The sequence below is a fragment of the Clarias gariepinus genome, chromosome 21 (genome assembly GCF_024256425.1).
Source record: "Clarias gariepinus isolate MV-2021 ecotype Netherlands chromosome 21, CGAR_prim_01v2, whole genome shotgun sequence".
NCBI lineage: Eukaryota > Metazoa > Chordata > Actinopteri > Siluriformes > Clariidae > Clarias > Clarias gariepinus.
In genome coordinates, this window is record NC_071120.1 from 25937787 (window position 1) to 26081965 (window position 144179).

General features: G+C 38.2%; 3 protein-coding genes across 6 annotated transcripts; all 3 read left to right on the forward strand.

Annotated features, from left to right (window-relative positions):
* Positions 1-1011: 1011 nt before the first annotated feature.
* On the forward strand, positions 1012-32806 carry piwil2 (piwi-like RNA-mediated gene silencing 2). The gene is made up of 23 exons (XM_053481013.1): positions 1012-1068; positions 3614-4230; positions 4429-4525; positions 5365-5461; positions 6651-6806; positions 7867-7977; positions 11137-11254; positions 11536-11660; positions 13781-13861; positions 15277-15390; positions 15544-15732; positions 16557-16641; positions 22886-22975; positions 23184-23324; positions 23896-24009; positions 24937-25125; positions 26611-26712; positions 26888-27004; positions 27868-27956; positions 29294-29399; positions 30173-30426; positions 31528-31635; positions 32467-32806. The coding sequence occupies exons 2-23, from the start codon at positions 3631-3633 to the stop codon at positions 32621-32623; spliced, it is 3240 nt and encodes a 1079-aa protein (XP_053336988.1). The 5' UTR covers positions 1012-1068; positions 3614-3630; the 3' UTR covers positions 32624-32806.
* A 10069-nt stretch (positions 32807-42875) lies between these two features.
* slc39a14 (solute carrier family 39 member 14) lies at positions 42876-72445 on the forward strand. 4 transcript variants are annotated; one of them, XM_053480877.1, is made up of 9 exons: positions 42876-43007; positions 54163-54466; positions 56297-56468; positions 61498-61667; positions 66167-66289; positions 68927-69091; positions 69538-69736; positions 70130-70314; positions 70835-72445. In XM_053480877.1, the coding sequence occupies exons 2-9, from the start codon at positions 54167-54169 to the stop codon at positions 70985-70987; spliced, it is 1467 nt and encodes a 488-aa protein (XP_053336852.1). In that variant the 5' UTR covers positions 42876-43007; positions 54163-54166; the 3' UTR covers positions 70988-72445. The 4 variants fall into 4 exon arrangements, with proteins under 4 accessions (XP_053336852.1, XP_053336853.1, XP_053336851.1 ...); XM_053480878.1 differs by having other exon boundaries at positions 42904-43003; XM_053480876.1 differs by lacking the exons at positions 42876-43007; positions 61498-61667 and adding exons at positions 47745-47808; positions 59098-59267.
* Positions 72446-79347: 6902 nt separating this feature from the next.
* susd2 (sushi domain containing 2) lies at positions 79348-116805 on the forward strand. The gene is made up of 15 exons (XM_053480432.1): positions 79348-79518; positions 80569-80767; positions 87192-87340; positions 87438-87605; positions 87874-88048; positions 88188-88389; positions 89292-89377; positions 89485-89753; positions 89957-90100; positions 90200-90358; positions 91975-92223; positions 94419-94697; positions 97660-97836; positions 106393-106489; positions 116181-116805. The coding sequence occupies exons 1-15, from the start codon at positions 79446-79448 to the stop codon at positions 116239-116241; spliced, it is 2487 nt and encodes an 828-aa protein (XP_053336407.1). The 5' UTR covers positions 79348-79445; the 3' UTR covers positions 116242-116805.
* Positions 116806-144179: the final 27374 nt, after the last annotated feature.

The window sequence follows — 144179 nt, forward strand, 5'->3', positions numbered from 1 at the left end:
TGATCCTACAGGTGATGCACTATTTACACATTTCCATTCTGTGTGGTAGAAGTAAATTATTTCCCAAGTTAGAAATAATAATTATTTCAGATTACACAGATACACCCTACTCAGTTAAACAGTAAACTCTTGTATCTGAACTTAGTTTGTATTGTTTAAATGCTGTGAAAAAAAGTAAGAAAACTAATGGTATATTAAAAAAACGGCTGTGTTCACTTAATCATTAAACTTTTTTTTTATGGGTAAAGACATGACCGTGTATAATCCACAGGCCTTCTGTCGTGTCTGCTGGTCTGATGTGGATGATGCCAGTGTGAACGCTAAGCGAACCAGAACCAGATGTACAGTATCGCGTACTGTATGTGTCAACACACTCTAAACGTCTTCATAGCGTGATGGTATTTAAATAAGAAATTAATTCAGTGAATTAATAACGTCATGGGAAGACTCAGTGACATTTACAGCATGCGTTACCTTAGATAGTTTTCCCAGAAAAATTGTTGGAAAAACTGTAAAAAGATAAAAGCAAGCGACTTGTGAAGCAACGTTGTTACATCATTATGCTAATGTTAGCAGGGTCAATAAAACTAGCATATACTGTAGCTTAACCTCATCAAATATGGGCATTTGTGGACTTATATACAATACAATACGCATAATAAACCACATTTGTTAAACCATTTTAGCTAAAGTTAGCTAAAGTTAGCTAAAATATCACTGCAGCTAATGTGTTGATGATTAGCAAGATTAGTCGTGTTAGCAAAAACATGTTTTATATTTAAAAAGCTGTATTGGGTAAAAATACCATTTTTACATTCGTGAATTGTATTTATTTATTTTATGTGCTTTATGCTTGACGTGTTTTTTTTTTATTATTATTTTAAATTAGCCGTTAGAGTCGATCAAGCGTTATTTTTGGGGTGCGTTCAAAATCGCGTCATCGAGTCCCAATCCAGGGCGCGAGAGCAGTATTTGACCCGTATCAGCGCACTATTCCGACGCGGATTGCGACGCACCCTAACCGGCGTTCAACCGTCTGTTTCTCTAAGACAGTTTGAATCTGCTAAGGTAAGAGCACCACGTGTGTTTGTCCTTAAGTGTTAAGTAGTTTATTATTTCTTGCTAATTTATTAATTTGGCATTTTAAAAGCACATAGTGTTTCGTCGATAATGATAAAGATTAATTTGCAAAATAAAAATAAAAACCTTCAAAAAATGGTGGTAAAATCAAACGTTATTCGTGTAAACTCATGTTAATTTGAAAATAATCTTTTGAAAATGCAATTAAAACATGATTAGGGTGTAGGTTGAAGTTGGATAATGCTAAAACAACAACAACAAAAAAAAAACTATTGTGCTTGTAATTTATTATAATACATTCATAATGTCAAATAATTCAGTATAACTTTACCAAACCTTGACCAGCAGTATTTTTCATTTAATTGTTTGTTTGTTTATTTATTCATTTGCTTTTTTGTTTAAAATGTCTGCTCAATTTAAAAGTTACTGGAGCTCCAGTGGAAATATGAAGAATCATCATTACTGTTGGAGTGTTCTTGGGTTTGGATGAAGGTAGTGCTGTAGAAAGTAATATAGATACTGTAGATGGAGGCCTAAAGTATTAAGACACCATGTGTAATGTGATCTAGTCCCCTCTGTGCACAGAACAGGTGATGTCACTGATTTAGTTCTTGCCTTTCTTTACTGATTAGAGTTTTAAATTCATTGCTTAATAATTTTTTTTATTTTATTTTATTAGATTGAGATCATGTACCATAATAACATTTCATCGTCTCTGTCATGTAATGATGTGATGATGTCATTTAGATTCTTCAGTAACAGCATCCTATTTCTGAAGATGTCTTTAGAGCTGCAAACCAATAAGGCAGCGTGTCTCACGCGTGATCTGTCCACGACGGTGTAGATACAGTCTTGCAATAGACGCTAATTTGGAGAAATGTCTTAATTTATGCAGTTATTTCTTTTCGTATGAGACACTGATTAGCTTTTTCAGCTTGGTGTTGCACAGCATTGCGTAGTGCGTACTATACAACTTTATTCTACATAAACTTCATACTTTCTCTGCAGTCTGTTTTTTATATATTTCATATTGTATCCTTTTTTATGTACATTCTGTTTCATGTTCTTTTCTCGTCCATGATGTACAGCATGCATCCTGTCTCAATTAAAGTTTAATTAAATTAACGTTATTTATATTTAGAGACTTAAGAACGTCATTGTCTCAAAGCAGCTTTACAGGATAATTAAGGGGGAAAAATTCTAGATTATTAGAAATTAGGGACGCACTGATTGTAAAATTATTTACCAAAAATTATGTTTAAATTAATAATTAGTTTGATAAACAATGCCAAAACCAATATTTGTTTGTTTGTTTGTTTGTTTGTTTGTTTTGCTTCTCATTGCCCCTTTTATGTCAGGAAAAATAAGATCTTTTCGTTATTAAAGTGAACTTTATCATGCTAACCTGAAATTCAATCTTATAAATTTGTTTCAAAAGCCCTTTTAGCTTCTTATACAGCTTCCTACTCAATAAAAAATATTCAGTTCTTACATACATTGGCCCGACAAAAAACTTTTTTGTAGAACATAAATTACATAACTGTAAAAATTATTAGAAGAACTATATACAGAGACGGACAAAAAAAAATTTAAACACACTTGTATAAATATTTTAATACTAAATTTGTTGCTAAACGCTATATTTTAACATGTATGATTAATATTATTATAATATTGTTAATATTATGTTAATATAATGTACATTATACTATTTCTCTATGGAATTCTTGCTTATTTTAAAATGGTTTTCGTTGTTACAGTAAATTTATATATATATATACTGTGTATATATATAAAACAATAATGTTGCAATATTAAGATAACAGTGCAGAAAATTGCCTTTCTGGTCTCTTGTTTAAAAAAAATAGAAAGGGTGATGTGATTAAATTAAATTTTTTTTGGGTGATGCGTGTAAACTTTTTAGATATAGTTTAAATATAAAAAAAATTATAAAATTAAATAGAAAAGTGATTGTTGTGTGAATTTTCAAATGTGAGTATTTTCGAATACACACACACACACACACACACACACACACACACACACACACACAGAGTCAGCCAAAACAAATGTATACATACTTCAGGATAAGAAAAATAGTATGATGTATATTAACATAATATTAAAAGTATTAACTTTTAGCACTAAATTTAGAATAAACTCAGTATTAAAATATTTATACTTGTAGTTTTTACTTTTCCTGAAGTGTGTACACATTTTTTTGGCTTTATAGTATTTATTTAGTGTAACTCTGAGTTGGATTAGCTGCGTGTTATTACTTTAAGGGGAAATTAAAATTCACAGGAAAAAATCGGTAACCAATTTGCTGGACTTAAAGGATGCAGCCTGCACACTTGGGTATAAAGTAGGAAAAACTTTTAATAAGACTTTCATTCATTTAAAAAAATTGGTTCAATTAGAGGATAAGTAAAGTCATTAGACTGATGAATAATGCATGTAAATGGATCATTAGGAACACGCATTTCATTGAGATTGCTTTCTTTTTTTTCTCTATCTTTTCTTCTTTTTTCAGTGAAAAGAAAGCAAAAAATGGATCCGAACAAGCAACGCTTCCCGTCAGGACTCCCTGGTTCTCCATATGCTCCAGTGACGCGGGGTCGAGGCTTCCTCAGAGAGGAGCGCACATTAGGGCGTGCCAGAGGTTTGGGCATAACCCCAGACGAGCCGCCTGTTGGTCAAGCTCGGGGTTTGGCTGTAGCTTCAGAAGAACCCCCGGTAGGGCGAGCTCGAGGTCTGGCTCTAATCGCAGACGAGCCCTCGATAAGTCGAGCCCGGGGTCAGTCTGTCACGGCGGAGCAGCCTTCGGTGGGTCGTGCTCGAGGTCTTCCTGTAGCTCCTCCTGAACCGATTGCTGGCAGAGGTAGAGGTCTGGCTTTAGACACCCCACTGTTTCCTTATGCCAGGGGTAGCCCTGGGTTGGGCTTGGACACGCCTGTTGGCATCGGCCGGGGAACGCAGCAGGAGGAGGACGCTGGTGTCGGGTTCGGCAGAGCGCGAGGGATTCTTCACTCTCCTGTCGAACCTGCGGTGGGAAAAGGAAGGAGCGTAGCGCTGTTCATGAAAGAGCCGGAGTCTCCCGGGAAAAGTGAACGTGTGGAGACGCCCGAACAGGAACCACCCAAAGTTCAGGCAAGTATAAAAGTAAAGGTGGGGTGTTTTCACTAGTGTAAATAGCCCTCGGTTTTGGTGTAATTAATTTACATTTTATTTATGTAGAGCTCATAGCAATAATCGTTGACGCAGGCAGCTTTACAGAATCTAAAAGAAATTAATTTCATTGATTGTTTACCTGTAAGAGTGTGTTTTTCTTTGTGTGTGTGTGTTTAGGTTGATGTTCCAGGACCAGGGTTATCCCTGCTGTCTATGTTTCGAGGTATAGGCATTGAACCAGCCAAAACATGGGGCAGAGGAGCCACACCTTTGGGTAAGCAACAGACAGAACTTGAAAACGTGTCCTGAATGTGATGTTCACAGATTATCAGCACGAAATGCGTCAAGGAACAACACTACAGCCACATCCAGATGGTTTGAGAATGACACATTGATCCATAAAGCATCCTGAGAACATTGATGTGTGGGGTTAGAAGGGAATGGGCTCACTCACAATTTTGGCTAAGAACAAAGCCATAAGTAAAGAATGGCTTTACAAAAACCTCCCCCGAGAGCAGGTTCTCCCAACCATCCAGGAACAGTTCGGTGAAGAACAGTGACTTTTCCTGCATGATGGAGCTCCTTGAGTTAAGGCAAAAGTCATAAATAAGTGGCTCTGGAAACAAAACATCGAGGTTTTGGGTTCATGGCCAGGAAACTCCCCAGGTCTTAATTCCAGTGAGAACCTTTGGTCAATCCTCAAAAGGCGGGTGAACAAAAAAACACCCACACAAATTCTAACAAACTCCAAGTATCGATTTTACAAGAATGGGCTGCGCCATCAGTCAGAAGTTGATTGACAGCCTGACAGGACTTATGAAATGCTTGTGATTATACTTCAGTATACCAGAGTAACATCTGCTGCTTTATTGTTTTTAGATCTTTTTTTGTCAAACTTTGTGAAAATTAATATTTGTCATTCTCAAAACCTGCGGTCATGGATATACACACACACACACACACACACACACACACTGACTGTAAAAATTTGAGCCTGATATACTGTAGGTAATGATCTCAAAGACGAAGACGTGTTGAAGAAGAAATGCTGAAGGACAGAATATTGAAGTGTTCCTTATTTCACGTGTACTTGTGTGTTTTTGTTTGTCCAAGGACGAGGTGCAGTAAGTGAGCACAAGGATGATGTTCAGTCCCTCGTGCCTCCTGTTCTGTCTGCTTTTGAAGCACGAGATTCACGCTTCAGCAGCAGGTAAAGGCAAATAAAAAACAAGGTCTTTATAGATGATATACTGAGTTTTGTGATACATTATATCAGAACGTGTTTTTCCTGTGAGACATCATGCCATTAAAAAAAATGTACTTATTTAAATCACAAATTGACAGGATCAAACTAGCGCTGTAGCGTCATTCTGAACAACCACTGGGTCAGAACCTCACTAATCACACTGCAGAGTCACTGCAAAACCGCTCATGAGCTTCTAGATAGTTTATAACATAATAATGGCATGATGTCTCACAACAAAAACACGTTCTAGTATAATTTAAACAAAACTTCCAAGCACAGTAACTAGAGATGGAAATCACCAGTCACCTCCCGATATGATATCATCATGATATTTCAGTGCCAATTCAATTAAAAATTGTTATTCTGTACGATTTTATAAATACCCTGATTAAATATTACATTTCCCCGCGATTTTGAAAAAAGTTTAATGAATACTTAAATGTAGCCAGTTCCTTATAACACAAGTTTTCTAACTTAAAAACCAAGCGCAGCATTTAAACAATACAAACTTTAACATTAGCGCAGGGTTTACCGTTAGCACAGGATTTAACATTAGCACCTGGTTTAACATTGAACTGAGCAGCGTGTATCTCTGTCATCCACCATAATTATTATTTCTAATCAAACTTAAAAATAATAATTCACTTTTACCACACAGGATAAAAACATGTAAACAGTTCAAATTAAATGCGCGGAATGAAGGCGTGAGATCGCGTTTATTAAGTAGATTTTAATTCCACACTCATAAGCGCGTATTAAAAATGTAGAGCGCCATCTGTTGAATTTTGAGAAGAACTAATTATTTTTATAAGGTCGATTTATTTATTCATCTTTTGAAACAATATACTGTAAGGGTATTTAAATTTCAAAGTAGCATATCTTATAAACTATATTATAAATATATCTTGTATGAAACATATCTTATAAACACATTTACTTCCTTGCCTTCTTTCGTGTCAATTCAAATTATTTTCTTTTTCTTTTGTGTTTGTGTATATAATTTGATTATATATAAAACTTATATATAATTATATAATATATGAAAATCAGCGCCAATGTATCATTTATTGCATAGTATGCTGTCTGGCGAATCCCTTCTCTACTGTTTATATATAAACAGTAAGGTGACGCTAAGGTGATGTGTGTTTCACAGTGTTGTAGGGAGAGGCCTGATGGGAGTCAGGAAAGATCCAGGTTTCCCAGTGTGTCGAGGTTCCGGTGCCCCGCTCGCCCCCCTGATCCCGAAAGAGATCCCCACGACCCCGGCGACCTCGCCTCCGAAAGCAGAGCTGACGATGGAAGTGGCACGGTGAGCACGGTCGCCATGGTTCCGCCAGGGGCTGCGTGGCATTGTCCACACCGGCGGAGATTTTTCTTATTTATTTATTTATTTATTTATTTTTAGGCATGTGTCATCTGAATTTCAGTCTCTTGTGATGTTAGTTGCCATGGTTTTCCTAAAGGGTATTAAAAAAAAAACGGCCACTGGATTAAAAACAAGACGTCTTATTATCAGTCAGAATTCACGAGGGGAACGTTTAGGGATAAAATACTGCACGTCTGTGGAGTTCATGTTATGTCAAACCTCACCCTGAAGTGGAAATTAAACACGCAGAGGAGAGTAGGAACAAAGATGTGTGTGACCACACACACACACACACACACACAGCAAAATTGTTAAGGAGAAACACACTCCCGTCCCTCATCCTTCATGATTGTAGTTCACTATTCATTTGCATCTTGTTCGCGTAGCTAAACTTCAAACGCTCATCGTCTTTGTGTCCGTGACATGCTCCGCCCACTTCACCACAAAACAGGCTATAAAATCTTACCCTGAGAGCAAAGCAACAGGTGAGCGTTCTGTCTGTGTTACACGTTCAGTACAGAAGGCGCAGTCATGTTGGAGCTGGTGTGGGGTTGTTTTTCAGGAGTTGGGCTCGGCCCCTTACCTCCAGTAAAAGGAACTCCTTATGTTACAGCATACCAAGACATTGTGGACAGTTTTATGCTGCCAGCTTTGTGGAAACAGTTTGGGGACGGTCCCTTCCTGTTCCAACATGACTGCGCACCAGAGCACAAAGCAACGTCCATAAAGACATGGATGAGTGAGTTTGGTCAACCTAAAAGAACACCTTTGGGACGAATTAGAGTAGAGACTGCGAGCCAGGACTTCTCGTCCAACATCAGTCTGACCTCACAAATGCACTTCTGGAAGAACGGTCAAAAATCTCCAGAAACGAAATCCCCTGCAGTCCTGACGGCTCCTGTTTCGCGCCAGGTGTAAGATTTGCTTATATGTTCTGTATACTGTATGGATGTATGTATGTTCCTTTTTTAGTGTGGTATTTATTTCTTTTTTTTCCCCGCAGGGAGCCGCTAAAGAAACTCGGGACGAAGGGGGAACCGGTCTCCATCGCGTCGAACCACGTCCCGATCCGATGCATGAACGAGGCAGTGTATCAGTATCATGTCACGTTCACGTAAGTTTGATACAAACCTGTGTGTACGTGAGAGCTGTTATGTGATTTCTCGTGCAAGACAGAAGTTCCCAAACTAGATCACGCTGTGACCCTGCAGGAGGTTTTTTTGGAGAAAAATCCCAATCTCCTCTTTTGGTTTATATAATTACAAACTAATATTAAAAATGATCTTAGATGGGTTTTGTGTGCTCGTAAGTTAAAACGTTACTGCGAGTCACTTTTAGACAAACGTCACTTAAATTAGAAGCTGTTGTAAATAATTCCTTGTTTGCTCAGTATCTTGACTTGCGCACTATAATATATGAGGGTGTCAAAACTTATCTGGTTATATTAAAACTCCCTTTTGGCCGCACTGTCTTATCAGCGCTTTATGTTCAAGGCTGCTGTCTAAACATGTTGCATCCGTGCATCAGTAACTGCTGTGCCAGCAAAAATCGACGCCTCACTCGTGATTTGCACGAAGAGTGTTAGAAGAGCAGCGTGCAGTGATTCTGTTGGTTTTTGTGGTCTGAGTGTGAACCTGGTGTGGAAACAACTCACAGAAAAGCACAAACACAAGTGTTGGACATCTGCAAACAAAATTTGCATCCCGTTGTGATATTCTACTACTAAGGAAGAGTTTCTTAAAGAGAATTATTACTGGTGACGAGATTCTCAAACCGCCTACTGAGGAAAAAGTTTAAAGATTAACAATCAGCTGGAAAATTCAATAATACTTAGAATTTTCTGGAATTCCCAAGGGCCAGAAGTATTGGAACGCTATGAGGAAAAAGGTCCGACAATCGACAAAGTTCACAGTGCAGAGCGTCGTTAAGAAAGCTTATCGAGAGATGGACAAAGTGTATTAAAAAGCATTGAGATTATGTTGAAAAAAGATGGGTTGGTCTTTTCTAATAATTAAAAATTAAAATAAGTTTTAAAGCCAGTGTGGATCATTTTTGACTTGCCTTCTTAGTCCAGGAATAAAAATGTACAAATTTAAGCTCACATCGTGTCCTTGTTTTTTGCGTGTCTTAAACTTTTGGATCGCTTTTGATAGAGACATGGGTCGTCACATCCAATCGTCACACAGACATCAACAAAAAACTTTTAAAATAATTAAAAATGTATTTTTGCATGTGAGAGGTAAAATGTTGCAGTTTTTCTATAATCCTACAGGTGGCGCACTCTCAACTGTTCTCACGTACTGGCAGGTATCGCAGAATCCTGTTTGGTGAGAAAAAAAACCAAAGTAATATCACATCAGGATATTTTTTAAATCATGATACTTACAGAATTGCGATACAAATTGAATCGCCACCTGGGTATGGTGATGATGTCGTACCAGGTGATCACTGGTGATTCCCATCTCTAATGATCAAGTATTTCTGCTTAAAGCCTTGTTTGTTTATTTCTATATATTTAATAAAAACATCACTGAGCTACATTACAGTAATGAGCTGTGAGGTGAAGTGTGAAAACAACAAGATTGATTTATGCAGTATTTCTAACCTTGTGTGTAATGAGTTATTAAAGCCCTAACAGCTGAAATCTCAACTTAAATGAATAAGCTTCAATAAATAAACTTAAGAATAAAATAAAATAAAAAGGGGTTGATAAGCCCTCTGAACAAACCCAGTCCTCTCATTAAACCAGCTGATGGCTGAGTGCCTGCTGTATGTAGTGTGTGCACTTTATAAAAGCTTGGTTCACAGAGACAAAGTATTACGGGTCTTACGGTATTCTGGGCTCTGTGGTCGTGCAGCATTCAGACCAGCCATGACGTTAAAACCACAGGGAGCTGACGTGAGCATCATATACAATGACGTGGAAAATTCTCAAAGTCGAAAGTCTCTAACCCTAAGGAAAAATGGGAAAGCGTAAGGATCTGAGCTAGGGCTGTAGCTATTGAATATTTTAGTAATCGAGTATTCCAAAAATTTAATCGAGTAATCGGATAAAATTTACTTTTCAACAGCAGTGTAAAATATATAACTTTTAATTTTTAAATGCATAAAGCATTTTATCAAAAATAAACATTGTCATTATTCACAATACAATGGGTAGATTAAGGTTGACTAAAATTAATTAAGTGCATTACAGTCCCATACATTCTTCTCTTGGCTCGCTGATATTTTTATCGTTTCTTTCCATTTTGCAGCCCGCAACAGAACACTTCATCAAATCAATACACAGCTAACTGTTTGCGTCTCAACAAATAATTGCGCAAAAATATAACGCAAGCTTTTAAAATCAATTAAAAGCAGCTTCAGGGCAGAAGATTTTGCCTTGATCATTTTTTGTAATCGAATTACTTAAATTAGTCGAGGAATCGTTTCAGCCCTGATCTGACCTGCATGGACAAGGTCCAAATTGTGACGTCTAGATGACCTAAAAGCAGCCCTACGAGGACAAAGATTCACTTCTGATGTGTGTTCGTGGCTCGCAGCTCAGTCGTAAACATTTTTGAAGGGAATATTAAAGCTTGTTGACGTAAATGGAAAAGCATTGAGATTATGTAGAAAACTTATGTATTTGTCTTTTTTACTAGTTGATTAAAATAAGTTCTATAAACAGAGCGTGATCACCTACATCGATTAGCCATAACGTTAAAACCACAGAGAGCTGCTTTCGAGTGGCGCAGTGGTAAAGTGCTCGCCCCATCATCCGGAGATCGCTGATACGATTCCCGGGTGATGCTGTAACTTCTCGCAGCCGGAGGTCTGATTGGTCGAGCTCTCTCAGAGGGGAGGGACGAGCGGTACATAGTGCTTCCACATTTATCAGGGCTCTACAGCCAATCAGTGGCGTCTGTGAGCTCACGCAAGCGAAGGGAGGGGTGTTGCTGTCCTCAGAGTGTGTTACTCCTTGGGAGTTTGTTACATTCTCAGGACTAATGGTTCTACAGTATGTTTTTACTAAATATTGTATGTTTTTACTAAAATGCAAAAAAAAATAAAAACTGACGCAAACAAGTTTTGATCGTCTCCCGGGCGTACGCGCAACTCAGCCGAGGCAAAGTTCTGCCAAAATTTCAGTTCGAAAGTATGTGGTGTTTGAGGTTCCACTGTATTTATGTCACGTGTGCTTTTATGTCTTAATGCCTGGCTTCAGGTTGATGACGCTCACTGATCGACATGCGTCACTTTGTACGAGACCGCGAGTGTTTGTGCGTTTCAGGCCAAACGTGGAGTCGACGGGGATGCGCTTCGCCATGATGAGAGAACATCGAGAGACTACCGGAGACGTCGTGGCCTTCGACGGTTTCATCCTCTATCTGCCCAAACGCCTAGAGCAGGTGTGTGTGTGTGTGTGTGTGTGTGTGTGTGTGAGAGAGCTATGATCTTAGCGTTAAGTTTATAAAGGGTTTCACTTAAAGGATAAAAAAAAAAATCTAAATCCTAATTGGGATCATCACATATAATCAGCGGCGTAGCCACGATGGTGATGGTGATTTTTGCACTAATATATGGAATTTGTCAAAAGTTTTGGCACCCCTTCGTACTCCACAGTCTTTCCTGCTTTTTATTTCTTTTTAGTTTCTTGTTCTTTCTATTGTTTTTCTCTCTCTTTAACCAGGTGGTTTATCTGAAAGCGGAGAGGAAAACCGACAACCAGGAAATCAATATTAAAATCCAGATGACCAAGATCCTGCCCCCGCACTCGGACCTCTGTATCCCCTTCTACAACATCCTCCTGCGCAAGTGTGTGTGTGTGTGTGTGTACGTCTGTGGGTAAACGCAGGACAAATAAACACTAGAGAAACAGGAGTGTGAAATTTGATCGAGGGATTTTGTGTTAAAAACAAAATCAAGTTGGAAACATCACCTTAAAACTCATAACTTATTGATTTATTTTTTTTAAATCATCTTGATTATTATTATCGCGGAAACACTTAACGAAAATTAAACAAATAAACAGAAGCAAAAAAATTAAATAAAAACAAACAAGAGTGATGGTCCGAGCCCACGCCGAAGTCTGTGTCAGCGCGAGTCTTTTATCAAAACACACCTGGTGATGAACCCACAGTTAAGTGTGTGTTTAAGCCTCGGTGGCCTTGAAGCGTCGCGGCGGCGTCTCTTTATCACACGGCCCGCGCTTCTTCACCAATAAATACATAAAGATGTTGAAGTGTTTTTTTTTTTTCTTCTTTTTTTCTTTCTCTCTCTCTCTCTCTCTCTTTCTCTCACACACACTTATTCTGAGTTCTGTGTCAACAAAATATAATAGTGCTCGCTCTGTGTTGCCGTGGTAACAGCAATAGCACATTAAATCAGCGGAGCGATGCCGCGTGATTTCAGGAGCCGTTAAAGAGTGTTCAGGCCGCTTTCACCCGCCGCTTACGGTATTCATCTCTCTCTCTCTCTCTCTCTCTCTCTCTCTTTCTTGTACATCCTCTCTGCTTCTTAAAGTTCTCCACCCTCTCTCTCCTTGTATCCTCTTTTTATATTATATATATATATAATATATATTAATTTATATTTTATATTTTCTCTCCCTATACATTCTTTTATACATTTCTTTCCTCTTCTTTTCATTTTTTTCCTTTGCTCTCTCTTCCTTTTTCTCCCTTTTTTCCCTTTCCTTCCTTCTCTCTTTCTCCTCCACACTGCTTCTTTCTCTCCACTTTCTTGATCATTTTCTCTCTCTTCATTGTATTGCTCTCTCGCTCTCTTTCTTAAAGTTCATCCCCCTCTCTCTCTCCTCGTCTCCTTTTTACATTCTTTCTCTCTTTTCCTGTCTCTCTCCCTCCCTCTTTCTTTCTTTTTCTTTTTTAAAGTCACTTCCTTTTCACTTTAGTGCTTTCTTCTCATGCTCTCTCCCTCTCTCTCTCTATTTAATTTCTTCTACACAGCTTCTCTTCCTCTCTCTTCATTCTCTTGCTCATCTTTTCCTCTCTCTCTCTCTTTTTCTTTCTCTCATTATTGTATCTTCTTTCTCTCCTTGATTCTTTCTCGTCCTGTCTCATCAGGTTATTTTTTTAATCCTTCTCTCTTTACTCTAATTTTCTCTTAGTTCTCTCCCTCTCTCTTCAGTTTATCTCTTTAGTTTTGTGCTTTCTCTCCATCCCTCTTGTTACTTTTTCACTCTCTCTCTCTCTTACACACACACACACACATTCTAACTCTTCCTTCATCTCTTTCCTCCGCTCGTCATATAATTATTTTTCAGTTGTCCTTTCCTTTTTTCTCCGTCCATCATTATTTCTCGTCTCCCCTCTCCGACCTTTTCCCTCCGTCTCTATTTTCGTCCTCTCTCTCTCTCTCTCTCTCTCTTTTTCTCTCTCCTCTGTGTCTGTACTCAGTCTATTCCGTCTCTTGCGCCTCTCCTCTCCTCTCCTCCCGTCCCTTGTTCTCCATCCTTTCTATCCTCCTTGTCTGTCTCCTTGCACTCGCTGCATTTCTTTATTTTTTTTTTCACTTTATGATGTCTCCGTCTCTTCTATTTTATTTTTTCCCCTTCATCTTCTTTCCAGTACTTTCAGTCTTGTTCTTCTGCTTCCATTTCTTTTAATAAGTTCAGCGTGTCCGATCTCCGTGCCGGGTCAGCGTGTCTCCATCATTCCTTCCTTTTGTTTGTTTAAATAAACACTCTTTTTTTTTTCCCCCATCTTGAGAAATCCTTTTAAAAATGCAATTAGTCTGCATTGAACTCCTGATCATTAGGATCACATCAGGTCCCTGTGCACTGCAGCTAAATCTGATGACTGTGATTAATAACACTGACCTTTGTTTTGTTTTTTTCCTTTAAAAAGAAAGATCCCTCTTTTCTCATCCTCTCTCTCTCTCTCTCTCTCTCTCTCTCTCTCTCTGTTTCTTTTTAGAGTGATGAAGATTTTGGGGCTAAATCTGATCGGCAGGAACCATTATGACCCCAAAAGTGCAGTTGTTCTTAGCAAACACAGGTATTAAGCACTTCCTGAGAAATTAACGAGAAAGTGCCAGAAACTCTCCAGCAGTTTCAGAGAAATATCACACAGCGCGTCGTTCCAGTGATGCATGTGTCAGAGATTAGCCGAGCCTGGAGGGATGGAGGGATGTTTGATCGGACGGATTATTAGATGGATGTTTACATGCTTAGATGAATGGATGGATGGATGAATGGAAGGGACTTTGTATGAGAGACAGAGATAAAAGGAAAGATGTTTCTGTATTTGGATGGATGGATGGATGTTTGAATGAATAGAAGAATTGAAGGCTGCAGGGATGCTGATGAATCGATGGATGTATTTGTGGTTAGATGGCTGTATAAAAAGGGGGGATGGATCCTTAGTTAGATGGATGAACGGAATTGATGTTGACGGATGATGGATGGATGGATGCATCTGTTTGGATGGACGAAAGAATGAAAGTTTGTATGCATGGAGGTACAGTAGATGGACAGACTGATCCAGCCTTGCTTAAATAAGTGGAATGATGTTAGTAAATTCGGATAGATGTGTGGACACATTTTGGTCAGATGGGTGATCAAAGGGTTGTATGGATGGATGAGTGGATGCTTCCTTAATGTGACGGCTGAAAAGAATGTTCATATGCTTGAATGGATGGATAGAAGGTTAGATGGTAAGTATTGAATAAAAAACTTTGATAAAAGAGTGCATAGATGTTTGAATTAATGGATGGATGGATGGATTGATACATCCTCGGTCGGATGGGGTTGGAAATGGTAGCTTAAAGTGATGATTTGATGGATGTTTGTGTGCTTGGATGGATGGATGGATGGATGGATGCTTCCTTGGTTAGATGATAAACTACCATACCTGACTTATGAATAGATGGATGGATGGATGGATGGATGCCTGCATGCTTGGTTGGTGTAGATGAATGAATGAAAGGATATATGCTTGGATGGACGGATGGATGCTTCCTTGGTTAGATGGTAAGGTTGTTTGTATGCCTGAATGGATGGAAGTTTTTGATAAATGGATAGGTGTTTGGATTAATGGATGGAAGGATGTTTGGATGGTATGGATGGACGCATCTATGGTTGGATGGATAAACAGATGGAAGGAAGACTGCTTATATGCTTCGAGTGATGAATGGATGTGCTTGGTTGGATGGAAGCATTAACGGATATAAGGATTTTTGCATGCTTGAATGGATGGATTTTTGCATGCTTGGATGGATGGATGAATTGGTGGATGGACATATGGATGTTTCCTAAGTTATAAGGTTTCCTTGGTAAGGTCGTTTGTAAGCCTGAATGGATGGATTGATTTTTATCAGAATCATCAGTGTAATGACTTCTGTCCAAGGTTATAACTTTTTAACAAACACCCAACACCTGTTTTTTGTTTTTTCATCTGTGTGTGTGTGTCAGGCTGCAGGTGTGGCCAGGTTACTCCACCAGTATAAAACATACAGATGGAGGTTTGTATCTGGGCGTGGACATTTCACACAAAGTGCTAAGGAACGATTCGGTCCTGGACATCATGTAAGCACATAATTGAGTTCCACTTAAGATCATTTAGCAGGAATATATATAACATAAACATTTTAATATAAGCAGTAATGTTGTGAAAGTATTTCGGTGTTGTTTATTTTGAAGCTTATATTGTGTGTGTGTGTGTGTGTGTGTGTACTGTAGGAATATGATCTACCAGGAGAGTCGAGAAAGCTTCAAGGACGAGTGCACCAAAGAGTTCATCGGCTCCATAGTCATCACTCGCTACAACAACCGGACCTACCGCATCGACGACATCGAGTGGGCCAAGTCGCCCAGAGACTCCTTCACCATGGCCGACGGCTCCGAGACCACCTTCATCGAATACTACAGGTATTCGGGGGTTTTAGATTTATTACTTGTACAACTTTTGTAAAGCGAGGCACGTTAAAACAAATATTGTATAAAGAAAGGTGGTAGGGACCTTGAAATGATTTTTTTTTTTTTACTATTTTTAATGCAAAAAAATAAAGAAAAAAGCAAATGGGAAAGTTAATAATCAGATTAGTGTTACACGTGCGTTGTTAAACAGGCATGGAGAAAATTACTGAGTTTTCCTTTCAGCTTGACCTACAATATAAAGACGTTCCGTTTGTAGCTTTCTCTTTCTGTATTTTGGTGCTAAAAGATTGATCCGGAAGTGTGTGTGTTTCGTGGTCTCCATTTTCCCCCCCTCCTATGTGTGTTTACAATCTTTTTTTGTTGTTGTTGTTGTTTTTTTGTCCCATGTCCCATTTTATAGATTTTTTTTCCCTGCAATGGTTTTTATCCCCCTCACCCATGTCCGATTACGGGCTCCGTATGGATAGGCTTTCTGTGCCGCCTATGGGGGACTTTTTTGGTGCGATCTGGCAACCCTGATACCGCACCCCCTCACAAAACAAGCGCTTCCCGGAACGGGCCCCAATATAACTCCACACAGCAGCTGTAAAATGTAATTTCACATTCTGATGGATAAAATCTTCAATTGAGGCATCGTAAGTGTGAAATCCGTACAGATCACAGATCAACTACGGGCCGTTTCACCTCATCAGAAAACAAGGGGATTTCTGTAAAGAAAAAAACGCTGAAGGAAACTTATTGGAATAGTTATTGCCTTGACTTTGTGTTGTTGTTAAAAGTGTTGTTTCTTTTCTTCTTTCCGATTTTGATCGCAGGAAAAACTACGGCATCACCGTAAAAGAACTTGATCAACCCTTGTTAATCCATCGGCCGAAGGAAAGGGCCAGACCTAGTGGAAAGGTGAGGTGCACGTCATACCTTATGGATCAAGAGGTGATTCGTGAAAAACGTGCTTATTTAGCTTTTTTTTTTTTTTTTTTTTTTTTGGTGGACGTAACTTCCAACTCAGAACCTCTGACAGAAATACAGCCATGTTTAAGAACGTGTGGTTGCATTTTTCTGCGTCATCGCATAATTGTCACATAATTGTATTTAATATGCACTTTGCAGATTATCAGACCTGTCAATCTTTACACATTTTGCATAAGAACTCACAAAAAAAGGCAGAATCAGGGCATCTTCTGCCTCCTTATAAATGAACCAACTGACAAGTGAATCCAGAATGATTGACAGTAGCGTAGGTGTTATTTGAATCCTCTGGTATACTTTATAAATGGATCCCCTGGATGCTATATTACTGTACATTTAGTCTCGTTGCCTCTCAAATCTCCTGCTCGAGTCACGGTGTCTTCGCTTTCTCAATTCAATTCATTTCAATTCAATTTTATTTATATAGTGCTTTTAACAATGGTCATTGTCCCAAATTTTTTTTGTTAAATATTAATAATAAAAAAACAGAATATAACAAAAATTCTTTATTCTACATTACCATGAAGTCCAGTTATGAGTCAGTAGGTGCAGAGGGCAGATGGGGTCTGGGTCACTGGGAGCACAGGAGCAGCATGTGTAGCTCCAACCATCATAAAGCAGAATCTAAGACTAACTGAAGCTTGTTTATTGAGGATGCAGGACAACCACTTAGTAATGCATTACAATAGTCCAAAATGTGCTTTCTCACACTGTAACCTGATCATGTTTCTTATACATTATACAATACAAACACTGTGTAACTCCAGTCATGTTTATTTAGGATGTTGAGAAAAAAAATCTTAGCCAAAAACTTTCCTATTGTACACGTGTTATAGATTCTTCTTTGTGCAAGACTCACGGAGTGAGATACGGATTCAGTAAGAGGGACTATAAAAGCAAGTCAACAAAAATGTTCAAGTATGATTTTCTTCAGAAATGATGCTGATCCCATGTGTTTTTTGTCATATATTTATTATAATATGAAATTTATATTTCAACCATGATGCAGCATCCCGGGGAGGAGACAGGGTTAAGGGCCTCGATTTAAACCCCTGACCTTCTGATCAGATTAAAAGGAGATGAAATTTCTGTTTAATGTCTGTAAAATTTTCAGTTTTTCTCAGTTCTAGGATTATTTACAGTGAAACCTCGGATTGCGAGGAACGCGGTTAGCTAGTGTTCCATAAGACGAGCAAAGATTTTTTAAAATAAATTTTGACTTGGAAAACGAGCAAGTCTTGGTTTTACGAGTACAGAGTATCGTGTATCACGCTTCTTGTTTTGGCGCCGAGCGTAACGTGATCACAACTGAGCCAAAGTTTTTTCTCCCTCTTGTGCTGCGGAATTGTGGGTAATCGTCTCCCCTGCTGGCTCTTAGTACGCGTCTCTTACTAGTATAATTAACATCTGTGCACGCGTGTACTGTTTACTGTGACTACGTGTGTGTGTAAAACATTTTACTTTGTGTCTGTATGCATGTGTGTACAGCGCGCGTGTAAAGCAAAAGCAAGTTTTATTAGAGAGGTTAAAAATCCATTTTATCTCTCTGTATCAGTCTGCTCTTTGTGTCTGTGTGTGCACGCGCGTCATTGGACATCGTGAAACACACACACATAGACCCCTCCTACTTTCGCCTTCACAGACACACACACTCTTTCTCTCTGCTCTACATGGAAACAATGCTCTGTCGTGATTCTTTTCAAAGGTAAAGTGCAGGTTAATTTTTTTATTTTCTACTTTATGAATTATTTTTATGTATTTATTTTTTGGGGGCTGTGGAACAAATAATCTGAGTTTCCATTATTTTTATGAGACAATTCGATTTGGTTTACGAGTGTTTTGAAATACACGACCCTGCTTCCGGAACGAATTCTGCTCGTAATCCAAGGTTCCACTGTAGTCTCAGCTAAATGTATGATTTATGTTTTTCCTCCACCCCCCACAAATAAAAATGGGGAGAAAAAAAATAAACAAAAAATGTGTTAATAATCAAACCTCATAAGCGATACCTAAATGTAGAAATGACACGGGTAAAATATAAAGATTAAATTTAGTACCAAATAGAAAATTTTTAAAATGTTATTTGTTGTATAACAATGGTTTAACGCTTTAAAACTCCATCACGAAATCTAAACATGACAACTAGCGCTAGGAACTAAAGGCTAATGATCATAAGAATGCTAATACGAGAACAAATGGACATGACCCCCCTAAAACCCATCAGGAGCTAATACCAGCTTCAAAAACAGGATAAGAACTGTGAAGGTCTCGGGTACAAGACACAGACATGGACCATACAGTACATGGTGTACGAAACACACGAACACCATGAGACCACGCAAATTTTTATTTGCGTTAAATCATTTAAAGTGTTGACGAGTTAACGCTTACAGCACTGATCTAAAGTTAATCTTTTATTTAGACTTTTAGACTTTAGAATTATCGACCCTCAAGGTTTCAGTTTTAGAAAAGAAGGCCTGATGGGAAAATCTAATGTGTTTAGAGATAAGCGCTGCTGCGCCCGACTGCGAGGAGATGATATCTACACTCAGAGTTGTGGAGCAGCTTAGAAAAACTTTCCCAGGTCCGTAGTGGAGAGAAAGAGAGAGAGATTTTCAAGGTATTTGCACTTAAGTGGAAAAGTGTTTCTTTATAAGATGTTATAGGGGTCACGAGGTGAAGGTGCGATTACGCCCAGAAGCCGAGCGACCGAGTTTTTAATAATCTGGTGTTTTTCGGACTGCTGATAGCAATAAAGTCGGGGATTAACTGAAATCCAGACGCCTGCGCGGAAAAGTACAAAGCAGAGATCTGAGCAGCGGAGGAAGATAAAAACATGATCTGGGTGTTTTTTTGTACATATATATATATATATATATATATATATATATATATATATATTTATGAGAGCAAGGAAAGAACAGTTTCATGATTGTGTTGGGTTTATGAAGGGCCACGTGAGAGAGTGCGATAGACACAAGGTTAAATGTGTGTGGAAAAAAAAGAGCGGTAGGTAAGATGCTTTACTGCAAAGGCACTACGTCATTTTCCTTGCAAAAAAACAGAACTATAATCTAACTATAATGTACGTATATAAGAAAGACCCTTTAACTCTAGCGCTTGTTTCTGATCCGAATATCCGAGCTGATTCTCGATCAGGAGCTCCTGTAACACTCCTCACGCCCAAGCTGTCCTTCCTGTCCGGCTCTCCATCACAAAAGATAAGCCAAATCTTTATTTCATCATAACAGCCAACAGCACCATCACCGTGTCGCAGATTTATGTGCATTTTGCAGGTCGGCGCTGGAGGGGTCGGCTCGCCCGCCAATCGTTGTTTGATGTCGCGTGTCGAAGAGTAATAACGTTTTACAGATTACATCGCTGGCTAATTAGTCTATGAGCACCGGGGGCAAAAAGATTTGGACAAGAGATGTGCTAGGTTGGCACTGTATAGATTTTGAAAGGATAATTACAGTGGATATAATAGTGGCTAAGATTTTACTCATTTGGAATTCAGGAACAAAACGTCTTATATCTTGTATTAGGATTTTAACGGGTAATTACTTAGAAATAAAATAAAAGTGAAGAATAAATCTCTATAGGAGAGGCAGTTTCTCTCAGCAGTCTGTAGTCGATTAGTGTGCTCTAATAGTATATTTAAAAAATATTTCTCTTATTCGACGGGACGTTCAAGTCAAACCTGGACTTTTCCAAATCAATTTTCCACTGATTGACGCTTACAAAAGACACAAACATTTAAACGTCAGCAAGTGGAATGTTTTTAGATTCTTGGAAATAAACTGATTAATTTATAAAGTCTGTGTGAACTGTACACACAATAATTCACCAACACCACTTGCATGTTACAGGAACTCGGCTGAAAGTTATCGCCACATCCCTCATACAGTACAGTCCTGACCTCGCTCCAAGACTTTTCCCCATGTTTGGGCTATTAAAGGAGTTCCTGAGAGACCAGGGTTTTAGACGTGAAGCAGGCAGAAAACTAAGAAATCTTTTTTGATTTGATGGTATTTTGATGGTATTCAAGCACTAGTGAAACACTGGGATAAGTGCATTAGTGTATCAGTGGATTATATAGAGAAATAAAGAGAGTTTTTACTCTTGTGACTGTGTTCTTTTATCCTGCAGAATCACAGAGTCCCGCTTTAACTCGAACGCCTGACAGCACTTTTCTTTCTGTCACATGATTGTTTTTATACCTTTAGGTTTATCCCTGCAAATTATTTGCTTCTGTAATAACAGAAATGAAAAAGTCTCAGATCGAGCGCGTTAATATAAACCTGTGATGTACAGCTGTGAGCTGCTTTATAGAAAAAAAGTAATGAACCAACACCTTCTCGACCAATCAGAATCGAGAGTCGTACACATAACGAGCTCGAGCTGCTGCTTCATCACTACATCATCCTGTTTGTTCGTCATGTTCTGGTTTAGGTGAGGAGAAAATCAGGTTGAGAGGAAATCCAGCCCAGATTTTTTTAAATCATATACCGCCCCCTATTGTGTGTTTTAGGCATTACAGTTTACTGTTAGATTTGGGGTTATAGTAACCAAAGACTGCAGTGTGAGTTTATTCACTAACAGGACTGTGTATATAAACCACAACGTCTTATAGCGTGTGAATAAAACGAAGATTCTGTTACACAATAGAAAATATTAAGTGCACATCATTTGTGGAATGATGAAGGTTACAAAACTGAATAAACTAATTTAACACAAAGTGTTAGAAATGTAAACATCTCAAAATGATAATATAATACATATTAAATTATTAAAATTAAACAAGCATCATCGATCAAGTGTTAAATAGATTTTTGAATAAAAAGAAATTATATGAATGCTATTAAAAGAACAATCATGTATAGGATTACTAATAATAAAACAATACAATGTAAAGCACTGTTCATGCTGATAAATTAATTACAGTTAAATGTTTTAAAGGGTGTGATCTGACTTCTGATTGAAACTTCTTGACGTTCTCCGGCTTTAAACACAAACGTCTAATATAAAAAACGATGGCTGTATGAGATTAAAGGTGGACACAGATCATACATTGTTCTCAAAATCTATATCACGTGTAAGAATGTGTTAAAATGAAGACGCAAAATATATAATAAAGTCGCTGTAGCAAATACAATGTGTACATTAAAATAATTAAATACAAACAAGGCTGATCCAGTGGACACGCCCACTCATTAAGTATATGCTAATGAATATCAGAGTATGTAAACGAAAGAGCCACGTGACAAAACAAACAAGATTTCGGAAACCCGAACAAGTGAATTTTTTTCTTGGCAGATTTCGTAAGAACTATTGTGAAGAAAAAAATCTTTCTTTTTTTTGTCTGCCGTGATGGTTGTTTTGAAGAAAGTTATAATGCGGTGACGTGTCAGGTCATGTGATTTCAGTGCCATCGATGGGAGGCTGGGCCTAATTAGCATACTTAAAGTACAGGCTTCACAAAACAATACAAAAATATATATTTTTTATAGATAAATTTGCAAGTTCAAGACAGTAACAGTATTACTTGTTATTTTTATGAATTTTCATAAATCTTTTTTTTTTTCATCTTTTTTCCTGTGGCAGTCATGTGTTGAATCAAATCAGGCAGCACATCCACCACGTGTGATAGGAGAGAATTATTAGTTAAGTTTGTTTAGAATTGTAAAAAAAATCGTGATATTTAAAAATCATAATTCCAATACAAAGCTTATCAGCACTCTGGTATCGTGATGATATCGTATCATATCGTATCATATCGTCGCTGGTGGTTCCCGTGCCTGGTTAATGTTTTCATGTCTCGAGGAACTTACAGTAAGTCTGCGATTCATTTATTATACCGCCATAATTATTTTTGATTTTGACTATCCAATTCCGTAGAGAGTGGGCGGGGCTAATGAGCTTCCCGCTCGCCGTTTGCGTTTTCAGTAAGTGTAAAGTGAGCACACGCGGGCTGTGATGATGAAGGCGTAAAGCGGAACCATCCTGAACCCGTTTGATCCTTTAACCCTTAAATTTGTTCTCATCTTGAAGCGAGAGCGGTCATGGGGGTTCGGAGGAAACCAGAGCACTATGAGGAATCCCATACAGAGTCACAGAGAGTCATCATGCGGGGAGAACTTTCACACGGAGATTTGTGTGCTGTGTTTCTGCGCAGGTGATGTCGGGGGAGATCCTGCTGCTGCCAGAGCTCTCCTTCATGACCGGCATCCCGGAGCAGATGAGGAAAGACTTCAAGGCTATGAAGGTAAGACGCGTGGAGGACAATAAACACCGCTATCTGCATGAAAGTGATGGAAGAGCTGTTCTTAAGAATATGCTCAGCCTCATGGTTGTCATGGTAATGACATGATGATGTCGTCCCAGTACAATACATTCCAAGCGCGCCAGGTGAAGGTTGTGCTGTAAATAAGTAGTAGTTGTTAGTGTGTGTGTGTGTGTGTGTTGTTATTTAGGAACTGATGGTGCACATTAACGTGAGTGTGGATCAGCACACACACTCTCTAAAGCAGCTTCTACACAACATCAGCACCAATCAGGAGGCAGTGAGAGAACTGAACCGCTGGGGCCTCGAGGTCAGCTCCGAAATACTGGTGGTGAGGACACACACACACACACACACACAGACACAGACACACAACATGTTTAAAGTCAGCTCCGAAATACTGGTGGTGAGGACACACACACACACACACACACACACTTTACATGTTTAAAGTCAGCTCCGAAATACTGATGGTGAGGACAAACACACATATACACACACACACATGCTTAAAGTCAGGTCCAATATACTGGTGGTGAGGACACACACACACACACACACACAGACACAGACACACACACTTTACATGTTTAAAGTCAGCTCCGATATACTGGTGGTGAGGACACACACACATACACACACACACACACTTTACATGTTTAAAGTCAGCCCCGAAATACTGATGGTGAGGACAAACACACATATACACACACACACATGCTTAAAGTCAGGTCCAATATACTGGTGGTGAGGACATACACACACACACACACACACTTAATATAGTTAAGATGCGTCTCTCTGTTTCTCTTTTTGTGTTTTCTTCACTTTCTGTCTTTTTCTTTTGTCTCTCTCTTTCTCCCTCTTTTATACATTGTCTCTCTCTCTCTCTCTCTCTATAGACTCAGGGAAGGACCCTGCCCATGGAGACCATTTGTCTGCAGTCCTCCACCTTCGTCACGTCCCCGACCGTGGATTGGTCGAGAGAGGTCGTCAGAGACGCGTCCATCAGCTGTGTGAGCGCGCCCGGATCCTCACACACACTCTCTCACTCTCTGCCTTTTCATTTCAGTGCCACGCCCGTCGATGGGAGGTGAAGTGGAAATCCTCGTGCACACACTCGCTCTAGTCGTTTTTCGTCCCCTTGTTTCAGCCCTGACTAAAAGCACTCGGTTCCAGCTCTTCACACGCCCGCTCGCTCTCTGCACCGTAGTCCCCTGAATCCGGGACTCAGAATCAGACGTAACCAGGAGAGAGTGATGATGGTGACTTTAGGTCTAATAAACTGTCTCCGCGACCTGGTTTTACAGAGCGACTGTCAGGACTTTGCACGCACGCACACACACACACACACACACACACACACACTGTGTGGTTTTTGGTCAGCCTCATACTTTCCACCAACACCACCTGCATGTAACAGGAGCGCAGATGAGAGTTATAGCCACACCCACCAAAAAGAGGCCTGACCTCCCGGCTATTCCCACATATTTGGATCATTTAAGGAGTTCCTGGGAGGCCGGCGTTTCATCAGGACGTGAAGCAGGATTATTGCGCTGGTGTACTTAGAAAACTTTTTACCTTGACGGTATCCAAGTGCATCAGTGTAGCAGGGGATTATATAGAGAAATAAAAAGAGTTTTTACTCTCAAAAATTAAAGTCCTGGTTCGACTTGAACGGCCTTTATAAATACTGTTCTCCATCGTCACATTTCTTTTTTCTTAATTTGCCCCATGTGGATAAATAAAGTTTTTTTTTATTAAATTTAATTGAATAGAATTGAATAGAATTGTTCCGTACTCCTGGGCTCTGTCTCACTCGCTCATTTAGAAAAGTTTCAGTAACCGTCCTATCTTTTTTTTTTTTTTTTTTGGTGCTTTATGTACAAACAGGATTCATATAACTTGTTTATTTTTTTGTTTGTTTTTCTTTCCCGTCTCAGATCCCTGTGCACCGCTGGACGGTTTTTTACCCCCGTAAAGCCGCCCTTCAGGAGGAGGAGCTGGAGGCGGCGTTCATGAAAACAGCCGCGCCGATGGGGATCAAGCTGGACCGTCCGACGCGCGTCGAGCTCCGTGACGATCGCACCGAGACCTACATAAAGAGCATCCACGGCGAGCTGAGCTGCAAGGTGCAGAACTTTCCCCTCTCTATACAGTGTACAGACCGGTCATGTGTTCTGATACACAGGTGCTGAGATGATCCTCAAATAGGAAGTGTGTGTTTAGGTTTTAATTCATTATTCAAGCAGAGGTGGGTGGAGTAGCCAAAAAATGTAAGAAAAAGTAAGAGTAGCTGTACTTCTATGTGTAGAATAAATGTGTAGAGAAGTACCGAGTCGAGTGTAGCAGAGTGTAGCGGAGTGAGAGCAGCGTTTTTTCTTCACAAATCTACTCAAGTAAAAGTAAAACGTTGCAGTGGTGCAGTAAAACTACTTTAAAAAAAGTTAATTTTTTTCAAAGAGTTACTCAAGTAAATGTAACTTGTTACTACCCAGCTCTGCCCGTAAGGCGTACACGTCTTTACTTTAAACGGCTCTGACCAAACGGGAAGGACGACCTGGACGGGTGCCGTTATAGAGTCACGACAAAACACAAAGACTTTTTACTCTAACCACCTCGAAATGAATGCATCTGGTCATTTTATTCCATAAGAATAAGAACTGGTGAAAAGTAAGGATCGTGGAATTCTGGGCCGATACAGATGTTTAAAATGATAATTTGGTAGATGGTCATTGGCGTACAGCGATACCTCGGCTTCTGTTCTAATCAACAGGAAACCAACACCGTATATTGTTCTCACGGCAAAAAAATTATGTGAAGGGGTTCATCCTTGTTTGCAGACAGACGTGTACACATGTGGGCTTCAAACTAAAATAATAATAGTAATAATACACAGTGATTTACTCGAAAAAGAGCCCCGAATATTCTGTAATAACTCGCTGTGATAAACCCGAAAAAGTTAACGCTACATACCGTGATGGATGTGTAATCGATCACATGCGATGCTGGACGTGATCTCTGTTTCCTGCCAGACACATTCAGACGTGGCGTCACTGTATGTCCCTCACAAACACCTGGAATCAGTGACTCATTCCTACATCATCACTTGCTTCGAGCTCCAGGGCGACATTGACCTTTTCTAAAGCTCTCTGACACGTTGATTAAGACGTGTCTTGTGACATTTTTTTCGGACGACCTCCGCCATGAGAAGGGATCAACGATTCCATGGTTTCAGTGCCGTCCAGACTCTTTTCCCCATCAACCATGTGCACTTACCCTATTTGCACGCTCCCTGGAGAATTCTATTTAAATTCTATTTTATTTCCACACTAAAGTTTTCTGCATTTTTTAAATATTTGTACAGAAATCTTTTTCTTAGATTTTTATTCAGTTTTATCCTCTATAGCTGTATTTTCCCTAATTTTATATTTTATTCCATATTTATTTCCTATTAATAATCTTTATTAAGGTCACGTATAAGCATTTCACTTCATATTGTACTGTGTATGACTGTATGTGACAAATAAAATCTGAATTTAGTTTTACGTCTAGTAAAACTCTGTGTGCTTTATCGAACCTCCGTAACTCCGATGTGGATCTTGTTGTGATTTCAGCCCGACATGCAGCTGGTGGTTTGCATCATCACCGGAAACCGAGACGACCTGTACAGCGCCATCAAAAAGTTCTGCTGCGTTCAGACTCCGTGTCCCTCGCAGGTTTGCTTTTTTTTTTTTTTCTTTTGTAATTGAAAACCAGACACGTTGGAAAGTAGATAAAGAAGAAACGTGTGTGTGTGTGTGTGTGTGTGTGTGTGTGTGTGTGTGTATAAAGTGATGCATATCGTATGAAGATGTTAAAACGCAGCGCCAATAGCGTCCGCTCTGCTTTCAGGTGATCAACATCCGTACGATCTCTCAGCCGAAGAAACTCCGCAGCATCGCGCAGAAGATCCTCCTGCAGATCAACTGCAAACTGGGAGGAGAGCTCTGGACCGTCAACGTCCCTCTGGTGAATAACGTCTACCTGTATTTTCTGAAAAAAAAGCAAAAGAGGCCGCGCTTATGTTAGTGTCGCAGTCATAATTAGAGATTTACACAGAACGTACTGTAGCTGGAGGATGTTTATCAGTTTAACCTGCGAGACGGCTGTGAGGATGTTATAAAGTTAATTGCGGCGAGTTTGGTAAACTGCAGTAGCACTCGGAGACGGAGTAAGTGTGAATAATGCTCGACTTAACTCCTAAAAACTCCTTGAACACATTATTACAGAGCGTGGGTCGGAGCCGGACCGATTGACGGTTCTATTCGGACCCTGATGCTTTTCTGCTAAATGAGAAGAATTAACATATTAGTAATCTAGTGCTTTTTCACTCGAGGTGGGCGTGGCTCAACAGACAATAAACAACGGGATAGTTTACAGTGAATAAACATGTACAAGTGTACAGATGCAGCAGAAACAAAAGTGCGACAGAGCATGGCTTTTCAAAAAAAAAAAAAAAAAAAAGGAGCGTAACCTATGAAAACTGAACCTTCAAAGATGAACGGACAAATCAGTTTATCGAAGTTTATTCTTCCTGCGGGAGGTTTAAACCAGTCAAATGTTCTGAAATCATGGTGCTGATAAAAGCAGTAATGTGAAGAGCCACTATGAGACAAACCAGAGCCAACAGCAGTCCGAGGTGAGGGCGGGTGAAATACCCGAACTGACGGAGCTACCAGAGTCTCTTCATGTTTACCATGGTCCCTGAAAATGTACAATAAACATTATAAAATGCCGTGGAAATTTTAAATCGCTTATGTTTTATAGAAGTAGAGTGACTGCATGTAAAGAGATCTGAATCCTAACACCAACATGAAATTACCTTCGCACAGAAACACTTAATGGTGATCGGCGTGGACGTCCATCACGACACCACCAAGAAGACCCTGTCTGTGATGGGATTTGTGGCCAGTCTTAACAGGTGACACGTCTTCACTTCTTTGTCTCCAGTTTTTAAGTTCTGAAATGAAAAATGGGAGAGTTTTGTGTGGTGATAATTTAATAAAACAATAATAAAAATCGTGATGCAAAACAATGACATGCGGTATCGATGGTTAGGGGTGCACAAACTTTTGCCCATATTGTGTAGGTTTTGTGTTTTTTTTTTTGTTTTTTTTTTGTTAAAGTGCAGACATTTGTTCTGAAGTGAAAAACGAATTAGGAGTTTGATTTGAGGTCAAATCTTAAACTGGTGAATATTAATAAAGATCTTATAACTAAAGCGTTATTGATTTCTCTGAATTATTGAGCTGTAAGAAGAGACTAGCTACCAGAAATGAAAGAAAAAACAATTTAATTGCATACTGCAGTTTTTTGTGTGGCAATTTATGCATCTCCACACTAACTTTTTTTTACATTTAGTATTTTATTATAATTTTTTTATTAATAGGTTTGCAAAATGTTGCCATTCCTCTGTAATCCTACAGGGGGCGACCTCTAGTCACACTATTCACACAATACATCATCCCATGCAGGACACGGCAAGTTTGTTAGATTCGTAAGATAATCTAAAAAGGGAAAAAAAAAAACATAGAATCAGGTTTTTTTTTAAAAACTATGACATTTACATAACCACAATACAAATCGACAAAAAGTGTGGCAATAACAAAAGTAAGTACACCCCTCACATTTCAGCAAATTGCTTTCTATGTTTTGTTCTTAAGGGAAATGAAACTTGGATCTACTACAGATTTACTCTCCTGTTAACAATAACTCAACTTTATTGTCTAAATAACTGGTATCGAAAGTTAGTACACCCTAAGTGAAGATGTCAAAACTGTGTCCAAAGTGTCAGTATTCTGTGTGGGCACTGTTGTTATTCAGCACGGCCCTAATCCTCCTGGGCCTGGACTTCACCAGAGCTGCACATGTTGTTGCTCGGATCCTCTTCCACGCCTCCATAATGATATCACGGAGCAGCTGGATGTTAGTCAGACACACGACGCTATGAAATAAAACATAACCACACATTTTTTTTTATAGCCATGAAACTAAACATAATGGTTTAGAGTTAAAAGATAACACTTATCGTCATTCTGTAGTGGGAGTTCCTTATCCTGACATTTGTAGTTACAAAATATAGTAAATGTTGTGTTTAATTTATTCATTCGTTTTCTTAGACAATAGAAAATGAAATGTAAGCTCTTGAAAAACATCTGGCTTCTCAGTAACCGCGCACAAACTCTAGGAATAAGTTCAGGACAGAGCCTTAAAAAAAATGTAAGAATGATTCCTCCACTTCATGTCTGTGCCTTTCAGCCTGATGACAAAGTGGTACTCCAGAGTGGCGTTCCAGATGCCCAACGAGGAGATCATTAACGGCTTCCGCGTGTGTCTCCTGGCCGCCCTGCAGAAATATTACGAGGTAAAAGATTGACGCGCCGTACGTGCGTTCCCATGCCGCAGAGGTCCTTCATTTTCCGCTGTGTCAGTAGAGCAGGATGTTTATTTCAATGCGCAAAGGTCTTAAGCGTGAATCTCGTGAAATCATTGGTGCAGTCAAAGTCTCGAGTAAGGCCGAGGATTTTGAGGATCTGCTTTGTGAACGTTCTGCGTTAAATGTAGCCATAAACCAAGGCTGTCGATGTTAACGCATTTGTGAATAATCTAGATTAACGCAAATTGATCACATGACCAAGTTTGACCCTAATGGCTTCCCATAATCGCGGCGGCTACGTGTGATAACGGCACGTTTAACACGGATAATAAGATGACCGAAGAAACATCACCAAGTTTAATCATAAAAATCTTCTAGATGGAAGTTTGGATGAAACTAAAGTTTTGAGCTTGAGCTACCTTCAAGAATTCTTTTTTATCTTTCACCTTTGCAACATTTTCATCATTTTCATCCCTGAAATATCAATATGAATGTAACTAAAGATCAGATGCAAACGTCTGATAATTTTAGAGCCGAGATCTGTTTTTAAACCCATAAAAAAGGAAAGCTTACCTGCTATTTACCACTAGGGGGAAGTAAAGTGCCATATTAGAGGCAGGACATGCAGTAAAATAAAAAAACATTAATGGAGTAATTAACATTTTTGTTTCTTTAATCGGTCTGAATTTAGGAGTGTGTCTTAAAGTCTATGAAATAAGTGAATAAGTTTATGAATCATCATCATCTTGAACCTTCTCCAGGTGAACCACAGCTTCCCGGAGAAGATCATAATCTACCGCGACGGCGTTTCAGACGGTCAGCTCAAAGCCGTGGAGCTCCACGAGATCCCGCAGATCCTCGGATGCTTCGAGACGTTTCCCAACTACGAGCCGAAGCTGGCCTTCATCGTGGTGCAGAAGCGGATCAACACGACCCTGTACGCTTACGGAGACGACCGATTCGTGACGCCTCCTCCAGGAACCGTGCTCGATCACACCGTCACAAACCGAGACTGGTAGGTTCCGGACAAACCCAAAACCTGAAGCGTTAAGCGTTTGATCACTTGTTTGCTGAAAATGCTTTGCATGTTAAAGCAAAATGCAGCCGGAATTTTGCTTCGTTTTTGTAATTAGAAAATTCACCAGCCGGGGCGTTTGTATATCCCGGGGGTTCACTGTATACAATATCCAATACTGCACACTGAACTGCCTCAATCTGTCCCATAAAGTGTCCCCAGATGCACTGTGTACACATTTTAAACCACACACCACTACACACTACTCTGTAGGCCACATAAACACCATCAGCAGTCTAACACGTCCCAAATCGCAGCATCTCACTATGTAGGCCATCTTAACACACTGTCCTCAGTACGCTCTGGATGTGTCCCAAGCCTCACATTGTACTCATTAGATAAACTGGGGACTTTCCACTATACTGCCTACATAATCATCACCACTCACGCCTCCTAAACCCCAAGTCTGAGTTCATGGCTGCTTCCCAAATCAGCTTAAAGTACTCTAAGTACCCCGCACTTGAAGGGAGCAAAAGGGAATGTAGGGAACAAGTGCACTTCACCGGAAGTGGAAATTTCCCCATCAGTCATTGCACCACGAAGGAGCACAAATAGGGATTTATGTATTTATTATAAATTATATTCTATTAGGAGGACATTTTTGACCATTTTTAAATTTAATTAATAATTATTACTATTACTTACTATTATATAATGTTTAATAATAATACATTTTATTCAATATGCACTTTAGTATTAAAGGAAATCTCAAAGTGCTACCAACTTTTCGACCTGTATAGGCTAGTAATCTGTAAAAAAAAAAAAAAATTATAATAATAATTTCTATGAACGTCTTGTAAATTGATAAAATAATGAATTTCTGAGTTTCGTCACACATTTCTGTTGTATACGTTTTATAACGGTATCAGTTTTTGTCTGTAGTGTGAAATTTCCACAGTAGCAGCAACAGGTATCTGAGGTGCTCATGTCGCCATGGTAACGCACGGAGGGAGTTCCGTCCGCGCTGGTGTTTCGAATGGTGGAGTTTTGTTGAGGGAAGAATTTTTGAACGATACTGAAATTGTCTCTCTTATTTCTCAGGGTGGATTTCTACCTCATGGCCCACTCAATTCGTCAGGGGTGCGGCTTCCCCACTCACTACGTCGCCATTTACAACACGGCGAATCTCACACCCGACCACCTCCAGAGGTATCTCTCTCTCCCTCACACACACACACACATGGGTACAACAATGTCCTAATGAAGTAGGGCTGCAACTTATGATTATTTTAATAATCGATTAATCTGTTTATTATTAATTTTTAAATAAAAAAAAAAGCAAACAAGAAAAGCATTCATTTCCAACCCTTCATTCAAAAACAAAAACTTGTCTGGTAATCTTGATTTAAGATTATAATTTTTTTTAGATATTTGGACTGGAAACGAAACAAAATTACTGAGTAAAGCTTTTTTTGCAGTGTAGCTATACATGACAACAAATGGTCCAAAAAAGGCGAGTGAATAAAAACGTGTCTTTAGTCCTGCAATGCAAAGTAACGATATCATCCCTGCTTTACTACTGTTACTAACGAGCTATGTGGATAACGAGTAAACACCAGCACCATTTCTCTACCCCCGCTCATTTATTTATTTTTTGCTCCGCCCTGTCTATAAGGCGCTGAACTCTGCTAGCATCAGTGCGCGAGAGAGACCAAGTGTGTTCAGTCCGCACCGCGCTCAACTAAATTTTTTATTTATTTATTTTTTTAATAATCAAATGTCTCCGCGTCGCGCGGCACAACGAATTGATTATGAAATTTGTTGCCAACTCTTTTAGTGATCGTTTGTTATCGGTTTAATTGATTCGTTGTTGCAGCCCTATAATGAAGATACAAATATTTTAGAGTGCAAGGAACACCTGTTTGAGCTGGGGTGATATATATATATATATTTTTTTTTTTTTTATTAAAAATGACAAGATGTATGTGGGATGTAATAAAGCGGACAACAGTAATCCAGTCTGGATGTTTCCTCCTTTAGGCTGACTTTTAAGATGTGCCATCTATATTGGAACTGGCCCGGGACGATCCGAGTGCCGGCCCCGTGCAAGTACGCGCATAAGCTGGCCTTCCTATCGGCGCAGTTCCTACACTGCGAACCCGCCAGCCAGCTGTGTGACAAACTTTTTTTCTTGTAAGAGCTTTTTGTTATTGTTAATGTTGTGCCGGTGGTGGTGTTTTCCACCCAGTGTCAGTTTTTTTTTTGTTGTTTTTTTTTTTTACATATTTTTAAGGTTTCTGTTTAACAAAAACTAACCAGTGTTATCTTAAATCTTTAAGTACCATTTAAGTTTTCAAATAAAACGATTGTTTTTTTTTGTTTCTTCTTTTGTCTTTATGGGTCGTTACACATCCCAAGGCACGGACCGAGACGACGGAACGGTTAATTAATATTTAGTTTAACACAAGAGCCGAGATGGAAAATACATTTGGAAAGACATCAACTAAAGGGTGTTAATTTCTCACCGGGAGGACACCGTGGTAAAGGTGAAGATCTCACGAGCTGATTTAGAATCGTGTAACCTTCACGCTTGAACGTGAAACTCATTCACACCCTTGAGAAGGAGAGAGAACGTATAAGGAGTGCGGTTTAATTAAACACGGAGGAACAAGGTTGCTACACAACTAGTGGACTCGCATACACCGGAGCTGCAAGGCAACAGCGCTAACCACCAGCCGTCAGCGCCCTTACAGTAAATCAACATACATAACTTTTCTAGAGTTGTCCAGGTTTTAGCCGTGACCTTCAGGAATACACACACGGTTGCACTTGTTAAATTACACAGGAATTAAAAAAATAATAAATACCTGATGTGATAAATACTGTACAGTGTAACCTAACTGGTTTTAGGTTGCCATGTTGGGATGAATCCTCCATCCTTGCTGGAAATTTAGGATAAAGTACTGAAATAAGTTTGTTTTTTACTACAGTATGACTGACTGCGTGAAATTGATCGGAAAAAGAATTAAATGCAGACAATCCTGGAGCTCTATCTGTCTCTCTCTCTGTAACCATTAAACTGGCAAACTATACACATACTGTACACACCACGTTCACGTGGGAATCCGCCTTGATTTTTTTTTTTTTTGCACTTTTTTTAGGAGATAAAGTTAAGGTCAGCCTTTATCTTGTCACATACACATTAATGCAGTGATTCGTAGACTGGGGTCACAGCGCCCCTGGAGCAAACAGGGTTAAGGGCCTTGCTCAAGGGCTGCCTGGCGAAGCTGGGACCTGAACCACCGAGCCACCACTGACAGCATATATGTACGTTTTAAAGGCGTTTGACGTTCTTTAATACTTTGAAAAACAGGTACAGTACATCTGGCCGAGCTCATGGCTACTGAAACCCTTGATCAGACTGCAACGCGTCTATAGCGACAGGCAAAAGTAAGGGCTGCCAAGACATTGAAGCAACGTGTGGAGCGGCAATGAGTTGACCACACACGTCATAATCTGTACACTGGTGGAGCCGCGGTTAAACTGGTTTAGTAAATTCATCATTCTACAGTTTAATATATTTAGCCTATCAGGAAGGGCATCCGGTGTAACCCTGTGTCAAGCTTGTGTGCAGATCGGATGGTCCGCTGTGGTGACCCCTTAAACAAGAATTAGATTTTAGCAGAAATAAAGTCCTGATAAATATGATGATTTAGCTGAAGCTAGTTTAAGTGCTTTAGTAAGCGTGCTGAAGGTTTAAACTAGGGCTGAAGCGATTCCTCGAGTAATTTGATTACATAAAATGATCGAAGCTAAATCTTCTGCCTCAAAGCTTCTTTTAATTAATTTTAAAAGCTTGTGTTATGTTTTTGCGCAATAATTTGTTTGGCGTGACGCAGCACGCTACCGGATGCAAACCGCCAGTAAACACAGACAAAGAAGCAGCGCTTACGTCACCCACAAAGCGGAAGGAGACGCAAACAGTTAGCTGTGTATTGATTTGTTGGAGCGTTCTGTTGCGGGCTGCAAAATGGAAAGGAGCGATAAAAATATCAGCGAGCCAAGAGATGAAAAAACCAGAAAGAGAAAAGACAGAAATTGTCAGTAAAGGCTTATATTATGCCTGAGCTGTACATTTTGAAACGTTAAGTTCTGAAAGTTAAGTTGCACAACTTAATGTTTTTGTATAATTATTTATTTCTATGTGCGCCTTAGATTTTTTTCTTTAGTTTTTGCATCTGAGAAAAGACTTTAAAATAAGAATTTATGGCACTGTAATGCACTTAATTCATTGTAGAGATCATTACTGTATAACAACCAAAAGCCGTGCAGATTCTATACTAATAAAAACTATTATATTTTTAGATAAAAAAAGGTCTCTTTTTTTTTTCAAAGTTACATAGTGACTACTGACTTGCTTTAGTTACTTTTACTGCTTTAGATAATCGTTACATACATCTAATGATGCACTGGGACATGATCAGTACTGTAATGGTACTTGGGATCAGCAGGTGTTTCTCATCTTTCCCGAGCAGAGATTCCTGGACTGTATCTGAGAGACAATATCCTACAGCTTGTCCTTTTGATCCATAGCCAAGTGTTTCCAAGGGCTTTTTTATTCCTTTTTAGCTTTACATGGTGATTTACCCCAAAGCCCCTGCCCCCTGACATTCATAGGGAAGCACTGTGGACAGGAAACCAACCCCCATCTACAGCCTGAAAGACTTTTCTTTAAATAAAATACTGTTTCTGTTAATGACCAGGTCTAAAAACAATCAATATGAGTGTATTCATTTACACATAACATTTTCGATTTGGTTAGTGAAGCCCAGAGAGACGGGGAAAAGAGTGAAGCTCAGCAAGGACTAAACAAATACAAACAAACATGCACTTAATCATTAGAACTGCGCCATCTTAATGAGAATCTAGTTAAGAACCACTATGTTCTGGTCTTGTCTGCAAACTGCAAAATATTCCAGCTTAGATTTCTTTAAATAAGATATAACAGTTTTATTAGTTGTTTTTCCTATAAGTAGTGCCCTCCATTGTTCTCATTATTTTTAAAGCACAAAAACTGGTGACTAATGGTTGGTTCCGTTCCAGCGATCGAGCCACGACACTTTTCTAAATCATCCGACCAACGTTTTCCCCAAAATTCCCTCTTCCCTGACTTGGGACTGGCCAGCCATATCTCTCTAAATTTTGTGCGACCACGAAACTTGTATTGAAACATTCACCTGGCGCCTCCTGGGTGCAACAGATAAAAATACCTCCACCTGCTAAAAAACAACAAAAACAAAGTTTTCAGATCATGAAAGGTCATGGATCTGCTTGGTACCCTTGTTTGTACCACTTTGCTCCCCTGGACTCCTTGCTTGAAAAATGAGACACAAAGTGTTCGAAAACTGCCTTGAAATGACTGGAAAAATAGGATGAATGTCAATGCTACAGTAGCGGCAACGATAGTGGGAATTGACAGCAGTTATAGTGGCAATGATAGCTACAATGGTTGCTGCAAAAAAGCCTTTTTTTTTTTAAAGGCTAGCGGTAAGCACCACAACAATAATGGTTAACTTCAACTTGACTTTACTAGGAAGCATTTGAGCTGCCCATGGCATATTGAGTTCATCTTTTAAAGATGGCGGTCACAAACTGTTAGCTGGACGTGATGTAAGCGGTTCTTTGTTCTAGCCCAGCAAAGTGTTGTTGCTGCAAAAATACCATTTCTTCTTTGGCTGACTAAACCAAGCGCTGGTTCGATATTGGGCACCGGCTCCAACTAGCTCTGGAACCGCCTTTGGTGGAAAAATGGTTTGATATACAGAGGGACCTCGGATTGCGAGTAACACGGTTTGCAATGTTCCGCAGGACGAGCAAAGATGTTTAATAAATTTTTACTTGAAAAATGAGCAAGTCTTACTCTGTACAGTATCTGTAAACTATCATGTAGAACGCATGCGCTTCTTGTTTTGATCACAGGTTTGACCAATATTTTTTTTCTCGCGCGCGCTGCGGAGTTGTGGGTAATCTTCTCCCTAGCTGGGTCTTAGTGCTCGTCTCTCACTGGTATAATCAAGATCTGTGCACGCGTGTACTGTTAAGTATAAAACTGTCACTACGTGTGTGCGCGTAAAACATTTTATTTTGGGTTTGTTCTCTCACCTTCACACATACACGCCCCTCCCCTTCTAGCCTTCACACACACACTCTCTGCTCTATATAGAAACACTGCTCTGTCGCAATTCTTTTTTAAAGGTGAAGTGCAGGTTAATTTGTTTATTTTTTACTTCACAGCAGTGATTGTTAGCTTGTCGCGCGATCACATACTATTAGCCATTATGTGTTATTAGCAATGTTTCTTGTGATTTTTTTCCCGTTAAAAGTGTTTACGTTAGTGTGTGTGTGAGAAAAACTCAAATAAGAGAGGAGAAAAGATTACTGTGTAAGATGAGAAGAGGGAGACGGGAAGGTCTGAATCCTCCTCTGCTCTTACTTTAGCTTCACACACAAACACAGCGATTGCGCGCATAAATGGAAACACTAGTTTTATTTTTACTTTTTTTTTAAAAAGGTAAAGTGTAAGTTAATTTGTTTTATTTTTTCTTTATAGTTTGTATTTATTATGTTTTTTTTTTTTTTTTTCGGGCTGTGGAACGAATAATTTAAATTTCCATTATTTTTTATAGGAGAATTCGCTTTGATTTATGAGTGTTTTGGATACGAGCTCGATTCCGGGACGAATTATGTTCGTAATCCAAGGATCCACAGTATACGTAAAAGTAGCAGAAGAGTGCCGTTGACTTTGAAGTGAAAGCTGGTTAAATTCTCTTTGTCGGTGAGATTCATGCGCAGGGGGAAGGGTGGCTGCAGAGAATGGCCCGAACCATGGGCATAAACGAGCTGTTATTCATTTTTTGATGAATTTGGAATTGCATTTAGTTATTATAAAACATTCTTAGTACCTGTACATATTGGATTAATTTTTATATTTTATATTAATGCTTTAATAGCTTAGGTTTGTGATGTAACAAAACATTTTCTATATTAATCAATCGAAGCGTAAAGATTAACTAATCAGAACCAAAGTGATTGTATTAGTTATACATTTTTTTAAATAAACTTTTAGTCATGGTGATGTTGGATCTACAGCCTATCCTGGATGCACACACACTTATTCACACGTGTATTATCTTACCAAACCACCAGCATGTTCTTTGGGGGGAGGTGGGAGGAAGTCGGAGAACCCAGAGGAAACCTGCGTGGACACGGGAAACTTCACACAGGCGGTAATCTGAGCTCGGGACCCATGGAGCGTGACACCAGCCAAACCTCGATAACATCAAACACAAGTTACCGTGGAAACAACATCGACTTGAATGTAAAGTGTGCTGTTAGTGGAAAAATTCTGGCATACGGCTTTAATGAACAGACAAAATTACAATATACACAGTTTGCTGACATTTACACAAAAACATTTAAGTTTAAAATATTAGAGTGACACATTTAGAGCATCTTTACAACCAGATCTAAAGCTAAAGTATACAATGGGTGTTCAAGACTTGTGATGCCATTTTTGGTGAATGAAGGCGGCAAATCGATCGACATTTACAGGAGACTTCAAGCACAGTGCGATAATGAGAGTCTAAGCCGCAGTAAAACATTTTAAAGAAGGCCGTACGTCAGTGAATGACGATCCTGGTTGAGGTGGCTCGGAGCCTGATGCTTGAAAACCAAAGGATAGCTTCTCGCCAACTTGAGACACACAATCATTCACCAACTCCGCGTGCACGTTACAAGAACTACCACCTTAAATGCCTGAGGGTGCTTAGGAACTTCTACTCCTGCACCATAGAGAGCATCCTGACGGGAAACATCCCAGCGTGCACCATGCAGGACAGACGAGCTCTACAGAGGATGGTGCGATCAGCTGAGCGCATCCTGGAACTGCACCTAATCTACAGCAAGCGGTGCTGGACCAAGGACAGGAAGACAGTGAAAGACCTCAGTCACTACAACAATGGACTGTTCTCTCTGTCACGTCCAGGAGAACGCTTCAGCTCCCTGAGGGCCGACACAGAGAGACTGAGGAGGAGGAGCTTCTTCCTGCAGGATATTCGGGCTCTCAACCAGAACAGCACATAGCACTTGCTTTGTTTATTACACACCTGTATTGGAGTACACCACACTACTAACCACACCGCTCATGTGCACATGACACATACTTGTACAGTATCTCACAAAATTAGTACACTCTTCACATTTCAGCAACTACTTTATGATATATTCATAATTTATGCTAAATTGGATTTACGTCAAAGTAGTCAATGTGCAGCTTGGATAGCAGTACAGATCTACAGACACTATTGTCTTAATTACTGGCAATGAAAATAAGTACACCCAGGGTAATACGTACACCCAGGGTATAAGTGAACATCAAAACTGTCCAAATTGCCATAACTGTTGCACTTTGTCTAAAATATATTCAAGTTGAATTTCTATAGTATTGTTCTTTGAGGAGTTGTACTAAAGTGTTTGCTAAAAATAAAGAGGGGGTGTACTTACTTTTGGGTGAGTATACAGTATGTTGCGCATTGCTGGTTCTATAAATACATTAATGGGGACAACACCACTTCTGCTGTCACACACACATCTCATGCCATATCTTTCCCTTTAACACCATGTTATTTTGCACATTCCATATAATTGATATATTTGATACTTTTTGCATTATGCATTTTTTTTTTAAATTATCTACTTTATATATAATTTTATTGTAAATGTATATTTGTATACTTTGCATTCTTTTTCTGGTGCATTTTGTCTCTTCTTACCTCCTTATTCCTTTTTAAGGAAAGGGGGATGTCGTATAACAGTCATATTTCACTGTGCATCACTCTGTGTATAGTTGTGTATGTGACGAATAAAAGTTTCATTTTAACATGTCTAGGAGTTATCGCCACATCCATGTACAGTCCTGACCTCACTACAAGCCATTTTCACATATTCTTGGAGTTCCTGGGAGGCCAGCGTTTCAGACGTGAATACCGCATGCGGGCGGCTCATGGCTCTGGCGTACTGAGAAAACGTTCCACCTTGATGGAGTGAAACACTGGGAGAAGTGCATTAGTGCAGCAGGGGATTATATAGAGAAATAAAGATTTACAGTCTCTCAGAACCGTGTCCTGTTATTCTCCACAAAGAAAAGTAAATCTTTAGCACATGGTGTGTTTTTTTTAAACTGGGTTTGGGTTGCCAGATAAGGATGAATGCCATTTTAAAGCAAGAAGTGACCATTCACAAGAAACCGGTTTAAACTGGAACTAAACACGGTTATACATAAAACGTTACACATAAATGTTAAGCGTTAAACGTTGATATGTTGTATTACCAATGTGTAATCTATAAATCCAGGTGTTTTTGTACATTTCTTTTCTTTTAATCTATTGTAAAATCTATTTCAGATGAAGCATCACATACATGTAAAGATTATTTTCCTAGACTTTTGCCAAAAGGTTTTTGGAAACACAATTATTTTGTTGTTTTTTAGTTTTGGACGAAATTAAAATTACATTGTTTATTTGTTTTATTTTATTGTGGTATATAATAAAATCTTAATCAAGATAACTGAAATATATCAACATTCAGGATGAAGTCCTTTATTCTTCAACACCTGCTGGATCCAGCCGGGCAGACTGTAGAGTCAAAAAGACGTCTGCGGTAATCTGGTGTCGCTCACTTAACCGATGCATGATTGATCGCTTCCTGAAGTTCAGGCACAGAAGACGAATTCTTGACTGCTACAGTACTTCTGATTCACCATCATCTAATAGTTTTTAATTGGGTTTAGGTCTGGAGATGACCCAGGTCATGAAGCTACAGTTAACTGCTTTGTGACATAGCAAGTTTAAAAAAAATAGTTTTTCAGTTAATTAGCATAACTCCTTATAACTTTAACTAATTAGAGAAATCACTTGTTTTGTGCATAATACACTGCATATGTTATATTAATACTTTTGGTCACCATTGTATTTCTTTGACAACTGAATATCTTTGAATCCTGTAACATCACAAATTCTTTTCTGTGGATCCCGGGCCGAGACTGTATAGACGGATCTTATACCCAAGTGACTGATTTAACAATCAGCACTGATTTCAGCCAGATCAGTCATGAGCAGGGTCTCACTGCCTGGCTCCTAGATGTTTTGCAGTGTAAGCAGCTCTACAGTTCACTTTTCTACAATTACATATGAACCCACCTTTATGCTCATGTGTACGTCCCTGCACAGGCAGTGGTGGCTCAGTGGTTAACACCCAGCACCACCAAGCCTCCAATATCGCGCCTTCTCTTGGGCACTTATAAAATTCAGTAGCGCTTACATATATATATTATAAAATGCAATTTTGCATAATCTGCTTTTGTTTGGACTAGGGGAGGTAACTGGAGTACAGACCAGAGGCAGGAATCGTACCTTTGATCCAGCAGGGTTAACCACTATGCCAGCGTGTCCAGAGCATATACAGTATCAGGAGACTTAGGGTACGAGGTAATGTACACACAAATACATACTTACTATAGGCAATTTGGGAACGCATGTCTTTGGACTGTGCAAGAAAAACGGAGTACGCGGATGAAACCCATCAGACACAGGGAGAAGTCCTGAGGCGGGAATCAAACTCGGACCAACACAACAGTGCTTACCACCATGCTGCCCCTTTTTCAGGTCCACCTTTGTTGGCTGGTTGGTTGCTTGGTTTCTGTCCATAATAAAATTTCTAGCGGTGACCAAATTGCTAGTTTGTCTGTTTTTCTCTTTTTTTTTGACACAAAAGAATTACATCCAAGGCTATATCCAAGGCTATCTTTTTTGAATAAAACTTGTTGCTTGTTAATGAATGAGCCCATTCCAGGGTTCTGTTTAAACATAGTGTGACTGAATGCTCACGCTGATTCCAGTTCCCGGAATGAACAGCGTCAGCAGAGAGGTTGCGCCTTCAGGCCGTGAGCGAAGTCAGATTAAAAATATACAGTGTGATTTAACACATCCTACACAATCAGTAAAAAAATAAATAAATAATGTAGATGTAGATGTAAATGCACACGGTATATCTTACATACAGGCAGTACACATAGGGTAATGTGAGAACTGACCAAATATTGCTAGTGCAATGATAAAAAAACAAAACAAAAAAACAAGATATATACAGTAGGAAGCATATAAATCACAAGTTAAAAAAAACAGTAAGTGAAATTAAGTTAATTACAGTGCAACCTTAATGTGCGGTTTAGTTGCAAATTGACAACGTGCAAATAGCAGTAATTGTGCAAAAAATGCAAAGATTCCCATTCTACAACCATGGTACTGTAGGACCTCCACACACTACGGGCAATTTGGGAACAACAGTTAGTCTACCCTGCACGTCGTTGGACTGCAAACAGACCCCGAAGCAGGAATCGAACCCAGATCCTAGAAGTGCAAGGCGACAATGCTAACCACCTTCATAATCATGTTTAATTGAGCAAATTTGCGAATACTTCAGTTGAATCATTAAACACTTACATCTTGTGTATACCACCGTATGCTTTATTCAGGGTCGCGGGGGCCGGGGGGGATCGGAGAAGACACAAGAAGGTTACACCCTGGATGGGGGACCAGTCCATCACCAGGCACACACACTCACACACTATGCCAATTTGGAAACACCTGCATCTTTAGGCTATGGGACAAAACCCACACGCAGACCCGAGGCAGAAATCGAACCCAGAACCTGGAGGAGCGAGGCGACAGTGCTAACCACTACATCGCTGTGTCACCATTCCTTAGACGTGGGGTCAGGTGTACTGTACTGTACTGTAGCTCAGTGGTTTTAAGGCAGTGGACTATGGTTCAGAAGGTCAACAACCACCAAGCTTTCTCTGGGGCCCTTGAGTAAGGCCCTCAAATGCACAGATGTATAATAAGACAAAATTTAAGTTGTTCTGCATAGGGGGGTCTGCCAAATGTAAATACACTTGTTTGTTATACGTCTATGAGTTTAATCATCATCATGTTTAATAAAACACTCTTGCGAATAAGTTCAGTTGAATCATTTCACTAGAAGGATTGAAAATAAATGGATTTTCTCACTAAAGGTGAATATTTTTTTTATTTAAATGGGTACTTTAACATTAAAAACAATATAATTTGCTCTTCTACATCTCAGAAAACATTCGCTAATTTACTTAAATAATCTCTGATCTATCTATCTATCGCGTGTTGTTGTTTTTCTCTTTGCTAGCTACTGTAGCAAGGTGTTTTTGACTAGCGTGATTATTTATTCGCTCTCTGGCAACCCTTAGACGGCGGTCGATCCGGAGGCGGCGCGGAATCATGACGTCATCTAAAAGAGGCGAGCCGGACGTGGCGGCGTCTGTTTAAAGCGCACTGCGCATGCGCGTTTCTCTCCAAACGCGTGTGTGTGTGTATATATGTGAATGGATCGAGGTGGCAGCTAAAGAACCAAAACACACACACGAACACACACACTTTACAGCCGGTTCTGTTCAACCCGTGATCAATTCGGACATCAGCAGAACCCTGTAGGTAAGTAAATAAAGAAAACAACTGCAATAATTATGATAAATAATCCAGGTCAGGTCACCTGTGCTGGATTATTCTGATCATTAGGTCATAGCTGATGGACATTAGGGGGTTATAAGGCGTCGTAACACATGTACATCCTCTGTTATATATGAAAGTCTTTAGTTTGGGTGTAGTGAGTAGTGTTAGAAGTCTGATGATGGATAGATCTCATCTCTATTTAGCTCAGGAAGCTAACCTGTGCTATGAGCTGCAGCTGTGATGCTGACCTGGATTAGGGATTAAATAACACATCATACATTAATGTTGGATCTTGTCTTTCACTCTTTATTACAGTTTATAAACCTTTTTGGCTCATTTCGCTCATTCAGGAATACTGAAGGCTCATTCATTTTGTTTAAGAAGCCTGAGAGCAATCTTGATTTGAGAGCAATCTTGATTTGAGAGCAATCTTGATTTGAGAGCAATCTTGATTTGAGAGCAATCTTGATTTGAGAGCAATCTTGATTTGAGAGCAATCTTGATTTTGACATTTTGGGACACCTGTTTAATACTTTCCTGTCATACTTGCTGGTTTGTACCTCTCTTTTTTTTTTGTTTGTTGCCATAATAACGATAAAGAAAAGTAATGAATCAACTGCCTAGTGGTCTGAATCCGTTGTGTGTGTCCTATGTTGAATTAGTTTTAAGTAAAATAAATAAAGCTGGATGTGAGCGTGTTTTTATGTATTTATTATTTTTTTTATAAAGCATCATAGTGCATCTACATCCTCTGTTATATATTAAAGCCATTAGTTTGGGGTTTCAGGATTCCTCAGAGATCGGGTTTAGGCCCTTTATCTTTTTTTCTCTGCTTTATGTTTGAAGCAGCTTTCCATTTCTCTACTTTTACAATGATCAGATCGACTGGTGTTACAAGCTGAGCCTGATGTGTTTCTTATACTAACATGTATATGTGGCTTCATTTTTCTTCCCTTTTAGCTATGTTTAAATAATAAATGTAGATGGTAAAGTATTGCAAATATATTTGGTTAGTTCGCTCGTATGCCAAGACAACTTTTTGCAAAATTTCAGTTCTTAAAATAAAAATTCATGAGATTGCTAGGTACCACTGTAATAAAATATATTTTTTTATTTTATGGAATGAAACTGTTGTACAACAATCAGTCTTAAGTATGAAGTCCTTTATTCTTCAAAAGCTGCTGGGTGTCATAGAGTCTGCAGTACTCTTTCCTGAAGATCAGGTACAAAAGACAGTTTCTTGACTGCAACTATCTTTTTCACCCTTGTACCCTTATCTAACCGCTTTCTACTGAATTTAGGTATAGTACTGTATTTACAGTGCATCTGGAAAGTATTCACAGCGCATCACTTTTTCTGTCACAGCCTTATTCTAAAATGGATTAAAAAAAAAAATTCTCAGAATTCTACACACAACACCCCATTATGCCATTATGACAGCATAAAAAAAGTTTACTTAGAATTTTTGCAAATTCTCAAGTATATAAAAATAAAGTATATATAAATTTTTGTATATATAAATAAAAAAAATTGAGAAAGCACATGTACATAAGTATTCACAGCTTTTGACATGACGCTCAAAATTGAGCTCAGGCGCATCCTGTTTCCCCTGATCATCCTTGAGATGTTTCAGCAGCTTAATTGGAGTCCACCTGTGGTAAATTCAGTTGATCGGAAATGATCTGAAAAGGCACAAACCTGTCTATAGAAGGTCCCACAGTAGACAGTTCATGTCAAACCACAAACCAAACATGATGTCAAAGGAATTGTCTGTAGACTTCCGATTGGAGGTCTGTAGACAGAATTGCCTCGAGGCACAAATCTGGGGAAGGTAACAGAAAATTATAAAAAAAATAAATAAAAAAAACTCAAACTTTTAAAAATGTTATTATGGGATGTTGGTTGTGTGTAGAATCCTGAGGAAAAATTAATAAAAAGATAGAAATATAAATCGATTTACTTGCAATAATAAAAAAGAAAAATTGCACAAAACAAATTTTTTAATATAAAATCTACAAAGTATATCTACAGAAACAAAACAAAATATTTAAAATAAACAGAATATCTTTTAAAGTGGAAGGACTTAAAATGTGTAATTTTTTTAAACATATAAAATGTACACATTTTGTAATTTTTTCACATTTAAGTACCAGTGAGCAAATGGGAAAAAAAAAAACCTATTCTACTTTTTTAATGCAACTGTACCTTTAATACTGTATTATACAGTGGAACCTTGGAGTTTGAATGCCTTCCTAGAGGAATTTTTATCTTACGAAATGAAAATTTTGCAACTTTTTTTAGGCATATGTTTAACCGTACCGCAACGAACGAGGGATTAAAATTGCACGTACGTCCGGAAGCCGTTCAAAACATGCCGTGTTTAAACTTAAAAAGACGGTTGGACAATAAGCTATGTAAACTAACTCTGTGTTAAGACTTTTCACACTAAACTACAGGCGTAGGAATAAAAACTTCCACACGCTTCCATAGATACTACAGTACTTTAAATATCATAAATAAATATAATGCTGTGTTATAAATAGGGCTGCAGGATTGTTAAAAAAAAATGGCGATTATTTTGACACGTATTATAATTGCAATTTTATTTGCGATATGTAACTATTAAATGTACCATTTTGTATTCAAATATATTTATCGAGGCAAATAAAACAATTGGATACATTTTTGCCAATATTTATTTATTTATTACCTTAAAATTATGTTTAAAAAAGTAACAAATTCTAAAATTATTGACAAACTCTATGTACTGTAAATTCCTGACTATTTTTGTATGACCTGTAATAAATTTGCAGCATTTTGCTATTAAATAATCATACAGGTCCGTATCGTGATTCCGATTTCTAAGTGATTAATTGTGCAGCGTCAGCTGCCACTGCGAGGGCCTGCTTAATGTGTATGAAATAAACACTCATAGCATTTGTCCAAATCCCTTGCTAAGTTTAAACCCAGATCTGCAGACTTTTCTTTCTCTGTAGTAAAATTTTCATTAAGCATTATGAACTATTGCTTTTCATTTGCATTAAAATCGCTTCATTGACGCACGGGGTTCCTCAGGGATCGGGTTTAGGCCGTTTGTTTGTTTTTTTTACTTTATTTTGCAAGCAACTTTTTTGTTTTTTACTTTATTGTGGTGATCAGATCCATGAGTGTTACAAGCTCGGTTATAAAAACTTGATTTGATAATTGTTGCTTATAATAACGTGGTTTAATTTTCCTCCCTTTTCTGCCTTGTGTAATTAATAAATGCAGATGTTAAGATGTCGCAAAATTCAATGTTTTTTTTTAATGACATTTTTATACCGGTTTAAATACGGTGATGACTCAGTGTTTGAGGGGTGTTCAAGTCAAAGCGGGACTTGAACGCGTGATAACCATGCAGATGGGCAAATGGATTGCTCTGTGGATTTTCAAGGATCTGGCGTTCCACTTGCTGAATGTTCACAGAAACAAGGGCCTTTAAACCCCTCAGCGTGGATGCTTGGTGGCCGTAATATAACACGACACCGATCTGCTTGATCGATAGATTTTTGTCACTTCGTGCCTCCTGTTTGGATCTTTTACTTCAAGGATTTTAACTCGAGCTTTACTTTTTTTTTTGTCCTCGTCATTATCAGTCTGACCTTGAGTATTATTAGTGTACGTGCAGATTTCTCTATAGCTGTTGTGCAATCATTCTTGTTAACAGTCTTCAGTAGCTCTGGGTTGGCACAGAAAGCGTTTACACTCTCACCTGAAGACAGACACTGCTCCAATAGAGTAAAACGTACTGTAGGAGCATGCAAGTTTTATTCATGTAGGTGTTTCTCATTCTTCTGTCAATTAAATCAAACTGGGCAGCGTGGCATACTGTAGCAGGTTGAAGAGATATAGGTGACTTGGTTGGCTGTGAAAAAACGTGTTTGTCTTTACTTGCTCCAGATGGATTGGTAAAGAGGTGGAAAATTGGCAGATAACCAAATAAAAAGAAAATGTAGTTTAAAAAGCAACGGCGTAGAAGTAGAAGACAAAATCATATTTTAAAATAAAACATATTTTAAAGAAATTACCAATTATGGAAGAAAAGTTTCCAGAAGATGTGCCGACCAGCCATAAATTAACAAAGCTCCCTAAAAAAAAAGATTTTAATATTATAAAATTTAGACTACAGTCAGCGGAAGCTCTTAAACCTGGCATGTGTTTCTAAATCCTCCAATAATGCAGCTGATCCACTGCAGCGCTTCAGCCATCACAATATTATTTGTCCTAATTTATGGATTGTTTCTTTTAAGCTATTAATGTGAACCATTTGGATTTCATAAATAGTTTTAAAGTTAAAAATAAATTCTAAGGACAGCTGCGCGATACATTAAGTTCACATCAGTTCGGCTTCTTATCGGGAAATTTACACACTCTGGGGCGCCGGGTACAAAATATGACGATAAGGAGATAATAAATAGTTTCTTGCTCTCTTTTCCTTGGTCACGCACACGGGGACAAAGTGCGACCCCGAGTCCCCCATCAGCGGCTTAGTGATTAAATCGCGCGGTGTAACGACTTAATCATTACCACAAACACAACTCTGTTATTATACACCAGCATCATGAGGCAAAGCGCTCATTTCTGACATTACAGCGTGTTATTTAATAGCAGGTTAGATTATGTAATTATTGTCTTCACGTACGCTGCGCTGTTATAAAGCCGTCTGACCGCTGCCGAGTGTCTGCTTTGACGCCGGGACTGCAGCAAGTGGGCACTTACTTTTTAACTCGATGCACTTTGGAGGGTAAGTTTAAGAGGGTAAGTGTAAGATTTCTTGCTGACGATATTACATTTTTAGGGTCTGTAACTTTTTTACAGTTTCGGTAACGGGTACTGCTAGACAGGGTTTATTTGCTCACCATGGACCAATCAGGTATATTTATAATAATTTTAGTCCAGTTTAATTTAAAGTGCGACTCCTAGAGAGCAAGAGAGTTATTTCTTTTTTTGTTGTTGTTGATGCAATTACAGCTAGGGATCTTTTTTTTTTTTTTTAAGATTTTGCTAGAGATTTTTGACTTCCCAACAACTATAAAAAGAGGGAAAGTGAAACATAAATAAACAAATAAATAAACAAACAAAATATTTAAAAAAACCCTTAATATTACAGTTTACACTTAGTATAGAAAGACTTTTAAAAACATTGACACTTCAGTCATATTGATATTAAGAAATGCATTTACTATTATTATTATTATTATTAATATCGATCTAGAACTTTCTTGACATTTCAAACATTTTAAAAACTGCATTGTTTAAGCATGTCTTAACTGATCGAATTCGGAAATATTCAGTCTGTAATTTACTTAATATATATTTTTTTTATAAATTTTATTTAGGAATTTCTAGCCTTTTCTTTTTTAAATAAAAAAGTAATTTGTAAAATTTGTGACCTAAAAATTATAGATTTTCTTTATTTTTATCGAAAAATTCTAGTTTAAATTTAATACTACTCTAGTGCAATCTATTTCATCATAGTGAAATCTTTCTTAGAGGCATCTCACTGCATACTGTGAACGGTTGTGTATGTGACAAAAAAATAACATTTGAGAAATATACCCTTGCTGTCTGCTTTATTAGAAACACCTGTACACCTGGAGATCCATGCAAGTCTCTCATCAGCCAGTCAGTGACGTGTCAGGAGCTTCAGTTAAACAACAGAATGATGTGATTTAACCATTGGTTTAAGCACAACAGAAACCGCAGAGATTTCCGTACACATTTTCGTCTCTTTTTAGTTTTCTCAACACAGAATGGAGCAAAAAAACATTCCAGCCTCTACCTGTCTGAACCCTGACGCGATCTTGTGCTGCTGTAGCTTATTCAACGCAAGGTTCAATGTTAAGTCCTGAGATGCTTTAAGTTACTAATTATTTAACTTCCTGTCTGTTTATTTGAGTCTGTTGAATCATTCTCCTTCGATCTCTCTCTTATCCACAAGGTGTTTCAGCCGCCTGTTTACAGGATAGATAGATTTGTTACATAATTCTGTGTAAAATCCAGAGAGTGTTGTTAGTGAAAATCCCAGGAGATGAGCAGTATCTGAAGGCTTTCAAAATACAGGCTCGGGCATAGATCCGAGTACGCTTGACCTCAAAGACTGGTACGTTTGCATGAAGTGGACACTCTGTATTATGCTGGGGCATGACTCAGCATACCCTGCACGAATCTACTTGTCACGGAACAGTGTACAGGTAGTCCCCAACTTACGAACATTCAAGTTGTGAATTGATCAGCTGAGTCATGATGAGCTGAGTAATAATAACTGCAATTAATGAACAACCAGATAGTGTTTTTGAACTTTGGTCAAAAGCTAAAAAAAAAAAACACTCTTGTTTTCCTCTTGCTGATGCTTAGCATTTTTTTTTTCACCCTGGCTAAGCTAAATCAGACACCTCTCTCTCTAACACACACACACACCCACTCGTAAGTCCTGCCCAGGGTTGACGTCTCGAAGCTCAGCAGTCAGCTTGCAGGATTCCAGCTCACTTTCAGAACAAGGGTTTCTACTTTTAGCCGTGTATCTTGCATGGCCAGATTGTTCTGCTCGAATTCCAAACAACCTTGAGCGAAGAGTCTTTCGTTTTTATATTTAGGTGATGGCAGCGGTATCGGGTAAAAGCCTGACATGGAAAGTTTAAAACTGTTTCAGGATTTAAGCACATTATTAATTAAAAGTATTTCAGCTCTAAATCTTTTAGAGAAAGACGGTTATCATCACCACCACACCTTCCCCCCCTTTTTTTCCTTACTTCTTTCCTCCTTTTCCTGTGATGCTGTGTTCACTCTGATTTTTTCCCCCTTTACACTCTTCCTCTGATTGTCTTTCTTAATCCTTTTTTTTTCCTGAGGCACAGATTTCCACAACCTTTCACACACACACACACACACACACACACACACACACACACACTCTTGGCAGCGTTGCTAAGCAGGGCAGGTCTATTCTCTCTGCATGCCTCAGGTTTAGCGTTGTTCAAACTGCATGCCTTAATCATCACACACTCTTCTTTCTTTTTCTTTTTGTTTCTTTGTTGATGTTTGTTGTTCCTGACTCCATATGACGTTCTAGGAAACGTCCTACTGCGCCTACTTTTTAAAAAACTTTTTTTTAGAGAAGTCACCGAGCTCAGAGTAATCGATCCTTTTCTTCGCCAGCACATGTTTTGGTGTCACTGCAGCACAGGGAGCATCAGACACAGGAAGGGGGCGTGGCCTAAAGTTTTATGATGGGTATTGGAGATTAGAAAAGATGCACACAGTGATATTCAGTACAGTAGCATGCCGTGTGAGTGTGAGATAAACTGATATACTGAGTCAAAGGAACAGAGCGCTATCGGAATGTCGTGTGGTGTGTTATATTATTATCTAATCATTTATAGAGAACAAGCTCCATGTTATTTTTAGACTCTGGTGGTTTAATTCATGAATTTATGTATTTTTCTTTCACACTTACTTTGTTTTCTGTCAGATAAATAAAACGCGAGTAGATTCAGAGCAGGTATTTTAGTTTTGCGTGTTGCTTATTCAACTTTTTCTTACATTTTGGTTTTCATAAATTCTGAAAGAAAAAAAAAAAAGAAACACATGCACACCATGACATGAAAGTGTCGAAGAACCTAAAGTGGACACTGGACACTGCGGTCATTCTTTGAATTTGTGTGTGTGTGTGTGAGCTTTTGTTGTTGAGCCAGTTTGGATAAAGAGAAGAACTCCTGAGCTCAAGCCAGGCAGGTCAAATAACACTCAAGAGTGTGTGTGTGTGTGTGTGACAAAAGAGAGCCACGCTTTAGTGACAGTGCTGTCAAAGAAGCAAGTGGTGCGTTTAACACACACACCAGATGACAGGAGGCAGTAATGAGGAGCAGTCTATTCGTCTCTACAGTACAGTCACTTGCTTTTAGGCACTTTATCATATACTGTATTCATGGGAAATGATTTTGAAATATATATTTTATTAATTCGTGTAAATTTTTAGCTAAATCTAGTAAGATTTTAAGGAAAAACTGGTTATCCGTATATATCGGGGTAATTTAATATAATTAGTGAAATGTACATTTTAAGTAAATTTGTGCTAAATCTGGTAAATTACAGTATTAGGTACATTTTTAATAAATCAGGCAGGTTTTTAGGTAATTATTAGGTCAATTTTAGGTAAATCTGGTATAATAATTTGAGATAACTAGATTAATACTAGGTACATTTTAAGTAAATCTGGTAAATTGTAGATAAATATCGGGTCTATTTTACCTAATTCTAGCAAATTATTATGTAAATTGTAAAGCTATATGGCAAACTATGGTGAAATATTGGGTCAATTTTTGGGAAATGTGGTAAAATATGAGGTAAATATAAGGGTAAATTTGCGTCTATTCGAGATGTGTTCAGTAGCAAAGATTTTATTATTTTGCAGCTTGTTCACACAGCAGTCATAAAAGCAGAGCGCTCCAAGAATGGCACAAACAACTGATTCCCATTCAGGTGTAAAGTCTTTATTCCCCATGGGTACGGTGTTGCCTGGCACTCAATTCCCAACTCGAGAAACAGCCAGAGAGAATCCAGCGTCGTGACGGTGCCACGTCCCTGCAGATCCGGTGCTTCAAACCGAGGTTCCTCTCAGGACCAGGCCGGGAAGGAGTTATTACTTTCAGCTTCTTTATCTTTCTCAAACATGTATTCATAAATTATTTAGGATCCAGATCAAGCCTTCTGTGTTCTTATCTGTAAGCTGTCTAATCTCGTGTTAATAATTTACCTGGATGTTAATAAGCGTGTCCTAGGATTTTAAACGTATGTATTTTATGTATGTGAGATTAACAATAATAAAACATAAACTATATATAAAGAAATCTACAAAGAAAAGTAGCTTGAGATCGTGAAGCTTAAGGGCTCCAGATTCAAGTATTTCAAGCGTAGAGCTGTTAATTTTGGGGCGAAATTCAATTGTTTTCTTGTTTATTTTAAATGGTAACGGTGTAGAAAAACCGATTGAGATTTAAGGTAATTACGAGAACAATAATTACTATATTATTTCTATAATTACTAAAAAAATTAGCAAAATCTAAATTATTTTAGCTGGTACAAGGAAAAGGAAAAAATTGCTGCAGTTTATTTAAATTTCTGTATTCGGTAATTTGTTCTTTAGGTGTTTTCTTACCTCATAAGTAAAATAAAGCTCAGGACTTATCTGACTTCAAACTTCTTTTTTTTTTTTTGCAGTTTCATTTAGTTCCTTATTTCCATTCTTTTTTTTTTTCTTCTATGTTTTTTTTTATATAATATATAATTTTTCTTTTCTTTCCAGGCGTTCTACTGTCTCCTTTTTTTAAATTTTAATCCAATAAAAATATCCTATTTTTTTTTCTTTTTCTTCTTTTCCCTTTTTTATTTCTTTACTTTTTAATTTCTTGTCTTTTCTAACATTATTCTTTCTTTTTTTTTTTACATTTTTACTTTTCTTTCCTGCCTTCTTGCCTACTTTCTTTTTCAATTTTGATCCTTTTTTTCTTTCTTTATTCCTCCCTTTTTTTCCTTTTAGATTTCCTTTTTTTTTCTTCCCTCCTTCATTTTCTTTTTCCTCTTTTCCTTCTCTCCTTTTCCTTCTTTTTGATTTTTTTCTCCCCTTTCCTCTCATAACCATTTTTCTTTATTTTTTAAATTCCTATTTACAGTAGTTGTTTAAAGTAGTACGGCTAGTATAGGACGGCTAATGGTCGAAATGCAAACTACACTTATTACATATAATTTTTTTGTGTGTGTTTGGGTTTGAGTGGCTGTGTGTAGGATGGAGTAAGATAATTAATAACCTCTCCTGTTGTGAATCAGCCCATTCAGAGGATCAATAAGAAGTATTCATTTAATTTAATTACAAACTTAATTATGAAGAAGCAGAAAGGGGTATTAATATGGTAATTAAAAATTAATAAAAAATATTAAAACAAACGGCAATTTAAAGCTTCACAAGTCAAAACCACATATGAACTGTATATTTAGTTCAACACGCATATTAATATTAAATAAAGCATTTTTGAAGTGTTTAAACAGAACTCTGGGAGTTTGAGAGGAAACCTGCTACATATCGCGATGCGCGTTGTGTTTTTCTGTCTATGGTCGTATAAATTCTTTGGAGAGTTTTTATGTCCAGATTTTTCAGACGATGGTATCAGCCCTGTCAGTTACCTCCCGCGCTGTAACTCTCTCGAGCTCTGATCTGGAGCCTGTCGGTGCGTCCCGTTGTGAGAGATGTTTGGGATGGCGACGCCCTGAACCTGAAACACTCTCACTATTGCGTATTGTGTGTTTTTAGTGAGTAATGTGATGCTGAAACAGCCAAGTGTGTGTGTGTGTGTGTGTGTGTGTGTGTGTGTGTGTGTGTGTGTGTGTGTGTGTGGAGACCGCTGGCCGTGAGCTGAAGCTCTGCCTCTTCTGGGTGTTATAATAATTAGAAATCATGCAGGACTCGTCTAACTTTAAAGTACTAGTTTCTTACTTGCTGATTTACTTTTACTTTCTTCCATTTTCTTTTGCTTTTAAGTTTTAGTTAATTTCTTTTCTTCTGACTCTTCTGCAATTTTTTTTCTTTATAATTAGCTTTTTACTTTACTTTTTTTCTTCCTTACTATTTTTGATAGTTTTTTAAAATCTATTTCTTCCTTTTGTTCTTCCTTTTATCCTTACTATTTTTCTTCCTTCCTTTTTCTTTGTTTCTTTTATTTTTTTTCACCTTTCTTTGGTTTTGTTTTTGTTTTTTCCTTTTTGCTTTCCTTTTTATTTTCTTTCCTTTGTTTATTGATGAACTTTTGTTTCTCCTACTTTTTTCCCTTCTTTACATTCTTCCTTTTCCTTTTTAATTTACATTTTTTCCTTTCGTTTTTTTCTTTCACTCTTTCCTTACTTTTTGATTCACATTTTCTTTTTACTTTTTTCTTTTACTGCTTTTTTTTCTTCATCTTTCCTTTCTCCCCCTCTCCTTCCTTTATTTCTTAAATTTCTTTTCCTTCCTTTCTTCCTTCTGCTATAAATAAAGCTCTAGATGATGCTAGAAGAATCAAGAAGAAGAAACCCTCAGTGACGTCTCCATGTCTCTTTGTCTCCACAGAGTCATGACCCAGACCTCAGCCCATGGCTGCACCCAGCTGACCTTGACCTTTGCCCTTACCCTGTCCCTTGGCCTGTTCTGTTGGCCCCTGGGAGAGGTCAGAGGTCAGACAGGGCTCTCTCCTCCTGCTGCTTTGATCCTGCAGGACCTGCTGAGCCGATATGGAGAAAACGGGACCATCTCTGTGCCGCAGCTCCGGTCGCTCCTGGTGCACCTCGGCACACCGCAGAGCGGAGAAGACGCTCCGGACACGACGCCCATGCCCTCCACACCCTCCACGCCGCCCACGACAAACACCTCCACGGTGAGAGATTCTTAATACTGATGTCTCACATAAGCGCATGTTTGAGGTCTGTGGCTCTGTGGAAGTTCATGCGAATTTTCCTAACTCCCTACCTGTATGTGTTATTTCATATTTGTGGTGGGAGAAAATCCAGTATTGTTCTAGGGTGTAGAAAAAAATAAACTTGTGTCCGGACTTTTGACTGGTCCTGTAACTAAAGTGTACAAGTAAAATAATCAACAACATTAATGTCCTGCGTTTCATTTAAGATTCAGTTGATAGTCATATTTAAAGTCATAGCAGCTCTAAACATTCAGCACTAAACTTAGTTTGCACAGTTCACACAGCGAGTGCTGCCACAAAACCACCACCACGTTAGATTTGCCTAATCAAATATTACACGTTCTGTGCATTAGATCGTTATTATTACTGCAGACGTCCTTTGAGAAGAGGGACTAGTCGCTGAGCAAACACTCCATCACAATGGAAAACACACCTTCAAGGATGTTGTCGGATCAGATGGCCACTAAAACTCATCCAGTCACTTTGGGACCCTATTAGTTGGTGGTTTGATGTTTTTGCCATGTATGCATTTTCTATTTTTACATGGAAGAGGGAGTGAAAACTTTTGTACACACATTGTCATAAAAAAGATTCAACGTGGAGGTCAAAAGTAATGAAATTAGTTAATTAATAATGGTTTAAAAACCTAGAGAAAGAGCAAAAGTAGATATTTTTGACCTGGGAGGGGGTGCAAACTTTTGCACACTGCCCTATGGCAGAAGGAAGAGATGATAAATGCAAAGAAGATATCCAGAAAGGAGGTGAATTTTGTGGCATGCCTTTTCTTCCAAACTTTAGTGCAGTGGTGATTGTACAAGGTTAAGTGCAAAAGTTTGTGCCCCCCTCCCCTTACCTTCAAATAAAGGGGAAAATAAATACACTTATAGAAATAAAATAAAATAGGAATTATTATTCCACCTTTTTGATGATTCTTGTTTGAATATATAATTTAAAATCTTTATAATATAAATTATTTGTTAATAAGGAATATATTATAAACTTATAAAGCATTAATATCATGTTTCTGGATGAGCACCACGGCCTTGTGTTATACTATTTATTTATATATATATATATATTTTTTTCCCCCAGACTTTCTGACTCCTCCTTGTGCTCGATTTTGTCTTTCCCAGAACATTTTAATGCTTTTGGCTCTTGGTGAATTAGTTCCTTGGCGTTCCGCAGGAAACACGGACAACCGTTTGTTCTGTACTTACAGTAAACCGTGTTTACGTGTTTGTGTGTGTCTTGGGGATGTGATGTAAAACCTCCCAGATCTGCATTAGTGTGCTAATTTTTTTATCCTGTTTTAATGATGTACTTTATTTATTATGAGAAATCAAGAGAGTTTGACTTTAACCGTTTAAGACTTTTTAACAAGCATCTGCTGCACTGCTGCTGTAATGTACAGTACGTCGAGGAACATCATTAGCATCTGATTTCTTCATCATCTTTAATAAATGTGGAGAATCAGAAGATTAATTTTAATGACATAAAACAAAAATAGATGACTGGATGGGAAAAGCATTTTTATTTACTCCCTAATAACGGCAGACAGTCCTGCCGTTTCCTGCAACGTGACCGAGTCACACTCGCTTATATTTTGTATCAAATGCTTTTAGCTTTGATCTTTGCTTTTTAGATGTCGATGTGGTCAGGTGTGAGGAATCGGGTCATGTGTGAAATTTATTCCTTGTTTTCCCTAGCAAACTTTTTTTTTTTTTCCTGATGAGTGATTTAATTTCACCAAGTGATTAAGTATTTATTTTTTCTTGTGTGTTTTCTCAGTGTTTAGCTGCAGGCACTCTAGCGGCTCATGGTCTGAGTGAGAAGTCGCATTTGGACGGGCCAGGTCTGCAGGAGTTCTGTCCCACCATGCTGCAGCAGCTGGACTCTCGAGCATGTCGAGAAGAACAGAACCAGGAACCAGAACCGATCGCCAAACCGTCCAATGCTGAAGGTACGAAATGAGAAGAAAACACGCTGCTCTTAAATTCTTAATCATGATGTAGCCTTCTTAGATAGATGAAATGTATTATAATACACCAAGATCGGTAAATTGTCCTCAGTTTTTTTTTTTTCCCTGAGCAGGATTTTATGACTTCTTGTTGTTGTGACTCTACAATAAGATTTCATTGTTGTGTTGCTATGGTTACGCTATCGGGGAAAATAGGATAAAGAAACATTTTTATTGTCTTGTCACTATGGTAATGTTCGACTTTAATTAACTTATCGCTCCTATCATCCCCCCCATATCAACACAACAATAAAATGTTCAATTAACCCGTCACGTCTCTATGGTAACATCTCAATGTCCCGTCTCTATGGTAACATCTCATTGTCACCTCTCTATGGTAACATCTCATTCTCATTGGAATACTTCAATATTTTCTATTAAAACTTTACTTACTAATACGGGGAAAGCTGCTTACGCGATATTAAAACCTGTTGCATAAAAATGTGGAGTATTTGGGGCTATTTGTAGCAGAGTGCAAAAGTTTTTATACCCTTACAGTTTGCTTCTTAGCAAAAAATAAAATATTGTTTGTCTTAACTGTTTTAGTTTACAGAATGTGGTTTTGCATATTGAGGTCTTGTATGATAAAACAATACACCTACTGTATATTAAATTATTTATTTAATGAGTAATTTAAGAAACAAACAAAAACATTTCATGGTAAACTGTAGGGAATACAAACTTTTTTGTACAAACACAAACTGTAATTTCCATTTATTTAATTATTCATGAACCAAAACCTTAAGCAGTTAAATTTTTTTATTTTTATTTTTTTTTACAAAAAAATTAATGGTACACAATTTAGCAAGTTTTCTATTTTAAATATATTTTTTTGTTTTTTTTCGTTTATCCACCTTTGTTTGTTTTTTGTACTGTTTAATTTACTATAAATATTTATTTTTATAAATTATTTACACTTTTTATTTATATTTGCTAAATTTATTATGAAATTTGTTTTGAACTTTTTTAGGATTTATAAATGAGGTTTGTTTGTTTGTGTGTTTGTTTGTTTTGTAAACATTTTTCTTAATGGAGGATATATTTTTCCATTTACTAAGATATCAGGATGAACACACCCTTCTATTTATTTATTTATTGTACATTTTATTTTTAGGATGTATTTTGTACAGTAACGCAGCTCTAGCTTTTTCCTTCTTTGCCTTTAAACTTTAATATTAGTTTAAAGGTATTCTGAAATAGATTCTCACTAAAGCTTAGGAAGCTTATAAGCCCCTCCCCCAGCTGTATTAAATTGTCTGTAACTCTGATTGGCTGCTTGTAAGAGAATAAGAGGGGCACTGTGTAGCTACAACGATATTTATTTTATTTATTTAAAATTTCACCAGAGAAGGATCGTTATCTCATTCCCCTCTGGGTTAATGAACCTGAATCTTTTACATTCTCCGTGTCGCGTCTCAGCTCTTTGCGCTTGACTTTGACGGACGAAATGTTTGGGAAGGTTCTCCAGAAACCACGGTTTAGTCCTGAGATATAAAAAGCCAGGACTGGAAGGAGACCAGAGGAGCGCACATGCTTTGTGGTGGCTGCTGGTTAGACGGAGGGAAGGTCATAATTATACCGGCATTGTACACTCTGAGATTTTAAGCAATTTGTTTTTGCTTTTTTCGTGAATTTTGGACTCAAACTTAAAAAAAAGAAAAATGTCCTTCCAGCTGTGGTTCCCTCTTGTCGCCGGACAGCTACGGGCCAGAGAGAAGGAACCAGAACTTTATTATTATTTATTTTATAGGTAACTTTTCCTGTTCTGTGTCCGAGCTCATGTAGCCTCGTGATTGTCTCGCGGAGTCGCTCTGACTAAGTCCCGCACCGAAACGCCAACAAACCAGCTCCATTTAAAAATAAATAAAACTAAAATAAATAAGAGGGAGAGAAACTACCTACAATCTACAATTTCCATGTAATTTTTCATGTCGCAGAGCAGAGCAGCTTGCAAACTCCAGCTTGTTTTCAGTGCAGAGTTCCTGCCTTGCCTCAAGGTAGTGTCTCGATCTTTCCTCTCCACCAAGAGACAGGGGGAGGGGAGACGAGGACAGAGAGAAGGTCAGAGAGAAGGACGGCGAGGAGAGGACTGAAGGGGGGGGAAGAGGAAATCAGGATGTAGGGCAGAGTGTGGTGTGTGTGTGTATAGTGACTGGAATAGAGAAGGAAGCGGAAAGATAAGCCGAGGTACGACGAGGTGATAACATGAAGCATTATTCTCGCCATTTGAAAGATCCCCCGCCCAAAGCCCCCCCCCCCCCCCCCCCCAAGCCGTTTATCCTGAACTCTTTTGCTCGTATATTGATGGGGGCTTTTAGCTCACCTGGGGCTTCTGGGGAAATTTTTCTTTTATGGGGTTCCTGCCCATAAGGGGGGTTTCTGCCCATCCTAATGCTTTTTTTTATTTATTTATTTATTTATTTTTCTTTTCTAATATGAGGACTTTCTATGGGCTTCTTCTAAACCCTCCCTGAACCCCTGCCTATGTAAAAGCTCCTTTATATTTTTATTTTACTCAAGTTAAATGTTATACAGATTGTAAATCCAGTGTATGTCTTTGTTTGTATGTCAGTGTGGGGTTTCTCCGTGCTCAGTGTGACTGTAGTGAGTGTGTTCGCTCTGACCGGTGTGTTTGTGGTGCCGCTGATGAGGACACGCTTCATGCGCAGAGTCCTCGTCTTTTTCATCGCTCTGTCCATCGGGACGCTCTTCTCCACTGCCGTCTTCCAGCTGCTGCCGGAGGTCCAGTATACACTCTGTCGTACATGTGCATGCGCCCGTGTATGCACACACACACACTCACATATATACACACACACACACACACACCCGTTGGGAAAAATGAAATCTACTCTTTATTGCTTTATTCAACTCAAACTGGAAATCTGTTCATCACACGGATCAGAAATGACCGGAATCTAAAAAGGTCCAGAATCTACAATCACTGGTATCTGAAATCACCGTAATCCGAAATCACCAGAATCAGATGATGTCATCAGTTAATTCCATATATGAGCCCTTGTCATAAATGATGTCCAAGTCATGTGGGGTGTTTGTTTTTACAGTTGTTTTTGTTGTCATTTAGAGTTTCTCTTATTATTTTTTTCATTCATTGTTTCTTTGTTTGTTTGTTTTTGATCTTATTTTCTATATGTATTTCTTCTTCCTGGTTTTTTCTTTCTCAATATCTATCTTTCTGACAATTTTCTCTCCCTCCTGTTTTCCTTTTTTTCTTTCTTTGTCCTTCATTCTCTCTTTCTCCCCCTGAATGAGTGATGTAGGTCAGTCGCCAGCTTTATCTTCAGGGTCACATTCTTAACTCTTAATGCAGCTATTTTACTCCATGTTTATTAAGCGGAGCGGTATTTAAGCAGCAGGTTTGGTCCTTATTAGTTAAAAGGACTGTTATTTAACAGCATTAACAGTCCTTATTAGTTAAATGGAGCACTATTTAGCAGGAGGTTAAGTCCTTGATTTTTAAATGGAGCACTATTTAGCAGCAGGTTTAGGCCTTACACCCTACTGCTAAATAGTGCTCCTTTTAAAACGTAAGGACTAAACCTGCTGCTAAATAGTGCTCCATTTATAAAGCAAGTCCTTATTTATTAAATGGAGCACTATTTAGCAGCAGGTTTAGTTCTTGTTTATTAAATGGAGCACTATTAAGCAGCAGGTTTAGTTCTTGTTTATTAAATGGAGCAATATTTAGCAGCAGTTATAGTTCTTCTTTTTTTAATGGAGCACTATTTAGCTGCTAATCTAGTTGCTAATTCTTAAATGGAGCACTATTTAGCCGCAGTTTAGTTATTTTCTTTTGTCAAGCGGAGCACTATTTAGCAGAACAGTTGGCTCTTATTTATTTAATGGAGCATTATTTTGCTTTAGTCTTTAATTTAATAAATGATGCTCCATATCTTTTAACCAGAACATTATTTAGCAGCAAATATAGTACTTGTTTGTTCAGTGGAGCATTATTTAGCATCCAGTTAAGTCCTCATTTGCTAAATGGAGCAACATTTGGCAAGGTTGTAAAAACTGGCCCATGCCTGAAGTCGTATTTTGAGCTCGAGTGGCTCAGAGATGATTAAGGTATAACTGTTGATTGTTTTGTGGCGTGAACCTGAAAAAAGACAATAATAAAATAGGGTTTACATTCCCGAGAAGAGACTCGATTTCTTTCATTCAGGGCTGATTAGGTTCGAATCCTCTCATTAACAGGGGTAATGAAGTGATGTGTGTTCCTGTGGAACAATGATGGAGGAAGTGTAGCTTAAAGTGTGTGTGTGTGTGTGTGTGTGTGTGTGTGTGTGTCTGACCAAATTACGGGAGAGGATGGGAAGTGTGTGTGTTTAGCCCAAGGAAAGGTACAGCCTGAGGGAAGAGGGGAAGATAAAGGAGAAAACCAGGAGAAAGAAGGATGGGTGTGTTAACTGGTGCATAAACACTAAGGGCCCTTTTTGTTTGTTTGTTTTTTTGTTTTGTTTTGAACATTACAATAAACCAATTCTTAATTCTTCATTAAGGTTTTCAGGCACAGAATGAGGTTTCTAATGATGGCTGCGGAAATTGAGCACAACATTGTATTTTCCAGACTAGAAAAAAAAAATCATACTGTTATTAGGCTAATGAGGGGATTTTTTTTTTTTTTCATAATTAATAAGTGAATTAAAAAAAAAAAAAAAAAGCATCTGTCTGGAAAATACATCTGAAATGTCTTTGAATTTGCACTACATGTCTGATCTGATGACATGGGGATCTGATACGTCCTCGTCGGACCTGCACTCTGGTGTACGGGATCATTAATTTGCTTCTAACAAATTTTTTTTTCTCCCCTCCATCAAGGTCTCCAGAATGTACTGAAAATCTGTAACCACACTAATGAATCCTGCTTTCTCTCTCTCTCTCTGTCTGGTTCCGTGACCCCCCCCCCCCCCCTCCCTTCCTTCTCTCTCTTCGGCCTACGTGGCTTCAGTGTGGGGTTACGGGTTCGTGTGTGTAACGGTGATCTCGCTGTGTTCGCTGCTCGGCGCCAGCGTGGTGCCCTTCATGAGGAAAACCTTTTACAAACGGCTGCTGCTCTACTTCATAGCTCTGGCCATCGGCACACTTTATTCCAACGCGCTCTTTCAGCTCATACCCGAGGTAGAGTTCACTTCCAGCGGTTTTTTTTTTTTAATTAAAGGAATACGTCACTACGAGGTCCTTCAGCCTTCATCTCTCTCTAATGCATGTCAGGATTCACTTTAAACTATTTACCTAAAGCTGGGTAAGACTTCTTAGGTTTACTGTAAGTAAATATATTACAGTAATCTAAGAAACCCTTGATGAGTGATGACCCGAATCTGACACCTTGTCATTCTCTCACAGTCAAATGGGACTTTAGGCCCAAACCAACCTTCCTCAAGTTCCTATCGCTTGTTTGGTCTTTTAAACGACATCGCTTTTGAATTCTGAACTCTGATTGGTCAGCGGGAAGGTGTTCATTCATTTTCTTAAACGGCAGATCAGAAAGTAGTACAGCTACAAATCACAGGTTTGTATTAGAGCTCCGGACTTGGCTAATGGCTAATGACTAATGCTTTATCGTTTCTATAGTAACTTCTGAGTCCCTGAAAAGTGTGGAATAATTGATATGAAAAAAAGCTGTCTATTTAACATTTATTGAATGAGTCTCCAGTGTTAAAAGAGATTCTGCTGCATTTTTTTTAAAATGCAAGAGCAAGAACAGAAACTAACTTCTGTCTCAGACATTTTTAAAAAGCACACGTTGTTCCTCAGTAACATTGGCACATCGCTGTGGCGTAAGCGAAATAAAACACTTCCAAGACGAAGAAAATATTCCACTGTAGTAACCTGGCTGCATTATAGTAACACCGCCGATTATTTTCCTGTAACTACACGACCCCAGGTGTTATATTCCGTGCATATTTTAAACCTTAATGAAATTTTACGCCACCCACTTTTAGACTTCTACTATACGAGATTTAGGCGTAAACAGGAAGTTCTTTTCTTAGAACAGGAAAACGTGTCTATTTTTGTCCCTTGTACGCAAACGGCCTTTACGCCACACATGCATTAGATGGAGATCAGGTTGAAAAATTGTCGTTTCTCCTTTAATAAGTGTTTAAGCTGCCATGATGAGCAGAGAGGGAAAAAAAATAATTTTACGGCATAAAGTCGGAGTGCACTACCAAGGGTTTTCATCAGTTAGCATCATTCGTTCATTATTTTACTTTACATTTAATATACAGTCTTTCCCCAAGGTGTGATGTTTAACATGAAAAAGTCTTGGAAAAAATTCTCTAAATCAAGGATGCCTTCAAAGTACAATGGATGTTCAAGTCAATGCATGACTTTGATTGTACAGAATAACAACACAGATATAAGAGCAAATTTTTTTTTAACCTTTATTTTTCTATATAATCCCCTGCTACGCTAATGCACCAAGTGTTTTCACTAGTGCTTGAACTCCATCTAGATAGAAAGATGAAATTCTCAGTACACAAGAGCTGTGATCGAACTGTCTTCATTACGTCTGAAACCCCGGCCTCCCAGGAACACCTTTATGGCCCAAACATGTGGAAATGGCTTGGAGAGGGGTCAAGACTGTATGTGGGACGGGGCAATAACTCCCAGCTGAGTTTCTATAACGTCCAGGTGGTGTTGGTGAATGATTGTGTGTACAGTTCACACACGCACACACACACACACGCACACACATTCGTCTCTTTGGCTAGTTGGCAGGATCACATGACCGACTGCAGTGGGCCTCAAACCAACTCGTTTACAGATGTACGGCCTTATTTAAAACAAGATCTGCCCACAACTTTGTTGTACGGTGCCATCTGTTGAATTTTGGAATGAACTAAAATGTGTACGTTACCGTGTGTTGCGTAGGATAAAGGTGTCGTGTTGAGTAGATTTTAGATACACACTTGTAAGCACGTATTAAAAAAATTACAGCGCCATCTGTTAAATTTTGTGATGAATTAATAATTTTTATTCTTTTTTTATGATAAGGGGTTTTTCCATTTAATTTATCTTCTCTTCCTGTGGGCTGATGTGTTATCACAAGCTCGGCCAAATATACCTGTGAAAACCCCACATATTTTTGTATTAGTTTTTACGTGATGCATGCACAAACAGAAACAAACCGGCAAAAATTTCAAAAACCATCTTTTTTTTTATTTTATTTTATTTTTTTTATAAATTTAGTCCTGTCCAATTCTTTTTTTCCCCGATTTTCTCCCCAATCTAGTCGTGGCCAATTACTCCCCGTCACTAGGGGGCTCCCACACACATCAAGGCTACTACAACCACTCAGTCGGGAGGACGAAAGCTATCCCGTGTTTCCTCCGAACCACGTGACGCGAGCCGGCCGCATCTTTTCGAACTGCTCGCTCACGCACCGTTAGGGGCGGAGTAACACACTCGGAGGAAAGCGCTAGCCGCTCCTTCCGTGTGCGCGAGCTCACAGACGCCCCTGATTGGCTGTAGCGCCGTGACTAATGTGGGAGCGCAAGTACCTCTCATCCCTCCCCCCTGAGAGAGCTCGGCCAATCAGCTCTCTCTGTGCCTCCGGCTGTGAGAGGAAAACAGCATCACCCGGGGTTCGAACCAGCGACCTCCGGATGAAAGGGCGAGCGCTTTACCACTGCGCCACTCGGAGGCCAAAAACCATCTTGATCTTTAAAAAATTTTTTTTTTTTTTTTTTGCAAATATCTTCAATGTACAGGCGCCAAACTTACAGTTTAATTATACAGTAGGTATAGATGTTTGCACCGTTCAACTGCGGCCGCGAGTCTCATTAGCATACTGCGCTTAAAATAATAAAACCAGAAAGACCATAAGGTCCTGGTTTCACCGATCACCCCTATATAATAAAATAAAACATCTATACATGGAAATAAGGTGACTGTCAACTATGTAAAGATTTAAGTATAAAAAAAAAAAAAAAAAAAACCTTGTATTTAGTGTAAACACTCGTTGTTTTTAAAAGTGCATTGGTTCGTTTAGTTTTACACATTATAACACGGTGGCTTGCGAAAATATTCATCCCTGGAATTAATGAATTATAAACAGTAAATACATTTTAAGTTTAAAAGAAAAATAAAGTTTCCCCATCGGTTCAGATCTTCTCCAACCTTCTGCAAACATCTCAGCAGGTGGTTTGGCTGCTCTACATCGACACTAGTTGTGAAGGAGCGTGTGTACGGTGCCATGTGATGAACTGGAGTGTATTCAGGTGTGTTCTTGGCTCAAGTCTTTCCACACCAGATTTTGGATCGACCACAAACCTGCCCAGGATAAAACACTTACTCTTGTGGAGTTCAGCCATTAAGAGTACAGTTTTTTGTGCAGAATTAAACCAACGCTAGCTGATGAAATACTGTAGAAGCAGGTCTTGTTAGTGCACTCGGACCATCTGGCAGCGATATCTCGGTTCATCATAGCAGGATAAACATTTAACTAAATATAACCTAGTATGGATTCTGCTGTGTTTTTATCCAGCGCTGCTGTTGACTCCAGGATTTTCCCACCCAGCTCTCTCCAGAGCCAAAGAATAAAACCTGTATTTAGAAGAACAGATGTTTTATTTTTAAACTCCAGCTCTTCCTTACGATGAGTGCAAAACAACAACAAAAAAAAAACCTTTCTATACGTTTTATATATTTCAATAATTTGTAATATTGATTTCTGGATGCATTAAATTTTAAATCAGTTTTTATCACAAATCAGAAATTCACGAGTTGAAATTCAGATTCTCTGAAAATGTAATCTATGTTCAAACCTGCATGTCCAATCTAATCAATGTTTGTCTCTAATTAGACCCTTTGATTTGATGTTCAGACAAAGTGGGGAAAACCTGGGGCAGATAAGAGCTGTTTAATTCCAAATCAGCCCTCATTGCTTCCCTGGGAATCTTGGAAATCTGAAAAAGAAAAAAAAAAGAAAATTCTAAAATTGAAATAAGACAAGGTTACTAGGGAATGTATTGTGGGGTGATCTGGATCTTTGTTTTTTCTAAAAGGCAAAAATGGTAATGCAGCTAAAAGTGACTTAACATGATTTTTCCTTAACGCGAGTTTGTTCCACTTGCTGTTAGCTGCATTAGCATATTTGATCAAGTTATTTCTTTAACCTTTCTGGTTTGGTGTGCTTGTTATGGATAACGTATCATATTTTCTGTATTTTAATTATTACAATTATTCTATAAAGTATTAATATTTTAGTTTTATTATGATGTTTGTATTTTTCTTTAGATGCTAGCTGTACAGTAGCATAGCCTAATTACTTGTTTAATTTCTGTCGCTACAAAATGCTAACAAAATTCAGACAGATGCAGGAATGCTAGCAAACGCATTGCTTTAAGGGCAAAAAAAAAAGTCCACAAAGTACGTTATACATGTCTGAGGCGCTAGTGTACTAGTAGAGTGTACTGTACAGTCAGTATTATTGTGCTGTAAATGTAAACATTTAAGTTACATTTTTTTTTTAATTGTTAAATGTACAGATTAAGACTTATAGCTACAGTACTGTATGTTCTGGGGTCTTGACACGGCCGTGCTAGAAGAGCTAGAACGAATTAATGTAGTCCATGTTCGAGTTGTTCAGAAGTAAAGCGACTCTCTCTGTGCAGGCGTTTGGTTTCAACCCCATGGAGTCGTACTACGTGTCTAAATCCGCCGTCGTCTTCGGAGGTTTCTATCTGTTCTTCTTCACAGAAAAAGTCCTCAAGATGATCCTTAAACCGAAACACGGGGTGAGTGTGAACCTGTGGAAGTGTTTGAGTTTTACAAAAACGCATACACGAGAATTTATTTTTCAGTTAGAAGGATTGTAATATTTTTAAATCTTTTAATGTTATTTTTAAAGTGTTTTTAAAAGGTTTTTGAACCTTATGGTCATCCCTAAAAAGTCATGAACTGAAAATATGAAAATATGGCCATAAATATATTGTACACAGTCAAAAAACATGTATACATCAGGAAAAGAAAAACTTACAGTAAATAAAGCAAAAATATTTGAATGCTCTATTAAACTATAATTTATTGCTCTATGTTATAATATTACTAATATATGATGTGATTATTAATATTATATAATATAATGTACCTTATACTATTTTTCTTTTTCTGAAGCGTGTATACATTTTGGCGGACTCTGTATATAAATAAACAAACAAGCATGCAAATTATATTAAATCCAATTCAATTAAATACGAAATTATACAATTCTATTTGCAACGATGGAATACTTTATTGCAATACTTCAGTGCTACAGTTAAATGCTAAAATAGTATCAAACATTCATACAATATAAAAGTGCAATACAGTAAATCAATTCTACAATACAGTATAACAATACTGCAATACAATACTTCATATTAAAATACATAGTTACAATAATTCTACATACACCATACTCCAATTTAATACTACAATATTGCAATACAATACTATAGTGCTACAATACTATAACACTGCAATACGACAAGACACAAAAATTGTAGCAAGAAAGGGAAAAGAAAATTAGTGTAAACATTGAGCAGGTATATTATTGATGATGATGATGATGATAATTTGAAACACAAAGACAATAAATATAGTGGCAATTTTTTACTTAAATACTATAATTATATGCTTGCTTAACTGTAAGGTAAAAAAAAGTATTAATAGTATTTTTGTTTTCATATGTGCTTTTTCTTTTATTTAACAAACAAATATAGATATTATTATAATTTTTTAATATTTTAATATTACAAGTGCAAATTAATAAAGTACTAATCACATGTTTGGACATACCTTCAAATTCAGTATGTTCAGTAATTTATTATTATTATAATAATAAAAAATGCATTCTAGAAAAATTATGAAAACACATGGCATTCGGTAATTAAGTAGTAAAATTATTACAGAAATAAACATCAGGAAATGCCATGGGATTAGAAGATGTGTCCAAACATTATAAGTTTATATTTTATTTACATTTTTACAAATGGAAGGGATGATAATAATAATAATAATATTATTATTATTATTAGCACTATTATTATTATTATTATTATTATTATTATTATTAATAATAGTGCTAATAATAATTTTTAATTCTCTCTTCAGTTTCCCCACACACCACTTTACCTGTTTTATAAAAGTGGGTGTGTTAAACCTACAGCACCGGGTGTGTGTCAGGCAGCGAATGCTGTCTGTCCCAACTGTGTAACCTGTTTAACAGGAGCGTGTAGACCAAATAAAAGTTATAATATTTCAGTAACTCAGGAATGTTGACCTGGAGTCAGAATAATATAGTTAGTTAGTTATTTCTTAAAAAAAAATTGAGATGCAATGTTTCAGTCTTTGCTAATTAAACAAAACACCAATGCAAAACTCCCCAAAAAATGATTTCCTTATTAAACACATCAATCAGGTCGTCACACCCCTACACTACTAACACCCTTTTAAAGGGTGTGTGTTAAATTCCTGGTGCCATGTCCTACTTCAAGAGCAACCGTCACATGGGCATGTCAAAAATTTAAACAAGCACTCAGCACAAAAAGGCTGACTCAGCTGGAATTTCTTTTTAATTTGCTACATGTCAGTGCCTGGTACATGACAAATGTAATGAAAACCTGAAAAACAGAGTCTACATATAGAAGTGCAGAACATACATTGTATATGCAAGCACAGACATTATACAGTATACATTATATACATACTGACATGTCGACACTGATGTTACTTAGAGAAATACAGAAATTAAGACCACAGATGTATAAACAAAAAAGCTGAAGCAACAAAACGGAAATTGCATTTGATGTTCAGATGTTATGTATGTAAGTACAGACATTAAGACGTGACAGTAAAGACATTAACATTAGAAGTACAGACGATACATGTGGGATTATAGGCATGACAGTCCAGACATTACACATCATAGTATAGAAATTACACGTCAAAGTACAACCATGACATTACAGACGTTACACTTTAAGGTATAGGCGGACATTACAATTTTTAAGTTCACACATTATATATGGAAGGACAAATTTGTCAGCCAGTACAAAGATTACACATCAAAGTACAGATGTGACAGTACAGACATTATACTTTAAACTATAGACATTACATTACATGAAATTACAGACATGGAAGTACATGTATGTTTGTTTGTTTGTTTGTTTATTTATTTATGTTTGTTTGTTTATTTATCTATTCATTTTGTATATTAGAAGTAAATTCTTCTGTTGGTAGATTGGAGGGAGTGGAGAATATATTTCTAATTATTATAAGTATATATACAGTATACGCTTCCCCCTTGTGGTCGATAGGAAACACTACACTGACTTTTTATGGGCCACCTGTAGTTATTATTGTGACATTTTACTCTCTTTCTCTCTCAGGGAGGACATGGTCACAGTCATTTCCCTGTAGGAAACGGTGATTTAGAGAATGGAGTGATGGAGAAGCTGCAGAACGAAGAGGCAGGAGGAGCTGTGTCCTTGCCTCGAGTGGACGGAGAAACCAGAGAGGACGACAAAATGCTGAGCGCTGGACAAACGCCACCGGTAAGGACCCAGAAAGTGAAACGGATGTCTGTCCTGGGTCTTCAGGGTTTACTCTTCCATCACCACTTTATTTTTAGAGTATTATATTAGTAGATAACAGAAGCTATGATTTTCTATCGCAGCCTCTTTAATGCATAGAACAATATAAGACGGAAAAGCATGATAGAAAAAAAACATGCAATTACAGTTAACCTGGGGACGTATTGTTAATGATCTCTCTGTATGTGTCCCTCTGTCTTTTTCTTTATTCGCTCTTTTTATCTCTCACTGTGTGCCCTGCCTCATTTCCTTTCTCCGTCTCGGTTTCTTACTCTCTCTCACACACATTGTCTTGCTTTCTTTTTTTTATTCTCTTTGATGTATATCTCTCTCAAATCTATACCTTTCATTCTCTCTCTCTCTCTCTCTCTCTCTGTCTTTCTCTCTCTCTCTGTCTTTCTCCGCAGGAATCTCGGGGAGGTTGCTATTGGTTAAAAGGTCGAGCGTATTCTGATATCGGCACCTTGGCATGGATGATCACTCTCAGTGACGGCCTTCACAACTTTATAGATGGTTTGGCCATCGGGGCTTCCTTCACTGCCTCTGTGTTCCAGGGTATCAGCACGTCTGTGGCCATCCTGTGTGAGGAGTTCCCTCATGAACTGGGTGAGACACCTCTCCCTCCTCTTTCTCTTCGTCTCTCATGCTCATAAGTCTCTCAGTTGTTTTGTCACCCCAGTATAGTACAGCGTACAGCTGACCTTATAAACCTGAACACGACTGAGAAGTTGACAGATTGAAGTAATGCTGTTTACACAATTCCCCTACATCCAGACAGAAATGTGACAGACGGGCATTGTTTTTCTGATCTGCATCTGAATCGTGATTTTCTCAAATCTCTAGAGATAAATTAGGACACCGGAAACTTTAGCCGTCTCCAGATTGAAAAGTGACAAACTACATGCGACATACTGTGGGCGTCATTTTCTTTTTCACCTTTCCCTCCATCTCGTACTTCATATTTGTAAACTTATGAACTTGTTGTTTCCCATCGCCCAGGTGACTTTGTGATCCTCCTGAACGCAGGAATGAGCATCCAGCAGGCTCTGTTCTTTAACTTCCTGTCTGCGTGTTGCTGTTATTTGGGAATGGGATTCGGGATATTGGCTGGAAACCAGTTCTCGCCAAACTGGATCTTCGCTCTGGCAGGTGGGATGTTCCTGTACATCGCCCTGGCTGACATGGTGAGTGTGTGTTACACTCTTTACAGAACAGTAAAGTAAATAACAAGGACTCCTTTGGTAGAAAATGAATGCATATGGTGCATTGCTAAAACTGTGTTCTATGGACATGGTTTTTATTTGTCTTATGTAGATAATAAAAATAATAGTGACGTAGATGAAGAGAAAAACAATGTTGAATAGCATTAATTATGACAAAAAAAACCCAGTAAACTATATGATACAGTATATTTCTGTGTGTATGCTTGTTTATATAATGTACATGCGTGTATACCAATGATTGATTTAGATTATAAAATGATCATTTATGTGTGTAAATATGTAAAGAAATAGTTATTTATTAATAATTTCATAATATAAATCAATTCTAAGATAAAGATCTGTTTTTATGGATCAGAACACCTCACATGTTTGTTTGCTATTCGACAAAGCCATTGCAGCTAAACTGTCGCTTCAGTAAATTTGGAAATAACCCTTTAAGGACCGAAGCTTTTTATGATGACGCGTCTTTATGTTCGATCAGTTTCCTGAGATGAACGAAGTGAGTCGTGAGGAAGAGGAAGCCGGAGGAAGCGCCAACCTCGTGACCTTCGCCATCCAGAACGCCGGCCTGCTAACCGGTTTTGGCATCATGCTCATCCTTACCATTTACTCAGGACAAATACAGCTGGGATAGCACCAGACCATGATGGACTCTACTTGACCTTTAACCTTTAACCCCTCCCTTGGTTTGAGGATATTCCCAATGCGAAGTGAGTGCCGGACACGGATTTGATCTCTGAGCCTGAGATTAACTGTGCAATCTTGGAGAAACACAATGGAGCTGCTGATGGGCTCAAGGTGGAGGAAAAAACTCCCTCTGAGCCAATCCAGATGCAAAATTACAACTTTAACTGACATACAATGTGCATTTGTGTGGGTTTTGTTTCTTTTTCTTCTATATTGCAACTTTATTTTTCTTCAGTTTTTGTTTCCTTGTCGATCCACGGTGAACCGGTGTCAGGAGAACACCTTGATCATCTAATACAGTAGTTCACACCTGACATGATTAAGCTCTGAGTTTTGTCAGTTTTTCGTCTCATTTTTAACATTCAAACTTTGGTTTCGGTGCTACACTTGAAAAGTATTTGAAGTTCACCAAGTGTGATGTGGACTCCATAAAGTCCAACACCGGCTTGTAAACAGAAAACAAGTTGCTGGTTTCATTCTCACCATTTCTGAACTGAATATCTGTTCAGTGTTACTCAAAGAAGCAGCATTTCTATTTATTTAATTTTTTCAAAATCTGGTCAACTGCTAATGTTGGCCACCTAGCTAGAAGATGACATGGAATCCTTTCAATTTAGCGTTTGTTAACCGTCTCCCTAGGTTTAGGGATTATTGACAGGATTTCGGAGTTATAACTTAAAACTGTTAGGAAATTGCACCAGCTAGCTAGACAATTGCATTAAAAATGGTAACTTGACCAATAGTTTTATGAATAAGCTAAAATCCTGTCAGAAAATATTAAAATCCCGCCGATTAGCTCAATTTAGGGAGCTAGCTAGCTAGCATTAATCAATAATCATTCCTTAATATTATAAAAAAAAATCCGCCAAGAAATCCTATCAAGCTAGTGATAATGAGTACACAGAATAGGACTTTAAATCATTTTAGAAATGCTGTCAGATTAGCATATGTTAACAAGGTACCACTGTGTAGAATCCTCTCAGAAATCATGTCAGTAGTGACTCTTCTGCTTCTGGCTAGCATTATGATTTCAAAATCCTGTCAAATCGGGAAATATTAACAAGCTAAAATTATCAAATGAACTGCTATTAAGTTATTCAGTTTAAATCCTGTCGTTTAAGGTTCCTTGTCTAACTAGCATTACTAAAAAATTCTTTCAAATTCTGTCAGGGTATTTCATGTTAGCCTGCTCGCTAGCAATAATGGATAAACATTCCAGAATATGACTTAAAATCCTCTCATAAATCCTGTCATTAGTTAATCATAATGCTAGCTAGACAGGAAACGTTAAGAATCCCCTCAGAAATCCTGTTTATGCTAACTACAGCATAGCAGGTAAACATTCCCCTGAAAGTAACTTAAAGTCCTCTCAGAAATCCTGTCAGGTTAGTTAATTGTACCCTGCTTGCTATTTAGTGAATTAACTTTTATGAATACAACCTAAAATCCTCTTATAAATTTTTTTGTCATTAGTTAATGGTCCATGCCTAGCTAGCATTACGATTAGAAATTCCTTCAGGTTATTTCATGTTAGCTTACACCACTATCTCACGTGCGGAGTCAGTGCGGCGACCGTACAGTAAGTACGGTTTATCACGATTCGCTGCAAGTTTTTGCAGTTTTGGTGTTGTGATTACGTTTCCACACAAAAAGATGGCGGTCCTCGTGGAAGCGTGTCTAACACCAAGTCTCACCACGAGTCAAAACGCATAAGTGAGATAGCGATGTTGGACAATATACATTTACAAACGTTAAAGGAGATAAACATTTAATCATGTGATTTAAAGTCCTCTCAGAAACTCTTGTCAGGTTATTTCATGTTAGCCAGCTAGATCCACTTAAGGATGTTTTAGCACAAATTAAAAACTGGAAAAGATGATGTCCGGTATTCAACCCCCTTTTCCAAGGGTTCACTATAAGTGGAAGTCAAGAGAGTCCTAGATAATATACAGTAATAAACCAAAACATCAGACATCTTGTTACTACACTTATTCATCATGAGATCTTAGCATCTCAAAGGTCCTTGAGTTTTCTTAACTGGAATTGGTTATATTCTCCTGCTAGCATGTAAGCATACGAATTTATCCCCTAGCTTAGTTTTGAGTTGTTGACTATTTTTATTCCAAACACCATTCCAGAGCAACAAAAAAAAAAAAAAAAAAAAAAAAACCGAAACTACCATCGTTATGGATAAAACAAAGTGCAGGCACTATTGTGTGGCAGCGTTTCTTTATTTTGTATTTTTGTATTATTTTACTCAAAGAAACCAGTGTCTAGTAGACCAAATACGCGCCTTTGTTTTTCGTTTGCTCGTATACGCGTTCTTTTCCAAGATGTAAAGTAAGTTTGTTTTGTTTATTTTCATTATCGTTTGTCCATCTTTGTTTAAATGTCTTTAGATGATGAAGTTTGTATCCTGACATGTAGTAGAAACGTATATTTATTTAAACTCTGCTGTATGTTTTATACACAGTAGCCTGTCTGTGTACCTTTTTTAATATAATAAGTTGATGTGCAACGTTTTACGTTAAGGTTCCATTAACAGTTTCCTGTGTTTGATAACATTAGTAAACCACAAACTTGAGCTTTAATACAGCTTGTATAATGCAAAACCACAAAAAAATCTATCGTGAAAGACTTAACATGGTTAAGCCCAGTTCGCGCTTTCGCAATGTTTCGTGATGAGAGGTGGCACTTTTCAGGCTTTTCCAGTGTGTGTTGAGTTAGTGAATTGGAGCATGTGTATAATACCATACTGATGCAAATCACTAGGGACAAGCCAATACGATACTGTCACGAAAGAATCGCGCTTCTGTAAGTATTGTGACTTTATAAACATGCTGATTCGAATTTTAAACAAATCTTTTTAAATAATCTGTTTCTACTCTGTGCTGCTTGCCAATGTTTGATTAGTTTAGAGAGCGCCACCTGCAGGATAATAGAGGAATAGTGACATTTCACCACCTCAAATGCAAACGCATACAAATTAAACAATAATTTAAAAAAGTTATAAAAAAATATATATATAAATATTTTTGAATTGCCACACACAAGAATCGTGATGTGTAACTAAATATATTCCCAACCTCATTTCTGCTGTTCATTAGCACTACGTACTGTGCTACTATTAACTTTGCTTAAGATCAGTTAAGGTTATTTCAGGTTATGGTTTCTTAATGTTATTTAACACATGGAACCTTGTGTGTAAAGTGAACTTGTGATTGGGATCATGATGTCACATGGTGGCAACGTATTCACGTAGTTACGTTTTTAGTTTTGAAATTTGTCTTCCGTTTGATTTGTGTGACTTGTTGAAAGCTAAAGTTTTAAAAGGGAGTTTGAATGGATTCAGCACACAATATTACATTTATTCATGTTCTTCGTTTGAAACTGACTTGAAGTTCATCTACCACACTGCTCACTTTGCAGTAATCCGTATTTGGCCCTACTTACTTTGGTCATTTAATCAGTTCATCTATCAATCAGTACAGCTAGCTAAATTAGTTAAATTAAATAAGTCACTAAAAGAAATCTAGCTTTGCAGTGCAATGAATTTGGTCTTGAAAATATTTGTACTTTTTACACAAATTTCTGAGTTAGCTAGATAGAATCATCGGCAGTTCTTCTTATAGACCAGAAGTCTATAAGCTCAAACCTGCAATTAAACATAAACGAGGTTGTATATCACATTTACAAGTGATTTTAACAGGGTTAGGAACCATGCGGCATATGATTGGATGAGATAAATCTTTATTTATCTTATTTTATTCTATCTTATCTTATCTCATTATAATGAGTGAACTATCTCACTATTATTAAAAACAACTCCACGTTATTTTGCTCTCGTCCAAAGAAAAAAGTCTACACCTCGAGTTTGTGTGGCCCCTCATTTCTTTATATTAAAATTAAATTAAAGGTTGTAGATTAAATTATGGAAGCATGTCTTACTGACTGTTTGGAAGCACAATATGAAGAAATGAGGGATCAAGACTTTTACGCAGTACTGTATCATATCTAACTGGACTACTTCTTTACTGTATGCTAAGAGTGCTAAAATAATGGGTTACATTAATGTAAAAATAATAAGACATTTAACTGGATAAAACTCCTGATGGCTGTTCAAAAAAAAAAAACACATTTTGTTTCTGAAAGTGTATTTTGTTAAAAAAAAAAAAAAAAGGTATTTTATAGTGGCTTTTTTCAAAACTGAGTTTTAACTCTTTCCTCTTAAATGAATTGTGCTTTTCGTTTTGAATAATAAGAAAAATCAGCCAAAACACAGACATTATTTCATCAGTTTAATGACTCAAACAAGTTACCATTTGCACTAACTTTAGGATTTAGGATTTCCTGACTCTGGCTCGGTCTCTTATCGCTACCTTATATTAATGGCCTCTCCAGGCCTCCATACCATTTACTAATTGTTGCCTCGCTGCTTTTGAGTTTGAGTCTTGATTTATCAAAACTTTTCCACAAACTTGGAGTAAGCTTTTATCTCAAACATCTCAATCCAGCTAAACTAATCAGGCTCTCGCGTGTGTTTAAAGAACTTAATTATCGAATGATTTTGCATTTCGCAGTAATGAAATCCAGTAATGCGTGGCTAAGGATCAAATGATGTACTGTAGCTTGGCTGCTACAAAGATTACCCATCATGCATTTTGTCAGAGCATAGCACCATTTTGGCACCGAAAATAAAATGATTGGTGATGTGTATATTTACTAGTGGTGTTCAAGTGAAACCGGGACTTGTGAATGAAGGTGTAAAAGCAAATGAGATTTACAGATGACCTTTAAGCACAGTGATGAGACTCCTGGCTGCAGTAAAACATTCGAACGATGCAAACAATCATTCACAAACACCACTTGCACGTTACAGAAACTCAGCTAGGAGTTATTTTCACATCCCCTGTGCAGTCCTGACCTCGCTTCAAGCTATTTCCACAGTTGAAAGATTAAAGGAGTTCCTGGGAGGCCAGCGCTTCAGACGAGAATTAAGACAGGCGGTCTGATTATGGTTTTAGTTTACTGAGAACTTTCTACCTTGATGGTATCCAAGTCCTAGTGAAACACTGGGATAAGTGCATTAATGAAGCAGGGGATTATATAGAGAAATAAAATTAGTTTTCGCTTACGCTATCAAAAGTCCCGGTTTGACTTGAAAGTTTTATTTTATGTTGGCAATTTTTAGTCCATATGTGAATCCATATACAATTTAAATCAACATACATTGATGTAATTTTTTTTTTTTTTTTTTTTTTTTTGAGAAAAATGAAACTAAGGTCAACAATGATGGTATCAACTGTGTTTAGATGAACATTTTCAGCCGCATGTTCATCAACCTTACCTGAAAGTTCATCGTGATCCTAAAAGTGGTAGCTACATTTAGTAGCTTTTTGTACTTGGAGCTTTAACTCCAGAACATGATGCATGTTTTGGGTGATCGACTGCATTTACAGTAGAGCAAAAATTTCTAAAACTTGTGTAGACATTGTTCCTTTTTATAGTTTTTTGGCCAAGCTTCTCCTTTATGCTTCGTGTTTTGAAAAATGTTTTTATTTTATTTTATATGTGTTGTACTCAAGATATCAATGCAATTGTTTGTGCAATGAATGAAATGACACAATGCAAATGTTTTAGGTGATTAAATGCTGAGTAAACTGCAGGCCGGTCAGTTAGATGTAAACCTCTTGATTAGCAGATAGTAACAGCTAATATTAATATAAATTATTTATAAAACAGTGCTTTGCTTCAGGAGAAGAGCGGACTTTTTCGGCTGAACACTGTATTATACAATTTTAACTTTATTCAGACCTCGTTGTTACTGTGAGGAATGTCACGGTGCTGGATTTAACCCAGAGCGCCCTGACGTTCTTATTAAAGGGGCAGTTTGTGAAACTCTGTAAGGTGAATTCGACTCCAATGAAACGTTAGTCAGCCACACCCAATGGTCAGCCACACCCAATGGTCAGCCACACCCAGATTACTCCACCTATTGTACTGACACTGTTTGCCTTTTAAGGCAAGCGTTCCAACAGAAAGCAGGAGGCGTGGTCAGAAGCAACGAACATTTCAAGGCCAGAAATCCTGAAAAGAAGAAACTATGAAATCCTGTTACGCTGAAATATATTGTGAAGCACAATTTTCCCCCCAGTTTTCTATTCAAAGTAGTACAGCTAGCGTACATGTGTAGACCCTGAAATCACTTTTCAAACATTACAAACTGCACCTTTACGTTAAAATTTGTGAAATCTACCATGGAAATAGTAAACCATGTATAATATTTAAAACTATGACATGTAGTTACTGTCCGTCTTAGAGCGAGCTTAGTACAATAGTAAGAGCCGGACCCTTATCAATGTGTGTGAAGGATTATCTGTTAGTCAACAAACAACTTCTTGTTTTTTGTGTGTTATTTTTTTTTATTGAAATATATAAATGAGCATCTTTGAAAGCCTTTGTCTCTTAAATGTGTCTTTTGTCCAAGCCCTAGAAAACACACACTTTAAAACTATTAGCATATGGACAAAAGTATTTGGCCAAACCTGCAGTGACATTGTATTCACTTGGCCATGGCGTGCCTTTGGAGCGGTCAGATAAGGGTTGATAGGAAAAGCACTCATGTAAATAACCATATCCCTAACTTATTGTGAGTAGTCATATATCGTACAGAATTAAATTTAGTATGACAATATTTATAGTTTTTATTTTCCTAAATTCTGTATGTGTGTATAAAGTATGATTTATGCATTTTAAACCCCCTAATTAAGCAAAATATCTTGCTAGTTAAATTTCTAGTAATAACTCGGCTCTAAAGCCTTTTCATTTTCTAGAAGCTCCAAGTGACTTTAATTTTGAAATAACCCCAGCATCACTTCTGGTTGCCATGTCTGTGGTTTTCCCTCGTTTTATGTAGATACTTTTGTACCTGAGTATATAATACTGTATAAGTTAGTTATACAAGACCATTTATCCTCTTTGTTGAAAGAACCCTATAAGAGAATTGTGTTTCATTATCAGTTCATTAACATGTGTTGCATGATGTTACTGGATCTGGAGGCCATACCAGGGTGCCAGGTCACCACAGGGCATCATGCATGTACATGTCTCACACGTGGGGCGAAAGCTACCACCACTATTACCACCTGCATGGTTTTATAAGAAAAATGGAGATCCAGGAGGAAACTTATACATGCAAAAAATCTTAAATTTGTCATAAAGACAGCAACCCAAGTTCCTGATGTTCCAGAATCAACAAAAACAGATTATGTGTGTAATAATCATGATAAAAATAATAATACACAGCTTTAGAATAACTGGTTCGATCTTCACGGCTCCAGGGTCCCTGGTTCGATCTTCACCCCTTAAAGGTCCCTCTTCGATCTGGAAATAATAATGTACAAATTATTGCAGTAACCAAAAGTGTGTGTATGTGTGTATCTGTTTTTGTACACGGTGCTGATATCTGATCCCCAACCAGAGAGCACTGCTTACATAAATTGCCGGTTATTTAAATTAATATGAGGGGTATTAATATAAGGGGTTGCAACAACATACCTCTGGCTCACACACAGCTTGACACAAGTTTAACACCAGATGCTCTATTTGCCACAACCCTCCCATTTTTCTAACCGGACTTGGTACTGGTACTGCATCCAGTGGCTGGGTCGTATGGGGTAAGCGTAGGGTCAAAGGTCTTCCCCAAGCACCCAACAGCGGCAACCCACCGGCAGAGGGGCTCGAACCCGGATCCTCCAATCAACAACCGAGAGCCTGAGCCACCACAGGCAAGAAAATATTACCAGGGATTATAAAATTGCAATTTATGTCTGAAGAATATATTATTTAAAGTAAAACACAGTATACATAACTTTCAATAACTTAAATATGTATGGGTAGTTAGTTATTGATTATTGATTAGATGTGGCAGAGACATTGACATATTTCAAACACTGTTTTAAACTGGAATATTTTGTTTATAATGTTTGTGTTTTTTATATAGATTTGGCAACCTGACTAGAAGTAAAAAAAAAAAAACCTTTATATTTTTACTCCAGTTAAAAAACCACACACCTGTAAATGTAAACCTTTATGCCAGTGCGCTGATACAGTCAATAAAACCTGTTTTTCTGTTAATCCAGCTGTTTTGATTCCGTTCCAGATGTGACGTGTTCTGCTGCACGTGCGGAGCCGTTACTCTGTAACCAGGATCAAAGTGCAGATGTTGATCAGGAAGAACTTTGCTACAATGTCACAGCTCAGGTTGACGTTTACACACACACGCGCGCGCGCGCGCACACACCCACACACACCCACACACACCGCAGTGTGTCGAGCAGAGCAGGTTCCTGCGTGTGATTTATTAAAGAAGAAATGTTTTAAGGATTAAAAAAAAATCATTAAAAATGCTCATGTACAGAGAGCTGAGGTTGGGTTTAATGCTGATATTTGTGGATTTGATCTCACAACCTGCTGCAGGTGAGTACACACACACACACACACACACACACAGCATACATTACATATTGGTGACACTCTATACTTTGCTTTATAATTCCTCCTACTGAACCCCTTTCTCTCTCTGAACTGTTTTGAGATCAGTCATGTGATGAGCCTCCAAAATCCCACCTTAAATGGACTTAATCCCATTGAGAACTTGTGGTCAATCCTCAAAGGCGAGTGGACAAACAAAAAGCCACAAATTCTCACAAACCCCAAGCATCGATTATATATTACTAGGTTATATGATGGTACTTACTTAGCTTAGTAACCCAGTGTAAGGATCTATCCAATGATAGAAACGTGAAAGCACTTTTTTAAATGTAGATTTGTTGAAAATTAAGTATTAACACTGCAAATATTGACTCTTTAATTGTCAATAAACGCTTTAGACACTTATGAAATGTTTGCAATAATATACTTTAGTATACCATAGTGTGACATTCTCAAAGCTTCTGACTATTGCTGTACACTATGTACAATTTGGACCCATTTAGGTTAAGGGCCTTGCTCAAGGGCCCAACAACTGCAACCTAACATAGCTGGGGCTTGAACTGCTGACCTTCTGATAAGTAATTCAAAGCCTCAACATTCTAACCACAACAATCCCTGCAACATGAGGTGTATATTGTTTAAGTATTATTTGCATCTTCAGGGTCAGGGGTTTGAATCTCACCCCCAGTCTGTGTGTTTGGTTTCCCTGGAATAGGCTCTAGCCCCGCCCCACGACCCTATACAGGATAAGGGTATAGGGATATGGTCCATCCACGTACCATCTGGCACATCGAGTGACACATTCTCCCCACCCTGGAGATATATCCGTCGTTTCTGGGGCAGTTACTTATGGGGTCGGGTTGCCAGCTTGTTGCCCGAGTGCATTTGAGCACTTGGGGGTGAAGGACCTTGCTCAAGGGTCCAGCAGGGGCAGCTCAACGGGTTTGGGCTCGAACCTGGTGCCTCCTGATTAGCAGTCCAATACCTTAACCACCAAGCTTCCCCTTGATTTATCTCTTCATCTTCTCCCCTCAGCCCAGTCTTGCGAAGGGCGCTGTTTTGAGAAGTTGCCGTCTTGTTCCTGCCATCCGACATGCGAGACCTTAATGAACTGCTGCACGGATTTGAAGCAGTTCTGCCTGGACATCTCGCCCCACTCCGGCTCTCTGCTGGGAGGAACCGACTTCAAACTGCTCAACGTCACGTTTGATAAGAACCTCAACCTCACCTGCAGGTAAGAACTGGAAGAGTCTGGGTTTTTAGCAAGAATGTTCTTTAACGTGTGTTAGAAAGAAATCACTAGACATGGCTGTTCTAATGACAACTGCGACACAGATTTTTCCCCTAATGTGACCTCATATAAGAAGATTCCGTCCTCCAGGCTTGATGCCCAGCTCTGCTGTTCACTGGAGGGGTGTGGCTCAGGAGTAGCTAATTTACATAGACAGTAAAATGAGAAAAAATGCATTATTCAAGAAGTATTTCATCTGGAGCATTCGTATGTACCAACACACACATCGGGATGGTTCTGTGACACAGTAAAATGGTGAAATATGGGACCTTTAAATCTAGAACATTTCACAGAGCAGTCCGCAAAAACATGATTGTCCCAAATCATGATGCTATCACCACCATGCTTTTTGGTGTATTGGGGGTATTCTTGGTGTGATGATTGGTGTTGAGTTTCAAGCTTTAAAAAAGTGGCATTTTGATCTCATCAGACCAGACGATCTTTAGATCTTCTTTGTCTTTTAAATCTTTAGATTTTTAAATATTTATCTTCTCCCAAGTGATCCGTGTATCTCTAGACCTATTTATTGGTAGATTTCTTCTATTTTTCATTCTGGATTTAATGATAATTTAATGAGTGTTTGGGATATTTGCTTCATCATACCCACTTTCCAGAACATTGCTGGACATGTTTTACTTTTCTGTTTGCTTGCAGTTAAGTACAGTAGTTGATCAATTGGAATGGTTATTACCGTCGCGCTCACCGCCGCGTGAAAACGTCAGCGGCCAAAATAAATTAGTTGCATTTCAAAGTCATTCGTAAAATGGCCGCCAGGTGGCGCAAAGTGACATTTTCGCTCGTTGCCGTAAATACAACAGTGACCGTTATACAGCGTATCTCTGTATCTGTTTATTGTTATTTAAGTTCTGGATTATTTCAGGTACTTTAAACACATTGTTGGGTTGCTCATGTTGGCTCATATGAGATGTAGTTTACAAATTAACACCTGGTTGGGTTATTTTGACCCAACAACTGGTTTATTCATTATTCTTTCCTTTCTCCAAATATCAGCCTGCAGAATGTTTGAAATATTACTGTTATTGTGTCACAGGTGTAGTTTTAAGAGTTGTTTAGGCAGGAATGCGTGTGTATACAGCTCAAAACCTCCATCAGTTGTTAAAGATAGCGGCTATTTAGAAAAAATGCCCAGTGATTTCTGAGCTTCAGGAAATCTCCCGGCGCTCTGCGCATAACACCGGGCCAACTCATGTCGGAAAGAATTTATAAACGGTTTCTAAACGTGGGCTATTGTTTTTTTTTTTACTTATAGTATTTGTTGATTTAATTTAAATGAGGTTTGGGCTCAGGACTTCAGAATCGTGATTCTCCTCTTTAATTTACTCCATAGTTTTAATCAGCGCTTAGCCGCATGCATTATGTTTTCCAGAGCGCACCGGCAGAAGTAGACTAATGATTATGAACGCGTCGGGAAAACAGCAAGCAGACTTTAAAAAAAAACGTTTGCGTTCATTTTCTGACGCGCTCAAGTTCACCAAAAACAATACAGAGCAGCACAGCTTACAACACTTACAAAATCACAACACTTACAAAATCACAACGTTTTTTCGTTATTGTGAGTGCGCTTAAATAAAAGTTAAGTCTTATAAAGGCATGTAGTCTTATATAGTTTTATTATATAGTTTTTGCACATTAATCTGACAGCAGTTTTTTCAGCCTGTCACGGCGTGCGCCCAAATCAATATCGCTCCTCGCTCACTAGTTAGGCGTCCTCCCCTTCAGACATGCGAAGCAGCGGGACCGCAGAATTACACATGACTGGTGAGCTATCGTTACTATGGTTGCCCGGGCTTGCACCCCGCGCTATAAAATACTCGGGGTTTGTTGGGCTACAGTGGATTTTACTACGCGCTGTGTATGCAGCGCGCGTGCAACAACGCGGAAGTGCGGCATGCAAGCAGGGCAAATGGAACGCGCCCGGGGACTTCAAAGGAGCGAGAGGTGGGAGGGGGCCATCCGCGGAGAGCAGAGTCAGCGCGAGCAGACGGATGGCCATTGCACTCACACCGCGTAGTAAAATCCACTGTAACCCAACAAACCCCAATCATCACCAGCCGTGCCTTATTCCGTCATGTCATGTGGGCATTATAAGCTTTGTATTGAAAACTTCTAACTAAAAAGTGGCAGCTGGCACGCCTAAAAATAGACGCAGGTTATTTTTTTAATAGTCTAAATAAAAACCCTCCGATTTAATTTCCTATAGTCTAACCAGCGCTCAACCGCACGCATAGTTTTCCCGAGCGCGAGGAATTTTTTTGTGCTAAATAATGTTTATGCAGTATAAGAATTCCTATTAATCCTGGGTTGTTCTTTTAGTGTCACTATAGTGCTTTACAATGCCAGACAACATTCAAATACAAATGATTCACCCTCCCCAGGTGTGAATCGGCTGTTCTCACCTATACATTCAGAGAAACTGTAATGGACCTCTCCACACTTTAAAAACCACTTGAATCTGAGGCTCTTCTGGAGACTTTCAGTGATTTCAATTTGTGTAATTTTAATCTCCTGGATTCTAGATTCTAAAGTTGACATTGTTACCTTTTTTAATCATTGGAATGGAAGAACTTGTTATTTTCCTTATGATAGCATAAATTGCATTGTTTTTAATCAGTCTATACACAATAATATTATTTGGTATTTATTTATTTATTTATTTATTTATTTTTTAAACGGGTATGGGGGCTATCTTGGTTCATTAATCTCCGTGCCTGGTTTAGTATTCAGTGCGCATCTGTTATATTACAACTATCATAACACTCAAATACCTTTTATTGGGGGTTAAGTGACTGATGTGCCTAACATTTTTCAGCTGAGCCTTTGTTTCACTGAATAATCAACCACCGCGACACCCCCCTCTCTCTCTCACACACACACACACACACACACACAGAGCCGACCAAATCATTAGCACGTCCCTCCCCCAAACAGCACAGACATTTACTTACACCTGAACTGAGTTGTTTGAGTAACATGGGTCGAACCCGTTACAAATCATAACAGTCTACTGCATTTCATTCTTATAATAACGCAAAAACACAAGCGGGGCTGAAAGACCGACATCTGCGGACGCAGTAGAACGTCCTAACACTGTTTTAATTTTATGGTAATTTATTTCAGGTAATAAATCTACTATAAATTTAAAGAACACAAGAAATAAGATGACACAAATCCATACACGCTTTTTTTCTAATTACAAGTGATAGAATCAAAAGGCTCACTGTGTTAACATTTATTGTGCTTAAATTTGATCCTAATAAGATTTGATTTAATTTAAATTCTAGAACAGTGGCAGCTGGAACACCTAAAACAGATGCAGGATTATTTTTTTATAATCTAAATAAAATGCTGTTTTAAACGTGGGCTATTGTTATTTACATGCAATATTTGTTAATTTAATTTAAATGGGGTTTGGTCTCCGGAATGTTGAGCATCAGGATCCTCTTTTTTACTTTCCTACGTAGAATCAGCGCTTAATCGCACGCATTAAGTTTTGTAAATTCGTTTAATGTTTAATAGTAAATAATGACCCCCGTTGCGCTGTACCACCGCTCGGAAAACCTTATGAAATACAAGTTTAGGACAATTATGATGATCTGCCACGGCGTGCGCGTGTGATGGGTGTACGCCCAAATCTACTATAACTACTCCCTCACTCCGTAGGCTCCCTGAATAGGCAGCAAAGGGACGGGAGCCGCCTATTTGTGCCGGCTGGCGATAATTAACGTTAATATGATCTCGGGCTTGCTCCGCATTATAAAAGCAAGGCGCGGAGGTTTGTCTGAGGTCTGGGAAGTACGCGATGTAATGGAGAATATGAAAGAAGCATGTCAGTGGGGAGATGTGACGCGCCCGAGGGACTTTAAACAAGGACACTAGAATTCCGCCCTTTGATCTCCGCGCTGAGGACAGCGCGAGAAAGAGCTGCGCGAGCTCCCGCGGCATCTTCACTCCCGCACCGCGCCCGCCCTCGCAGCCCCGCTGCCGAAGAGGAAAAGTGTGGTTAGGTTTTTGCGTCAGCGAGAACTCGCGCCGGCCATCGACAGCGGGAGAAGCGCCGTCACGAGGGAGCGTGCAGGAGCGCTGCCTCCGCGTGCTCAGTTCTGCCACTCGCACCAACACTTATCGTCAGCTGTGTGCCCGCATGCCAGTGTGGCACAGCCCCCGGAACTGCACATGCACAACCTTTATCCCATTCTTTCCATTCTCCCTCCTTCAACACTTTCCTTCCCCATTTTGCCTAAATAAATTACCCTTTTCCCGTAAGACCTCGCCTCGTGTCCGTGCTTTATGGTGCCGCCCGTGCAACATGGGTCGAATCCGTTACAGATCATAACAGTCTACTGCATTTCATTCTTATAATAACGCACAAACACAAGCGGGGCTGAATGACCGACATCAGCTGACGCAGTAGAACGTCCTAACAATGTTATAATTTTTATGGTCATTTATTTTAGTTAATAAATCTACTATAAATTTAAAGAACACAAGATATAAGACGACACAAAACCCTACACGCGTCTTTTCTAATTACACGTGATAAAATTTAAAGGCTCACTGTGTTAACATTTATTTTGTTTAAATTTGATCCTAATAAGATTTAATTTAATTTAAATTCTACATTTGTATCGTCATTTTAGTTCTGTGATTATAAATTTGTTTAACTACAATGTTTTACTTGATTTTATCCGCTACTACGTGCAGTTCTAAAACTCTGTGTCTCATTAATCCAGCAGAGAATGAACTAAGGCATGAGGCGTCAGTCTGTAGTTATATAGCGCCACTCAACGGTAAAAGTCAGCAAACGCACAAAGCCAAACGGTACCGCCGAGCGCGGCGACGGTAGGACCTACAGTCCGATTGATTAACCACTGTACATCATGTCCAGGAATGTTCTGGAAGGGAGTAGCTGTACATGTGCACATCAAAAAGTACGGTTTAGCCAGTAATACATTATTGATACATTGTTGCCTTTTCATTCATGGTGCAGTACAAAGACGTTTTTCAAGAGGCCCAGGTCAATCAGAGTGTGAATCCGCAGATGATATACCCTTTTTCCTTTAACCTGAATTATAATTCTCCTCTCAATACAACAGCGAATTTCATGACTTATATATTTTACTGTATTGCCAAAAGTATTTGCTCACCTGCCTTTACATGCCTGTGAACTTGAGTAACGTCCAGTTCTTAATCCATAAGGTTTAATATGATGTTGGCCCCGCCCCCTTTGCAGCTATAACAGCTTCACCTGTTCTGTGAAGGCTTTCCACAAGGTTTAGGAGTGTGTTTGTGGGAATTTTTGACCGTTCTTTCAGAAGCACATTTGTGAGGTCAGACACTGATGTTGGACGTGAAGGCCTAGCTCGTAGTCTCCACTCTAATTCATCCAAAAGATGTTCTATCAGGTTGAGGTTAGGATTCTGTACAGGCCAGTCAAGTTTTTCCACACCAACCTCACTCATCCATGTCTTCATGGACCTTGCTTTGTGAACTGGTGCGCAGTCATGTTGGACCTGGTGTGGGGTTGTTTTTAGGATTTGGGCTCGGCGCATTACTTTCAGCGAAAGGAACAGTACCAAGACATTTTGGACAATTTCAAGCTTTCAGCTTTGTGCAAACAGTTTGAGGACGGCCCCTTACTGTTTTAACATAACCGCGCACCAGTGCACAAAGCAAGGTCTGGTTGACCTCACAAATGCTTTTCTGGAAGAACAGTCAAAAATTCCCATAAACACACTCCTAAACCTTGTGGAAAGCCTTCACAGAAGAGTTAAGCTGCAAAGGGGGCGGGGCCAACATCATATTAAACCCTATGGATTAAGAATTGGATGTTACGCAAATTCATATGCACATGAAGGCAGGCGATCAAATACTTTTGGCAATGCTGTGTATCGGTTTATTTATGGCACAGTCCACCTTTAGATTCACCAGCAATCCAGCCTAAGTTAGTTCTTCAAGATTATCACTTTCCACTCAGGTTTTGGGTTCCACTTGTGCCACCGGGGTGGCTGTAGCCCATCTGGCTCTGGTTCCAAAGGGCCTCTGTGGGTTGTGGGGTGGGGCCTCCATGGATCGGACTTTGTTTGTTCTGTGCATCCCATTGGTGATTGATCGGATTGGGATATGGGACGTTTGGAGGCCAAGTTTAGTTAATATTTTGTGGTGTTAATGCCATGTCTGATCAATGTACAATGTATGCTGGAAAAGATAAAGCCAGGAAAACTCTAGTGTGACATATCAGGGAAAATATAATGTAGTTTAAACATGTCGCAATGTTTTATGATAGTATGTATCATTTTACTTTTTGCTCATCCAAGACAATTGTTGTTGTTGTTGTGGTTTTGTGTAGATTCAAGTCTGAGATCACGACTCAGGGTTACGTGGACGCGGAAGGTGTGGGTCACTGTATCTCGCCCCTGCTGTTTGAATCCGGTTGGATCCCGTTTCGAGTTTCCACCGACGGAGTGAACTATAACCGTGCCGGAAGATGGCTCTCAGGTCAGACTCGCATCTCAGTTTACCTAACGCTAAAACTATCATTTCACATTCACGCTTTGATTTGACACGATCTTGTTTCTTGTCTCGGGTCGATCAGTGCACCACAGTAAGCTGAGTGTGAAGGATAAGCTCATCCTGGTCAACGGTACTCATTGGCAGTATTACGGTACTCCGGGCGTGGACGGGATTCTGCTGATGGTGTGGAATTCGTCTCTGATTAAAGCCGACAGGGTGAACGTTGAGCTGTGGGGATACGACGAGTTCGGTAAGCGGAATGTTTAGGGATTTTATCGAAACCTGCTGCACAAAGTAACTTTGTTGTGTCTTACTTAAAATCCATTTTTTTGTAAGTTTTATTTAAGAACAATTTTAATGTTTCATTTTAATCTTTGGTTCAAGGATGTACAGTATGTTCTATTTTGTAAATTTACTCAAGAAAGAAAAGGAAATCATTATAAATCAATATAGAAGATCAGAAGAAATACAACAAAAAACAAGGGTTCTAACGTTGATGTTCTCCTCCTGACCTGCAGGAGAGCCGTATTCTGATCAGTGGAGAGCCGAGTGGAAATATCTGTACTCTGTAGGGAAGAATGTGAATAATAACGGGACATTCAGCTTCGTCCCAACGCCCAGTAAAACGCCACTCGCTGACTGGCACATGGGCAGCATGAGGGTCAGTCCGAGCACAGAACCTGACGGAGCATGGTACGATCTTATTTGTCTTTACTTCATGTTTATCCACACAGACTTACATCAGAGTTTTTTTATTTTATTTATAGAAGCAGGGCTGGATAGAAAAAATAGTTGCTTTGCTTAATTCATTTAACGATACACACGTTTGTAGGAACGTGAACGCTCTGTGGAACGGGGATCACGCTCTGGCGTATCATCTGGAGGAGGACTTCAGGAAAGATTCTGCAGCCTGGGCTTTGCAAAAGTGTCTAAAGTGGGATCAGGAGGAAAAGCTGATGCCCAGTTTCCTGCCCGAGATCATCGACTGCCCCTGCACGCTGGCACAGGCCCGGGCCGACACCGGCAGATTCCACGTGAGACTGAAACCAAACTGAAACCATAACTAACATAATGATTATCAACTAAAGTTCTCACAGCATTCTTCAGGCTTCTACTACTACTATTACTACTTCTTCTACCTCTTTTTCTACTTCCTTTTCCTTTCATTCTTCCCTTTTATTAGGGCTCAAGCACTATGACATCATCCCCCTGTCGTTATAGTGCGTGAAGTGTCCGCTTGTTTTTCTAAGGACTTCCAGCATCCAGGGCGTCACATTAGTAATTTAGTAGCTGTAAATTTGTGACAAAGCTATGTGTGTGTGGGTGTGTGTGTGTGTGTGTGTGTGTGTGTGTGTGGGTGTGTGTGTGTGTGTGCGCTGCATAGTAATCTGGTGATTTAAAAATTCTGTTAACGATTAATACACTGACACTGCCAACTTGTTTATAACCTTGAGCCATGCAACAAAGGTAAATAAAAGCTATCTAGCATGACTGTCTACAAAAAAAGACAAGACGGTCTATGTTCAAGTCAAAGCGGGACTTTTGATTGTTCAGAATAACAGAACACTGCTACACTAATGCACTTATCCCAGAGTTTCACTAGTGCTTGTAGACCATCAAGGTAGAAAGTTTTCTCAGTACGCCGGAGCCATGATCGGACTGCCTGCTTTATGTCTGCACAGCCGGCCTCCCAGGAACTCCTTTGATGACCCAAAACATGTGCACCATTCAAATGTTTTACTGCAGCTAAGAGTCTCATCACCGTAGTTAAATCAGTTTTTACACCTTGGTGCTTCTCATAAGGTGACAGACAAGTCCTGCTTTGACTTGAACGCCCCTTGTAGAACCAGTTAACTACTTTGATTGACTCCCAAGTACAAAAATCAACATGTTAAATACTTGGCAGGCTGAATGCGTTTGTTTTCCGTGTTTTCAGACAGATTACGGCTGTGACATCGAGAAAGGCAGCAAGTGCACTTATCATCCAGGAGCTGTGCACTGCGTCAGAGCCATTCAGGGGAGGTAAGACAGAACACACACACACACACACACACACACTGCTCTGTTCTGTCTGTACCACAACCCTGCAAGTCCGATTTTATTTTTATTTCTTTTTCTTTTCCCTGTAGTCCAAAGTACGCAGCAGGTCAGCAGTGTTGTTATGACAAAACCGGAGCTCAGGTTCTCACCAGCGACTCGATCGGTGGAAGTACCCCGGACCGAGGGCACGACTGGGGTTCACCACCCTACATGAAGCCCCCCAAAGTGCCAGGATTCTCACATTGGAAGTACGACGTGATCACGTTCTACTACTGCTGCCTGTGGTCTGATAACTGCGATTATTATTTCACACACCGGCCTTCCAGCGACTGCAGGACGTACCAGCCTCCTAAAGCAGGTGAGGGGAACGTTTTTTTTTTCTTCTCATAACCTTTTGGAGTCATAATTTTCCTTAAATTAATATTAAAAAGTAAAAAATGTGCAGAAGATTACGCAACGTGCATTCTCGATATTATATAATTAAAAGACTTCCTTTCTTTTTTTGTTTAAAAGGATCAGTTTATGTTACTTATTTTTTTTCTGTCTTTCTTTCTTTCCTAGCCTCCGTGCTTGGTGATCCTCACTTCATCACGTTTGATGGTTCCAGGTACACCTTCAACGGCAAAGGAGAATACGTCCTGCTCCACTCGCCTGAGTACCAGCTGACCCTGCAGGGCAGAACCGAGCCGATGAGATCAGAGCACGGTAAAAATGACCGAAGTGTCCGAATTCTTCCTTTTCGTTTTCTTAGTCATCTATTTTGTGTTCATCTCATCATGACAAGCGCTTCGGTTTGCCTTTAAGGCTCTGTCATCAGGGTGACGCGTCTCTCCTCGGTGGCCATGAAGGAAAAAAACTCGGATGTCATTGAAGTGCGACTTGCTGATAAACCGGATCACCTGCAGGTTTTACAGAACCAACAAGTGCTTTCTTTCTCCGAACAGACCTGGCTGGATCTAGAAGGTGAGACCTGAGGGATATTGGACTTTTACATGCCAGTCAGCACAAATGTTCATAAGAGGAGAAGAGCAGATCTCAGATCTGAAAGTTATAAAGTCTTATATCACTGCTTCTCCAAGAGCTCTGAGCATCAGTGATGTGTATCCTGGAACACTCTTAAGCTCACCTTTTGGTGTCCTGTCCTGGTTCTAGAACATTCCTAAGCTGGACTGTTTGTTGTGTGTTGGTTCCTGAACCATCAAAAGCTTTAGTATTGATTTTGTGTTTAGTCTAGAACATTACTAAGCTTTTGTTTAGTAACTTTTGTTTGTGTGTTGATTCTAAAAACGTTCAGTATTGTCTGCCTGTTGGATCTAGAACATTCCTAAGTTTGAGTATTGGTTGTATATTGGTTCTAGAACCTTCAAAAGATTGAATATTCATTGTGTGTGTTTCTAGAACATTCCTAAGCTTGATTATTGGCAGTGTGGTTATTGGTTCTAGAACATTCCTATGCTAGAGTATTTGTTGTTTGTGGTTCTAGAACATTCCTAAGCTTGATATTGGCAGGGGTGTTGGTTTTAGAACATTCCGACGTTAGATTATTCGTTGTGTGTGGTTCTAGAACATTCCTAAGCTTGATTATTGGCAGTGTGGTTATTGGTTCTAGAACATTCCAATGCTAGAGTATTCATTGTTTGTGTGATGGTTCCAGAACATTCCTAAATTGGCAGGTTGTTGGTTCTAGAACATTCCTAAGCTTAAGTATTGCTCGTTTGTTTGTTCTTGAACATTTCTACCCTTGGCTTGTCTTTGTAAGTTGGTTTTAGAGACCATACCGACTTTTGGCCATCGGTTGTTTGTTGGTTCTAGATTGATCCAAAACATTTCGAAGCTTGATGATTGGTTCTAGATCATTTATAATCATTTTTTAATTGGCCTGAAGCTTTCTAGGGCTAAGATGAAAATCAGTTCACAAACTACAGCTACAAAAAACCAACAACATACAAACATAATGTTTCTAGAACATTCAGAAAAAAATATTTGAGTTATAGTACAGTACATTCCAAATGCACATATTATACTGATTTTAGAATTTACACTAAGTGAAGTAACTTGAGTTTTAGAGCTTATAGAGAACATTTTAGTGGCATGTCGTCTACTGGTTCTAGAGAAGTCCAAAGTCCTGGAGCTGTATAACATGGGTCTTGGGTTACAGTATATGTCTGTAGCTATGGAACATTGTAAGCCGTGTTACACATTTGTTCTAGAATATTTATATCAGTTTAGAAATAGTTAATAAACATATTGTGTATTAATTGTAAAATATTTAATAACCTGAAGTCTTGAACATGCGTGATGATTCTTGAACATTCTTTAGAAAGATTGCGTCTTGATTGTGAAAACTTCTTAACAAAAAAGTTAATTCTGGAATATTTGTGGAATACAACAGAACATTCTAAGGAATGTTATATATATATATATATATATATATATATATATATATATATATATTTTTTTTTTTTTATATATATATTGATGTTGATGTTTATATATTATATACTGTATATATATAAACATCCAGGCTCCGATATGTTTAGGACATTCCTGAAACCAAATCTTTGTCCTCTGCTCTCCAGGCGTGTTTGTGTTCTCGGCGGTACCCCAGAATGTCACAGTGATGTTCCCCTCAGGCGCAGGCATCGAGGTCAGAGGTCGCGGAGGAGTCATGACCCTGACTGTTTTACTCCCGCGGGAGTTTATGAACCAAACACAGGGCCTGCTGGGAACAATGAATGACGATTCTGAAGATGATCTGATGTCCAGCGACGGGACGGTTCTGGGACAAGACAGCAGCGCTCAGGACATTTTCACATTCGGGGCAGGATGTGAGTCTCTAAAATAATCAAAAATAAAAAAAAACTTAGCTTAATGTTATAGATCCTCTTACTTGGAAGTACAGTAAGTCATTTTGTTTTATCTGCAATGTGAGTACAGATGTCTTTAATGACGAGCTAGAACCTTTTCTTTTTTGAGACGAGTTCATACAGGATTTTCTAAATCTTCTGTACAAACAAGACCAGATGAATGTAATTTTTTATTTCAAATATGTAATTTAGGTCTTATTCAAAATGTATTTAAAAAAGTTTGTCTTTTTGACTTTTTTTGTTTCACTGAGTTAAAGTCTAAAGTATTCAAGATAGATGGATGAAAAAATGGATCTGTTTTAATTCCTCAACTCCTTCGCTTTTTTTTTTTAGTGCAATATTGGTAATATTAATTTATTATTAAAACATTGTGAAGACTATTATCTTACATAAGGGTTAGTTTAGAAAACATAAAGGTATTACAGTGACCCTTTTTACTCTTCTGATTAGTTTAGAGGAAAACACGAGGGGACATTCAAGTCAAATCGGGACTCGTGATAAAATTTATGGTGAATGAAGGTGTAAAAGCGATTGACATTTACAGAAGACTTCAAGCACAGTACAGTGATGAGACTCTTAGCCGCAGTAAAACATTTAAACGCTTTAAAGAAGGCTATAGGATGTAAATGACGATCCTGGACGAAGTGTCTCAGAGCCCACTGCATTCAGTGAGTGGAACGTCTGATCCGTGAAAATCAGCAGTGCTAACAGAATAAAGAGACACATCTGTTAGTAGGAACTGTACACACAATCATTGAGCAACAGCACTTGTATGTTACAGGAACTCAGCTGGGAGATATTGCCACATCCCCTGTACAGTCCTGACCTCACTCCAAGACATTTACACATGTTTGGGCCATAAAGGAGTTCCTGGGAGGCCGGGGTTTTTAGACGTGGAACAGACAACCAGTCCGATCATAGCTCTGGCGTACTAAGAAAACTTTTTACCTTGATGGTTTTCAAGCACTAGGAAGACACTGGGATAAGTGCATTAGTGTATCAAGAGATTATACAGTATAGAGACATAAAGGGAGTTTTTAACTCTTATAACTGTCTTCTGTTATTTTGCACAATCAAGTCCCGCTTTGATTTGAACGTTTCTGATACATTTAAATTTGTGTAAAAAAATTTTTTTTTTGCTAAAGAGAGAGAAAAAAGTAAGTGGAGTGTAACTTTTAAACGTATTCATTTCCATGTGCACATGTTTTTCTTGTTGTTAATTATTTTAATGACGTGTAATTACACTCCAATAGAAGCTCATAAAAAGCCTTCTCCTTATGGGTTTCATAGCCGTGCTTTTTTTTTAATGGAAACTCCACATCAGTCGTTTGATATCTAAAGCTTTAATTTTATGACCTCGTTATTGTGTATCAGTCGAGTCCAAAGTCTGCATGTGTTTCCTGCTGAGATTCAGTGGAATTAGAATAAGCTAATGCAGCAAACACTATATGGCTTGTTTTTTATTCAAACACTAAAAAAAATACAAGCGTTCTTTTAACTAATAATACATTACGTCATATGTTTTCGTGTGTTAGCTACGATAATATCGTTATAAAGTGCCTTTGAGATTTTATAATTTAGAAAAGCTGGGGTTTTCCATTTAACTTTATATTAGCTTTTTTTATGTAGACTTACAGTAAGGCTGGTAGAGATGCATATTGGTTAGGGTTTAGCGCTTAAAAGAAACCTGCATACGGACAATGCGCGAGCAAATCGCTAAATATGTCCAACCTGTCATGGACAAACTCAAAGCGATTATAAAATCTACTTTTTCGGAAAGATATATAGTCCCTTACTCAACGATATCTTTTAATTAATTAATTAATTAATTAATTAATAGGGGAAAGTCTGTTGATAATAATAAAAAAGTGGCAAAAATGATGCTTGTGTCCATCCTGTCATGGAAGGACTGATGACAGGATGGACATTTTTTGCTAAGCGTTCAATGAATGTTTTACACATAACTATAGAATTTCGGAAACTTTTTTTTTTTTTTATATTTATTAGTTTATTCTCATGACAGGGTGGACATGTTAAGCTTAAAATTACCAAACTATAGACACAAAACATTTTTACAAATATAATGAAAATGATAGTTTGTCAAACACTTCGTTTTGTCTTTCTTTCTTTCTTTCTTTCTTGCTTTTTTCCTTCAGGGGCCGTCACAAACGCGTCCTCTCTCTTCACCTACGACTCGGAGCACCTTCTAAACGAGTACTCCTTCTCCCCGAAGCACGATCCCTCGTTCGTCCCGCAGTTCTCCGTGACCGAAGACACGTCTGATCCACTCCTGAGTCCCACACTGAAGATGTGTGTAGGAGACGGAGCTCAGTTCTGTAAATACGACGCACTGAGCACACGCAGTCTGGAGCTGGGCAACAACACGCTGCATGCTGTACGCGCTCACACGGCCACGGCGCAGGACCTGCAGTCTGGTGAGTCAAATAGAGTTGAGGAGGATTACAGGGTCTCACGGGCGTCCTGCAGGAGTACACATAGTCAGACGGGGTCACACAGGGTCAGACAGGGTCTTCTTAAGCCTTACAGGGTCACACAGGGTCACACAGAGATACACACGGTCAAACATACTGTAGTCAGACAGGGTCAAACATGAAAGTGCAGGCCACGCAGGGACACACAGGGGACACTGAGGACAGAAGCGATGCTGACATGCCAAACCCTTTATAACCTCAATATATACAATATTTCCGCACTTTGCACTTTATAGAAAACCTCCTCAGATCTGATAAGATTTTAAAATCTCTCATCAGCGTCGGATTATCACTTCTAACCTTTAACCTTTTGTCTCTCATATAAACATGAAGACGTTAAACCTTTAAAGCAGGCTAGAGGTTAACTCGTACTGTGAAAGACTTATTTATCTCAGATATCTGTACAATAACTGCTTATAATAATAATAATAATAATAATAATAATAATATGAAGAAGGAAAGAATTATTATTATATATTTTTTATTATTGTTGTTGATTTATGTATTATTTTAAGAGTAACTTTGTAATATTGCTTTGCGATTTAACACCAACTTTTATACTTGTACTAACTGACTAAAGTCTCAGGGCCGTTCAAGTCAAACCAGGACTCGTGATGAAATTTCAGGTAAAGGAAGACGTAAGAGTGAACATTTCCAAAAGACGTCAAGCGCAGTACGGTGATGAGACGCTCAGCCGCAGTGAAACATTCGAACGTTGTGAACGTTTTAAAGAAGGCCGTAGGTCCGTGAATGACGTGAGTGACGTGCCCGTGTCAAGGTGGTTTAGAGCGCACCCGAGTCGTTCCTGTGAATGTTCAGCGAGTCGAGCGTCTGATCCTTGAAAATCCACAAATAACTTATCGTCAGGTTGCGCAAGAGATGCATGGCCCCTAGTCTAAACAGAGGCAGACTGACACACACACCACACCACTACAAATAATCCTCAAGGCTGCGAATAAGGAAAAACAATATAAGGGACAAAACCCGCTCAAGAACATGGACGTGGCTTATCCTTCATAAAGCACTACTGTACCCACGGAGTGATAAATGTAGCACCAGTTTCTAAAAAAGAAAGCAATATTTGTCATTTCTGGATTGTTTGGCATACAAAAGTATGATATTGTTGATCCGTAAGTAAAAGCACCCTAAGAGTGATTAGATTAGTTACACTCTGAGACGGGACTAAAGTCTGATTACAGACTGCCAACCCATAGAGAATGATACTGTAACATTCAATAATGAGATTAATATATAATATTTTATAATATAAAATTTCAATCGCCCCATTATATGAAGGTCGTGCAAGTCAAACCAGGACTTTAATTGTTTTGCGAGTGAAAACTCACATTATGTCTCTATATGATCCCCTGCTACACTAATGCACTTATCCCAGTGTTTCACTAGTGCTTGGACACCATCAATGTAGGACGTTTTTTTCTTCCAGTACGCTGAAGCCACGATTAGACTGCTTGTCTGATTTACATTACGTCTAAAACGCTGGCCTCCCAGGAACTCCTTTAATGGCCCAAACATTTAAATGTGTGAATTAATGATGTTTATTTTTCTTCTTGCTCCTTTTTGAAAGTTTACTCCTCTTGTTATTGTCATTAGAGTTTGTTGCGTTTAGTTGGTCTCAGCTGGAGAGACAAGTCGTGTTGTCTATGATGCCTCACCTGGCGCAGATGTTAAGTCCATCGTTTTTGAGTAGTCAAAAAAAAATCTGCAGACGGCAGTCTTTAAGTGCATAGTCCCAAGCTTTTCAAAATTTTTTAGGATTATGAAAGTCACGTAGTGTATCTCCAGCTTTCATCAGGAATCTGGTTACCTCATTGGCTGAGCCGTCTGTAAACAAAATTGTGTCTGGATTTCCTAGAGAAAACTCAGAAACACTTAAAGGCGGTATGTGAAAGCAATACACGATCATGATCACGCAGCGTACTCATCTTGGGAATCAGACAAAATGTAGCTTGAATAACACGAACACATGCATGAGAGGAATCTGCTCGCATTCACATCTCATACAGCTGAACACAATTGAGCGTGACAAAGTCATTTAAATAGGAGCACGCCTTCATTATTAATGAACCCTTTTCATTCTCTAATTTGATTGGTCAGAAGGTTCGGTAGGTGTTGATTCATTTCCTGTAACATCAGTAGTGCAGCTGCACATCAGAGGTTCATATTAATACTAGTGCTAATTAATAAAGAAATGCATGACAAACTGGTTAGAGGAAACAGATAATGCAGTTGTATAATATCTCAAACGACGTTTGACAGCGTTTAACAAATGTTTAATTGAAATCTTTTAAATGGCACCGGCGCTGCATGCAGTGGCGGGGTGGTGTAGGGGCGTGGCAACCCACTGACAGCGGGGCTGAAGCCACCGCTCCCACATCTTATATTTAATGTATTCTTGTAGAAATATTCCCCCATTTAAGAACATTTTATCCAAACTTTTTATCCACAGCTTTTTATAATGAAACTCGCCGTTCAGCACCTGCTGCTGTTTCCTCCATCATCTTATTATCCATAATGATAAAGTGCAGGTATCACACACAGACTGGTAACCGTGCTTCCATTATGGAAAGCCATTAGGGTCAAACTTGGTCATATGATAAAGCATTAAAAAATAGTCATGTGTTAAAATTTTCTAGATTAAATCACGTGCAGAAGTGCGTTAATATTGACACCCCTAATACTGTATATAGACTTGTAATTAAACATCAAAACAGAAATGTTTTACTCATCTGAATGCAAAATGCAACATGCAGTGTAAGTGTAAGTAGAAATGCTGCTTTTGTTTTGTTAATGTGCTTTTACACACTTCGACTCTTACACACTTTGTCTAAGAGACAGTGAATCTATTGTGGTGACTTTTGTGTTTTATGTTTTTTCTGACCCTCAGTGGTGTCCTGTGGCTGGTTACAGCCGCCCAAGTACGGGAACAAGGAAGGAACGCTGTATTTGGAGGGGGCTAATGTCAGATTCTCCTGTAACCATGGATACCGCCTCTACGGCTCACAAGAGCGCGTATGTCAGGAAGACGGACGGTGGTCAGGGGAGGATGTGCATTGTGTTAAAGGTGAGCAGTGGGTCGCTGTTCAACAGTAAGGGTAATATAAGTGTATAACATAACATAACATAACATAACATAACATAACATAATATAATATAGTATGGCAAATGTTATGTTTAGTTTAACTGTATTTTCTAGTGCACTTTGAATACGTTTTATTTATAGGTGCCTTTCTCAAGGACCCTTAAAAGTGATAAATAAAATAGTCATTAAAAAGGTAAGAAACTTAAAACAGCATTTACTAAATAATTGAGAATAAACTCATTAAAAATAAAACAGTAAACAATTAAGATCTGCAAGATTAAATATTTTATTTAAAAAATAATATAAGATAAAACAATTAGTGTAAATAAATAAATAAATAAATAAAGTATAAAGTATTATATAAAACAGTTTTTTTTTACTTTTTCTGTTTTTTTCTTTATAATAATAATGATGATTATTAATATTATTTCATTATTATTATTATAAGGGGAAAATTTTTTTATTCTAAATTGTTCTGATTTCTCATCTTTGGAAGATGATTAGGGCCACCATAAATAAATAAAATAAATAAATAAATGATGTAGTGTAGAGCGCTCCTCACTGAAACACACACTATGTGGCAGTGTTTACACACCCTGAAGCCTGTGTGTTTGGTGTTTCACCGTGCGCTCATGCTGTTTCCTTTAGAAGTGTGGAAGTATGAAAAATGGCCTTGAAAAAAAATTCTAAAGTTAAATAGTTGAAAAAAGTTAAAGTTTTGTATTTAGAGATTAAATAAGTGATTAACAGTCATGTGTTCTTTTTTCATATGACAAAAATGTAAAAAAAAATTTTAAATAAAAATAATATGCATGCAGTGTGTTCATGAATTCTGATGGAAATAATTAGTATTTACTGATAAACAGAAATATTATTTTATTAAATGTATTGTTTATGAGAAAATTGAACAATTCGCTGTGATTTATTTTATTTATTTTGAATAAATTTTTAATGAGTAAAGTGTCTCATTTGGGGTTTTTATTTATTACCATTGGTGAATATTAGTGCTTTCCGTGGGATTGTTGGCTAATTTTAAAGATGCCAACGTCTGTTGCTTTGTTTGAACCGTAACTCATTCATGTTGTCTTCGTCTCATTTCTCGTTAGCTGTGGGTGAACGTCTTTGCCTTGTTTTTTGTTTCCTCTGGATGCATTTCAGTCCAGAGCTCAGGAGCAGATGGTGGTGGGTTATGGTAATCGTTAAGCCTGTTGCCCAACTCCAGGCTCGTGAATGAGAACCCCATGCTTGGCATGTTTTTCGTATTTCCCAGACCTAACACATCTGATTCAACTCAGGTAATTAACGAGACGAGTCTGACGAGTTAAAGCCGCGAGAATGAGAACGAGCAGGCGTGAGAAACCTCAGGCGTGCCAAGTTAAACAGCGTAAAGCGCAGCAATGCTAAGAACGACTTAAACACTACTGTACGTTTGTAGGATAGGAAGTCTGTACACAGTGTGTATATACGGTGTATGTACGGTGTGCTTATTACACCACGTACAGCTACATTACAGTATGTCTCGGGCCTCCTTTGATGCTCTGAGGAAAATCGTTCCATCTGGACGATCGTGCATTGCGCGCGTCTCGAGCAGTTCTGCTAACAGCCTTTTCCACTCCATGCCAAATACGTTTGATATGATTGACATTTCGGGGCCGTGATCCCGGCTGCTGAAGCAGTGAACAGCGGGTGATGAAAAGCATGAAATGTTTGCCAAGTCCCCAGGGGATACCAGGGGGGCCCTCAATGGCTTACTTTGGACTGTGGCTCTTGCATTCGTTTCTCATCTCAGCCACTAGGGGGTGGTCAAAGGTCTGGAATAGTTTTTTCTTCAAGCCTCTCCATTTCTTTTATATTTTAAAGTATATTTTAGGTTGTTTGACGCATACGCATGAGGAACAATCTCGATTTGTTTACGTTTTCTTGGTAACTCTTGTTTCTTGCATTCAATGTGGGCCATTTTTTATATTTCTGATTAAATTATCCTTCAGCATGGGTCATTCTGTAGCTTTCACCATGTTCAGGGTTTTGTGATAGGATGACGTCAGGCCTATGTCTTCATAATCTAGCTGCATAGCTCGTACACACTTGCACGTATGCACACGAAACCCGGTATCCATCTAGGACTCATTGAGCTGAACAACTTCCGCATTGCATGTCATAGGCTCTACTCAATAGGAAGTAATTTTTTTGGGGGTCGTTTAAAAAATGCACTCAATGGATTCCTCCTAGGAGATTTATACGTTCGGCAACGTCGTATAAATCATTAGCGCACGCTGTACAATATGGCGATGGCGCACAGCGCATCATTGCTTGCAACTATATTTACATTTAAAATTGCATCATTTGGCAGACGCCCTTATCTAGAGCGACTTACATTTATTTCATGTATTTCATGTATTCATGGATAGAAATCATTCTGGTTACTTTTGTCTTCAGGTAGCATCTCATTTGATTTACTTTTAGCTTCCTTATTGCCCGCCAAGTCATCGTTGTTTTGGCTTTCATCCTATTTTTCCCGTTAGATGTTTGTTTAAGGGCAGGTTGTTACTTTCACCTTGTGGTGTTGATCATTAGACTTGCTGAATTTTTTTAAGGGCAGATCCGAGAACTCCGTTCCACCTTAGTTTTCAGCTCTCACAGTCCACTGATAACGACGTCTAGCGAAGGGGTCTGGTCTGACAAGTGTTTATTTAGCCGTCTTCTCCGTCGACCTCTAAAATGTTGTTTTGTTTGTAACTTATCGTTATTAGTTATTTCTTTTCTTATCAGTCTTGGTTGGACGACGTTAAAGCCGACTCCCGCGGTTCTAACCGTTTTGCGCTGTTCAAAGGTCGAGGTAAATCGCAAACAGACACCCCTGCTTCTTCTCAGCAGCTTTTCATCAACGGTCCAAATGCATTTGTAGAACAAAAATGTCAAGTTTGGACTCTATAGGATTTTCTATCCTTTCTCTCCTTGTCACTTCCTGACTTCATCTTCAGAGTACAATCTTTCCAGAAGCAATACAAGACTTCATTTTTATTGCATTTTTTTTTTTTGCCCTTTAAAGAAATGGCCTTTTGGTTAACGTAAGCCTGTAGTTGTAACCATCAGTGTCACGTCCAAGATCAGAACTTGGCAATCGAGTCATGTCCACGTCATAAGGTGCTCAAGTCCTAATGACGGCAAGAATGAACACCATCAAACTTTCAAGATCAAGTCATGTACTGTGTCAAGGATGGAACTGTTCTCTAGAAACAGCAGTTACTTCTTGCTTAATGTTGAAAGTAAAAAATAAAAATGATTTTTACAAACTTTTCAAACAAGATCAAGACCATATTCCCCGAGAACATTGAGACAAATCCAAGGACAAATGCAAATAAGACTGACACAAGTCCAAATCAATAGAGAAAACATTTCCAGTCTAGCCTCGAGTCATCAGACAGATTTATGACCCTTGTACTACATTTCCCTGGCTTTAGCTCGCACGCTTTCTTTTATAAAAAAAAAAAAAAAAAAAGGCCTTGTTGATAAGTAACAAAACATGATGGTTATTGTCAATGCAACACAGAGTTTGCAGCTACCGTCGCGTACACCTGTGTATTAACTAAAGTCCACCGTCAGCACACCTGGGGCGGCCCCGGGCTTCCTTATTAAGCCGAATCAGATGTGACGCTGATGGAATTTAACAAATAGCTGATGTGCCGTGACCGGAGGTTCTCCTGCGGGCTGCTATTCTAATATCATACTAATCATTTTCGTAAATGTCTCAGTTCCTCTGTCTCTACAGCATCTCCTCCTCCTCCTTGTCTCTCCTTATATTTATAGAGTTCTTTATCGTCATTAGAGCAGAACCACACACACACACACACACACACACTTCCTCAGTGATACACATCTACAGGATGGTTCCATCCAGAATCAGATCTGGAGTTTATCCACCGAACACATGAAGACACTTAGCTGAGACACGGTTCATTTCTCTTGACCTCTGCTGGGTTTTTGGGGGGATGTTGTGGAAAAAAAACACCACACACACAACTGATAACTGGAGACCACCTGTGTGTTTCAAAGCTGACCTGAAATGGTGGTTGAAGGATGGATACATACAGTGTGTGTGGATTGTGGGTTGGACAGTGAAACTAAAACGCCTGGTTTTAGACCACAATAATTCATTAGTATGGTGAAGGGCCTCCTTTTGCGGCCAATACATCATCATACAATACGTCTTGGGAATGACAGATACAAGTCCTGCACTGTGGCCAGAGAGATTTTGAGCCATTCTTCTTGCAGAATACTGGCCAGGTCACTACGTGATGCTGGTGGAGGAAAACGTTTCCTGACTCGCTTCTCCAAAACACCCCAAAGTGGCTCAATGATATTTAGATCTAGTGACTGTGCAGGCCATGGGAGATGTTCAGCTTCACTTTCATGTTCATCAAACTGCTCTATCATCAGTCTTGCTGTGTGTATTGGTGCATTATCTTCCTGATATACGACACCGCCTTCAGGATATAATGTTTGGTCCTCCAGAATGGGTCGGTAGTCCTTGGTAGTGACGCGCACATCTAGCACCATGATATTGCAGCCCAAACCATCACTGATCCACCACCATGTTTCACTCTTTAAAGGTTTCATTGTGGATGGAAACCCCTGGTTAAGATGTGTTCTTAGGCTTCATGAAGAACATGAAGATCAGCTGTTCTGGAACGTTTCACACAAGAACAGTATTGTGTCGAGTACATTTGCAAAACCCATCAAGCTCCATGATGATGAATCTGTCCCTCATGAAGACCTTCCCAGGAAAGCAAGACCAAAACTGAGCTCTGCTGCAGAGGAGAAGATCATTTAGAGTCACCAGCCTCAGTTAACAACCAGCACCTCAGATTAGAGCCGTTATGGCGCTTTACAGAGCAGAAGTAGCAGATAAACATCTTAATATCAACTGTTCAAGGAATATTATTGTGTATTTGTGATTATTGCAATGTTTTAAAGTGTGGAAAGAAATAAAAATCAGTGAAGAACATGGAGTTAGAAGGTGTGTCCAAACTTTTGACTGGTAGTGTAGTTTTTCCAGGGTGGCTCTGGCCCCTCAGGGCACGACTCCACAAGACCTCTGGCAGTGTGCTGTGGTGTTTGGCAGCAGATCCTTTGGGTGCTGTTGGTTGTGGGTTGGGTCATCGTTGGATTGGATTGGATTTATTTGTCCAGGGCATCCCATGGGAGCTGGATTGGATTGGGATCCACACCAGAGTTGTGAGGTAGGCTCAGTCAGTGGCGTTCGGAGCAATGACTATCCTCAGTGGTTTGTGCCGCTTTGGCTTTTCTGTAGGATCAGACCAGAAGGGCTGGCTTTTGATCTCTTGGGTGGCCGTACACCATTTATACACCAGTTATTACACTGTTTACTGGACTATAATTGGTAATGTTAAGTGTTAATGTGTTAATATTATGTGGTGGTAATGTTTTATATATGCATTAGTATATCTAGCTATTTTTTATTTTGTTGTTGCACAAGCTGTTAGCGTTATGGCGGAGTCCCAATGGAATTTCTTTTCTCCTATTGATGCGACTTAAAAGCAAAAAAAAAACCCTTTGTTGTACACACTGTTCGTTTCCCAGGAACGACTTTTCCCTCTTTCCTCTTCTCCTTTTGTCTACTTTCTCTCGCCGTCAGTGATGACAGAACCTGAGTGTCTCTTCTGTGGGCGTTTAATGATTAAAGTTTTGATTCAAAGAAAGGTGAAGTCGATGTGAGGGATTTAAGGATTTACAGACGGATTTAAAAAAAAAAAAAGACACTAACAGGTGGGAGACAACGCATCGTCTCTCCTTCTGTCTTCTTTATCTTCTTTGTGGTCGTTTCTTTTTGTTAGTGATGACGGAAAACTCCTGCAAATCCCGTAATGCCTGATATAATTATATAGCATCTAGCTGCACACGCCGATGTGACGACATTTACATTTCTTTTTTAATTTTGTGAAGGCATGAAACAAACAGAGCTCATTTTTATTATTTAAAATTCATAAAAATTTGCGCATTTTAAAAAAATTTATATAAATAAAATAATATAATTGGTAAAAAAAAGTAATAAAATAAATAACAAATAAATAAATAAATAATGACTAAATAAATAATAAATAAATAAATAAATAAAATGTTAAGTAAAAATAAATAAAAACAATATAAGATTATATAAGTGAAAACACATAAATAGTAATAAAATAAATAAAAATAAAGGACAATGCAAAATAACAGTAAAACATACAGTATAAAAATATTTACGGTACTTGTAAACCAAGTGCATCAGGATGTTATGTTGTATCGGGTCACAATGAGGATCTGGAGTGAAATTAAAATAAGATGTACTGTTAGTTATTAAAGCCTGAAAGGAACATATAAGGAAGATAAAAAGGCAACTATGTCACAATAAATTGAACAAAACCCAATAAAACAACAAAAACAAAAGGAAACTTCTGTCCATAAACATTAGCTAAGTGATAATTCGTACCAGGTTGTAAGTAATGAATGTGTTTTGCATGTTGGGTTTTACTTTAATTAATGTTTTTGACGTGTTTAATGAAAGACACACCATCGTTAACCCACTTCCTGAAAGATGCAGGTTGTTGTTTGCGCAGTTGTTGATATCCGCAAACCTCACATACCTGGTGCTCCAGATGTTTACAACCTTTAACCTTTGAGGAAATGGGAATTAAAGCTGCAGGTTGGTCCGAAACACAGATGTTAGTTTGCAAAAGTGGGTATCACATGGGTTCATGAGTGACGCAACAGGAAAAGGTCATAAGGTCGAATCCCGATGATGCCACGGCTCCCCACAGACTGGTGTCCTTGGAGACAACATTGTCCGTCCTCTTGGAGCGAAAGGAGCATTTTGGAGTGTATTTTCGCTGCTTATATTAATCATGTGAGCTCACGCAGGTGGAAGTGGGTGGATAGCGCACATCTTTTCATCAGTGTGTCTTACGTCACCCGTCTAACGTCCTGTGAACGAGCAGGTTAAAAAGATGCGGTCGGTTAGTTAAAAGTGCTGCAGAGGAAGCGTGTGATGGTCTCGACTGTAACAGGTATCCTTTGATGTTACCGTAATTCCCCGATCACTCTGTAAGTCAGTGTGCGTTCATTTCATGAAGGACTTTTACTGTGATCTGAAAAAGGAGGACACTTTCTCTTCTTTTTGTAGTGTAAATAAACTTTCACACACACACACACACGGGGGTTGTAACCAGAAGCAGAGAGGTAGATGATTGCAGCAGGATCAGGGCTCTTAGTCTCTTTATCTCACTTTCTGCGTCTCTGAAGCCCGCATGCGCCGGTGTTTAGGGTGACGAAACTGGCGCTCCAGAAGACGTTCCCGCATCAGCGCGTCACGCGTGTGCATTCCTCCACGTTCAGAGGGAATGAGAGGGAAAGCTGAGGGTCAGATGAAGGCATGATGGAGAAAGAGAGAGTACGGATGACGGAGGAAGGGGAACGGGGCAGTGACGGGCCGTCCGTGTTGTAACTGGTGCCGTTTCTCCATCACTTCATTTGTTTGGAAAAACCTTCGACTTCACGGCTCGAGGACAAAAGATCACTCGAATGAAATTTTTATTTAATGACGAAAGTGGGTGGAGCAAATTTACAGTATATACAATTACTTAAACTATGAGGGTGAGTCAAAAATTATCCGCACCCAGGCTGTATAATTTATTTTTTATAAAAATAGACAAATACATCATTTTTCTCTCATTTTTTTACACTTTGTCCACAAGTTTTTTTTTAGTTTTCCTTTGTTTAAAAGGAATGTTTTAGGTTGAACTCGAGCCATGAATGCACCGCTGTCTTCGCTTCTTCTTCAGAAGTGAATCTTCGTCCTCGTAGGGCTGCTTTCATGATCAGGACTATAGGACGGTGTGGATAGAATAAGAATAAGTGGACAGATAAGCGTCTCACTGTAACGAGTGTTTCGAACCTTTTCCCTGATGATGTTCCAATACTTCTGATCCTTGAGAATCCCAGAAAACTGTAAGCAGTGATGAATTTTTCAGCTGATGGTTGACTTTGAAACTTGTATGTACATATATGTATATATGTATATTTTTATTATATATTACATTAAATTGATGCTTTTATTATAAAATGCATTACATGAAGTGTACATTTTCAGTTGAAGATTATGTGGCATTTTATTAGATATACACTATATACAATATTTGGTTAATATAAATAATTTTTCAAATATTTATTCACATAATTATGCAACTATTTGCATTACATTTATACAAAATCAATTAACAAAGTCTCCTTAAAATAGTTATTCTTAAGCATTCACATAAAAAAAAAACGTTTGTTATTTTTATCACTTTTACTTTGTCAATGAGGCCGCCCACTAGTCATTAATATTCATGAGCAGATTAAGAGCGGTCGTTAATATTCACTAGTTGAGTATTAGATAATGTTTAACACGTTTGAATCAGATGTTTATTCCTGGATCAGATGATCTCAGCCTCCACATCAGGACAGGAGTAATGTTTGTTTGTGTTGTTTGTTGTTGTTTAGATGACATTTTGGGGATCGTACTGGGCAGCGTCGGCGCCGTCCTCACCCTGCTTGTCCTGACGATCGCTATCGTCCACTACACGCGGAAACAGAAGAGGTGAGCTGGTCCAGTGCTTATTGGTTCTAGTACCTCAGAGTGAGTTTATGTTCATGAATTTGTTGAACACATGCGAGTGTGTGTGAGTGTGTGTGAATGCGTTTGGGTTGGAATCACACACTAATTCACCATGTTCTGTAAAGTGTGTATAAATTAAGTGTGTGTGTTTCGATTGCGTAAGTTCTCTAGGTTCCTCCCAGACATGCAGTGTGCTAACAGGTGTATACGCTACTCTGTATTGGCCAGACATTTGAGTATGAGTGTGTGAGAGAGTGTGAGAGTGTGTACTGTATGAGAGTGTGGGAGAATGTGTGAAAGCAAGTGTGAGAGTGTGTGAGAGTATGTAGGAGTGTTTGTGCGTCTACAAGTAAAGTAAAGAGCATGCAATAGTGTATGTGCGAGTGTTTGTGTATGAGAGTTGGTGTGAGAGCTTGTGTAAGTGCAAGCGTGTGTGGGCCTGTGTTTGCGAAAGTCTGAGACTGTGAGAGTGTAAGATGTGTGTGCAAGTGCGAGTATGAGAGTGTGTGTGTGAGAGCATGTGATAATGTGTGTGAGTGTAAAAGAGTGTGTGAGAGCATGTAAAAGTGTGTGAGAGCATGTTATAGTGTGTGTGAGAGTGAGTAAGCGTGTGTGAGAGCATGTGATTGTGTGTATAAGAGTGTATGAGAGAGCTTGCGATAGTGTGTGAGAAAGTATGAAAGCATGTTATAGTGTGTCTATGAGTGTGTGTGAGACCATGTAATAGTGTGAAAGTGTATGAGAGTGTGTGTGAGAGCACGTGATAGTGTGTGTGAGTGTACAGTATGAGTGTGTGTAAGAGCGGGGGATGGTGTGTGTGAGAGTGTATGAGTGAGTGTAATGGTGTGTTATTGTTAGTGTGTGTGTGTGTGTGTGTGTGTGTGAGAGAGACCAGTGTGTCAAAGTATGTTTCAAATCAAAATGAAGCCTGTCAGTGCTGCCTTACCGAACACTACAGGCGCTCAGGTTACCTGACCGGCTGTGTTCCAAATCAAGTTCGCCTATTGTGTTCAGGCGGTACAGACTGGCTGTGTTCCAAATCAACATTAACACCATCATATGCCTTTGTTCAGGGCAGTGAAACAATAAAGGCGGAGGTTAAGGTGTGTGTTTGTGTGTTAAAAGGGAAAGTTCAGTACGCGATGTCCCGGCGGTCATCATTAATCTCACGCCTCTCAGGAGCAGATCAGAGCGATCGTCTCGCACGAGACGGCGAAGACGAGAAGCGAGAATATAATTAAGAGATTAAAGAGGAAGAAAACGTCCAGCCCTGTGGGTGAAAGCCATAAAACTCACCTGGACTTGTAAAATGTGATCCCCCGAGCCCACACCTGCGCCTTCAGACAGGAAACACGCAATAAATCACACGGATTCTTTCAAATACTCCGCCAGAGCTTCTGTATTTACACACGCTTCTCATCAAAGCTTTTATTTATGGGAGCAGAAATATCAAATAGGTCAATATTTACATGCTGAACTTTTTTGCTTCAGTTGCGTCGTCGCTTTATTAATATTAAACAATTAAATATTTACTTTTTATTACAGGGATCTTGGTTTTTAAACATTTCCCTCATAGCTAATGAATGACATTTGTTCATTTTTTACATTTTCATAATAAATCCACGGCTAAAGCCAACCCTGTGCACCAACTACTATAGTATGCTCTAATAGATACTAAATCCATGACTAAATTCACCCTGCATACTAAACTACTAAATAGTGCGCTCTAATAAATACTAAATTCACAGCGAAATCCCACCCTGTGCACTAATCTACTAAATAGTGCGCTCTAATAGATACTAAATCCACCTTGCATACCAAACTACTAAATATTGTGCTTTAAAAGATACTAAATCCATGACGAAATCCCACCCTGCATACTAAATTACTTAATAGTGTGTTTTAATAGATACTTAATCCATGACTAAATCCCACCCTGCATACTAAACTACTAAATAGTGTGCTCTAAAAAATACCAAATCCATGACGAAATCCCACCCTGCATACTAAACTACTGAATAGTGTGTTTTAATAGATACTTAATCCATGACTAAATCCCACCCTGCATACTAAATTACTTAATAGTGTGCTTTAATAGATACTTAATCCATGACTAAATCCCACCCTGCATACTAAACTACTAAATAGTATGCTCTAAAGCATTTCACTGCATATCGTACTGTGTATGACTGTGTATGTGACAAATAAAATTTGAGTTTAAAAAAATACTAAATGCATGGCTAAATCCCACCCTGCATACTAAACTACTAAATATTGTGCTTTAATAGATACTAAATCCATTACGAAATCCCACCCTGCATACTAAAGTACTAAATAGTGTGCTCTAAAAAATACTAAATCCATGACTAAATCCCACCCTGCATACTAAACTACTAAATAGTATGCTCTAAAGCATTTTACTGCATATCGTACTGTGTATGACTGTGTATGTGACAAATAAAATTTGAGTTTAAAAAAATACTAAATGCATGGCTAAATCCCACCCTGCATACTAAACTACTAAATATTGTGCTTTAATAGATACTAAATCCATTACGAAATCCCACCCTGCATACTAAAGTACTAAATAGTGTGCTCTAAAAAATACTAAATCCATGGCTAAATCCCATCCTGCATACTAAACTACTAAAAAGTATGCTCTAATAGATACTAAATCGACCCTGTTCTTTAAACTACTAAATAGTACGGTCTAATAGATAGCAAATCCACAGCAAAATACACAATGTGCACTAAACTACTAAAAAGTATGCTCTAATAGATACTAAATCGACCCTGCATACTAAATGACTACATAGTGCGCTCTCATAAATACTAAATCCACCCTGTGCACTAAACTACTAAATAGTGCACTTTAAAAGATACTAAATCCACCCTGCATACTAAACTACTAAATAGTATGCTCTAATAGTTATTAAATCCACAGCTAAATCCAAGACGGGATCTGAAACACTCGAGTGTGATGAAAGTCATTATTAGTCCCAGGATAATAAACCTGAATCTCTCCTTATTTCCACTTCTTACAGTTCTCTCGTTACTGCCTCGTTTTCAGGGCCCTCATTTACTCATGTGTAGTATAGAGTTACAGCCAGGAGGGGGAGGAGGAGGGGGAGACGGGGTGAATATTGCCCCTTTGTCCCCTTTTATATCCCCACCAAAGGCTTTTATCCTGAGCGAAGATGTAACAAGAGAAGCGTTAAAGATAACACACCTGCAGAGAGAGAGGGAGAGAGAGAGAGACGGGAAAAGAGGAAGACAGAGAAAAAGGATAAAAGATAAATAAAATTAAATATATAAAGAAAGAGGGAGAGAGGGAGACAGGAAAAGAGACAGAGAGAGAAAGAGAGAGAGAGATGATGTGATTTCACCTGTTTTTTATGCAAATTTAGAATTTGCATATAATTGTACCGGAATAAGAAAGAGAGGGAAAACAAGTCTTTTCTTTCATTATATCTGGGACTATTCATGCAGCAAAATATTGATGATGTATTAGACTCCTGTTCATATCAGCGTTCATATCAATGCTCCTCATCTCCACAATCATATAGCATCATATTAGTCTTTTTTTTTTTTTTGTACAGCATTACTTTCTTGTCCTCATTATCTATCCCAACTTATTTCCAGGCTTGAAGGCACACGTTTATGTTTAAAGGAGGTGCCTTAAGTGTAATTACGTCGTCTATTCGCTGCAGCATCATTTTAATAAGCTTGTGCATCGTCACAACATTTATTTCCGTCCAGAGTTGTGTTAATTTCTCTCCAAGATCTGGTATTGACGATGGAGAGTTGGGCCGCTTCGTAAAGCCTTTTCCAGCACGTCCATCCCAAAGATTCCCAATGGGGTTGAGGTCTGGCCAATCCATGTGAGAAAAGATTGTTTCATGCTCGCACAACTTAATGAATTCTGGCATCGTCATAATGGAATACGCTCATGCCATCAGGGACGAAAAATATGCATTGATGGAAAAACCTGACCTCATTTTTTGGGCACATAAGGTTGCTAAGCCTAGACCTGAGCAACGGAAGCAACCCCAGATCACGGCTTGTACAGCAGACACTAGGCAGGATGAGTGCATCACTTAGGGTCAAGCTGGACTCATCAGATCACATGACGTTTTTCCCAATGCTCAGCAGTCCACAGATTTGATTTCACCAAATGTACAGTATACATAGTCTACATTCAATTTTTTGCCCCCAATCATATTTCTTCCTAGAAGATGATGGGTCACCACTATTCTTCCAGGTTTTAATAATGTTTTTTTCAGTTCTTAACCCAATTTTAGTAGTTTCAGCAATCTCCTTAGTTGTTTTCTTTGCTTAATTCAGGACCATAATTTGACTGTTCTGAAACCGAGTAACATCTTTGCCACCACCACATGGTACGTCTTCAGAAATGAGAAGCATCAGTTAGAGTTAAATAACTCCTTGCCAGCTGATCCATATTCATCACTGCAGTAATTATCCAATGAAAGAAGGCTCTTAAGTATTTGTGTAGATAGTGACTTCTTGTTTTGGCCCGGCAGTGTACAGTATATTCAGTTTACTGTATATAAGCCCGGTAAAACTATAAACCTTCTTTTTTTCTCTGTTTTGGCCATCCATCCATCCTTCCATCCATCCATCCATCCATCCAGAATAAAACAGCATTTCCCTTCTTCAGTGTTTCGCGTTTCCAACCCGGCCTCAATGGTGCGAAACAGTCAGCTTGAGTTGTAGTTCTATATGTTGTGTGGCGCATTTCTTAAAATTAATCCAGAAGAGAAAGAAGAATGAAAGGGCGGAGTAGAATTACACATTCGAGTGTTTTAATGCTCCCAGTGTGGACGCATCATGTTGGCGGGAAAAACAAAACAACGTCTTAGAATTAAATAAATGTAGCTTTATTACCGCCCCCTACTGGTGTGTGTGTGCAGTAGGTCAGGAAGCTTGTGTCTCAGCGGGAGTACGCGATAGCATTTAATTTTGTTATTGAACTGCTGAATTTTCATTTTCAGATGGATTTTATTTGTACAAAGAACGACAATGTGAAAATTATTAATAGTCTATGTTTTATTATATACATATCATTGAACCCACACCTTATTGGGCTTATCAGTTATGACTGATTAATGTATGTAATAAAAAGTATTAGTAATAAACCCTCCTAAAACATGAATCATTATACTGAAACTATCATCAGTACGTACAAAATTTACCAAAACAAAACAAAAAACAAAACTTTGACATCAAAGTGTGAAGTAATGTAGGAATAGTCAGTGTTAGTTCCTCTCCTCCCTGTATTATGCACCAAATGTACAGTAGTTACGTATGTATCATAATTCTTTTAGTGTGGCAATTGATGTATAGTCACACTGAGTCCTAAATCGATTTTTTTATTTTAATTTTTAATTTATAAATGTTTGCACACAGCATAGGATCGAATTATTTTCTGTTTGTTTAGAATTCTAACAAAATTACATCAAGATATTTATAAAATCGTGATAATTACAACATCGCAATACAAATCGAATCGGCACCGAGGTATCGTGATAATATCGAATCGAGTGATGCTTAGTGATTCCCGTCTCTAGTGTGTACATAACAATAAGAGATGAATGTATAGTCACGTTTTCAATGAACTCAATAGAGTTGGTTTTACCTAGAGTTATTGTGTGTGTGTGTGTGTGTGTGATGGTAATGTGTAAATGTATTGTGTCAGTACTGTGTCTGTACGTACTCTGTACACTTACTCTTACAGTCTGTGTGTGCACGTGTGTGTGCATGTCGTGCTTTTCTTATCCCAGACGCTCTGGTACTTTCCAGGTATTGAGTTTCCCAGCATGCCTTAGCAAGCCCAAGTCCCACTTACCACAACTGAGTAAAGTCATTAACTCGTAAACACACACACACACACACACACACACACTTGAATATTTACTGTTGATGCTTATTTATACGAGTGCTTTAATTTCAGTTAATAAGTGTTGTCATAGAAACCAGATTGAACCTGATTAAATAAATATGTATGTGTATATGTGTATGTGTGTGTATATAGTGAGGTCAATAAGTATTTGATCACCCTGTGATTTTGTAAGTTCTCTTACTTAGAAATCTTGGAGGGGCCTACAATTTTCAGCATAGGTGCATTTCCACTGTGAGAGACAGAATCTAAAAAGAAAAATCCGTAAATCACATTGTATGATTTTTTACCAATTTATTTGTGAATTACTCAAATAAGTATTTGATCACCAGTTTTTTTTGCTTTTAAATAGTCCATATACTTCTTACGGAGCCACTTCTTGGTTTTTCTGGCTGTGTGCTTTGGGTCATTGTCATGTTGGAAGACCTGCCACGACCCATCCTTAATGCTCTGACTGAGGGAAGGAGGTTTTAGCCCAATATGTCACAATACATGACCCCGTTTATCCTCTCCTTAATACAGTGCAGTCGTCCTGTCCCCTGTGCAGAAAAACACCCCCAGAGCATGATGCTTCCAGCCCCATGCTTCACTGTAGGTATGGTATTATTGGGATGATACTCATCATTCTTCTTCCTCCAAACACAGCGAATGGAGTTAAGACCAAAAAGTTCTACTTTGGTCTCATCTGACCACAGGACTTTCTCCCATGACTCCTCTGGATCATCCAGATGGTCCCTGGCAAACGGGCCTGGACATGGGCTGACTTAAGCAGGGGAACCTTCTGTACGATGCAAGATTTTGAACCATGACGTCTTAGTGTATTACTGATAGTGGCCTTGGAAACGATGGTCCCAGCTCTCTTCACGGCATTGACCAGCTCCTCCCATGTAGTTCTGGGCTGATTCTTCACCATTCTTAGCATCATTGATACCCCATGTATCTACTTAGGCTTTGGCTGATTGTGGGGTCACAGGTGTCTTTACAACTGTTATTTGTTTTTGTCTTTACAAATAACTCAATTGATTATTTTGCTTTTGAATCCCTTACAAAGGAGCAGATTATTATCGGCTGTAAATCAATTCGGCTTCTCTACAGTGTAAAAAGCTCAACCTGAACTAGGGGGATATTTTGCCGTAGTTTAGCCTCAGAGAGACAACAGAAGCAGGAATCAGCATGTTAAAGTAGCTACAGTAGATTAAAGATACATCATAAATAATAGAATCACAAATCTGTAGTCATATTCATAAATCTGCAGCAGTAAAGACATTCCTCATTTTACAAGCACGGGTTGTGATTTATGGTTAATTTATGCGAATTGCATGCGCTTCCCTTCTTACAGTGACGCGCCCGTCGCTCTGGAATAGGCTCGATCTGGACGCATCAGACCACACGATGTTTTCCCATCGCTCCAAAGTCCAGTCTTTATTCTCCCCAGCAAACTGAAGCCTTTATTTCTGATGAGTCTCAATAACAAGTGCTTTTCTTATAAACATCCAGCTGTTTAGTCCAAGTCTCGTGAGTTCTCATCACATTGTGTGTGTATGGAAATGCTCACACTTACACTATTAAATGTAACTCTGTTTTTTTACAACACGACTTCACCAAGTGATCTCCATTGATCTCCTTTCATCTTTTCATGTTTCGACAATGTGTTGGAGAGTTCTTAATCTTCAGTCATTTTTACCCACTTTTATTTTTGGCCAGGCAGTATACAGTACAGTGCTGTGAAAAAGTATTGACCTCTTCTTTCTACTTTTTACTTTTTCACATTTCGTTCCTTAACAGAATAAATCATCATTTAAAAACTCCATTTTGTATTGTGTAATATTAAAGTTTGTTTGATCGCAATCATTTACGTGTGATAAATATGCAAATTCAGGAAGGGGGCAAATACTTTTTCACGGCACTGTATATGTATGTATATGGATCCTTGAATAAGTATTCAGCCAGCTGATGGACCAGGCGAACACAGTTTAGACTTTTTATTTATTTATTTATTTATTTTTTCTTTGTAGGGGCGTCCCATTTCCTGTATTCTGATTGGCTAGAATAATGCACTTACACAAAGGGTCGTGTTGGGGTAGGATCTCAAATTCAAAATTCTAATTCTAATTTTATTTGTCACATACACAGTCATACACAGTACGATATGTAGTGAACTGCTTAGACAACTGCTCGTGACCTTAAAATAAAAGACTATAAATAAGAAATAAATATAAAATTAAAATAAAATAACTGCACAACAAAATACACAATATAGAAAATATATGAAGAAATATAGAACAAAAAGAAAACAGCTGTACAAAGTAGGTATAGATTTATATATATATTTTTGAAGTTGAATGAAGTTAGAATAAATGGTAAAAAAAAAAAAAACGGTAATGTCCAGGGTTGTGCAATCCACATATTTAAAGTGTCTTGTGCGGTGCAAATATGCTTAAAAGTGATTTATTCAAAGTGGTTTGTGATAAAGTGATTTAACTAATGACCACGAAGTGTAGTTGTGCAGTGGCCACTAGTGTAAACGAACGTCCAGAATGTCCAGAGTGAGTGTAAGAACCATATGTCAAACAGCCAAAGCTGGTGAACACTTGCAGAAAGTAAAAGCACTGATTGTGTTGAGATCACGCTCATAAACTTCATCACTTCATAACCTGAAAGTAAAATAACCTCTGCAGGTGAAGAGTGCCATTATTTATGAGTGATGAGTCATGAACCGAAGGCGAGCTTGCCGTCTACGCCGGCGGATACAGAACTCCAGCATCGGCATATTTCAGAGGTGTTTCGTGTCACGCGATCCACTTTTCCGTTGTGTGTTTTTGGTTGTGAGAGGCTGATTAGGGGCGAGTCTGATTTCAATACGATTCGGTCAGTTGGAGATCACTTTAATGTCTGCGATTATAAACCTTAAAACCACAACCCGGGTGATTTCAGAGCTGGTTATTTTTATTTTGTGGTTTTGATGTTATCATGACATCCATCATGGTTGTCGTACTGGAAAAGTGTGGATCAGGCAAACTTTCATCTCACAACTTAATTGTTTTAAAGAAAAAAAAAACCGTAGTATTCGTCCCGGATTCTAGGACGAGGTGCATGTTTTTATTGTGTTTCTTTGAGGCCTTAGACTATACCGTATGTTCTATAAAGAACCCTACAGCAGAGGTTTCTGTTTCTCTTTCAGAATTGTTCTATTAATCATCAACCCTTTTATTTATAGTGCAGTATGTCAGTGATAATTTATTTAAGAAATCAGCACAATTCAATTCAAATCAATTTTATTTATATAGCGCTTTTAACAATGGTCATTGTCTTAAAGCAGCTTCACAAAAATGAAAGAAATTCATTAAAAAATAATAATAATTAATAATAATAATAATAATAATAAGCACACTCTTCCAACCTGCCCTACAGTACATGGCTCCCTACCTGTCTACTACTTGTCTGCTTCCCTACCTGTCTTCCTTCTACATGTCCACTTCCCTAAATCTCTTAACTGTACTTGTCTCCCCACACTTCCCTAAACCTACCCGTCTTCCTATCTTTGTTATTCTGTAACTACTGTACTTACAGTAACCACAGTGTCTACACGTCTGTCTATCTATCTACCAACCTGTCCCCATACCTGTCTGGCTTCCTACTGTACTGTACATGTCTACCTTCTGTATCATCGCTTTTTATTTTAAGGCTTGACATCACATCTATTCTCCTTGTGTTCGATGATGAGAATTGAGTTTTGTTTTTGTGTTTCTTTTCCAGAGAAAGACTGAAGGAGAGAGAAAACAGGGTGGTTTATCAGCACGACGCTGGCGATCCGTGAACCTCCTCAGCAGCTGCACTAACTAACACTCCTTTATAATGTGAGGTTTTAAAATGCAACAGTGCACTAAATGTGTTTTAAAAATCCTGATTTTGCACTGTCAGTATTAACACTTAGCGGACGGGTGTTTAAACTTTGCTTTGCGCTGCATTTACAGTGTAGCAGTGCCTTCTCACTCCAGGGCTAACGTCACTCAGGATCGATCCTTTAAAACTTTAGTTATAGTCTAGTATTGTGTCTGAAGGATATAAATATAATAACTGCATGAAGGAACAATTAGGGATGGACAGAATTATTTGAAGATGTACTAACAGCTAATACCTAGTTATGTTCATTTAATCATATAAATGATTGCTGAATTTAAATGAAAAGGTGTCGTCAGTATTTGTGTTGTGAAAGTTCCTCATCTTTAAAATCAGGTGCTCAAGATTTTAAATGCTGCAGATTAAAAACATGTATTTCACACCATGGCATATTTGGTGTGAAATCCTGCTTAATGAAAAAGAAAATATTTCTCCAAATTATTTCTAAATAAATTTAAATAAAATAATTTTAAAAAATGTATCCGGCTTTTTCTCGACCCTGTTTATTGTTTTTACATAAACATGAAAACAGATGTATACAGTATAAAGGTACTGTATAACATATCCAAAGGAATATCTTTGAAATATGAAAGAAGTCAGAATTCTGAGTTTTAAGGCAACACTTTAAGAAAAAAGTCAAAATTGTAAGAAAATTGTCAAAATCCTGAGGAAAAAGTCAGAATAATCAGTTTAAAGTCAACATTTTGAGAGAAAGACAGAAAGACAGCTAGAATATTTTTTATTTATTGTTAGAATTGTGAGAAAAAAGAGTAAAGTGGAAATTCTGATGGGAAAAGTCAGAATTCTTTGTTTGACATCAAAATTCTAATATAAAAAAACATTCTGAGAAAAAAGTTAGAATTCAGTTTAAAGTCTACATTTAAAGGGAAAAAAAGCCAGAATTTTAAAAGAAAAGTACGAATTCTGAGAGAAAATTTAACACTTTGAGAGAAAAGACAGAATTCTGAGTTTAACATCAGAATTTCGATAAAAAAAAGCATTTTAAGAGAAAAGTCAGAATTCTTAGCTAAGGGTCAGTAAACATCACATGACAGCTTTTGATGAAGCGGGTGTGTTGTACGGTAATAACGTGTCCTATACAGACGCTGCCGTCTCGGGTGTTCAGGATAAGAGAGTTCAGGACGGAATTTCTTTGTGAATTTTGGGAATCAGGCAAATCATTGTTGGATTTCAGTCGGGTTGAAGATGCAGATTGGGAGCGACATGAGTGCAGAGTGGAGGAATTTTATTCGAGTAATGTTATTAAATCTGTAAATTTGTCGAGTAACGGCTGGATGAGATAAAGACAGATTTGGATGCGAGTGTATCTGTGAATCTGCAGTGTTTAAAATGCACTGCCTTGAAGGGAGAAAGGGGATACGCAACGATTAGAAGGCGATGGAGTGATATTTTGTGTGTGTGTGTGTGTGTGTGAGTGTGTGTGTGTGTGTGTGTGAGAGAGAGAGAGAGTGATCTGCTTAAATTAGAATTGTCTGGACTGCCGGACACACAGCATTTGAAGTTGTGTGGCAGAGAAACAGGAAGAAAGAAAGAGAAACAAAACAAGAGACTGAAAAAATCTGAACAGAGGATGTAATAAAAAAAAAGAAATGTTCAGCGAAAGAGAGAGAATTATGAAAATATATACAGATGAAGAAAAAAAAGAATGACACAAGAATGATACTACAGAGCGATAGAGTGAAGCAAGTTAAAATAAGGAAGAAAGAACTGGCTGATAAAAAAGAGAAGGAAAAGAGCGAAAGAAGGATGGCAGAAGAGGATGAGCAAAAGGAAGAGAGAGAAAGATGAAAGGAAATACTGGGATGCTAGGAAGGATGAAAAACTAGGAAAAGACAAATCGGAGAAAAATGTAAAAAAAAGAAAATGAGAAATGAAAGAAGAGAGAGGTGCTGAGAGAACATGCAGGGAAACAAAAGATGGAAAGTGGACATGACGGGAAAAGAGAGAGAGACAAAGAGGGAAATATGTGTTAGAGGACAAAGACAAATAGTGAGAGCAAGAGAATGGAGGAGAGGCGAAGACGGAGAGGGGGATAAAAGAACGAGGGAAAGAAAGAAGATCAGAAGAAGAAGAAGAGAGAAAAAAGAAGAAATAGAGAGAAAGTTGAGACTAAGAGAAAAGGGATGGAGAAAAAAAGTTTTAAAAGCGAAGAGAAAAGATGAAAAGAAAGAAAATTGGGATGGAAAGTGAAGAGGAACAGAATGCGAAAGAGAAGAATAAGGATGAGAAAAGGAGATGCAGAAAGATACAACTGAAAAAACAAGAGAGAGAGAGAGCGCGCGAGAGCAGGGTGAAGTGGGTTTACTGCTGCCAGCTGTGCAATCTTGTATCTATTAGCCAAGCCAAGTGTGTGTGTGTGTGAGTGTGTGTGTGTGTGTGTGTGTGTGTGTGTGTGTGAGTGAATAACCGCTCCCAGATGTTTCTGGAGTTTTTTTTTTATCGTCCTGACTCTCCATTAGTGCACTGAGATAGAGGAGTGTATACAGTATGTACATAAGATTAGACGACCTTTCATCTGCTGTTTTAACACAAGTCATAATGTCTTCATGTGTGTGTATGTTTGTGTGAGAGAGAGAGAGAGAGAGAGAGTGAGTGTGTGCTCGGATCTAAAGCAGTGAGCAGTTTAGCGAGTTGCGTCCAGCTTGATGCTGAGTGAGGGATGAAGGAGGAGCGTTTCATCTCTCTGTGGGAGCGATCCGAGCGGCTCAGGTGTAATTAGCGCCGCTGTTTCGGCCTGCGGAGGAAAATTCCCCTCACACACGTATTTGCTCAAATCAGATCACACACACACACACACACAGAAGGGTGCAGGTTGGTGTGTTAAAGCCTGTGTATCTGGGTCTCACCCAAGTCTCAAGTGTTTTTTATGTTTTTTTATGAAAATATTTCGATCAATAAACCAGGATGAAAGAACGATGGAGTCTAAAAGAGTCGTAAACTTTTGATTCCATCCATGACAGCAGTAAAAGCCGTAGCAAAGTGCGAGTGTTCAAGTCAAACCGGGACTTGTGATGAAATTACTGGAGCATGAAGGTGTGAAAGTGATTGACATTCACAAAAGACTTTAAGCACAGTAACGGTCGAGACACTTAGCCGCAGTAAAACATTTAAACAGTGCAAACGTTTTAAAGAAAGCTGTACATCCGTAAATTACGATCCCGGTCGAGGTGGCTCGGAGCCCACAGAAGTCGTTCCCGTGAACATTCAGCAAGTGGAACGAGTTCATGGCTCCGAAGTACTAAGAAAACTTTCTGCCTTGATGGTATCCAATCAACACTGGGATAAGTGAATCAGTGTAGCAGGAGATTATATAGAGAAATAAAGGGAGGTTTTATTCTCAGAACCATGATCTGTTCTTCTGCACAATCAAAGATCCTACTTTGACTTTGTAATAACCAGGTAAAAAGAAATAAATAAAGGCGGATATGAATTGGTTGCAGGTTGGTGGAAAACATGGCTTTTATAAACACAAACCTGGAAGTGATCTTTGTAATTCAGGAAATTCAGTTATGAAACATTTTTGCCTTGAAATGTGCTGAGAGAGAAATAGAGAGAGAGAGAGAAGAAAGGAAAGATCATGTTATCGTGTTTCTGTAGAAGAACAACCCCCCCCCCCCCCCCCCCCCGGGCTAAGTGTGTTGACCTTTTAGGAAGTTGTTCACGGTTATTAAAAGTGTAGCTCAATGAAAAAAAAAATCCTTCTTTACCAACATCTGAAGTTAAGAAATCAAAACTTTACCTTCTGAATAATAACAAAAAATTGACTTAATGTTGCTGATGTTCCAGCTGTTTTTTCTCCTTTACGTAGGGAATTAAACACACCAGAACGCTGTTATAGGAAAAACTCCTTAGTGTGGCACAAAAGTTCTCCTTTCATTAACCTTAAAACAAAGCGCTCTTTACAGGATCATGATTTTTTTTTTATGTTATTTTTTGGCAATTATTACAGGTGTTAGTAAATGATGTCATTGATTATCTCATTTCAGTGGCACCTGTTATTGGGTGCGAAAGAATGTTGCGAAAAGTGTGTTTTTCAAGTTGATGTGTTTAAAGTAGGAAAAATGGGCAACAATAAGGATTTAAGCGATTTGGGCAAGTGCTGAATCGTGATGGCTAGACGACTGGGCAACTCCAAAGCAGCAGGTCTTCATGGTGTGTTCCCAGGATGCTTCAACCAAACATGATCTAAGGAGGGAGAACTGATGAATCAGTGACAGGGTCAAGCATGGTCAAGGCTCACAGCTGCATGTGGAGAGTAACGGCTAGCCCATCTGGTCCAATCCCACAGAAGAGCTATTAGACCAGGGAGCAATGGAAGAAGGTGGCTTGGCTATGGGGAAAAAGGTGAGCCAATGAAAGAGGTGTGATGCTCTGGGTGATGTTCTGCTGTTTCTGAAGTTCTGCCATTCAAGTAGATGTTACATTTACGCGCACCATCTACCTAAATACAGTATGGTTACAGTGTTTCCTGATGGCAGTGGTCTCTTTCAGCAGGATAATGTGTCCTAACACACTGCAGAAATGGTTCAAGAATGGTTTGAGGAACATAACATAAAGTGGTTCGCGGTGTTGACTCAGCCTCCAAATTCCCTATATCTTGATCATATCGAGCGTCTGTGGGATGTGCTGGAGAAACAAGTCTGATCCATGGAGGCACCATCTCGCAAATTACAGGAATTAAAGGATCTGCTGCTGATGACTTGGGGCCAGATAACACAGCACACCTTCAAGGTCTAGTGGAGTCCAGGCCTTGATAAGTCAGAGTTGTTTTGGTGGAGCAAGTGGACCTACACAGTATTAGACGGGTGGGTTTTTCAGTATTTCAGTGATGTGGAAAAAAGTAAGGGATCACTGCAAACATTCACAAATCCCCAAACATGTTTTTAAAAGATGGCTTTCAGTTTGGACAAAAGGGTAAGCAGTGCTTGTTCAGATTAGGAGAAACATTTTTTAAAACAATCACATATGGTTTTCAACCTCTTTGAGGATTTCATGACGAGGATTTCAAAATCTGTGAAGTCAAACTTTGTGAAAATGTGCATGTGTTCATGTTCACTTCACTGCTTCTTAAACCAAAATGGATTTCAGACCTGCTCCAGCTGTTTGCATTTCATTTTATTCTTTAAAAAGAAAAACCTGAAGCTCCATCTCGCGCGCACACACACACACACACACACACACACTCACTCACTTGTTCGATCACTGAACTATATCTCTCTTTCTCTCTCTTGAGTTTTTCCACATTTCTTATTGTTAACTGTGCTTGAACTTGACATGTGATCTTTGGCTTATTAATTCAATTTAGGTCTTATCTTATTCCTGCGCTCCCTCATGCGCCTCCCCATCATGCCGCTTTTTCCTCTGAACCCCGCTGAGTCTCTCCTGCCAACACAAACACTTCTCCTCTCAGAAGCTCGCCAGTGAAATCTCTGCACTTAACACTCGTCACGCTCCAGCTCTCAGCCACAAAGCCTGCACGTTTCGCTTTGATCCTCACTCTGGATCGGCGACACACGCTAAAATACATACCCGTAGGCCTCGTCCCGTTTGGATATGTGTAATAATCTCTAGTAAACACATTAAAACTCGGCGTAAGATGGTGGTTCGTACGTGAGTGCTGATCGTCCTGACTGATGTGGCTTCTTCCCAGAATCCCCCTGAAAATCTACTCTGGTTTTTTTTACCTGCTCTCTTCATGCCCCTGCGCGTAACGGCACCCGGGCCTCGATGACGATTACGTCTAATGGACCGCTTAAAGAACAAAAGTATCCTCAAAGTCACCTTTAACTCTGGGGTTTTTCCCTCGCTTTCATCCTCGGTGTGAGTGAGACGTTGCAAGCTGCCTGTCTGATCTGAAATACTGTAGGACGGCATTCTCGATTAAGATCACACACCCTGAACTTGTCTCCCGGTGGTAACACTCAGATTAATATAAAAAAAACATCATCTCAATAGGCTTGTTGCTAAAAAAATTTTAATATGCTAATAATTATAATTATTAACGATTATGAAAATAATAATAAACAGAAAATGATAAAATTCATAATAATTAAAGCTAAATATTTTAATTAAACGGTATTATTATTATTATTATATATAACTTGAGAAGGAGTGGTGTTGTACTGAATATCAACACGACTGTTATGAGGTCATGGTCAGTTCCCACAAACATTATATATTATTAATATATAATGTTTACAGTTAATAATACAGTTATTTTGCTCCACCAAGACATAGGGTTAGGGTTAGCTAACCCCTCGTCCACTGGTGGAACTAACTAACTGTGACTGGTCGAACTGGCAAACGACAGTTAGTGTAATTAACAGGAATGAAAGTAAACTTTTGCCGAAGGGTGAGGAGAATAAACCATTGAAGTGATGGACCGTCCTGAGAAATTCTCGAGATTTACTTTATATTTCCACTTATTCCGCTTTAGAATATCAACATATCAACATATCACCACTTGATCCAGAGTTAGAGAGGGATTTGGGATTCACCATCAGTTCAAAGGCAGATCAAAACAACTTAGAAGCAAGTCTAAGTGCTTATGAGACAAAGTGTTGTTTAAGACGACATAAGGTTATCAGATTTTTTCTTGCTGAAAGTGCTTTGGTGACTGGTTGTGAATGTGGGTTTTGGCAGGCATCTGATCTCTCCTCAGTACCGCAGCCGTACAGACCTACAGTACTTTCACTCATGCTGCAACCGACAGTTAGTGTAATTAATGATAGTCAGAACACCTGTGACGCAGTTAACATATAGTTAAATGGCAAAATGTAGTAAGTAATTGTAATAAACAAATACTAATTCAGGTTTTCTTAAGTAAGCATGGAACCGATAGCAAAAGCTAATACTGGTCTGGAACATCACCATCATATACTGTACATGTTGCTGGGACATATCTGAGTCCCATCACACCAAGATGTAATTTTTATCATTAACAGGATTTCAGTAACAGATTGCATTCACCATTGCATCCTTGTATCGAGATTAAAAATGATCAAAAATACCTCAAAACTCCAGTCCAAGAATTTTCAACACCAAACACTTTTTATCTGATCAGTTACATTTGGTTAAAGTGAAACATTGTGCCCATTTAAGGTTTTGTCAAATGGATTCTTTAACAAAAACGGGCTTGGAACAAAAAAAAATAAAAAATCAAAATCAAAACCAATGTGACCCAGAGCTAAAATTTGGTTTTCTTTGGTGTGGTTTGTGTGACGCTATCATCTTAGCCTTTGTACCCCATCATTTGTCCTGCAAACACTTTTTGGATTTGGTTTGCTTTTATCTGACCCATCTGTCCATTCTCTCTGGTTTCATTCAGTTGTGGGCTTGGGCTTCAAGAGTGGAGCTTCACACGAGCGCTCATGTTCCTCTATAATGGAGGAAAATGGAGTAAATGGCTCTTGGCAGAGTCGGGAACCTTCTGCGGTTGCCACAAAGAACCAAGAACGTTCTCTCTCTCTTTCACTTTTTGGTTATCGTTCCATCCAGATGTTTTACGAATATTAGGGCAACTTAAGAACGCGTGTTTGTATTTCCATTAGCTCCTGTTATGTTTGGTTTCAAACACCAGTGACAAGATGATGTCATCAAATAACACCATCCAAATACACACACACATGCTGGAACAAGCACCCGCTACAGTACGTTATCATTTATTCCGATCCACACTAAAGACATCTTCCAGTCTGCGGATGCTACACATGCTTCAAATTGGAATTATAGCTTTTTTCCAGATCTATTTTTATTTTTTTTTTCCGGGGACTACCCCAAAATTATGTTTGGCTGAAGTTTCGTTTATTCATTGCATCTTTTTGATTTACAGCTTTTACCACAGACATCATTGGTGTTTTCCCGAAAAGCCACCTCTTGAATGCCTCACTGTTCAGACAGGATAGGATCCATTTTTTCAAGAACAAATATTTAATACATTCAATTTAAGTATCATTTTTAAGAATGTTTTAGGGGTAAATTTAGATGAATGAAAATGACATTTTATGATGATGCAACTGTAATATTGACCTTGTCCTTGATAATATACATATGAATGTACTTTTCAAACCTGTAGCTTTGATCTACTTCATGCAATGTCACAATACTTATTTTTGTTCACAGTTGCATTAAAATTCGACCAAGATCTTGTGTAGGTGGCGGGAGACTCAAACCACTCTTTAAAGTCTTCTCCAGCACACCCCAGAAACGTTCATTAGGTTTAATTAAGGTCAGGCTCTGGAATAACCTGGTCATTCAGTACATTCAGGTCGTCAGCTGACTCCATTTTATTGCCACATAACATTGCTGAGTCTAGACCTTAACAACTGAAGCGGCCCCAGATCCTAACACTGCTCCCACAGGCTTGTGTAATGGCCGCTAGGCATGATGGGTGCATCGCCTCATGCTCTTCCATCCAAGGTGAGACCACATGACCTTTTTTCCTTTTCTCCATAATCCAATCTTTATGCTCCCTAGCAAACTGAAGCCTTCTTTTTTGATGAGTCTCACTAACAAGTAGTTTTCTAATGGGTATGCAGGTGTTTAGTTCCAATCCAACTAAACTCCAATGAGTTCTTATTGCATTATAGGTGTGTATTATACATAGCCCTTTAATCCATTTCACCCATGAATCTGACAGTTCAGCAATTTTATAATGTTTTAATATATGTTTTTTTAAATAAGGTTTTATAATGTGTTTATAATGTGTTGTTCCTAAACAAATCATTTCAGCAACCTCCCTAGTTGTTTTCTTTGTAATTTAACCTTTCTGAATTACAGTAACATCTTTTTAATGACCACAGGATATGTCTTCTGTCGTGGCTGTTTAAGTCATAAGAAGTTATTTACTGTATCAGTTAGGGTTAAAAGAATTGTTTCAGCTGAAACATATTAATCACTGCAGTAATCATCCAGTCAAAGACTGAAGTATTTGCTTAACTTCAAATGGCGACTTCTTTTGGTCCGGCAGTGAACAAGAGACAATCAGATTCTAACATGCAAATAAAATGGATGTAGGCCAGATTTGTCAGCGTAAAAAGGCCAGATATGTTAAGAGTTAGAGCTGTTTCCCAAAAACATATTTATGATAATTTATAATAAACTCTCTCATTTTTAATTGTGTATGTGATTCAACAGAAATTAACCTTTTTCTGTTAGTTAATGATATTTTACAAGTTGGTTAATAATTATTTACAAGTACTTCAAGAGTTTTATGTGAATGTTTAAGGTTTATTTTATATAAATGTTAAGTTTTAATATATTTATACTCCTATAATATATTTATTTGTATAATTACAGGTTAACAAAGATTTAACAATTACAAAAAAAACAGCTGCCCAGAATCCATACTACTGTTTCCTCCCATCTGTCCTTTTCCCCTTTTATTATTATCAGTTTAATGTTTCCTTTTTCTTTTTTCTCTCTCAGTCTTTACCTTTCTCCATTCCATCTCATCTGATTTCTTCCTGTCATTCTATGTCTTTTTCCTCAACATTTTCTGTTTCGTTTTCCCTGCAGTACCCCTGGCCCCTTTTGTTTCTTGTCCTGTTTCTATTTTTCTCCCTATCTCACTTTTTTTTAATCTATGTTTCTCATCTTTTACCTTTTGAACTCTCTTATCTGATTGTCTATTAATAGTCTCTCCATTCCTCGTCTCCATTTCTTTCCTGCTATCATTGGTTTTCATCTATTTCTTTTTCTGTCTGTCCTCTCTTACATTTTTTCTGTCCTCCCATCCCATTCTCTTTAGCTAGTTAGCATTAGTATTTAGCCTTAATATTACCAATGTGATTACAAATCTGTTAAGAAATATTAAAATGTTAGAATGTGCTGACTAGCTAGAAGTTGTTTTGAACGTTTATGAATTTGACCAAAAGTCTTTAAGATTACTTTAAACAGCAATTAAATCCTCTCAGGTTAGCTAGCTAGTTATCGCTAACAGTAGAAATGCATCCTCTCAGGAAACCTCTCAGTTTAGCTAGCTAGTTAAATTAAAATAAACATATCTTGTTCAGGAATTTTCTTTGGAATCCTCTCATATTAGCTAGCTTTCTATTGATTAAATTTAATTCATTTTAATTTCATTTGTACAACATTTTAACAATGGTCACAGTCGCAAAGCAGCTTTACAACTGAAATTTAAAAGGAAATTTGGGAAATTAGTATAAAGAAAGTGTGAGAAAATATGTACAGTATGAATCAAAATGATAAGATTGATAAGGTTAGCTCTTGGCAGCTAGCTAGCTAAGAGGCTATTATTAACAGTAGACACACATCCTCTCAGGAGTCCTGCCAGCTTAGCTAGCTAGTTATTAAAAATTAATACACTGTTTCAGGAATTTTTTTAGGAATCCTCTCATGGTCATGCTCTTAAACCACGTAGGTTAGCAAGCTATTCTTCAATAACATTACACACATGTTTTCTTCAGAAATATTCTCAGGAAACCTCTCAGAACACAATGAACACATCTGTTCTAGAATTTCCTTATAAATCCTTTTATGTTAGCTAGCTTACTATCATTTGAAATAATCACATCCTGCCAGGAATCTTCTCAGGTTAGCTCCGGCCAATTTTTTTTTTTTTTTTGAGATTATCTCTGTTTACAAGCTCTTTTTTTTCGCCATACAGTGGAACCTTGGATAATGAGCATAATTCGTTCCGGTCAGCGAGCTCGTATTCCATACACACACTGACAAACACAAAATAAAATATGTTTTACACCCACACCTGGTCACAGTGTTATAGTTACCAGTACGAGACGCGCACTAAGACCCAGCAGGGGAGACGATTACCCACAATTCCGCAGCACAAGAAGGAGAAAAAACGTTGGCTCATTTGTGATCACGTGACACTCCGCATCAAAACAAGAAGCGTGATACATGATACTTGGTACTCGTAAACCAAGACTTGCTCGTTTTTCAAGTGAAAAATTATTAAATATCTTTGCTCGTCTTGCAGAATACTCGCAAATCCAAGGTTTTATTGTATGTCCTCCCTCAGACGGCTTAAAACCTGGCAGTAGAATTTGCTATTGATGGTCTGGTCCTTAGGGGCGAATTCTCAATGCACAATGCCTCAAATGTCAAAAAAGCATGCACTCTGTCAAGCTGTTGACCTCGCCTTTTTCGGTCATGAGGATCTTCTATTTGAAGACTGTTACTTCGTCTCTGGGTCATATGTACACCCAAGTTTTGTCACCGGTAATGATCCTTATCATTAAAGACGGGTCATCCACGGCACACTGACGGAGAGTTCTTGCCAAATAGTTTAGACATTTTCGGGGGTTGAGCTTGTGAAGGTCTTACTGATCTCTTGTTATCTTTCAGTGATGTCCTTCCGCTCTTGAAGCAAGCGTCCCACTCAAAACTCCTTGAACGATTCATTGCAGCATCGCAGCAAACTTAACGAATCATGTCAAATGTCTCTGTGGCAGATTTGCCCAGTTTCGCACAGAATTTCATATTCGCTTTTTGTTCTAATTTGCTGTCCACGATAAATTAGCAGACGTAGTAACGTCTGTGGTTGTAATACCACCAGTTGCACAGCTCTCGATTTACATAAGACAATGTCTTTTGGTACAATTATGAAGGGCGGTGGTCCCTGTGGCTTTGCATGCAGCCTTGTGCTGCCATCTATTGGCATGTTACATAACTAGTATTGCAACTTTTTGACACCACCTCATATGTTGATTATGAACAATACACACTATATAGGTGCATAATTCAGCCTCAGAAATTCTTAGCTTGTCCTTAGCTAGCTAACGGTCGGTAGAGATATATGCAGTTGATGTATGACTTTGCCCTCCCTCTCTTATTTGGTGTGTCTCTCTCTTTCTCTCTCTGTGTGACTCTGTAATTTCACTGTCCTCATGATGATATAGAAATAAAGCAGCGGAAGCCCCAGGCTGACCTCTAGCATGCGTCATGGCTTGAGTCTTGGTTGTGTATCCGAACCCTGTCTGCCGCTGCTGCTAATATTAGAAATCATTTTTAAGTAGAACCTCAGACCTCAGAGTTCATTTAGAAACGCTGCTCAACTTGCATACACATCATCACTCAACTGATCCAGAACTTAGTGGTTCTTCTGAGAGCATGAAATAGAGAGAGAGAGCAAGTTGCTCACACTTTCCGCCCCATTACTGTGGCCTTAAACATAGGAACACGCTACATGGTGTTAAATCCAGCAGGTTTACCACTTCTCTCTCTCTCTCTCTTATACACACACACCCTTCTTTCTGTCGGTCTCTTTCTTTCTTGTGTCTATACCAGGCTGTCAATCCGTGTGGTTTATTTAGCCTCCTGTGGTTATACTGAAATGGAGAAATGGACATTCGTCAGGGAGTGTTTGGAAGAGATGACTTTATTTAAAGAAACAACATGATAGAGAGGGAGAAAAGGGAGACAAGAAAAAAAGCTCCATATGGAAGCTCTCAGGAACAGATTTAAATATCACAAGAGATAATAAAAAACCATTTCACACTCTGGTTATTAGCGGTAAGTATTAAGCCTAAAAACTCCTCAGTAAAATTCTGTCAGGTTAGCTTGTGTTAAGCCCACTTCCCCCGTTCACGTTTTTCACCAAGGGATCTCTTGAAACATGAAGAGGTACTGTAGTGGTACGACTACAGTAAGCATGAGGATTACCAGGGTATATCGCTATGACCTGTAGTAATGTTCAGTTTGCATGAGATACAAAATTTTCCAGTTTGCAGATATTTTAGAGATTTGTGACCTATAGGTCAGCAGTAGGTTTAAAGTATTTTTTTTTAAAGTATTTATGATCATGTTATGATATGTAATATAAATCCATCTCAGAAATCCTGTAACATTATCACTTTAGTTAGCTGACTCAAGTTTTAATTTAATGCCTACAATCTAACAAGTTCATATTCATTGAATATTTAAAAATGTGAATAAAGAATCAGTTAGGAATCTGTGAAATGTATCAAATTATTCTTTTCTGGCTAACTGGTCAGAATTAGCATTGAACTTTCAGTTTTGCCTTTTTTAGCTAACTGGTTAGCTTTACTTACAAAGAGCTTTTTCCACATTCAGCAAAACGGTTTAAGAATTCTCTTTAATATTTAATTTTAATAATTTGGATTGTTGGTTCATGCTGGGTAGATGGTTATCATTAGTTTCATATCTAAAGTTCCTTTTACAGTAGGTTAGCTCATGTTAGTCAGCTACAATATGATGATTTAAATCAAACAATATCGTTGGAAACTATTAACTTATCTATCCAATCATTAGCCAGTTAGCTAGCATGGAGTAAAATTAATTAATATGACTTAAAATCCATTTTTAATCATTTTGAATTAGTAAAAAACATCATTGTGCTACCAAGCTCTAATGAAGATTTTGCACATTATGAAAAAAAAATTCCTTTAAGTTTCCTTAAAAATGTCCTTAAAATCCTCTAAGAAATCCTACCACGTTAGCCAGCTACAGTAGTTAGTGTGTATCTGTTTTTTTTCCTTTATAAAACAAAAAAGTAAATTTTAAAGTCAAACCACAAAGTCACAAAGTGAAAGTACACATGCTAAATTGCAAGTTGCTGTCCAACCAGCTGCTTAAGTGTGTTTCTTCTCACAATAAACCAGTGTTTATTTTTGTTACAAAATGTCACATCATAACCTTTTTTTCTTTTCTTTTTTTTAGTCTTCTTGGTTCATTTCATCTACAAATCATTACTCATAATTAGTCAGACTAAGCGTCTATTCTTTCAAGTGAAGTTAGAACATACTGTAAACGAGAGCTGTTTTCTTCCGCCCAGTTTTATGATCAAAGGATAAAATTAGTTTATAAGCTTGCTTCAAAATAGCGCAAACAAAAGATGGGTAAAGCAACCATGACAACAAAGAGATTTTCCAGGACTGAATTCTTGAAGAATTTTGCTGCGGAAAGTTGTTAGATCTGGATCTGGTCTATGTCCGTGCAATTACAACTTCTATGACCAAAAAAGTAATGAAATTCCAAATTTGTAAGTTAAGAAAAACTGTTACAGCGTTTCCATCAAGGATTTGCTAATGAGCAAGCTAAATAGCAAATTTTTAAATAGGCCAAATGAACTAAACTCACAATTAGAATGGACACTAAAGGGGAAATCACATTCAGTTTTAAAGTTTGCTAACATTTTCTAACATTTAAAACTGTTCAAAATTATGATTTGTTAATTTAGATTTATAATGTTTTAGCAAATGTATTTTTTATATATGTTTTAGAGTTCATCCATCTTCGTCATCATAATTTTCATCATCATCATCTTCTGATTTCCTTAAACTGCATATGTTTTTTAAATAAAAAATACTTTTTTTTGCTAATATGTTTACTAATTGGACCTGCCGGATATTTGACTTTTTTAGGTTTCAAATATTTGAAACTCATGAAAACAGCAACTTAGTTTCAGGATTTGCAATGACCAATATTTGGGATGTAATTTACTCTAGGAAAATATTATGCTAATGTTAGGATAATTGCAGTGACAACAATTATTATTTATTTAACCTTAATACAGGATTCCTTACTTTAAACTTAAAAAACAAAAAAAAAATTTGAGCTGGAAAATTTGTGGCACCATTTTTTCCCTTCTTTTTTTCTAATAAGCTTTTTTAAAAATCAGGACCTATGAAAAATATGCTTGCTCTAGTATTAAAGATTCCACTAGGGCCACTTACAGTATTGAAAAATAAATAAAAAAATAATTTTATTGGAAATTAAGAATGTAATTTAATATGGAATACATTGCAATGGTACAATCATGGCAGCAACATCATTGATGATTCCATGTACCTTGGATGAGATACATAACTCTGGCACTAGCACTGTATTTAGACTTCCTAAAACTTATTTAAATAAAGAATGTCTGGAATGTTATCTAAAAATGTATGTTGTTTTTAGTCATGATTTTCTTTCTGCTGAGATGTTTAGCTAACCTCTATCAGCTTTGCTTACTGAAGTTGACCTACAGTAGTCTATTTAACACCTGAACTAAGGTCACATATTTGAAATACAGACGCCTACGTGCGCTCAATCTCCCACACAAACCACACATTGTTAAAACAACACTTTGTTTTGTGTCATGTTCAGGAGAGAATGTGAGGAATTTTGTGCTGGGTGGACCAGCGGTTGTCTACACAAGCTTCAAACAGGTACCTTAATGAGTTTTTGGCCTCAAGCATTTATCATATCACAAACCTGTTTCTTTGAATTTAGAGCATCGCCAAGGCCACCAGGACACACACATCTACACACCATGTTGCCGCTGAAGACATCTCATGTCCCGACTCAATGAATGATTAAATTTGTTTAATAAAAGTCTTTTAAAAACTTTTACTGATTGAAGGCTTATGCTTTAGGTAAAATATGAGACATAATTTTAAAAGAGCATTATAAACAAATTATCCAAACAGAATAAAATAAAAAACTAAGTGAACTTTAAAGTGGATTCCGTAAAAGAACACACCATCAATTTAGAATGTTTTGTAAACAATAATAATAATAATAATAATAATAATAATAATAAGTTAATAATAATAATAATAATTGAATCATCATCATTTTTTTATTATTATTATTATAAATAAATCAATAAACGATCAATCAATCCAACCCCTTTAACAAAACTAGTTAGCTAATGTTTAAAATGATTAAACTAATAATATAAAATAGAAAATGGTTTAACAAAACTTCCGTAGATACCATTTGATCATATTCTTTTAGTCAAACTAGCTTACCATAGACAGTATTCACCAGACAAAACTAGCTAGCTAGCACAGAATTTCCCAAACAAAACTGCCTCATTTTTACAAATATTTTGCAGACAAAACTAGCTAGCACAACAGAATACCTCAACCCGAACTATTTCACTGTAGAGAATCTTCTCCAGACGAAATTAGCATACAGTAGCTAGCATTTGAAAGTAGCCCCCAAACCACACCAATATAGTCAGCTAACACAAAATATCAAATCACTCAATGCAAAGTAATAATAATAAAAATACCTAAACTAAATTAACTAACTAAGGATAAATATATTTTAAAAAACACTAGCTCACGTTATATAACATTTCCAGAATAAACTGACTAGTTAGCATAAATTATCCTAAGGGAACTAGCTAACTTTTGAGTATATTCCTCGAAGTTAGCAAGACACTAGTTATCTGTCTAGGTTCCCATGTTGAAATAGAGAATAGAAATCACTCAACACATTTAGCTTCGTGCTAACAAGAGATGAACATTGACAGTGACTGATGGGTAATTTTGCTTGTCCACTTGCATTGTTCCCTTTGAACTGAGACATTTCACTCCCTACGGCATGGAGTCCTACTTAACATGGTTGAACACCCTGGGCACCCCTCGGGTGTTTCTCTGATTAGCTGCATTATTTAAGCTAATGATTGTCGGAATTTGTTTATTTAAATGCACTTCTATGACTGCTTGATTATGACAATGGGTCTTTCGGTTTGGTTTAATTGTAAATGCTAATGCTAAAACTAACCCTTAGGAAGGTATATTTCTGCCCTATCACTCACTCACTCATCGTCTATACTGCTTTATCCTAGAGGGCTGGTGCTGGGCCTCTGTCCTATCAGTATTTATTAGTATGTTTAAATAAAACAGATAAGGGAACAGCTCTTGAGAGGCCATCGTGCCCCGAGTTCGCGAGTTTGATTCTCGGGTAATGCTACAGCCACCCTTGGCAGAGAGTCTAGAGAGCAGATTGGTGGGAAAAGAAATTGCAAAAATAAATAAAAAGGTGCTTGTGTTTGCACTCATCTCCCCGACTCTGTCATTACTTAACATTGCAAACTAGAACGAACAGAGACGAGTGTAAAAGTGATGCACACAGTGAAAAGTTAAGTTATGGAAAATATAAGAAATCGACCTGAATTAACCTGTTGTGTAATTAACGTTAAATTCAAACTAATGATGGTTTATATTAAAATGTTTGGAAAAGTTTGAAACCGACTTTCCCAGGCCTAAATACTATTGTACTAATTTAAAAGTGGATCTACTAATATTTGAATAGATTGATTACATACAGAAATTTTTAAAAATCTATTTCTTTGTTTCTTTCTTTACTTTTAAAGTGTACATGCCAGCTATAATAATAATAATAATAAAGTTAATCTTGTTGTTGCATGACTATTTTGTAATATTTTTCTTTTATGATTAGGTTAAAAATATAAGCTAAGGTAAGATCATGAAATGCGACATTAAAGACGTGATTAAAGCGACATTTTCGTTCTTTTGTATAAAAGGGTACAATAGAATGAAGCATCCTTGTTGAATTGCATTGCAGAGAAATGAATGCATTTGTAAGTGAAATAAAACTTGTTCTGCCGTGTATTCTTGAGCCGGTGTGTCTCTGGTGTACACTGGTGCCTCAGGTGTAAACGTGCTCTTCCTCCCACTCAGTCCTCGGAGGAAGGAGATGTAGAGGATGAAGAAGATGAAGAAGATGAAGGGCGCAGTTGCAGGTGTGAGCGATTGCTGCAGGTGATCTGAGTCTCGTTTGCAAGAAGATAAGAGCAGCTAATAACACACACTTGGCTGGGTGACACGGCACTCGTGCTGTAATTACAGGCTGCTGGAAACACAAGGGGATCAGTGTGTGTGTGTGTGTGTGTGTGTGTGGTGGTCTGCACAGGTGGGATGGTTTGGATGTTCACTTTTATGTCTTCACCTTTGATTGTTGTAAACGTTCTGATGGCCTTAAGGGGATGAGAAAGATATGTGTATGTGCTTATATCCAGAGGGGGAAGATGAGAGAGTGAGAGAGAGAGAGAGAGAGAGAGAGAGTCCACTGAGGGAAAAGCAAGTTTAAACATAAAAACACACAGATGAGTCACAGACAGGAGTGGACAAGATGATAACCACACTTTAGTTAGCTTTTGTGTGTGTGTGTGTTTGTGTGTGTGTGTGTGTGTGTGTGTGTGTGTGTGTGATTGAAAGAGCGAGAAAGAGCGAGAGAGAGAGAGAGAGAGAGAGAGAGTAATGACTCACACTTTGATGCCCTAAGTTTGGTGAACTGCTTCAACTCTACTTATTGGTGTTTTCATTATAAGTATTAAATAATAATAATAATTATAATTATAATTATAATTATTAGTAAAGTATTATTATTATTCTTATATCTTCCATCCCAGTATGGTAAATCTTGGACCGAGTGCTAATCCATCGCAGGGCGCACACACACACACACACACACACACACACACACACACACACACACACACTATGGCCAGTTTGGAAGTGGCAGTTAGCCTCATCTGCATGGATAGTATTTGGACTATGGGAAGAAACCAGAGAACCCGAAAGAAAATCTACCAAACATGCAACCACCATGCACACAGCACCCGAGGCGGGAATCGAACCCAGACCGTACCAATAAGCCACCATGCTGACAATATTATTATTATTATTATTATTATTATTATTATTACAGCTTAAATTATTGGAAGATGATGGACAAGTGGATTAGTGTTTATCAGTGTCACTTTGCACCACGAGGGTTATCTATGTCCCATATGTTTGTGTGTTTGTGTGTGTGTGGAGTTTACATGTTCTCCCTGTGCTTTGCTGGATTCCTCCTGGTACTCTAGTTTTCTAAAACAGTCTAAGGACATGTGGTGTAGGCTGATTGGGGTTTCCAAATTGCCTGTAGTAGATTCTGTGTGTGTGTGTGTATGTACTGTATGTATGGTTAAAAACTGTCCAACACGTTATGAAAAACATGCAATGTACAGCTGAACCATCAACTTTAACCCAGTTAACATCAAAGGAGCTGAGTTACCGCAATAAATAGATGCAACTCCCTGTAGAACAGCCCCAGTATGTGTACTCCAGTTGTATAATTATGTCATTCAAATGAACCCCAAGACACTTATCATTATTAATTACTGTACCCCACACTCTATCTCTGGATTCACCAGGAGTCAGTGGAGCTTTTTTTTTCCGCTATCCTTTGTTTCGATGTTCAGTTGCAGATGGTTCAATTTGCACCTCTCAGCAATAAGGACCTTACCGAGTATTCATTCCCCTGTTCGTTCTTAATACACACCAACCAGCTGTGTCATCAGAAAATTTCTGCAGATGAAACAGTTCACTGTCGGAGGTATATAAAAAGGGAAATGGAGCCAATACAGGCCCCTGTGGTATACCAGTTAATTAGTCCACAATCCAACATATAATGGATGGCTTAATTTGCATGGAATGAACCTTATCTCCCGGCAGAGAAGATAATTATACATAAAGCTAGATGGCTTACATTTGGGCTACAACAATTTTACAAAGGTTACATCCACAAGCAAAGACTAATTACCAAGCATGGCTAGCTACTGTAGCTAACATCAGAGAATATCCGGAACCCAAAATCTAATTTTAAACACCATCACAAAGAAAACTATTTGACTGAAAAAGAAACAAGAACATACCATGAAAAACAGAAAAGGAAAATGCTAGAGAGCAAATATGTGGAACATACTAGGAAGACCAACAAATGCACAGGTAAAGAACACTAGGAACATATGAGGACAACCACAGAAGGACTCATGGATTTATCAGGAAAAACACCATGAAGTATTTCAGAGCCAAAAATTCAACAGGGTGAAACACTGTGAAAATGCTGGAATGACATGAGAAATACATGGGAAGATCATCATAGTGCTAAGGATACACAAGGAAAGTTTAACTTATAAAGAATTAGGAAAAGCCAAGCATACTGTATACCAGCATAAGACATTACAAACATTCGGAAAATGCTAGAAAGATGCTAGCAATATACAAGGAAAACCCCAGGAACATTCATAGATAGATTAGGGAAAAACTCCAGGAAAGACATCAGGGAAAAAAGAAAAGAAGAAGAAAAAAATATCTATATATATGCAAGCAACGATGAGCGGGCCCAAGCACCCTGCACCATCGCCACCTGGTTGCCCAACTACCTGTTGAGTTGTGCCCATGATATGCTAATCTAAAAGTTGTTCAGCTCAATGAATTCTTTATGTATATTGGGCTTTGTGTGCTTATGTGCAAGTGTGTATGAGCTATGCAACAAAATCTTGTTTACTGCAAAAAGCCTCGCCCGGGGCCCAGACTCTCAGGCATCCTAAAGGCAGCAGATTCCAACCTGGCTACCAATTTACATTCAGTTTTTGAGCATGTAAAGACCCCCAAAAAGCTCCAAATGGTGGGCAAAAAATCCTTAGGAAAACAATAGGGCCCTTTACACATTATGGCGCAATTGGGCTGATGTCATAGAATTTTCAATGATATACTGTACCAGTAAAACACTACAAAAATTCTAGAAAGATGATAGGGATGCACCAGGAACATCGATGGATACTTTGTAAAAACACTTGGAAAATGCTAGAAGGATGCTAGTAATATACAAGGAAAACCCCATGGATAGATCAGAAAACAACTCGAGGGAAGACATCAGGAAAAAACAAAAACAATAACATACATTACTATAGAACACCAGGAATTCCCAGTGATATACCAGAAAAAACTCCAGACATTTTGAGGAACATTTGAGGAAAATACTAGGAAGAGCCAAGAATGGGGAAGTTGTGGCTCAGATGGTTTGAGGCTCTGGGTTGCTTATCAGGAGGTAGGGGTTTGAGTCCTGTTACCCCTGTTGGGTCCTTGGTTAAGACCCTTTACCCAACGCCCCATACAATCCATGCACTGGATGCTCTAACAAGTCCTGGTTAGAAAATGGGAGGGTTGCAACAAGAAGGGCATCCAGCATAAAATCTGTGCCAAAACTTGTGGATTAAATGATCTGATGTGGCGACCCCAGGATAAAAGAGACAAAGCCAGTTAGGAAAGAAAAACTATGAAGAGCCAAGAATGTACCAGTTAAAAAACACTAGGAAAATGTTAGAAAGACTCCAAGAACATATGAAGACAACCACAGGAAGATCCACAGATTCATCACAAGAAACACCAGGAAGTATTTTTTTTATATGAAATTTAAGGAGCCATGGTTTAAACAGAACAAAACAGTCCAGGAAGATGGTAGGAATATGCAAGAAAAGCATCAGTAACATCCATGGATATAGTACGCTGTAAAAGCATTCAGAAAATGCTGGAAAGATGGAAGTAACATATGTGACAAATGCCAGGAAATCTCAATGATATACCAGTAAAACGCTGGAAAGATTTTAGACACAACACAACATTCAAGGAAAATACTAGGAAGAGCCAAAAATGTACCAGTAAAGAACACAAAAAACGTAGAAACGACACCAGGAACATACACAGACAACCACAGGAAGGCTCATAGATTCATCAGGAAAAACACCAGGAACGTTTTTTTTTTATAAGGAAGATGAAGAAATACCAGGGAACCACTAGGAAGAGCAACAAATATGCCAGGAAGAAACACTAGAAAATGCTAGACGTCAGAATCGTTTCGGGGGAAAACACCAAGAGGAGCCAAGGATACAGCAGCAGCAACAACACAGCGCATGGAAATGAAAGCGGCTCCTGGATATTGTGAGTAAAATACCCGTAAGATCTAAAGATACATCAAGAAAACATAAAAACTTTGAGATGTAAGATTAGTTCAGAACCTCCTGCCAGTGAAACCATGCTAATCCTCCTAACTCCATACACTAGACGTTCATCAGATCTGTACGGATTAGGCAGCGTGTTCAATCCAAAGAGTTTAATTGAGGTTTGGAATAACAGTACAGTGTGTTTGGAGCGAATGAGATTGTTTAGCCTGACATGATAATACTCATGTATGCTCTTTTGTTCATGCTAATTATATGGTGTGTGTGTGTGTATAACACTAGACAGGCTGAGGAGAGCAACAGAGGTTGGAGAGGTTGGAGTGGAGTCAGCCGTGAAGAAATGAACTCCAGGGGCAAGTCCAGACCGGACCGGTGCCTGATTACCTGCGTGCCTTTGTTTTCCATGAATTCCTGACTTTCTTTTTTTTTTTTTTTTTATCAATATTTTTTTGCGTCAATCAGGAGCGGAAAAACCTCTGAAACGAGTCACAACTCAGGATGTTTGAGATGATGTCGGTAGAAATGAGGTTTTTATGCACCGAAGGCCATTTGACCATCCTAGCAATGAGCTCATGGTCAGTCTTGAGGTTTTCCGAACTGAACTCCTTTAAATGAAGACCTTAAAACGGCACTGGGTAAGAGTGTGTTATTTTACGCTAAGTGATCTAGCAGTGCTTTTTAGGGTTTCAGGCTGATTTCATTTTCATTCCCGTGGCTGGTGAGGTCATCGAAGATGCAGGCCTGCTGTTATTTACAACCAGAGTGTGTCTAAGTGTGTGTGACAACGTAGTACAGCCCCACCAGCAGAGGGAGACAGTCTTTTCTAACCATATTTTATCTTTTATTTATTTTTTTTTAAATCTCAACTTTAAAAACCTCACACAGAAACCAGAGGTCATCTTTAACCTTGTTCACGTGAGTTTATTGGTGTCGTGCATCACCTTGTTGCCTTTAAATATACAGTGTGTTCCAAGAGTCTTAATACTTACGTAGTTGCTCTTGTAACTCTATTACATAACCTCCTTTGCAATTTCTTTTTCAAAAACACAATCGTCTTTCATCTGTGGTTATAAATGTAATTACACTTTGGTTATATGAGTTTAAATGATCTTTGTGGTGGATCCTCCCTGGCCTTCGCCTGCTCCAGTAGTACAAAAAACTAAATAATAATAAAAAAAAGGTATTAGATCTGAAAATCTCAGAGGCCAACCCATGAGGTCATGAAGACTAAGGCAAAAACCCAGAAACTGAGCCAATCATCGAATATGTATGAGATATATACAGTATGTACAGTATAATTACAAAAGTTTGCCAAGTAAAAACCTAAATGAAAATAAAGTCAGAATTAAACAGGATTTCTTCTCTGTTTTGTTTGCTTCAAGCACAGGAACACATAATGAAAATAAAGATTAATTTAATGAGACTGTTAATAAGACAAAATAATAATCTTGTTGATTATTATATGGTTATTAATATATCATAATTACTATACCTGGTTTATACTGTATATTGATCACATACAGAAGTCGAATCAAATGAAAATCTTAAAAGAAAAAAAACTGTAAAAACTTAAACCTGGTCCTCAGTAAAGCCTGACCAGCTCCACGGGCTGATGGCTTCATGCCACGCTGCACTGTTGCAGTAATTCATGTTGAAGGAGCCCTGACCAAGTGCATCAATGAAAATGATTTTTCTTCAGAAGTCTGTATTGTAAATCTTTTTATTTTTATTTTTATTGATCTTAGGAAGTGAACTGTAAGCTGTAATTATTGACATTGACAAAAGAAATTACCAAAAAAAAAAAAAAGAATTTGAAATATTTCACCTGACAGGCAATAAATCTACTATATATATATATATATATTTTTTTTTAATAACAAAAAAAAACATTGCAGATTAGCAAACATTGTCTTACAGCACTAGAATCAACGTCAGGCTATTAATATAGCTTAGAAACTGTTGTTTTACGAAAATAAATAAATAAATAAATAAATAGATAGATAAATAAATAAAGAAAGAAAGAAAGAAAAAAAGAGAGAGAAAAAATTGGTCAATATAATTTAGTACATTTTGATAAGTAAGTTTTGCTTAGAACTTTTTAAGATAAACACCACAGTATAATGGCTACTAATATTAATAATTATATTATTTATCACCAACCTATATTATTCAACAACAACAATAATAATAATAATAATAATTTTTTATTTTTATTATTATTATAAATGAAGTTATTATATTTTTAGACGATAGTTTAAATCAATTAAAATAAAGTTTAAATTGAAGTTTTATAAAGAGATGTGCAGACATAATTGTGTGTATGCCTCTGTGTATGTATGTATTCATGTATGTATACTGATTTAGTGTGTAAGTGTGTACATTTTATGTGGTGGTGTAGAATTTATGCAGCCGTCTATCTTCTCCTTAACTTCCATCCCACCAGCTGCAAAACAGCCCTGAAGCATTAATCACTCCCAAATCTCTTTTTCCACTGTGTTTCAGGGTTTTTCCTTGAACACGGTGCTCACATGCCATGATTCCAGCTGTCATTCCAAAGTCACCTGCTGAAGTTCAGGAGCTGCATTTTGTAGTTTTTAACTCCAGGGAACACCTGCTTCGTGCAGCTCCTTCAAATGCCGTACACTTATGGAATTTTAAAATGCCTTTGCATCCAAGCATCCAAGATAAGAGGATCAAATACTGCCACATTCTCAAGATTTTCCAGACTATCTATCTATCTATCTATCTATCTATCTATCTATCTATCTGTCCGTCCGTCCGTCCGTCCGTCCGTCCGTCCGTCCGTCTACCTTCCTACCTCTGACCAGAAAAAAAAAGCTTTCTCCACTCGGAATTCCTAATAGAAAGTGTACAGTGTACAAAAGAAAACACTGTGTCCAAACAACCTTGTCAAACTAGCGTGCTGTTTCTTTACTCCGACGTTATCATATTTATTATCATAAATTCTTTCAATGGAAGTGATATTAATCATAATGATGAACATACTGACACCATGTTATTGTAAGGGGTCACATAACACCTGCATATTACAGTTAGAAAAAGGCCTTTCAGATTGCCACCCCAAATCCGGCACAATTTTTGGCACATCCAGATTGAAATCAGTTTAATAATCAGATTGCTTTCATGGAGGCTGAACAGAAAGAAAACACAAACTGAATCTGATTTTTGCAAATCTGATTTGAATCACATCCAGAAGTGGTTTGAAATCAGATTCCTGAAGATGAGTCTCAGTCTGGATGCTTTACCTGCTCAAATTGGATTTCTAACTGTCTCTTACGTAACCTCTCAACACAACATGGAGGTTCAAATGTACTCGAGAACATTAAATGGACCTGGAACAATGGTTAAAAAAAAAACTAGCGGGAAGATGATGAACGACTAGATAGAGATATGACCTAAAGGGTGATGTGATGTAATAACTCTGTTCTTAACTGTGTTCTTGTTACAGAATCTATTTAGCTTTTAAAAGTCGCCAGCATTTGATGTCACACAACACACGTGCGACAGAGTACCCATGCCGTTACCGCAGCAACCAATGCAGGTAGGTCGACGATGTGTCCGATTTAAGCTGCCAGTCTGAACACAGCGAAATCCGATTTGAACACTTTTAAAAATAACAGATTGGACAGCTAGTCCTAAAGATCAGATTTGTGAAACAAATCCTATTTGCCTGCAGCCTGAACAAGGCATCGTTCTGAGTCTGGCATCTGATCCAATCCAAATACATACCTAAATTCTATTTTTTAGAATTACTAAAGTGGTCCTTTAAAATGCTTAAAAGGTCATGAAAATCAGCACACAGGTTGGAATCTGCTGCCATGAGGACGTCTGAGTGGCTGGGCCAAGGTGTGGCATGTAGCCTTCACGCGAGATTTTGCTGCATATGTGTATATATACTAGCATGTGTATATGTAAAACGTGGTACACATTTAGATCTTATTAAGCTGAGCAACTTTTACGATGCATGTCATAGTCTCTAGTCAACATGAAGTCACTTATTTGGAGTTGTTTGCAAAACGCACTCAATGGATTTTAATACACTCACCACGAATCTTGCCCATATGGTCTTAAGAAACAGATGAAAGCAAAATTGCAAAGAGTTTTTAGATATATCAAATGGTTCAGCTGTGACACTGCCGTTAACTTATCACAAAAAGTAGCTAACAACTTCCATAGTTATTTATAATTATATAGTTGTATAATATTTTGTCATAACCTTAACCTTAACAAGCTCAATATGACTGAAATCATATTGTGTGACATCACATTAAGTGACAAAAGCATCACACTAAAACTCATCGTTGTACCTCGCTTTAACCTGTATACACGGTTGATGGGAACCTGGAGCCTATCCCAGAAGACTTAGGGCACAATGCCAATCCATTGTAGGGCACACACACACACACACATACAACAGGCAATTTGGGAATGCCAATTAGCATAATCTGCATGTTTTTAGACTGTGGGAGGAACCGGAGTACCCAAAGGAAACCCACCAAGCACGGAGAGAACAGGCGAACTTCATCACACAAATACAGGAATCGAACCCGAACCCCGGGGGTGCACGGCAGCATGGCTACCCACTACGCCACCACGCCACCATGCCCACACAAAAACTTAGGCAAGGCAAGTTTATTTGTATAGCACATTTCATACACAATGGTAATTTAAAGTGCTTTACATAAAAGAAAAAATAATTATAAAAATAAATAGAAAATAATAGCACTCAAACTTTTAAAATGATTTAAAATAAAAATAAAAACAGTTCGTAATGACACTTTTGATTTAGAAGCAGTTAAAAATATAAGGTAAACCTAAAATACAGTGCAGTCAGTTTGGACGTAGCACAGTGCTCATTTAATAAATGCACAGCTAAACGGATGAGTTTTAAGTCTAGATTTAAATGTGACTAACGCTTTAGCACATCTGATGTCTTCTGGAAGCTGGTTCCAACTGCGGGCAGCAACACGGCTAAAGCCAACGCGACTCCCCTTGTTTTGTGTGAACCCTTGGTATTTCTAACTGACTCGATCCTAACGATCTGAGTGGTCTTATATTTAGTGAGCATATCTACAGTAGAATGTTTTAAGGTCTTAGGCCATTGAGTGATTTATAAACGAGTAAAAGTACTTTAAAATCTATCCTAAATGTTACAGGAAGCCAGTGTAAGGACCTGAGGACTGGTGTGATGTGATCAGATTTCCTGGTTCTAGTAAGAATTCTAATTCTAGTTAGAACTTAGTAGAGCGATTTCATAGTGTGATCCAGCATTCAGGGCTTTTTGGAGGTCTTAACATGCGCAGAAAACACAGAGGTTGTGTGATGGCACTGGTGCTTGGACCCACTCATCGTTGCTTGTAAATATTGGATATTAAAACTATATTAATGTTATTGGTATTTCACTTTTAAATGCATGTACCCACTGTGCCCAATGACTTTCTGGTGCAAACGATGACGCAGCAGGTGCTTGGGCCCAATCGTTATTTCGTTACAACTATTTTATATACACATGTATAATATATATATATATATATATATATATATATCAAGCAACAAAAGACACGTCCCTTTTTCAGGACTGTGTATTTCAACAATAATGTTGTAAAAAAACAAATAACTTTACAGATCTTCATTGTAAAGGGTTTAAACAATGTTTTCCATGCATGTTCAATTAACCATAATCAATTCATTAACATGCACCTGTGGAATGGTCGTTAAGACCTTAACAGCTTACAGAAAGTAGGCATTTAAGGTCACAGTTCCAAAAAACGCAGGACACTAAAGGGACTTGTCTACCGACTGTGAAAAACAACCCAAAGAAAGATGCCCAGATATATATATATATATATATATATATATATATATATATATATATTTTTAGATAACTGTTTTTTTGGTTATATATAACCAAAAATGTGTGTTTCTTATACTGTATATATATATTTTTTTTTATATATATAAAAAACTATTATTTATAACCAAAATATATATATATATATATATATATATATATATATATATATATAGTTTTTATATCACTTTTTTTGGTTTGTAATAACTTTCCCAATCATTCTAGCGCTTATAGAAGTCGCGCGCGCGCCCCTGCCGCAGGTACAAACAGCACCGGGGTGAATCCTCCGCTCTCCTGCCCGCCCTTCCCGGGGTTTCCTGTCACGTGATTCGGTAATCGGATCCGTGCTCGGAGTTTTTTTTTTCCTTTCTTTCTCTCTCCTCCCTCCTCTGTGTGTGTGTGTGTGTGTGTGTGTGTGTGTCAGAGGGAGAGTGTGTAT

Coding starts and splice junctions, on each gene's coding strand:
- piwil2 (XM_053481013.1), top strand. CDS start 3,631: ATGGATCCGAACAAGCAACGCTTCCCGTCAGGACTCCCTGGTTCTCCA. Junction 4,526..5,364: donor CAGAGGAGCCACACCTTTGG/GTAAGCAACAGA, acceptor TGTTTGTCCAAG/GACGAGGTGCAGTAAGTGAG. Junction 11,661..13,780: donor TACAACATCCTCCTGCGCAA/GTGTGTGTGTGT, acceptor GTTTCTTTTTAG/AGTGATGAAGATTTTGGGGC.
- slc39a14 (XM_053480876.1), top strand. Junction 56,469..59,097: donor CAAACCGTCCAATGCTGAAG/GTACGAAATGAG, acceptor TTTGTATGTCAG/TGTGGGGTTTCTCCGTGCTC. Junction 69,092..69,537: donor GCGCTGGACAAACGCCACCG/GTAAGGACCCAG, acceptor CTTTCTCCGCAG/GAATCTCGGGGAGGTTGCTA.
- susd2 (XM_053480432.1), top strand. CDS start 79,446: ATGCTCATGTACAGAGAGCTGAGGTTGGGTTTAATGCTGATATTTGTG. Junction 79,519..80,568: donor GATCTCACAACCTGCTGCAG/GTGAGTACACAC, acceptor TTCTCCCCTCAG/CCCAGTCTTGCGAAGGGCGC. Junction 89,378..89,484: donor GTCAGAGCCATTCAGGGGAG/GTAAGACAGAAC, acceptor TTTTCCCTGTAG/TCCAAAGTACGCAGCAGGTC.